General features: G+C 43.1%; 1 protein-coding gene and 2 long non-coding RNA genes across 6 annotated transcripts; 1 reads left to right on the top strand and 2 right to left on the bottom strand.

Annotated features, from left to right (window-relative positions):
• Positions 1-54523: 54523 nt before the first annotated feature.
• Positions 54524-137662, top strand: SNX10 (sorting nexin 10). 4 transcript variants are annotated; one of them, XM_012496974.2, is made up of 7 exons: positions 54524-54637; positions 109491-109537; positions 124337-124423; positions 127818-127918; positions 128329-128427; positions 135164-135376; positions 135834-137662. In XM_012496974.2, the coding sequence occupies exons 2-7, from the start codon at positions 109514-109516 to the stop codon at positions 135913-135915; spliced, it is 606 nt and encodes a 201-aa protein (XP_012352428.1). In that variant the 5' UTR covers positions 54524-54637; positions 109491-109513; the 3' UTR covers positions 135916-137662. The 4 variants fall into 4 exon arrangements, with proteins under 4 accessions (XP_012352428.1, XP_030651726.1, XP_003270490.3 ...); XM_030795866.1 differs by lacking the exon at positions 54524-54637 and adding an exon at positions 94129-94152; XM_003270442.4 differs by lacking the exon at positions 54524-54637 and adding an exon at positions 117110-117237.
• LOC115830860 lies at positions 133376-135273 on the bottom strand. The gene is made up of 2 exons (XR_004026366.1): positions 135074-135273; positions 133376-133586 (listed from the first exon to the last, which is right to left on the bottom strand). It is a non-coding gene; the product is annotated as an uncharacterized LOC115830860 (long non-coding RNA).
• Positions 135362-139409, bottom strand: LOC115830861. Its single transcript, XR_004026367.1, has 2 exons — positions 139316-139409; positions 135362-135911 (listed from the first exon to the last, which is right to left on the bottom strand). It is a non-coding gene; the product is annotated as an uncharacterized LOC115830861 (long non-coding RNA).
• Between the last annotated feature and the right edge of the window lie 4770 nt (positions 139410-144179).

Below are 144179 nucleotides of genomic sequence, written 5' to 3'. Positions count from 1 at the left end.
AAAAAAAAAAAAAGAGCACACACTTGCAAGAAAGTGCAGTAGACACAGAGATACATATATTGGTTTTGTAGAACAAAAATAAAAACATATGTCATTTCATAACTGCTTTTTAATTTTATTATTATTATTTTATTTTATTTTTTGAGACAGAGTCTGGCTTTGTTGCTTAGGCTGGAGTGCAGTGGTGCGATCTGGGCTCACTGCAACCTCCACCTCCCGGGCTCAAGTGAGCCTCCTGAGTAGCTGGGACCACAAGCAGGTGCCACCACATCTAGTTAATTTTTGTATTTTTAGTAGAGACTGGGTTTTGTCATGTTGGCCAGGCTGGTCTCAAATTCCTGGGCTCAGGAGATCCGCCCACCAACGTATTTACCAAAATAGGCACTTTTTGTCTTTTTAATTGTTGCCAAACAGATAGGTCAAACTAACAAAAAAAAAGCCCCAGTTCCTCATTTTATTTTGTTTTTTAATTACTACTTTATTCTATATGCATTTGAGAGAGCCAATAAAACTTTGCTGACCAGCGTGAGGGCTGGAGTTGAGGGAGGAGACTGAGAGACAGAAAGACTAGGAGAGGGAACCTGGCCCTGATGCTCATGAATGAATGAATGATCTGCCCAGTATACCCTGGGATGGAGTGGGATAGTTCATTCACATCTACCATGACCTGGCTTTTTTTTTTTTTTAATTCTGTGGAATAATTCCTTTTCCCCTAAAGAAAATCATGTACATGGTTTTAAAAAAAATCAAACATTACTCATGTTTGTATAGTAAAAATCAAGTGTCCTTGTCTTAAGACTGCCAGGACCAGGGGCAGTGGCTCATGCCTATAATCCCAGCACTTTGGGAGGCCGAGGCAGGCGGATCACCTGAGGTCAGGAGTTTGAGACCAGCCTGGCCAACATGGCGAAACCCTGTCTCTATTAAAATACAAAAATTAGCCAGGCGTGGTGGCACACGCCTGTAATCCCAGCTACTCAGGAGGCTGAGGCAGGAGACTCGCTTGAACCCGGGAGGTGGAGGTTGCAGTGAGCCAAGATCATGCCACTGTACTCTAGCCTGGGTGACAGAGCAAGACCCTGCCTCCAAAAAAAAAAGATTGCCAGACTTAGACCCTGTCTTCCCTCCCTCTCTAGGTCTAATATTACTACTACTAGTAATAGCTCACATTTTTTGAGTTACTATGTGCCAGAAACAAAATTTCCTAGACTTAGTAATTCATTCAAATTCCCTACAACTTTCTGAATATGAATACGTACTGTTTATGATCCTCATCTTTTCAGATAAGAATATTGCATCACAAAGAAGTTAAATAACTTGCCTGAAGTTGCACAACTTATAAGCAATGGAGCTGGAATTCAAACCCAGATGGTCTGGTTCCCCAGCCTGTTTGCTTAATTTAATCCACATTACCCTAAATTATTTTCATTGTAGTGGGGTGGAAATTTCTGGATACGAAGAGACAGGGGTCAAAAGGTTTTGCATGATTCCCTATCATAGGTGATACTAAGTAGATCTTATCTACCTAGTCCCTGAGCTGGTGTGGTTCCCCAGTGGTTTACCCACAGCTGCCCACTATCATCATTTCTCCTATGTCCTTCCTGGGTTGTGTAAGCATACTGATAGTCTCTCTATATAATTATAAACCAAGTAGTTAAAATTCACCTTGAAAGTCATTTCTTTTCAGTTTGTAACTAACTCATTTTTTTATTAGCTAATATTCTATTTATTTATTTAACCAGTCCTCCAGTGATGGACATTTATATTGTTTCCAAACAATGCTATAGTGAATCTCTTTGGATATAAATCTTCTGCATAAAGGATTTATGCATAAGTAAAAGCTACACCATATTCCTAACAGTGAAATTGTTAAATGAAAAGTATATGCATTTTAAAATTTAACAGACTGTACTTTTTTTTTTTTTCTGATACGAGGGTCTCACTCTGTCACCCAGGCTGGAGTGCAGTGGTGTAAGGCTCACCACAGCCTCGACCTCCCCAGGCTCAGGTGATTCTCCCATCTTAGCCCCCTGAGAGCTGGGACTACAGGCATGTGCCACTACACCCAGCTAATTTTTTTGTATTTTAATAGATACGGGGTTTTGCCATGTTGCTCAGGTTGGAACTCCTGGGCTCAAACGATCCGCCTGCCTTAGCCTCCCAAAGTGCTGGGATTATAGGCATGAGCTACTGTGCCTGGCCCATGTTAAGTTTTAAAGTTAACACTGATGCGGGGGTATGTGAGGGTAAAATATGTACAGCCTTGTAGATCACTGAAAAGACTGCATTTTACTCTGTGGTGGGAAACTATTGAAGAATTTCTATTAAAGGAAGATCTTTAAGGGGAAAAAAATGCAGACAAATTATCCTTCTCTCCTTCGTCTCTGCTCCAAAGAGGTTTTGTGAGAATCTGTGGTACAATTTTGGATGTTTAAGATGGGGAGCACTCCTCCAATGATTAGGAGGGACACAAGACAGAAAAATTTTATTACTTTATAGGCCTTGGGGAGCACATGGTGCACTTGGAGACCACACACCTGGAGGTCAGGGAGCACAGGCAGGGAGAGAAAGACAGGAACACATGGGCCAACGCCCTTATTGCATCCAAGGTGTTATCCAAACAGGTTTCCCATTGGGGAGTTTTAATTGGTGGGTTTAAATCAAGCAGGCACGAGTTCCAGGTCATGCAGTGTCATACTTGCGTGGTCAGTGTAGAGTGTGAGGACCATTCAAGTAGGTTGCATGTAGCTGTCCCATAGGGAAGTGGTCACCAGGGAATAACTATAAGGGCAATATCTGGACTGGCCACATTGAGGAATGGAGGTAGGGTGAGGGTGGGGTATAGAACAGGAAACTGCTTCAAGGGTGACTGAGCCCTGTTTCTGGTATTGGAAAGTCAAACATAATCAAAATGGATGCTGAGGCAACACAAAATTATAAGAATTCACTATAACCAGGTTACTCAGTAGAGCATTTAGAAGCCCTCTACTTAGTTGTTCTTTCAAATCGAAAAATGAATCAGCGAGTATTTTCTATCCAGAATCACTTTGTAGGTTTGGTGCTTCTGTGGCATGGGCACTGCTGTGTGTGGCTGGATCTGCTCCACAGAGGAGGTAGGGACAACACATTGCCTTACAGGTCTTCAGAATACCTATTATTATCATTAATAATAATTTCACCACTGTTTTTTTTTCTTTTCTTTTCTTGAGACTGAGTTTCACTGTCGTTGCCCAGACCCTGGGGAGAATCTTACATTGACCTCAAGTGATCCACCCGCCTTGGCCTCCCAAAGTGCTGGGGTTACAGGTGTGCAGTGGGGTTACAAATCGTGCAATGGCGTGATTTTAGCTCACGGCAACCTCCGCCTCCCGGGTTCAAGCGATTCTCCTGCCTCAGCCTCCTGAGTAGCTGGGATTACATGTATGTGCCACCATGCCCGGCTAATTTTTTGTATTTTTAGTAGAGATGGGGTTTCTCCATGTTGGTCAGGCTGGTCTCAAACTCCCGACCTCAGGTGATCTGCCCACCTCAGCATCCCAAAGTGCTGGGATTACAGGCATGAGCCACCGCGCCCGGCCAAACCACTGTTCTTTAGAACAAGTAAGTACCTGCTTTTGAGTTATCAGTTGAACTACTTTGATTTTGGGCTGAATAGTTCTTTTAGGTGGTATTAATCTAGGCTCTGTTCTCCTTGATTTCCTCTCCCTTATACTCCAGGCAGATAGTCTCTTTACATGTCTCTGTCTTCTTATGTCCTTTTTATGGAACTTGAAGAAAGAAATTGCTTGAAAATGGCAATTCCTGCCTTTTGGGAAAGATTATGCCAAGAATTCAGAAGGGGGAAGAAAAGTCAGGTGGATCTGGAATTGATCCTTGGAGAAATGTGGAATAGGCTCCAAATTTGGTGTCTGTGAAGTAGGGAGCAGGCAGGCTGATCCTCAATGCAGGGATCCTAGCCTCTGCAGAGACTTCTGATCCCCCACCCCTGTGTTGCAGGGTGGCCAGACTAGACAGGAACCACGTGGCTTGAAAATGAGGATATGAATGGTAACTGATAGCATGGAGATGTTCTAGAAATTTGAGATCTTCCTTTTTTTTTCAGACACCCCAGAGTCTTTCAGATTTTTGTATGAAAGTAAGTGCCATGGTTTGTGTCCCCTGAAAAACTTATGTTGAAACTTAATCCTTGGCCAGGCTCAATGGCTCACGATTGTATTCCTAGCAGTTTGGGAGGCTGACACAGGAGGATCGCTTGAGCCCAAGAGTTGGAGACCAGCCTGGGCAACATGGTGAAATCCTGTTTCTGCAAAAAAATACAAAAATTAGTCAGGTGTGGTGGTGCATGCCTGTAGTCCCAGCTACAGAGACTGATGTAGGAGGGCTGCTTGAGCCTAGGAGGTCGAGGCCACAGTGAGCCACGATTGCACCACTGCATACTAGCCTGAGCGAGAGTGAGACAGTGAGGAAGGAAGGGAGGAAGGCAAGGAGGGAGGAAGGAAAGGAGGAAGAGAGGAAGGGAGGGAGGAAGGAAGGGAGGAAGGGAGGGAGGGAGGGAGGAAGGAAGGGAGGAAGGGAGGGAGGGAGGGAGGGAGGGAGGGAGGGAGGAAGGACCAGGCAGGCAGACAGGCCAGGCACGGTGGCTTACACCTGTAACCCCAGCGCTTTGGGAGGCCAAGGTGGGTGGATCACTTGAGGTCAGTGTAAGATTCTCCCCGGGGCCTGAAAGCTTAAGGAGATGAATGACTCCTCCCTTCTCAGGCCCAGTCTTAAGGCGCAAGGCTACTTGTGCCAGCAGCATGCACCAGGAAAACAGCAGACGCAGAAAGAGAGCCAGCCGGAAGACACGTACCTCTGAAGATCTGAAGACTGAGAAAGAGATCATCCGGGTACAATGTAGCAGTTATGTCAGACTAGGACACTTCTTGTTTACAGGAGACTATAAAACCTTTGCCCCCTCCTCACTTGGGGCTGACGCCATTTTAGGCCTCAGCCCACCTGCACCCAGGCGCTCATTAAAATGGCATGCTGTTTCACACCGCCTCGTGTTGTCTATTGGCAGGCTTTCAGGGTTCAAACCGATAAAAGAACCTTACATCTGGAGCCAAAACCCGGGAAGAGCTCAGGTCTGCGTCCCCCACGGACCTACCCCTCCACCCCGGAGAGCAGGCCACAGCAGCCGGACAAAGGAAGCTCCTCAGCCTCCAGTCGCCTCTCTGTGCGTGCACATCGGTCACTGGTCTCGACTAATGGTAAGTTTCTCCGGGAGCTCAGTTAACAGGGAAAAATTCGCATGGCCTCTCGGTTTCTTCGGTCCGAAAATCCAACGTTGGTCCAAGAAGGCTCTAGTGTGTGCCAGGCACTCACTGATCGTCTGGTCTTAGGGGGACTACTCTAAGTCATTTGATCCCGTTCCGGGAACGAAAAAGGCAGCGGTCGCTCCTTTTATGGTCTCCCTCCAGCTGTCCAGGACGGTCTCCTTTTTCCCTGTTCTCCCGAGCCTATCCTCTGTTATAGGAAACTCCTGGTCCTCCATTCCAAAAATCAGTACTCTAGGCTGCCTCATAAAAAACCTGCAAACCTTAGGCCTCAGGCAAAATATCCACCCTAAGCGCCTTGTCTTTTTTTTTTTTTTTTTTTTTGCAATACAGCCTGGCAGCAGTACAAATTAAATAACAGGTCCAAATGGCCTATAAATAGAACATTCAACTTTACAATTTTAACTGATTTGAGCAATTATTGCCGACGACTGGAGAAATGGGAAGAAATTCCTTATGTCCAGGTCTTTTTGCACTCAGATCACAACCCGACCTCTGCAGTTCTTGCTCACCTGTTCAAATCCTCCTCCTTCATTCCCACGGCCCAGATCGCCTTTCTCCTCCCAAGCCTCTTTTTCCTCGTTTAATCCAGCTGACTGATGTCCACCCCTCCCAGCCCCTACCTTTTCCTCTCAACTGTCTTCTTTAACCCCCTAAGCCTCCTCATTGTCTTATCAGTTGCCATCTTCCCAGCCGCCATCTTCCCAGTCAGCTGTATCCACTTCTTTTCCTACACCATCCCCCCTCAGGACAATTCTAGTATTGCTTGTACCCATTCTCGTCCACAACTGCCCTCTCCTGAGGCTTGTAAACCTATCCCGCCACCTTACGCCCCTATCTATCCTCCACTGCCTGTTAACGCAACCCCATTTCCCGCTTCAAACCCTCAGAAAGAACCACTATCTTAAACCTTCGGTTCATCTCCCAATCCACCCCTGATATTCGGTGCAAGCTTCAGAAGCTTGATGACGGCCCTCAAACCCCACAAAGAGCCCTTCTTAATTTAGCCATCAAAGTCTTTAACAATCGTGATGAGAAAAGTAAAAGGGAAAAACCGGCAGAGTTTCAAATGCTGGCTTCCGCCATCAGGAGCCCTGCAGGCCCACGGGGCCACAGCTCCACACGGAAGCCTCCTAACACTCTACCTCCACCTGGTGCCTGTTTCAAGTGCGACAATGAAGGCCACTGGTCCAGCCAATGCCCAAACCCAGGTAAGCCCACCAGGCCATGCCCCGTCTGCGGAGGACCCCACTGGAAGTCGGACTGTGAGCAGCCCCTGCGAGGACCGCCCCCATCCCTTCCTGAGCCGGCCTACTCGGATCTCATTGGTCTTGCTGCTGAAGACTGACAACGCCCTGGAACGGATGCCCCAGCAGCTACCATCGCTTCATCCAAGCCAAGGGTAACCCTGATGGTGGCAGGTAGGCCAGTATTTCTTTTTTAATTAATCCTGGGCAACCTACTCTGCTTTACCTAATTTTTCAGGACCCACCCAATCCTCCCACGTCTCTGTTGTGGAAATTGACCGACAAGTCTCCAAACCCCGAGCCACCCCTCCACTTTTCTGCTCCCTGCACACTTTTTCCTTCGCTCACTCTTTCTTAGTCCTGCCCTCATGCCCAACTCCGCTCCTAGGCAGAAATATCCTTTCAAAACTCCACACTACTCTCCACTTCCACATTCCCCATTGTACCCAATGCATCCACCCAGACCCCTCCAGTACTTCCAGCTTTCTTCTACTCTTTCAACCTCCCATCCTAAAACGTGCAGCCTTTCCTTGTCCTCCGTCCATAGTTAACCCTGCTGTTTGGGATACTTCCACACCCGCAGTCGCAGAACACCACACCCCCATTCGCATTACCCTTAAAGAGCCCACCCAGTTCCTATCACAGAAGCAGTATCCCATCCCCCAAGCAGCTCTCATAGGCCTACAGCCTATCATTTCTCACCTCCTCCCCAGTCACCTACTCCGCCCAACGGACTCCCCTTTTAACACACCAATTCTACCTGTTAAAAAACCAAATGGAACTTATCGCTTAGTCCAGGACCTCAGGCTCATTAACCAAGCTGTACTCCCAGTATGTGGAACTGATATACTTTACTTTCCACAATTCCCTCTAATACTACCCATTTTTCTGTTCTAAACCTAAAGGATGCTTTTTTTTCACAATTCCTTTACACCCTAATTCCCAAAACCTCTTTGCCTTTGTGTGGGAAAACCCCAACACCCACCTTTCACAACAGCTCACCTGGTGCATACTACCTCAAGGTTTCAGAGACAGCCCCCACCTTTTTGGACAGGCCCTTGCTCACAACCTCTGTACCTTATTTCTAAAACCGTCCACTCTCCCTCAGTATGTTAATAATCTGCTCCTGTGTAGCCCCTCTCAAAGAGACTGCAACGCCCATACTATCTCTTTTAAACTTATTGCAGAAAGGGGATATCAGGTCTCCCCTTAAAAAGCACAAATATACACCCCCTCAAGTCACCTATCTAGGCCTAGCTCTTACCCCGCGAACCCGAGGGCTCACAACCGACCGCATATCCCTCCTCCAGACCCTCCCACCTCCACAAACTAAGCAAGAAATTCTCTCTTTTCTAGGACTAATGGGATATTTTAGGCTCTAGGTTCCCTCCTTCGCTCTACTTGCCAAACCGTTATACCAAACTGCCAAAGGCCCTCTCCATGAGCCTTTAAAACCTACACAGCCTATTACCCAACCTTTCTGTCTATCCCAAAAAGCTCTCATCTCAGCCATCGTCCTCACTCTCTAGACCTCACCAAAGCTCTCTCCCTCTATACTGACAAACGGCGTAGAGTTGCACTAGGTGTTCCAACCCAGTCTAAGGGACCCACCCTCCAGGTTGTTGCCTACCTCTCTAAACAGCTTGAAGCCACAGTTCTCGGATGGCCTGCCTGCCTCCAAGCATTGGCGGCAGCTGCTGTCCTCACCCTTGAAAGCCTAAAACTACCTCTCCATGCCAACCTAACAGTTTATTCAACCCATAACATCAAAGATATGCTAGCTCACCGCAGTGTACTAAGTCTCATTTCTGCCCCACGGCTCCTCCAACTGTATGCTCTATTCATAGAAACCCCCCAAATCCCATGCGAACCAGCTCCTGTCTAAACCCGGCCACGCTCTTACCTAAAGCTATGACTGCCCAAGACCCTACACATATCTGTGTGAACACTGTTCAAACCTTTCTTATACCTTTTCCAAACCTAACCAACCCCTTCCAGATGCCTCCTTTACTTGGTTTGTAGATGGTAGCTTCTTCCTACGTCAAGGACGCCGGCATGCTGGCTATGCTATAGTGTCACCTCTCTATACTATTGAAGCCAATCTGCTCTCCCTAGGCACCACCTCCCAAAAAGCTGAACTCATCGCCCTCACTCGAGCTCTCACTCTAGCAGCCAGACAACAGATCAACATATATGCAAATCTTGGCCGGGCGCTGTGGCTCACACCTGTAATCCCAGCACTTTGGGAGGCCAAGGCGGGCAGATCACAAGGTCAGGAGATCAAGACCACCCTGGCCAACATGGTGAAACCCCGTCTCCACTAAAAATACAAAAATTAGCTGGGCGTGGTAGCACACACCTGTAGTCCCAGCTACTTGGCATGCTGAGGCAGTAGAATCGCTTGAACCCAGGAGGCGGAGGTTGCAGTGAGCCAAGATCGCACCATTGCACCCCAGCCTGGGTGACAGAGCAAGACTCCATCTCAAAAAAAAAAAAAAAACATATATGCAAATCCTCATTATGCGTTCCACATAGTGCACTCACACTTGTCCATCTGGAAAGAATGGGGTTTCCTAACTGCAAAAAAACACTCCTGTCATAAATGACTCTCTCATCAGCAAGCTCCTTCAAGCTGCCAGGCTCCTGCAGAAAGTTGCCATCATTCATTGCAGAGGCCACCAAACCCCAGACAATCCTATAATAGCTGGAAATGTGCCAGCAGGTCAGGTAGACAAAGAAGTAGCTCTATAACCCGTGCAAGGCCAGTTTCTGTCTCTGTCCCTGTTCTCTCCTCTTTACTCCTCAGAAGAAAAGGAGGACTTCTGAGCCCCAAACCTTCAAAAGCAAGGACCATGGTATATCAAGGAAGGGCGCTTCGTTCTTCCTCACTCTCAAACTATCTCTATCCAAAGCCTCCACAACTCTTTCCATGTTGGTTACAAACCTCTCTTGCAACTTCTCCGTCCTATTCTCACTTTCCTCATCTTTCCAGCTGTGTTCAAGAAATTGCCCAGTCCTGCTCTATCTGCCACTCAACGTCACCTCAGGGCTCCCTCCCGCCACTGCCTTTTCCTACCCACCAAGCCCAGGGCCAGTTACCCAGGCAAGATTGGCAAGTAGACTTCACTCACATGCTGCCTGATAAACGGCTCTGCTATATTCTAGTCTTTGTCTGTACTTTCTCCGGGTGGGTAAAAGTGTACCCAACAACTTCAGAAGGTGCAAATATCCTCACACAAACTCTCATCATGCATAAAATTCCCCGTTTTGGACTCCCAACATCCATCCAGTCCAATAACAGGCCTGCCTTCATCAGCCAAATTACCCAAGGCATCTCTACATCCTTAGGAATAAAGTGGGTTCTCCACACACCCTACAGGCCTCAATCTTCAGGCAAAGTTAAAAAAAATTAACTCTGTCCTTAAAGCCCAACTCATCAAGCTGGCTCTAGAAACCTGCCAGCTGTGGACAAAAAATCTCCCTTTTGCCCTGATAAGAGTCCACACAACACCAAAGTCATCCCCTTTTTATAGCCCCTTTGAAATCATGTATAGCCAAACTTTTGTCTTGGGGCCTCCACCATTCTTACCAGACTCTGAGCCACTCAGGAATTATCTCCCCTCCTTAGTCCAGACACAGTCTTTCATTCGTCAAGCAGCAAATGAGGCCATGCCTCTCGCTGTTGACACCACCTTGTCCTCTCAACATAACTGTCTTGCAGGCACAGATGTGTTTATCTGTCAATCCGACCCTCATCAAAAGCTACAACCGAAGAGGAGAGGCCCCTACACTGTGATACTCAGCACGCCAACTGCAGTGAGAGTCCAAAGACTCCCCGACTGGGTCCATCGCACCAGGGTCAAACTCACCCCCAAGGGTACTCCTTCCTCCAAAACATTAACAGCGGGCAACACCCTCAGAGTCCTTGTATATAATAACCTAAACAAAGAAAAACGATCCTTAAAGGTAGGAGGAAGCCAAAGATGACAAGGGACAAATGGCATCTGCGACAGATCATCGAATATTATGGTCCTGCCACTTGGGCTGAGAAGGGTTCATGGGGTTATCACACTCCTATATATATGCTAAACAGAATAATTAGACTACAAGCTGTTCTAGAAATACCAAACCGCCTCAGCCCTGGAAATGCTTGTGCAACAACAAAACCAAATGCGCACGGCAATTTATCAAAACGGGCTAGCACTAAACTACTTATTAACAGATCACAAGGTCAGGAGATCAAGACCACCCTGGCCAACATGGTGGAACCCCATCTCCACTAAAAATACAAAAACTCCAGAGAGTGGAGTCTGTGGTGAATTTAATATCTCTAATTGCTGTCTTAACATAGATGGTAACAGAAAAGAGGTTCTAGAAATCGCTTCAAACATCAGAAAAGTAGCCCACGTACCAGTCCAAACCTGGAAGGGATGAGACCCAACAAACCTTCTAGGAGGGTGGTTCTCTAATTTAGGAGGATTTAAAGTGCTGGTAGGGACAGTAATCTTCATCATTGGGCTCCTTCTGTTTCTCCCCTGTGTTATCCCACTGATAATAAAAGCTAAAAGCCATTAAAACTCCTGTTGAAAGTACACTTAACCGCCAGACAATCCAGACGATGCTGCTGCTACAATGACACGATGGATACCAACCTGTCTCTCAAGAAAACCCCAAAAATTAAGTTTTTCTTTTTCCAAGGTGCCCACTCCACCCCTATGTCACGCCTGAAGTAGTTATTGAGAAAGTCGTCCCTTTTCCCTTTTCTATAACCAAATAGTCAGGAATGTAAGATTCTCCCCGGGGCCGAAAGCTTAAGGAGATGAATGATTCCTCCCTTCTCAGGCCCAGTCCCAAGCACAAGGCTACTTGTGCCAGCAGTGCGCGCCAGCAAGATAGCAGAAGCAGGAAGAAAGCCAGCGGGAAGACACGTACCCCTGAAGATCGAGAAAGAGGCCATCTGTGTACAACGTAGCAGTTACGTCAGACTAGGACACTTCCTGTTTACAGGAGACTATAAAACCTTTGCCCCATTCTCACCTCGGGATGACGCCATTTTAGGCCTCAGCCCACCTGCACCCAGGCGCTCATTAAAACAGCATGTTGCTCCACACCGCCTCGTGTTGTCTATTGGCATGCTTTTGGGGTTCCAACCGATACGAGAACCTTATGGTCAGGAGTTCGAGACCAGCCTAGCTAATATGGTGAAACCCCATCTCTACCAAAAATATAACAAATTAGCCAGGTGTGGTGGCACGCACCTGTATTCTCAGCTATTGGGGAGGCTGAGGCGGGAGAATCACTTGAACCTGGGAGGCAGAGGTTGCAGTGACCCGAGATCACACCACTGCACTCCAGCCTGGGCAACAGTGAGGCTCTGTTCTAAAAAAAAAAGCAGAAAACAAAAAACAAAAAAGAAACAAAAAAAGAAAAGGAAAGAGAGAGAAAGAAAAGAAAAAAAAGAAAAGTCCTCAATGTGGCAGTATTTAGAGGTGGGGCCTTTAAGAGATGATTGGATCATGAGAGCTCTGCCCTTGTGAATGGATTAGTTCATTCACAGATTAATGGATTATCATGGGAAGGGACCTAGTGGCTTTATAAGAAGAAGAGATCATGGCAATGGTGCACGACTGTTCTCCCAACTACTTGGGAGGCTGAGGTGGGAGCATTGCTTGAGCCCAGAGATTGGAGGCTGTAGTGAGCTATAATCACACCACTGCACTCCAGCCTATGCAAGAGAGTGAGACTCTGTCTCTAAAAAAAGAAAAGAATAGAAAAGAAATCACCAATTGGCAACCACCATAATAATAATAAATGATTCAGACAAGAATCACCAATAAATCACAAATAAATCACCTGAAATTTGTGGATATAAATTGGATGAGGAACAGGACATTTATGTAGTCTAAAGTATCTCATCACAAAAATAATCATTGATTATTAATAGTACAAAATACTGTTTCACTTACAGTGATGAAAAAAGAGAGACATTATCTAAACCAATGGATAAAAGTTAACGTCACAGTTGGACGTGGTGGCTCATGCCTGTAATCCCAGCACTTTGGGAGGCTGAGGTGGGGAGATCACCTGAGGTCAGGAGATCGAGACCAGCCTGGCCAACATGGTGAAACCCTGTTTCTACTAAAAATACAAAAATGAGCCGGGCGTGGTGGCAGGTGCCTGTAATCCCAGCCACTCATGCCGCTGAGGCAGGAGAATCACTTGAACCCTGGAGGCGGAGGTTGCAGTGAGCCAAGATCATGCCATTGCATTCCAGCCTGGGCAACAAGAGCGAGACTCCATCTCAAAAAAAAAAAAAAGTAAACAGTAATAGGACAAAACAGTAAATGGGACAAAACAGTAATGGGACAAAGCACACATGTGCTTTCTGATGTGTGGCAGGAAAACCTATCACTGTGTGTTTTTCACCAAAAATGCATAGATTGAATCTAATCATAAGAAATTATCAGGTAAGCCTAAATTTCAGAACAATCTACAATATAACTAGACTGTTCTTTTTAAAAATGTCAAGGTCATGAAAGACATGAAAGCCTGAGGAACTGTGCCAGATTGGAAAGACTAAAGAGGCAGAATAAGTACGTACAATTCAACCTTGGATTGGACCCCAGACCTATAAATGACATCATTAGGATGACTGGTGAAATTTGAATGAGCTCTGTGGATAAATGAAAATATAATATCTATGTTAGTTTATTTTGTGAGTATTACATGGTTACAAAAGAGAGTGGTTTTCATTTTAGGAAATATGCACTGTAAGTATTACGGGGTAATGGAACTTCCTATCCTCAATTTTTTCTCAAAATGTTCAGAAAAATAGAGTCTGGGCACAGTGGCTCATGCCTATAATCCTAGTACTTTGAGAGGCTAAGGTGGGAGGATAGCTTGAGCCCAGAAGTTCAAGACCATCCTGGGCAACATAGTGAGACCCCATCTCTATTTAAAAAAAGAGAGAGAAAAAAAAAGTGTGTGGCCAGGCGAGGTGGCTCACGCCTGTAATCCAAGCACTTTGGGAGGCCGAGGTGGGCAGATCACCTGAGGTCAGGAGTTCGAGACCAGCCTGACCAACATGGAGAAACCTGGTTTCTACTAAAACAAAATTAGCCGGGCATGGTGGCACATGCCTGTAATCCCAGCTACTCGGGAGGCTGAAGCAAGAGAATCACTTGAACCCGGGAGGCGGAGGTTGTGGTGAGCCAAGAGCACGCCATTGCACTCCAGCCTGAGCAACAAGAGCGAAACTCCGTCTCAAAAAAAAAAAAAAAGCGTGTGTATGTGTCTTGAGAGAGAGAAAGAGAATAATAAGACAAATGTGATAGAATGTCAATAACTGGGTCATCTGAATGAAAGTTTTATGGGAGTTCTTTGTAGTGTACTTGTAAGTTTTCTATAAGCTGAAATTATTTAAAAATAAAAAATTAAGATAGTGTTTAAAAATAAATCACCATGCCTACAAGAAAATTTTTCTAACCTTTCAAGGAACAGATAATTCCAATTTAATACAAGGCTTCCAGAGGATATAAAAAGAAGAAACATTCCTCAATTTAGCCTATGAGGCTAATGTGATCTTGATACCTGAACTAGATATGGATAATATAAAAAATGAAAATTACAGAATAAGCTGGGCGCGGTGGCTCACGCCTGTAATCCCAGCACTTTGGGAGGCTGAGGTGGGTGGATCATGAGGTCAGGAGTTCAAGACCAGCCTGGCCAACATGGTGAAACCCCATCTCTACTAAAAATACAAAAATTAGCTGGGCGTGGTGGCGGGCGCCTGTAATTCTAGCTACTCAGGATCCTGGCTGAGGCAGGAGAATCGTTTGAACCTGGGAGGCGGAGGTTGCAGTGAGCTGAGATCACACCATTGCACTCCAGCCTGGGCGACAGGGTGAGACTCCGCCTCAAAAAAAAAAAAAAAAAAAAAGAAAATTACAGACTAATCCCACTTGTAAACATAGGTGTGAAACTAAACAAAATATTAGTTTTTGTTTAGTTTCAAAACTGAATGCAGCAAAACGTAGAAAAGATACTACAACTTAAGTTGACTTTATCCCTGAAATATATTTCATCTAACACTAAAAATTTTTGTAAATGTAATTTATTACATTAATAGATTAAAGAAAAAAACACATATTCTCAATAGTTGCAGGAAAAGCATTTATGGAAAAACCCTTAGCAAACCAAGACTAGAGAGCAATTCTTGTTAGCCAAATAAAGACTATCTACAAAAACCTATAGTAAACATCATTCTTAGTAAAACATTAGAAACTTTGTCTTTAAAAACCAGGATCAAGAAGAGGATGCTCACTGTTCTCATTTCTAGAGCTTGTAACCAATGCAGTAAGACAAGAAAGGGAGGGAGGAAGGAAAGAAGGGAGGTGAATAGGTATTAGGAGTGAAAAGGAAGAAACAAAACTGGTTTTATTCAGAGATGATATAAATGTTTACATAGAAAACTCAAAATCCATTAGACAAATTATTATAATTAATAAGCTTAGTAAGATAGCTGGATATAAAGTCAATATACAAAATTCAATTACATTTAGATTCATCAGCCTCAAAGAAAATATAATATCCCAAATGATACCAGTAACAATAGCAAAATAGAGAACCTACTAATAAATTTAATAAAAGATGTGCAAGAAATTAAAGGAGACCGAAATAAATGCAGAGTAAGTCATGAGCCAGGTTCCTGGATAGGGACTTATCTGCAAAATCAAGGTAATAATAGCACTTACCTCACAGGGCTGTTATGAGTATTACAAGATAATGCATACAAGAGGGATTAGAACGATGCCTGCCATGTAAGAAGGTTGTCTTGCACCATGCAGTGATCTTGGAATCAGAAGCCACACACAGCAGAGCAAAATAATCAAAGCCTGGTTCCCTGAACGACACTGCAGTGACCACCTCTCAGTTTTCATGTGAGAGTGAAATACACTTTTTTTTTTTAAGACAGGGTCTTTCTCTGTTGCCCAGAGTGCAGTGGTATGATCACTGCAGTCTCAAACTCCTTGGCTCAAGGGATCCTCCCACCTAAGCCTCCCGAGTAGCTGGGACTACACGCATTCACCATGCTGCCTGGCTAAATTTTGCATTTTCTCGTAGCGACGGAGTCTCCTTATGTTGCCTGGTCTTGAGCTCCTGGGCTCCAGTGATCTTCTCGCCTTGGCCTCCCAAAATGCTGGGATTATAGGCATGAGCCACCACACCCAGCCCAGCCCAAATGCCTTTTTTTTTTTCTTTTGAGACGGAGTCTTCCTTTGTTGCCCAGGCTGGAGTGCAGTGGCACAATCTTGGACAGAGATTGCAACCTCCACCCCCCGGGTTCAAGCAATTCTCCCACCTCAGCCTCTCCAGTAGCTGGGATTACAGGCACCCGCCAACATGCCTGGCTAATTTTTGTATTTTTAGTAGAGACAGTGTTTCAACATGTTGGCCAGGCTGGTCTTGAACTCCTGACCTCAAGTGATCCGCCTGCCTCGGCCTGCTAAAGTGCTGGGATTACAGGCGTGAGCCACCACACCTGGCCTCCAAATGCATTCTTTTTGTTTTTGAGACGGACTCACTCTGTCACCAAGGCTGGAGTGCAATGGCATGGTGTCAGCTCACTGCAACCTCCGCCTCCTGGGTTCAAGCTATTCTCCTGCCTCAGCCTCCTGAGTAGCTGGGACCACAGGTGTGTGCCACCACACCCAGCTAATTTTTGTATTTTTAGTAGAGATGGGGTTTCACTATGTTGGCCATGCTGGTCTCAAACTCCTGAGCTTGTGATCCTCACACCTTGGCCTCCCAAAGTGCTGGGATTACAGGCATGAACCACCATGCCTGGCCCCAAATGCATTCTTAAGGGTCATACTTCCTCTTGATGTTTCACACCTAGCTTAATCTCAATGGAGGGTTTTGGAAGCCAAAGCTAGGAGATGCAATATTTCTGATTTTTGCTTGAATGGGAGAAAAAGGAGGGGGAGAAAAAGACAAAGGGGAAGGAAAAAAGAATATGAATTGATCCTTTAAAAAATTCTCCTGTCACAGTGGTTCATTCCGCCTCCAACTTAGAGTGGGGAGGCAAGTTCCTGTCTCTAAATGAATTCACCAGCCCCAGCTCTCACTTTGGTGTGTGGTCCTTCTCGACGAAAAGAGTTAAACTCTGTAAAATATTTTAAGAGATTTATTCTGAGTCAAATATGAATGACATGGCCCGTGACACAGCCCTCAAGAGGTCCTGAGAACATGTTCCCAACGTGGTCGGGCACAGCTTGGTTTTATACATTTCAGGGAGGCATGAGACATCAATCAAATACTCAAGAAATACATTGGTTTCGTTCACAAAGGCGGGACAACTCAAAGCAGGGGGCTTCCAGGCTATAGCTAAATTTAAACATTTTCTTGTTGACAATTGCTTGAGTTTGTCTAAAGACCTGAGATTGATAGAAAGGAATGTTCAGGTTAAGATATTGTGGAGACCAAGTTTTATTGTGCAGAGGAAGCTCTCAGACAGCAGACTTCAGAGAGAGAGAGCAGGTTGTAAAATGTTTCTTTTTTTTTTTCTGAGACGGAGTCTCGCTCTGTCACCCAGGCTGGAGTGCAGTGGTGCCATCTTGGCTCACTGAAACCTCCGCCTCCCAGGTTCAAACGATTCTCCTGTCTCAGCCTCCCGAGTAGCTGGAATTACAGGTGCACACTGCCATGCCCGGCTAATTTTTTGTATTTTAGTAGAGACGGGGTTTCATCATGTTGCCCAGGCTGATCTCAAACTCCTGAGCTCAGGCAATCTGCCCGCCTCAGCCTCCCAAAGTGCTGGGATTACAGGTGGTGCCCAGCCATAAAATGTTTCTTATTGGACCTAAAAGGGACCCTGGCTCTTGGTTGATTATCTCCTGGATCTGGGAAGGAAGAAAGGAAAACAAAGGGGAAAGGGGCTTCTCTATTGAATGTGGATTTTTCCCACAGGAGGCTTTGCAGGGCAATTTCAAGGTATGGCAAGGAAATATATTTTGGGGTTAAGTATTTTGATTTTCTTCCTTGTCTCATAATATTATGCCAGAGTCAGATTGGAAAGTAAGCCATGATATATAGGATTAAATAAAACCCATTTGATGAGAATTTATGGTTTGTAGGACATGACTCCCTAGACCCCTTAGAGAGGAATTTGGGCAAGATTAAAAAATCAGAGCGGCAGGGCACGGTGGCTCACGCCTGTAATCCCAACACTTTGGGAGGCTGAGGCAGGTGGATCACTTGAGGTCAGGAATTCGAGACAAGCCTGACCAACATGGTGAAGCCCCGTCTCTACTAAAAATACAGAAATTAGCCAGGTGTGGTGGTGTGCGCCTATAATTCCCAGCTACTCGGGAGGCTGAGGCAGGAGAATCACTTGAACCCGGGAGGCGGAGGTTGCAGTGAGCCGAGATTACCCCACTGCACTCCAGCCTGGGTGACAAGAGCAAAACTCCGTCTCAAAAAAAAAAAAAAAAGAAAAAAAATCAGAGCTTAGTCCTCATCCTCTTGGCCCTTGCAGTTCTCCCTCTACCTCCCTGGTAGAGAACTGAGAACCCACCAGAACATCAAAACGAGCCTGAAAAAGCCTGAGAACAACTTAAGGATATAATTTTCTTTCCTGAGTACATGTGTTGGGTTTAAACTGCTGTGGAGAAAAACCTGACCAGATGTTGGAATGTGGAAAGAGACACAAAGAGGGACAAAAGCAAAGAGTGACACTGGGGGAAAAGACACAGTTGCCTGCCTTTCCTTTCTTCCCTAACCTGCTGTCACTCCTATGTTTCCACGTCAGGATCAACCCCACGTTTACCCTGACTCGGTGCCTACTGCCCTTCCTCTTTCAACAGCTTCTCCTTCTTGGACTGGTAGAAATGAACCTCAGCCTTGAAAGAGTCTGTCAGCTTGGTTCTTAGGGTTCTGTCTCACAATAAATACCATGTCCATGTGGCCCCTGTGCTGGGCTGAGAACCAGCAACAGCAGAGTTCTGAGGTTGAAAGCGTTGTTACTTCCTTCTGCCCTTCCAAATGCCATCTTCCGGATATGGTTCTATCTTGAACTTTTTTTTCTTTCTGTTTCTGAAGTGTATCACCTTTCCAGGATCTTAAGGGAAGGGGGATGACAATGTATCAGACTTTTAGCTAGATTTATTCATGTTATCGTCCCAAGCATCCTCAAAAGAGGGTGTTGTTCAACCCACTGTGAAATCATTAATAGAAACATTTGAGGTGTCCAGGAAGTAGTGAGTGAACAGGGTGCCTCTGAAAGGTCATGTGATGGAAATGAAAGATTCCCTGTGTCAGAGGCCTGTGAACCAGAGCAACTCCATCTTAACAGGAGCTGGGTAAAATGAGGCTGAAACCTACTGGGCTGCATTCCCAGACTGGTAAGGCATTCTAAGTCACAGGATGAGATAAAAGGTCAGCACAAAATACAGGTCATAAAGACCTTGCTCATAAAACAGTTTGCAGTAAAGGAGCCAGCCAAAACCCACCAAAACCAAAATGGCCATGAGAGTGACCTCTGGTGGTCCTCACTGCTACACTCCCAGCAGCACCATGACAGTTTACAAATGCCATGGCAGTATCAGGAAGTTGTTACCCTATATGGTCTAGAAAGGGGAGGCATAAATAATCCACCCTTTGTTTAGCATATAATCAACAAATAACAAAAAAAATGGGGTTACAGACCAGCAACTTTTGGGGCTGCTCTGTCTATACAGTAGCCATTCTTTTAATATTTCTTTACTTTCTTTTTTTTTTTTTTTTTTGAGATGGAGTCTCGCTCTGTTGCCCAGGGAGTGCAGTGGTGCGATTTTGGCTCACTGCAACCTCCGCCTCCTGGGTTCAAGTGATTCTCCTGCCCCAGCCTCCCAAGTCACTGGGACTACAGGCGACTGCCACCACGCCTGGCTAATTTTTTTGTACTTTTTTAGTAGAGACGGGGTTTCACCATGTTGGCCGGGTTGGTCTCGATCTCTTGACCTCATTATCCACCTGCCTCAGCCTCCCAAGGTGCTGGGATTACAGGCATAAGCAACCTCATCCGGCCTTTTTTTTTTTTTTTTTTGAAATGGAGTCTCACTCTTTTACTGTGTCTATAGAGTAGCCATTCTTTTATTTCTTTACTTTCATTTTTTTTTTTTTTCTTGAAATGGAGTCTCACTCTGTCACCCAGGCTGGAGTGCAGTGGTACGATCTCGGCTCACTGCAACCTCCGCCTCCCGGGTTCAAGCGATTCTCCTGTCTCAGCCCCCTGAGTAGCCAGGACTACAGGCATGCGACACTACACCTGGCTAATTTTTGTATTTTTAGTAGAGATGTAGTTTCACCATGTTGGCCAGGCTGGTCTGGAACTCCTGACCTCAAGTGATCCACCCGCCTCAGCCTCCCAAAGTGCCAGGCTTATAGGTGTGAGCCAACACGCTCAGCTAAAAGCTAGTTTGTTGACTTTTTTTTTTTTTTTTTTGAGACGGAGTCTTGCTCTGTCGCCCAGGCTGGAGTGCAGTGGCGCAATCTCGGCTCACTGCAAGCTCCGCCTCCCGGGTTCATGCCATTCTCCTGCCTCAGCCTCTCCGAGTAGCTGGGACTACAGGCACCCGCCACCACGCCCGGCTAAATTTTTTTGTATTTTTAGTAGAGACGGGGTTTCACTGTGGTCTCGATCTCCTGACCTCGTGATTCGCCCGCCTCGGCCTCCCAAAGTGCTGGGATTACAAGCGTGAGCCACTGCGCCCGGCTGACTTTTGTTAAAGTCAAGATATTTCTTGCACATCTGAGTTTATAGAGTGACATTAACATGGGTTACTTATAAATTAATTAAAGATCAGAGAAGTTAAATAACAAGTCCAAGACTACACAGCTAACAAGGAGCAGAGATGAAAATTGAATATACTTTTGCTTCTACCACCCAGGCTTTTCCCATTGTAACTTGCTACCTCTTATGCATTATGAGAATAATCTCCTTCTTCTCTGAAATTACTGCCAGTTTACTATGAGCACCTGATGGAGGAAATAAATAAATAAATAAATAAAATTACTGCCAAGTAAACCACTTACAGTTAACCACAACCATCAATTTTGCCTTCTAAATACTTCTTAAAACTTTCAGTGTTCTTCATACTCAATGCCAGCACCCTAGGCCAATTATCCTCATCTCTCACTCAAACATTTGTTATCGCTCTCTAGTCTCTTTGTATTCACTCTTCTAAATCTTATTCAAGGCTGAGCTCAGTGGCTCAGTGTAATCCCAGCACTTTGGGAGGTTGAGGCAGGAGGATTGATTGAGCCCAGGAGTCAAGACCAGTCTGGGCAATATAGGGAGACCCTGTAACAACTACTCTTCTGAGTGATCTTCTCAAAATGGAAATCTGATCACATTCTTGTTCTATCTAAAACTACTTACTGGCTTCATGATGTTTTAGGATTTAGTCCAAAATCCCTAACCTGGCTATAAGTCCTTGTGAACATTTTTGCAGCTTCATCTCTTATAACTACCTTTGCAATTTTACCTCCAGTGGTCCTCCCGGGCGCTGTGCTTCAACCACAGGGCCTCTGAACATGTGATTCCAAATGCCAGAAACATCAGATATCATGCCAAATCTCTTTTCTCAGTGAAACCTTTCCTGATTCCTCTAGACGAGGTCAGTTCTGTCAGTTTTTACTTTTATAACACTTAGTACTTTTTCTTCATAGCACTTAAAGCAGATTATACTTCATTATTTTTGTGGTTACATCTTTCCTAATAGATTGTTAGCTTCATGAGGACAGGGATAATGTCTACTGAAAAAGCTGGCTTGTGGGCTGACACAAAATAGATGCTCAGTAAGTACCTGTTGAATGAATGAACAACCTTAAGAAGATAAACATAAATGAAAGCAGGGGCTAAGGAGAGATTATGATGGTCTGTGGTTCCGGATTTACTTTTGTGAACCTCAGAAAATCTGAGATAGGTCTCAGTTAATTTAGAAAGTTTATTTTGCCAAGGTTGAGGATGCGCCTGTGACACAGCCTCAGGAGGTCCTGACGACATGTGCCCAGGGTGGTTGGGGTGCAGCTTGTTTTATACATTTTTGGGAGACATAAGTCATCAATCAAGTACATTTAAGAAATACATTGGTTTGGTCCTGAAAGGCGGGACAACTCAAAGTGGGGTGGGGGGCTTCCAGGCTATAGGTGAATTTCAACATTTTCTGGTTGACAATTAGTTGAGTTTGTCTAAAGACCTGGGATCAATGGACAATAGACCTGGGATCAATAGAAAGAAATGTTTGGGTTACGATAAGAAGTTGTGGAGACCCAAGTTTTATCATGCAGATGAAGCTTTTAGCTAGCAGGCTTCAGAGAGAACAGGCTGTAAAATGCTTCTTATCAGACTGAAAGTCTGTGTTGATGTTAATGGCGGAGAGGTATAATAAGGCGTGTCCAACCCCCACTTCCCTTCATGGCCTGAACCAGTCCTTCATGTTACACTTTAACAGCTCTGGCTGAGGAGCAATTTCATTTAGATGGTTGGAGGGCCTTAGAATTTTATTTTTGGTTTACGTTTTGATGGATTTTCTTACACAGAAATAATTGTGGAGAAAAAATAACAAGCCATTTCAATATTGATTTAAAAACAAGTAGGTATGGATTCTTTAAAAACTAGGTTTTGTTATACGGCTGAAGTACATTAATTTCTGTACAGGAAACATACTTCAGGGCAGCTCATGACTGGCTTCGTTTGGTTCACACTAACTTCCAAGAAAAGTGAATCACAGACAGTGAGACTGTCCAGATGAGCCACGGGAACAGGACAGGCTGTAATTCACTTTGTCTTATTGTTGCCTCACACAATTAAATGCTACTTGGTATTGATTACAAAGGAATGGAATGTTTCCTTTTTGTTGTTATTATTGCTGTTTTTGTTTTTGTTTTTGAGACATGGTCTCCCTTTGTCACCCAGATTGGAATGCAGTGATGTGAACATGGCTCACTGCAGCCTAGAGCCCCTCCTTGGCCTAAGTGATCCTCCCACCCCTCCCACCTCAGTCTCCTGAGTAGCTGGGATTACAAACACATGACACCACACCCAACTAATTTTTGTATTTTTTGTAGAGATGGGGTTTCACTGTGTTGCCCAGTTTGCTGTGTTGCCCAGTTTGCTGTGTTGCCCAGACTGGTCTCTGTAAGGGTTAAAGAAAGAGGAAAGAAACATGAAAAGCAGCTCAACAGTCAAAGACAGGTTTATTTTGGAGGATAAACCTGAGAGGGGTTTCTGGCTGATTTCAGTCTGGAGCACTCTCTCTTACAGACTAAGAGTATTTAAGGGTTTTAGGGCAAGAGAGCTTGTTACAGGCTTGGAATATTTCTGTATGGAGGAGAAGTTTATTGCGGGATTCGAATGTCTCTGGTCGGAGGGGAGGTTGTCTCAGGGCTGGCATGCCTCTGGTTGGGGAGGGGTTTATCTTAGGGTTGGAATGTTTCTGGTCAGAGATGTCATTTGTGGTTTATGCTCATGCTGGCATTAGCGATTAATTAGGCTGATACCCTTTGGATTTAGGCAGTTTTTGATCAAGGGGAACTTTAAAATGGCAGTGCTTGTCCAAAATGACAATGCTCCTGCTCTGTCACTCTCAAACTCCTGGGCTCAAGTGATCCATCTGCCTCAGCCTCCCAAAGTGCTGGGATTGCAGGTGTAAGCCACCACAACTAGCCTAGGAATGGAATGTTTCTATTGTTAATTTCATTGTCAACTGGAAACTGAAACAGTCTCTCTTGATAGTAATATTTAAAAGCATTTCAGAATCAAAGTATAATCTCTTTAGGGCTTCACCAAGGTGTACCTGGGGAAGAAAAGAAGAGATACCTCTATTTGATTGCTTGAAGCAAAGATATGGGCTGTTTTCTTCTCCTAATATTTGTCTTTTTCTTTGCAAGTTTCCTTTTGCTTTATGAAATAGATATTACAGGGGAAATCTACATATCCTCTTTCTCTTCTCCACACAATTTTGTTATTTAGTTGGGGACTTATTTCTATAGAAAAAAAGTTGGAGCCAGGTGCGGTGGCTCACACTTGTAATCCCAGCACTTTGGGAGGCTGAGGCAGGCAGATCACTTGAGCCTAGGAATTCGAGATCAGCCTGGGCAACGTGATGAAACTCTGTCTCTACAAAGAATATGAAAATTAGCTGGATGTGGTGGCATGTACCTATAGTCCCAACTACTAGTGAGGCTGAGTGGGAGAATTGCTTGAGCCCAGGAGGTCAAGGCTTTGGTGAGCTGTGATTGGGCCACTGCACTCCAGCCTGGGCAACAGGGCAAGACCCTGTCTTAAAAAAAAAAGAAAGAACAAGAAAAAAAGTTGCCCTTAGGATTAGCCAATGGGGCATTTTTAGCAAGTTTTTTTTTTCTTTTTTTGAGATGGAGTCTTGCTCTGTTACCCAGGCTGGAGTGCAGTTGGCTCACTGCAAGCTCCGCCTCCCCAGTTCAGGCCATTCTCCTGCCTCAACCTCCCGAGTAGCTGGGACTGCAGGTGCCCGCTACCACGCCTGCTAAGTTTTTGTATTTTCAGTAGAGACGGGGTTTCACTGTGTTAGCCAGGATGGTCTCGATCTCCTGACCTCGTGATCTGCCTGCCTTGGCCTCCCAAAGTGCTGGGATTACAGGCGTGAGCCACCACGCTGGCCCAGTTTTTTTCAAGAATGTTCTTTTCAGTTTGCTTTCTGCTTGCTTTCCTTCCCCTTCCATCCTTATGACTTTATTGAGGACCTAGAACCTGTGTTCAGGTCCATATCTGGAATTTCTAGAGTCTACAGGCAGCACAGTTCCTGCCTTCAGGAAGCCCATAGTCTGATGAGGAAGATGGTTATCAGCTTTGCAGTGGTGTTGGGATTTAGGGGATCTTTTCAGACTTGCTTTTCAAAAAGTTTTTCTCTTTCCTTTCTGATATCATGATGCTTACCCTGAACATTTCTTGTCCCCTTCTGTTTTACGGGCTACCAGAGAGTCCAGAATTGCAGTAAATAAGAGGAAAAGAGGTCTAACTATGAGTTTTAAGGGTCTTCCTACATGTGAAGTGTTGGGTTTTAGTGTTGGGTCTTATAATAATCATGACTATGAACTTTGTTGCAGACAGTCATACTGGCCAGAATCCTCTAGGTGAGCAGCAGTGTAATTCTTTTTTTTTTTTAATCTTATCTAAAAATGTGTAATATTTTATTCTCCAGTGATGTCAAACAAATGGGCTATTGCAGGGGTAAAGTAACATATAACAAGGAATGCCTATATTTTCCCCTATTAAATATTTTGTACTTTGGCCACATGGCAGGGTATTGAAGGATTAGGTAAGATGATAACAAGAATGCCTGGGACATGGGGCACCAATTCATGGCAGCTGTTATCAGAACTGATGCATTTTCTCAGCAACACCTGCTCTCACTGTGGGCCAGACCTGTGGCTACCTGAAGAATCCTCTGAGGCTGGGTGCGGTGGCTCACACCACCTCTGGGAGGTGTGAGGTGGGAGGATTGCTTGAACTCAGCTTCTTGAGGTCAGTTTGGGCAACATAGTGAGAACCTGTCTCCACCAAAAAAAAAAAAAAGACACAAATTTAGTTGGGTGTAGTGGCACACACCTGTGGTCCCAGCTACTTGGGAGGCTGAGGTAGGAGGATTGCTTGAGACCAGGAATTTGAGGCTGCAGTGAGCTATGATTGTGCCACTGCCCTCCAACCTGGGCAAAAAAGCGAGACCCTGCCTCTAAATAATAAATAAATAAATGGAATCCTTTGAGAGGAACTTGTTGCTTCCAGTTTTTATATTTTTATGGTTCCTGCTTTACCAGATTTCTCGGTTTGTTTGTTTGTTTGTTTGTCTGTCTGTTTGTTTGTAGAGACTGGGTCTGGCTCTGTGCCCAGGCTGGAGTGCAGTCGCCATCAGAGCTTACTTCAGCCTCAAACTCCTGGTCTCAAATGATCCTTCTGTCTCAGCCTCCTGAGTAGCTGGGACTACAGGCACACAACACCACACTTGGCTAATTTTTAAAATATTTTGTAGGGACAGAGTCTCACTATGGTGCCCATGCTGGCAGATTTCTGGTTTTTATCCTTTGAATATACATGCTACACAAATTCAACTAACGTCATTGTGAAAAACATGGGAAGAAAAGCTTAGCACCTGATAATATCTCTATGCACTTGCCTTTTCTAGACATTTTATATAGATAGAATCATATAATATGTGGTCTTTGTGACTGGCTTCTTTCATTTAGCATAACGTTTTAAAGGTCTGTTCATGTTTGAACACATTCATTACTTAATTCTCCTGTATTGTTGAATAATATTCCATTGTACAGATATACCACATATTGTTTATTTGTTCATCAGCTGATGGACATTTGGGTTGTTTTTACTTTTTGGCTATTACAAATAATGCTGCTGTGAACAAGTTTTTATGTAGACATATGTTTTTATTTCTCTTTGGTATATATCCAAGGGGTCATATGGTTACTCTAAGTTTACCTTTTTGAGGAACTGCCAGACTACGCCATTTTACATTCCCACCAGCAGTGTAGGAAACTTCCAGTTTCTTCACCTAACCAATACTCGTTATTATGTGTCATTTTAATTTTAGCTACACTGTTGGGTGTGAAGTGGCTCTTTGTGGCTTTTTGCATTTACCTAATAACTACTTCTGCATATCTTTTCATATCTTTATTGGCCATTTGTATACAGGCATACATTGGAGATATTGGAGGTTTGGTTTTATACCACTGCAATAAAGCTAATATCACAATAAAGTGAGTCACACAAATTTTTTGGTTTCCCTGTACATATAAAAGTTATGTTTATATAATACTGCAGTCTATTAAGTGTGCAAATGGCATTATGTCTAAGAAAACAATGTGTATACCTTAATTTTAAAATGCTTTATTGGCTGGGCATGGTGGCTCATGCCTGTAATCTCAGCACTTTGGGAGGCCGAGGCAGGCAGATCTCTTGAGCTCAGGAGTTCGAGACCAGCCTGGCCAACATGGTGAAACCCCGTCTCTACTAAAACTACAAAAAATTAGCCAGGCACAGTGGCACGCGCCTATAGTCCCGGCTACTCGGGAGGCTGAAGCAGGAGAATCGCTTGAACCCAGGAGGTGGAGGTTGCAGTGAGCCACGATCGTGCCACTGTACTCCAGCCTGGGCAACAGAGTGAGACTCCATCTCAAAAATAAGTAAATAAATAAATAAATAAATAAAAATTAGCCAGGTGTGGTGGCGTGCGCCTGTAGTCCTAGCTACTTCGGAGGCTGAGGCAAGAAAATTGCTTGAACCCGGGAGGCAGAGGTTGCAGTGAGCTGAGATCACACCACTGCACTCCAACCTGGGCAACAGAGCAAGACTCTGTCTCAAATAAATAAGTAAATAAATACATAAAATGCTTTATGGCCTAAAATGCTAATGATCACCTGAGACTTCAGTGAGTCTTCATCTTTTTGCTGGTGGAGGGTCTTGCCTTGATGTTGAAGGCTGCTGACTGATCAGGGTGATGGTTGCTAAAGGCTGGGGTGGCTGTGGAAATTTCTTAAAATAAGACAACAATGAAGTTTACCACATTGACTCTTTTATGAAAGATTTATCTGTCGCATGCAATGCTATGTGTTGGCATATTACCACAATAGAATTTTTTCTTTTTTTACTATATTTTAATAACTTTTTGTTCATATTTTTCTTTTAATTTTTTATACCAGTTAGAAATCCTCAAGAAGGAAGATTTTTTTTAAATTGGAGTCAGTTCATTCAAACCTTGCCACTGCTTTATCACGTTGATGGAATATTCTAAATCTTTTATTGTCATTTCAGCAATATTCACAACATCTTCACCAGGAGTCCATTCCTGGTTTCTCAAAACACCACTTTCTTTGCTCATCCATAAGAAGCAACTGCACATCCATTCAAGTTTGATCATGAGATTGCAGCAATTCAATCACATCTCCAGGCTCCATTTCTAATTCTAGTTCTCTTGCTATTTCCACCACATCTGCAGTGACTTCCTCACTGAAGTCTTGAGCCCTTCCAAGTCATCCATGAGGATTGGAATCAACTTATTCCAAACTCCTGTGAATGTTGTCATTTTTACTTCCTCCCACAAATGTTCTTAATGGCATCCAGAATGGTGGATCCTTTCCAGAAGGTTTTCGATGTATTTTGCCCAGATCCATCAGAGGAACCATCTACAGCAGCTACAGCTTTACAAAGTGTATTTCTTTTTCTTTTCTTTTTTTTTTGAGACAGAGTCTTGCTCTGTTGCCCAGGCTGGAGTGCAGTGGCATGATCTAGGCTAACTGCAACCTCCGCCTCCCAGGATCAAGCAATTCTCTTGCCTCAGCCTCCCAAGTAGCTGGGATTACAGGTGCGTACCACCATGCCAGGCTAATTTTTTTTGTATTTTTGGTAGAGACGGTGTTACACCTTGTTGGCCAGGCTGGTTTCAAACTCCTGACCTCAGGTGATCTGCCCACCTTGGCCTCCCAAAGTGCTAGGATTACAGGCGTGAGCCACTGTGCCTGGCCAGTATTTCTTTTTCTTTTTTATTTTTTCTTTTTATTTTTTTTTTGAGACAGAGGTTCACTCTTGTCACCCAGGCTGGGGTGCAATGGCGTGATCTTGGCTCACTGCAACCTCCACCTCCTGGGTTCAAGCGATTCTTCTGCCTCAGCCTCCTGAGTAGCTGGGATTACAAGCGCCCGCCACCATGCCTGGCTAATTTTTGTATTTTTAGTAGAGACGGGGATTCACCATGTTGGCCAGGCTGGTCTCGATCTCCTGACGTCAAGTAATCCACCCTCCTTGGCCTCCCAAAGTGCTGGGATTACAGGCATGAGCCACCACACCCGGCCAGTATTCCTTAAATAATAAGACTTGAAAGTCAAAATGACTCCTTGATCCATGGGCTGCAGAATGGATGTTGGGTTCATAAACATAAGACAATATTAATCTCCTTGTACAGCTCCTGTCAGGCCTCTGAGCCCAAGCTAAGCCATCACATCCCCTGTGACCTGCATGTATACATCCAGATCACCTGAAGCAACTGAAGATCCACAAAAGAAGTGAAAATAGCCTTAACTGATGATATTCCACCATTGTAATTTGTTTCTGCCCCACCCTAACAGATCAATGTACTTTGTAATCTCCCCCACCCTTAAGAAGGTTCTTTGTAATTCTCCCCACCCTTGAGAATGTACTTTGTGAGATCCACCCCCTGCCCGCAAAACATTGCTCCTAACTCCACCACCTATCCCAAAACCTATAAGAACTAATGATAGGCCTGGCATGGTGGCTCATGCCTGTAATCTCAGCACTTTGGGAGGCCGAGGCGGGCGGATCACGAGGTCAGGAGATCGAGACCATCCTGGGTAACTCGGTGAAACCCCGTCTCTACTAAAAATACAAAAAATTAGCCGGGCGTGGTAGTGGTGGTGGGTGCCTGTAGTCCCAGCTACTCGGGAGGCTGAGGCAGGAGAATGGCGTGAACCTGGGAGGCGGAGCTTGCAGTGAGCCGAGATCGCGCCACTGCACTCCAGCCTGGGTGACAGAGCGAGACTCTGTCTCACACACACACAGAAAAGAACTTATGATAATCTGCCACCCTTTGCTGACTCTCTTTTCGGACTCAGCCCACCTGCACCCAGGTGAAATAAGCAGCCTTGTTGCTCACACAAAGCCTGTTTGGTGATCTCTTCACACAGACGCTTGAGACAGCTCCATCAAGCTCTTGAGTGACCAGGTGCATTGTCAATACGCAGTAATATTCTGAAAGGAAACCTTTATTTCTGAGCAGTATCTAGACTCACAATAGTGAGTAAGCCATGTCGTAAACAGATATGCTGTGATTCAGGCTTTGTTGTTTCATTTATAGAGCACAGGCAGAGTAGATTCAGCACAATTTCAGATTTCTGAAATGGCAAATGAGCATTGGCTTCAACTTAAAGTCACCAACTGCAATAGCTCCTAACAAGAGAGCCAGCCTGTCCTTAGAAGCTAGCCATTGACTTCTCTTTACCTATGGAAGTCCTAGATGGCATCTTCTTCCATCTAAATTGTTTTATCTAAATTGAAAATCTGTTGTTCAATGTACCTTCATCAATTACCTTAGCTAGATCTTCTGAATAACTTGCTGGAGCTTCTCCATCAGCACTTGCTCCTTCACCTTGTACTTTTTTTGTTTAATTTTGTTTTGTTTTTTACCAGGAAGAATGAGCTTGAAACCTTGCACTTTTACTTTATGGAGATGGTTTATTTCCTCATGAACCAACCCCCTGCTGGCTTCCAACTTTTCTTCTGCAGCTTCCTCACCTCTCAGCCTTCATAGAATTGAAGAGAGTTAGGGCCTTGATCTGGATTAGGCTTTGGCTTAAGGGAATAGTGGCTGTTTTGATCTTCTATCCAAACCACTCAGTTTCTCCATATCACCGATAAGACTGTTTTGCTTTCTAATCATTTGTGCATTCATTGGAGTCGCATTTTTAATTTCTTTCAAGAACTTGCTTTGCCTCCTTTCTCTGCCATTGTGGTGTGTGATGTTGACTTCACATCTTCTCACAAGACTTTCAAAATCAAGCAATTTCTGGCCAAGAAGGAAAAGCAAGACAGTCCATTCCACAGTGGATTTGGATGAAAATTGGTAATAAAATCAGGTACAACTCCAATATGTTGGGAATAGGCCCCCAAAATCTGGCCATAAACTGGCCCCAAAACTGGCCATAAACAAAATCTCTGCAGCACTGTGACATATTCGTGATGGCCATGACGCCAACACTGGAAGGTTGTGGGTTACCGGAATGAGGGCAAGGAACACCTCATCCACCCAGGGCGGAAAATCGCTTAAAGGCGTTCTTAAACCACAAACAATAGCATGAGTGATCTGTGCCTTAAGGACATGCTCCTGCTGCAGATAACTAGCCAGACCCATCCCTTCACTTTGGCCCATCCCTTTGTTTCCCGTAAGGAATACTTTTAGTTAATCTATAGAAACAATGCTTATCACTGGCTTGCTGTCAATAAATACGTGGGTAAATCTCTGTTCAGGGCTCTCAGCTCTGAAGGCTGTGAGACCCCTGATTTCCCACTCCACACCTCTGTCTTTCTGTGTGTGTGTCTTTAATTCCTCTAGCGCCGCTGGATTAGGGTCTCCCCAACCGAGCTGGTCTTGGCACAAGAGAAGACATTGGAAAAGAACCAAGCTGGGCCTATTAGTAACATCACATTAAGGGAGGAGACCACCCCTCATATTGTCTTATGCCCAATTTCTGCCTCCAAAGAAAGGAGAAGTAAAAACTAAAAGGCAGCAAATGAAATCCACAAGCAGACAGCTCAGCACCGTGCCCTGGGCCTGGTAGTTAAAGATTGACCCCAGACCTAATCAGTTATCTTATCTATAGATTACAGACATTGTATAGAAAAGCACTGTGAAAATCCCTGTCCTGTTCTGTTCCATTCTAATTACCAGTGCATGCAGACCCCAGTTACGTACCCCCTGCTTGCTCAATCGATCACGACCCTCTCACATGGACTGCCTTAGAGTTGTGAGCCCTTAAAAGGGACGGGAATTGCTCACTTGGGGAGCTCAGCTGTTGGCGATGTGAGTCTTGCCAAAGCTCCTGGCCGAATAAAGCCCTTCCTTCTTTAACTCGGTGTCTGAGGGGTTTTGTCTGTAGCTTGTCCTGCTGCAACATGAGATGGCACACATGCCTATGCTGTGTCAAGGTCACTATCATCTTACCATAACAAGCTGAAAATATCAACACTATCTGAACAGTTGGGCATGTTTTATTGGGAAAATGTTTTTTCTTTGTTTATATGCTCTGCACTAGTAGGCTGGTTCAATAATACATATGTGAGACCTTTTATTTGGTTAACAAAAAGCAGTTTTCCTTGCATTCGTAACTTGGCTGTTTGATGCAAGAGGCCTAGCTTTGTCCTATCTTGGTTCTCAACATGCCTTCCTCATTAGGCTTAATTATTTTTTTCTTTTTCTTTCTTTCTTTTTTTTTTTTTTAGACTGAGTTTTGCTCTTGTTGCTCAGGCTGGAGTGCAATTGCACAATTTTGGCTCACTGCAACCTCCGCCTCCCAGGTTCAAGTGATTCTCCTGCTTCAGCCTCCCAAGTAGCTGGGATTATAGGCATGCACCACCACACCCAGCTAATTTTGTATTTTTAGTAGAGATGGGGTTTCTCCATGTTGGTCAGGCTGGTCTCAAACTCCTGACCTCAGGTGATCCACTTGCCTCGGCTTCCCAAAGTGCTGGGATTACAGGCGTGAGCCATTGCACCCAGCCCAGGTTTAATTATTTCTACCTTTTATGTAAAGTAAGAAATGTGTGACTCTTGTTTTCACTTGAACACTTAGAGGCCATTGTAGGGTTATTTCAATATTTTTGTGTCTCAGGGAATAGGAAGGTCCTAGGAGAGGGAGAGCAATAAGGGACCCGTCAGTCAGTGGAGCAGTCATAACACATACCATGTTTATTAAGTTCACTGTCTCATATGAACACAGTTCCTAGTGCCCCAAAGCAATTACAATAGCAACATCAAAGATCATTGATCACAGATCAACATACCATTATCATAATTATGAAAACATTTGAAATATTGTAAGAACTATCAAAATGTTGTGTCCGGAATTGGTGGGTTCTTGGTCTCACTGACTTCAAGAATGAAGCCTCAGACCCTCGCGGTGTTACAACCCTTAAGGTGGCGGGTCCGGAGTTTGTTCCTTCTGATATTCGGATGTGTTTGGAGTTTCTTCCTTCTGGTGGGTTCGTGGTCTCGCTGGCTCAGGAGTGTTACAGCTCATAAAGGCAGTGTGGACCCAAAGAATGAGCAGCAGCAGGATTTATTGCAAAGAGCAAAAGAACAAAGCTTCCACAGTGTGGAAAGGGACCCCAGCGGGTTTCCACTGCTGGCTCGGGCAGCCTGCTTTTATTCTCTTATCTGGCCCCACCCACATCCTGCTGATTGGTAGAGCCCAGTGGTCTGTTTTGACAGGGTGCTGATTGGTGCGTTTACAATCCCTGAGCTAGACACAGAGGATCTCCAGGTCCCCACTAGATTAGCTAGATACAGAGTGTTGACACAAAGGTTCTCCAAGGCCCCACCAGAGTAGCTAGATACAGAGTGTCGATTGGTGCATTCACAAACCCTGAGCTAGACACAGGGTGCTAATTGGTGTATTCACAGTCCCTGAGCTAGACATAAAGGTTATCCACTCCCCACCAGACTCAGGAGCCCAGCTGGCTTCACCCAGTGGATCCCGCACCGGGGCTGCAGGTGGAGCTGCCTGCCAGTCCCGCGCCGTGCACCTGCACTCCTCAGCCCTTGGGTGGTCGATGGGACTGGGCGCCGTGGAGCAGGGGACAGCGCTCATCGGGGAGGCTGGGGCTGCACAGGAGCCCACGGAGGGGGTGGGAGGCTCAGGCATGGCGGGCTGCAGGTCCCGAGCCCTGCCCCGCGGGAAGGCAGCTAAGGCCCAGAGAGAAATCGAGCGCAGCACCGGTGGGCTGGCACTGCTGGGGGACCCAGTATACCCTCCACAGCCGCTGGCCCGGGTGCTAAGCCCCTCATTGCCTGGGGCCAGCAGGGCCGGCCGGCTGCTCTGAGTGCGGGGCCTGCCAAGCCCACGCCCACCCGGAACTCCAGCTGGCCCACAAGTGCTGCACGCAGCCCCGGTTCCTGCTCATGCCTCTCCCTCCACACCTCCCCTGTGAGCTGAGGGAGCCAGCTCCGGCCTTGGCCAGCCCAGAAAGGGGCTCCCACAGTGCAGCGGTGGGCTGAAGGGCTCCTGAAGTGCTGCCAAAGTGGGATCCCAGGCAGAGGAGGCGCCGAGAGTGAGCGAGGGCTGTGAGGACTGCCAGCACGCTGTTATCTCTCAATGTGACCCAGTTATACATCATGAGCTGTTGGAAAAATGGAGCCCATAGACTTGTTTGATGCAGGGTTGCCACAAACCTTCAATATGTAAAAAACATAGTATCTGTAAAGCACAATAAAGCAAAGTGCAATAAAACCAGGTATCCTTGTATCTTCTTTGGCAAAAAGTCTATCTAGTCCTTTGCCCATTAAAAAAACTAGATCATTTATCTTTTTTTGTTGTTGAGTTATGAAATTATTTATGTATCTTGGATTCCAATCCTTTATCAAATATATGGTTTGCAAATGTTTTCTCCCATACTGTGGAATTATCTTTTCCCTTTCTTTTTCTTTTTTTCTTTTTTCTTTCTTTTTTTTTTCATACTGCTCCTTGCAGAGCAGGGATACAAAAAATAGCCCTTTTTTTCCTTTTCTTTAGAGATAGGGTCTCACTCTGTTGCCCTGGCTGGAGTACAGTGGTGCAATCATAGCTCACTGCAGGCTTGAACTCTTGGGCTCAAGTGATTCTCCTATCTCAGCGTCCCAATGTGCTGAGATTAGAGGTATTAGCCACCGTGCCCAGCCTCTTTTCACTTTCTTCATGGTATCCTCCAAAGCACAAAAGTTTAACTTTTGTTACAATTTATTTTATTTTGTTGCTTGAGCTTTTGGGGTCATATCTAAAAAACTATTGCCTAATCCAAGATCATAAAGATTAATTCCTAAGTTTTCTTCTGAGTTTTATAGTTGTTGTTGTTTTTGCACTTAGCTATGATCCATTTTGAATTAATTTTTGCATATGGTGTGAAGCAGGGAACCCAATTTCATTCTTTTGCATATGGATATCCAGTTGTCCCCACACCATTGGTTGAAAAAATTATTCTTTCTTCCATTGAATTATCTTGGCACCCTTGCTAAAAATCCATTGACCATAAATGTAAGAATTCATTTTGTACTCATGTCTAGTCCATTGATCTATATGTCTTTCCTTATGCAGGACTACACTGTCTTGATTGCTGTAGCTTTTTTTAAAATAGATGCAGGGACTCACTATGTTGCCCAACTCCTGGGCTCAATTGATCCTCCTGCTTTGGACTCCCAAAGTGCTGGAATTATAGATGTGGGCCACAGTGCCCATCCTGATTGCTGTGGCTTTGTAGCAAATTTTGAAATTGGGACGTGTGAGTCCTCCAAATTTGTTCTTTTATTCAAGATTGTTTTGGCTATTCTGAGACCTTCACATTCCCATATGAATTTTAAGATCAGCTTATTGATTTATGCAAAAAAATCAGCTGAGATTTTGATAGAGATTGTATTTAATCTGTGATATTGCCTCAACTTTTATTTGACCCTTTAAACTTTTATTACTTATTTTTATTTTTTATTTTTGAGAAACAGGCTCTCACTCTGTCACTCAGGCTGGAGTGCAGTGATACAATCACTGCTCACTGTATCTTTGACCTCCAGGGCTCAAGCAATCATCCCATCTCAGCCTCCCAAGTGGCTGGGACTACAGGCGCCTGCCATCATGCCCAGCTAATTTTTAAATTTTTTGTAGAAACAAGGTCTCACTATATCAACCTAGGCTGGTCTCGAACTCCTGGTCTCAAGCAATCTTCCTACTTTGGCATCCCAAAGTGCTGGAATTACAGATGTGAGCCACTATACCTGGCCTTTATTGTTTTTTATACAAACACACATATATAAAATTGTAAGTAAGAAGAATCATATCATTCTTGCAGTATTTATTTGGAAAACTTCTCCCCAGCTCTATCTGTTACAGATATTTAGATAGGCATGAATGGGGCAGGAGAGGACTCTCCCCCAACCCACTAGAAACATCAAGTAATGGTTCAAAAATTATCACACTGCTTCTCTAAAAACGATAATTTAGCAGCCCACCCAGGGTGTCAGGGAGAGACAATCTCCTGATGATCCACAGCTATTAACATTAAAAGTGTTAAATGGGCTAGGCGTGGTGGCTCACACCTGTAATCCTAGCACTTTGGGAGGCCAAGGCTGGCAGATTACCTGAGGTTGGGAATTCGAGACCAGCCTGATCAATGTGGTGAAACCCTAGATCTACTAAAAGTACAAAAAAATTAGCTGGGCGTGCAGCTAATTTTTGTATTTTTACTAGAGACGGGGTTTCACCATGTTGGCCAGGCTGGTCTTGAATTCCTGACCTCAAGTGATCTGCCTGCCTCAGCCTCCCAAAGTGCTGGGATGACAGGCGTGAGCCACCACGCTAGCCTGCATGTAATTTGCAATTACAAATGTAGTGACCCAGGAATGTTGTACTAACACTCACATTCTAGTAGATGCATGGCCAAAAACAATTTGATTTCCCAAAATGGTCAACAACACTTGGAAGATTCCCAACAAAACAAAGTACATTTTTCCTACATTTACACAGCAGTTTGGTTCCTGGAAAATTCAGTGAATGTTAAAACCATGCAAAAATACTTCTCTTTGTGTGTATGTGGAATGGGGGCGTGTATGTAAAACAGAATCAGCTCAGATCGTTATAAACAGATTTTTATCTTACAGGAATCTCTGGTGATACAGTGGAAAATCCTAAAAGACACAAAGCAATTATTTGCTATGAAGAGAGTGTGGCATCCCTGCCCTCCCCAATTACATGCTTATAGCGTCTCAAAAAAAAAAAAAAATTAGCTGGGCATGGGGGCAGGTGCCTGTAACCCCAGCCACTCAGGAGGGTGAGGCAGGAGAATTGCCTGAACCTGGAGGCGGATGTTGCAGTAAGCCGAGATAGCGCCATTGCACTCCAGCCTGGGCAACAAGAGAGAAACCGTCTAAAAAAAAAAAAAAAAAAAAAAAAAAGTGTTAATTGAATGCAGATGCCAGGGAGAAGAAAGAAACTTCTTGGGCATGTGCACTAAGAGACAAAATGGCAAAATATGACCTTCCGGGTACACTCCACCGGAAAAAGGGAAGAAAGCCTCACATGGTCATACATACAACTTCCTAAACACACCACATGTGCTCACTTCCCAAGGTTGAGAAGAGCTCTGCACATGTGGAAAGCCCACACTAAGGGAAGAATTATGGGAAAGAGGTGAGCCTATAAAGTCCTAGGATCACAGTTAAATGGAGCACTTGGCTCTTTTACCTTCATGTGCCCTCCTGGGGTCTCTTCCAAGCACACCTTCCTTTCTTTCTTGTTCTAAAGCCTTTTTAAATAAACTTCTACTCCTGCTCTGAAACTTGCCTTGTCCCTTCTTCTGTTTTATGTCCCTCAGTCAAATTCTTTCTTCTGGGGAGGCAAGAACTGAAGTTGCTGGGGACCCCTACAGATGGGCTGCCAGTAACTCGGAGTAACTTGGATCTCGTCCACCAGTAACATGTCCACAACACGAATACTTCACACACTCCCATCTTTACTTCCAGATGAGCCATATTAACTACCTAGTTAATATGCCCTTTCATATTCTTCTTTGTATACATATGATCATAAAAATATATATCGTGTATATAGAAATACATAGGTAGAATTATATGTACATATACAAACACATATAAACATATATACATATATATATACACATGCAGTTTTTAAAATGTGTGTGTCTGTGTATGCTATCCAAAATTGGATCATATCATACAGTTTTAGTACCTTACCTTTTTTTTTTTTTTTTTTTGAGATGAAGTCTTGCTCTGTAGCCCAGGCTGGAGTGCAGTGGTGCCATCTAGGCTCACTGCAACCTCAGCCTCCCAGGTTCAAGTGATTCTCCTCCCTCAGCCTCCCGAGTAGCTGGGATTACAGGTGCCCGCCACCATGCCTGGCTAATTTTTTTGTATTTTTAGTAAAGGCAAGGTTTCACCATGTTGGCCAGGCTGGTCTTGAAGTCCCGACCTCAGATGATCCACCCACCTCGGCCTCACAAAGTGCTAGGATTACAGGCGTGAGCCAGCTCACCTGGCTGTACCTTAATTTTCATTTTACAATCATGAAAATCCCTCAAGTCAGCTGATAGAGTGCTAATTAATTAGTCTGAATGGCTGTAAAATATTTCATGGTGTGGATAAAATGCAACCCATGCAGGCATTCTGTATTGTTAGGAGTTCAAATTTTTTTTTTTTTGGTTCTTGGCTCCTATAAACAATCACCATCCTTTAGTAAAATTTCCTTATAAAGTTCTTTTTATATAGATTCTAAGAAGTGGACTTTCGGGCTTGAAGGATGTATTTACTTTTAATTGTAGTAAATATTGGTAAATTGCTTTTTCAAAAGATGCTATAACACTCCACATTTTCAAGAACAATGTGGAAACACCCTTTCCCCTACATCCCTGCCAGCAACAGCTATTACAAATCTTTTATATATGCATGTATATATTACCAGAATATATATGTAGATATATTCTGTCTGATGAACACTAAGTGATTTCTGATTGTTATTGTAATTAAAAAAATACTGCAGATTTTGAAACTTTAATATGCTCTTAGCCATTTAGATGTGTTCTTCTTGATTTACCTATTCATATCTTTTCCCTTTCTCCATTGGACTATCTTTTTTTGTCAGTTTGCAGGAGTTTGTTGTATGTTACAGAAATTAATCTTTTGTCTATCATCTGAATTACATTTTTACAGATCCATTGTTTGTTCACAGATCTGTTGTTTATCAACTTTGTTTATGCTAACTTTTGCCATATGAAACCTTTTAAAAATATGCCAAATATATACATTTTCTTGTATAGCCTATGAATTATAATTTTTAGAGCATAAAATGATGAGTTAAACTTTTTAAAAAGTCAATGGCTGAGTTGCTATTATCACATAATATCAATTTCTGTGCTCACTGCTGCTATTTTGTGTTCTATACTTTCTCAATAGATCTTTTTCTTCTTTCTGCAGCACATCTTTTTATAATTCTTAAAATAAAGATCTGTGTGTAGGAAATTCCCTGTCTTCATGCATCTCAAAATTTTGACCTCACTCTTGAATGACAGCTGGATACAAAGTTCTAGGTTGTGTTATTTTCCCTAAGCACTTCTGGTATCTGTTGCTGTTGCTAAGAAGTGTGTAACCAGTGCACATCATTCCTGTAATCTGCTTTTTCACTCTTCATAGATTTTCTATCCCTGATGTTCTGAAATATCACTTCAATGAGTGCAGGTGTGGGTGTATTTTATTTTTCTTTCTTGGATTTTAGAGTGCACTTTTTATGTGAAAAACCATGCTTTTCAGTAATTATTGGAGTAAGTCACTGCAAGCAGCCTCTTTTGTTTTGTTTTAAGTACTGATAGATCAAGCTCATTTGTGGATCTTCATCTGGCGCTATTTTTTTTTTTTTTTTTTTTTTTTTTTTTGTGATGGAGTCTCACTCTGTCGCCCAGGCTGGAGTGCAGTGGCGCGATCTCGGCTCACTGCAAGCTCCACCTCCCGGGTTCACGCCATTCTCCTGTCTCAGCCTCCCGAGTAGCTGGGACTACAGGGGCTGGCCACCAGGCCCAGCTAATTTTTTGTATTTTTAGTAGAGATGGGGTTTCATCGTGTTAGCCAGGATGGTCTGGACCTCCTGACCTCGTGATCTGCCTGCCTCAGCCTCCCAAAGTACTGGGATTACAGGTGTGAGCCACTGCCCCCGGCCGTGGCTATTTTTAAACCTTGGTGCATCTGTAGTGCATTCGTATAAATTAATTACCTAAGAATTTGAGATAAATGACATTTGCTAAGGGTACAGGTTATGGCCACTGAGAAGAAATAGTATGGGCCCCTACTTAAAATGTGGTTGCAGCTGGGCGAGGTGGCTCACGCCTATAATCCCAGCATGTTAGGAGGCCAAGGTGGGCAGATCACTTGAGGCCAGGGGTTCGAGACCAACCTGGCCAACATGGCGAAACCCTGTCTCTACTAAAGAATACAAAAATTAGCTGGATGTGGTGGCAGGCACCTGTAATCCCAGCTACTTGGGAGGCTGAGGCAGGAGAATTGCTTGAACCCAGGAGGTGGAGGTTGCAGTGAGCTGAGATCCTGCCACTGCACTCCAGCCTGGGCAAGAGAGTGAGATTCTGTTTCCAAAAAAAACAAACAAACAAACAAACAAAAACGCGATTGGGATGTTGAGGCTGAAAATGCCACACACGCCCTATAAGGGCATGAAAAGGTTTATTATTTATATAATGAGACTTTCTGTAGAGAGTAGGGTGGCTCCCAAGCAGGTCCAAAAATAGCTTGAGAGAGGAGCAAAAAGAGACTGGCCTGGGAGTATAAGGATATTTGGAGGTAGGGCCAGGTGAGGGTTCCATGTGTGTTTGGACTTCCTGATGGTGCCAAAGGGTGGAGAACTAGCTTTTATCAGCTTGCCCAGGTGTGAGACAGAGGGGAAGAGGAAGGTGTGAGACTTAAAAGCTATGAGCAGCCAAACATGAAAGACTATACGTGACCTGTTATTATAGTATGTGACCCAAAGATGACAATTTTTTTGATCCCAGCTAGTTGCAGCTGATACTGATGTTTCAACATGACATATTTTTATACAGACAAAATATCAAACTATTACATTCGAATTTCATTTTTTTAAAAAGGACTGAGTCATATACACAAAAGACATTCTCACTATATCCCACCCAATTCCCAAGTCTTGTTCCATCCTACATTATTTTCCTTTTGATCAGTTTCTTTTTTTTTTTTTGAGATGGAGTTTCGCTCTGTTGCCCAGGCTGGAGAGCAGTGGCGCGATCTCGGCTCACTGCAAGCTCTGCCTCCTGGGGTTCACGCCATTCTCCTGCCTCAGCCTCCCGAGTAGCTGGGACTACAGGCACCCGCCACCGCACCCGGCTAATTTTTTGTATTTTTAGTAGAGACGGGGTTTCACCGTGTTAGCCAGGATGGTCTCGATCTCCTGACCTCGTGATCCACCTGCCTCGGCCTCCCAAAGTGCTGGGATTACAGGAGTGACCCATCACGCCCAGCCGGATTTCTTTTTTTTCTTTTTCTTTTCTTTCTTTTTTTTTTTGAGACGAGGTTTTGCTCTTGTAACCCAGGCTGGAGTGCAGTGGTGAGATCCCGGCTCATTGCAACCTCTGCCTCCCAGGTTCAAGGGATTCTCCTGTCTCATCCTCCCGAGTAGCTGGAACTACAGGCGCGTGCCACCAACCCGGCCAATTTTTTTGTATTTTTAGTAGAGATGGGGTTTCATCATGTTGGCCAGGCCAGTCTCAAACTACTGACTTCAGGTGATCCGCCCACCTCGGCCTCCCAAAGTGCTGGGATTATAGGCACAAGCCACCGAGCCCAGCCTAAACATGAAATATCGAAAGTAAATTATTTAGGGCCAGGCACAGTGGCTCACGCCTTTAACTACTCATACACTGTCGAGTGTTCAAATTGTGTTCACATAAGGCAAACGCCAACCTGTAACCAATTCAGCTGTTTCTTTTTCTTTTTCTTTTTTTTGAGGCGGGGTCTCGCTCTGTCGCCCAGGCTGGAGTGCAATGGCGTGATCTCGGCTCATTGCAAGCTCCGCCTCCCAGGTTCACGCCATTCTCCTGCTTCAGCCTCCCGAGCCGCTGGGACTATAGGCGCCCGCCACCACGCCCGGCTAATTTTTTTTGTATGTTTCGTGGAGACGGGGTTTCACCGTGTTAGCCAGGATGGTCTAGATCTCCTGACCTCGTGGTCCACCCGCCTTGGCCTCCCAAAGTGCTGGGATTACAGGCGTGAGCCACCGCGCCCGGCCAATTCAGCTGTTTCTGTGCAATTGCTTGAACCTGGGAGGTGGAGGTTGCAGTGAGCTGAGATTGCACCACTGCACTCCGCCCGGGTGAGAAGAGCAAAACTCTTGAGTCACTGCTCCAGCTACTCCTACCCTGTCTCAAAAAATCTTTTTGTGTCTCAGAAAGAAAAAAAGAAAAAAGAAGTACAGAGTCCTTCTCAGGCCATGTTTAGTTTGCTTTAACAATATAAAAGTCAGTATCACATTTCACTGGTGTTGTGTCTAAACTCACATATATAGAAATTTAATGGTAATTTGAATTGCTTAATATTGCAAAAATACTGTAAACTGCCAGAAGCAATTGCTGCAACTACTTTACGAATTCTTCCTGCCTCCAAAACATGATTTGAAACATGAAGGGAAGAAAATGGACACCTGGTACTGAAAAATACTTTATTATGCAAGAATATCCTCCATTCCTGCTATTCGAAAGGAAAGACCTCAGAGGTAACTTGTCTTGTTTAGTACCCAGTTGCTGCTGCTCAAATCCTCCCTGCACTTGGAAGTAGTGAGTCTCTGATTTTGTCAGTGACATAACCCACAATTTAACCCACGAACCTCACCTCTCCAAAACTTAGGTGCTTTTGTACATAGAAATGTTACAAAATAAATTTTAATACATTGAAAGCTAGTGTTTATCCATGTGGTCAAATTGACTTATTTTGTATAGACCTCAGAATAAAACTTGATCTCAGTCTCAAGGAATGTCCTCTAAGGCCACAGACTACGTGCGAGTTGTGCCACGAGCAACCCTAGGGGTCACTATTCACAGGGTAGTACCTTTGACATTTTTAAATGATAATTTTCCAGCAGATGGCAGTAAATTGTCTGGAAGAAAGGTAACCTTTAAAAAATTCTCACAAAGGTATTATATAGGCTAGCCGCCATGTTGGATCATTCCTCTCCCCAGAGGTAATCTCTTATAAAAGTTTGAATTTGTCCTTCTAGACCGTATGTTCACATACAAAAATATATGTACATAGAAAAATAGAAGTTTTATTATTTTAAAACTTTTTGAGAGGCTTTGGCAGGAAGATCACGAGGCCAGGAGTTCGAGACCAGCCAGGGCAACGTAGTGAGATGCCACTGTCTCTACCAAAAAAAAAGAAAAAAATTAAAAACAAAATAAAATAATAAGTAAATAAATAAATGAAAAAAACTTTTAAAATATAAACAGTGAGGCAGAATAGGGTCTGGAGGCAGGGAACCTAAGGCCGATTCATACTGACTTCCTAGAACTAAATCAAAAGGAAAACCCCAACTTTCAACACCTAAGTATCAAAAGAACCAAACACTACTCCCTTTGCAAACCGCCCCTGCCCCCCACTTTCTGCTTGGCAGATGGAAAATTGAAAGTACCTCTGATTGGTTGCTTTGAGCAACCAATCAGATGTTTGCATAGGAGTGTAACTTTGTAATTTCACTTTAGCCTCTTATTGGTTGCTTTCTGCAACCAATCAGACTGATCGTGGGCCACTACATTATTTGCATGAGGTATCCACCAAATGGCCAATGGAAAACTTCTAGAGGATATTTGGACCCCAGAAGAGCCTGCAATCAGGGCCCTTGAGTCACTGCTCCAGGTACTCCTACCCTGTGGAGTGTACTTTCGTTTCCAATAAATCTCTGCTTTCCTTGCTTAATTCTTTCCTTGCTTTGCTGTGCATTTTATCTAATTCTGTGTTCAAAACGCCAAGAACCTGACAAGTAGCAGTCAAGACCCTGCACCTTTAACAAGTAGCGCACTATATTTTCTATCTTGCCTTTCTCAGTATGCCTTAAAGATCTTTCAATGTAACCATATGTAACCCTGGAACTAGACCAATCTGGTTCAATATTGTCAGCAACAAAATGTAACAAAATGATGAGTTGTTTCTCAGCTTCTAAGGACCCCCAGGTTGCAAGTCACCTAACCTGAGTATAGCCAGAAGAATCAAGCAGGCCCAGGTCCTGACCTCAGAGCCAGCTGGAATGAAAAAGCCAACCACAGGCAGAATCTAAGTGCTTGGACCTTGGACCAAGCAACAAAGACCACATTAAAAAGCAAGGGTTGCCCTGTTTTGTTGGAGTATGGACTTTTCTAAAAGCTGAGGACCCAACATGACCTCATTGCATGATCTCATCAGATCACTGCTTCTTTGCATGAACCTAATCAGGTCACACCTTATCGCATCTTCCTATATACTCCATTGTTCCCCTTTGCCCATAAAACCTGCCCCAGACCCGTGCTTGAGAGACAGATTTGAGAATTGCCTCCTGTCTCCTTGCCAGTCAAGTTGCAATGACACTTTTTCTCTCTCCTTTTTTTTTTTGAGACGGAGTCTCACTCTGTCACCCAGGCTGGAGTGCAGTGACGCGATCTCGCTCACTGCAAGCTCCGCCTCCCGGGTTCACGCCATTCTCTTGCCTCAGCCTCCTGAGTAGCTGGGACTACAGGCACCCGCCACCATGCCTGGCTAATTTTTTTTGTATTTTTTAGTAGAGACGGGGTTTCACCGTGTTAGCCAGGATGGTCTCGATCTCCTGACCTCGTGATCCGCCTGCCTCGGCCTCCCAAAGTGCTGGGATTACAGGCGTGAGCCACTGCGCCCGGCAGCTTTTTCTTTTCTCAAAAGTCAATGCCATATCAGCTTCTATGTGTGTTGAGCAGCTAGCCTTTGCTAATCTTAAAATCTGATGTATAAAATTCCACACTATGAATATACTATGGATTATTTAAACATTTCTGTATTGGTGAACATTTAACTTGCTTCCAGTTTTTTGCTGTTACCAACCATGCTGCAGTGTCCACCCTTGTACATATCTTCTCAGGCACATGCGTGAGGGCTTCTGTAGGAGAGATACTGAGAGGTAGTATTGCAGGGCCATAAGGCACATAAGAGTTTAGTTTTGATAGTGAGGTAGGAGGTGGGACTCATCTCTGGAGGAAGGGCTTGGACACCAGACCAAATTGAGGACTAGCTTAAACAGGGCCAGGGTGGAAGCAGCTTTCCATAAGACACGCCCACCAGTGTGCCCTGTCAGTTTGCCATTGCCATGGCAACACTCAGAAGTTACCATCCCTTTCCATAGCAATGACTCAATGACCTGGAAGTTACCATGCTTTTCCTAGAAATTTCTGCATCAACTCCCCCTTAATTTGCATGTAATTAAAAGTGGGTATAACTATGACTGCTGAACTACCTCTGAGCTGCTATTCTGTGCACACTGCCTATGGGGTAGCCCTGCTCCACAGTTGCTGTTGTACACTGCTGCTTCAATAAAAGTTGCTGTTCAACACTACCAGCTCACCCTTGAATTCTTTCCTGGGTGAAGCCAAGAACCCTCCCAGCCTAAGCCCCAATTTTGGGGCTTGCCTGTCCTTTCAATAGGACATTGCTAAATTGCTCTCTAAAATTGCTTTTCCAGCCTGGGTGCAGTGGCTCACATCTGAAATCCCAGCACTTTGGGAGGCTGAGGCAGGCAGATCACCTGAGGTCAGGTGTTCAAGACCAGCCTGGCCTACATGGCAAATCCCTGTCTTTACTAAAAATACAAAAATTAGCTGGGCATGGTGGCCCATGCCTGTAATCCCAGCTACTTGGGTGGCTGAGGCAGGAGAATCGCTTGAACCTGGAAGGTGGGGGTTGCAGTGAGCCGAGATCGTGCCACTGCACTCCAGCCTGGGTGACAGAGTGAGACTTTGTCTCAAAAATAAAATAATAATAAATAAATTTTTAAAATTGCTTTTCCAATTTATACTCTCCCGAGCAAAGCATGAAACTATCTGTTGTCAATATGTGATATTCTCAATGCAAAACTTTTTTGACTTGGCTGGGTGCGGTGGCTCATGCCTATAATGCCAGTGCTTTGGGAGGCTGGAGTGGGAGGATTGCTTGGAGCCAGGGATTCAAGACCAGCCTGGGCAACATAGTGAGACCCTATCTCTATAAAAAAAATAAAATAAAAGTTAAAAAAATTTTTTGGGCTGGAGTCAGTGGCTCACACTGTAATCTTGGCATTTTGGAAGGCTTAAGTGAGTAGATTGCTTGAACCCAGGAGTTTGAGATCAGCCTATGCAACATGGTAAAACCCTGCCTCTATGAAAAATCCAAAAAATTAGCCAAGTGTAGTGGTGTGCACCTGTAGTTCCAGCTACCCAGGAGACACATGGGAGAGTCACCTGAACCTGCGAGGTTGAGGTTGCAGTGAGCCATCATCACACCATCGCACTACAGCCTGGGCAACAGAGACAGAGTGAGACCCTGTCTCAAATTTTTTTTTTTTTTTTTTTTAACTAAACTGTTGAGAAATTGATTCTCCTTTTACGTTTATTAGTTATTGGTACTTCCTCTTTTGTGAGCTGTCTGTTTATATTGATGGGTTAAGAATATGACGCCCCTGGCTGGGCGTGGTGGCTCATGCAAATCCAGGCACTTTGGGAGGCTGAGGCTGGAGGATCATTTGAACTCAGGAGTTCAAGACCAGCCTGGGCAACATGGCAAGACCCTATCTCTACAAAAAAAAAAAAAAAAAGGCCGGGCGTGGTGACACACACCTTTAATCCCAGCACTTTGGGAGGCCAAGGCGGGATGATCACCTGAGGTCAGGAGTTCAAGACCAGCCTGGCCAACATGGTGAAACCCCATCTCTACTAAAAATACAAAAATTAGCCAGGTGTGGTGGCAGGCGCCTGTAATCCCAGCTACTCAGGAGGCTGAGCCAGGAGAATCGCTTGAACCTGGGAGGAGGAGGTTGCAGTGAACTGAGATTGCCCCATTGCACTCCAGCCTGGGCAACAGATCAAGACTCTGTCTCAAAACAAAACAAACAAACAAAAATTATCCAGGCATGGTGGTTTGTGCCTGTAGTCCCAGCAACTTGGGAGGCTAAGGTGGGAGGATCACTTGAGCCTGGGAGGTCAAGGTTGCAGTGAGCCATAATTGTGCCACTGCACTCTAGTCTGAGTGAAAGAGAAAGACCCTGTCTCAAAGAAAAAAAAAAAAAAAGAATATGACCTTCATTCTGTTCCTTAAAAGCAGGAGATGAAATTCTCATGTGAAAGATGCAGCATCTTTTTGGGAGGCTGAGGTGAGAGGATCGTTTGAGTCCAGCCTGGGGAACATAGCAAGATCTTGTCTCTAAACAAACAAACAAAACCCCCCCCAAAACCCCCACAGCATTCTTTTTTTTTTTTTTTTTGAGACAGAGTCTCCCTCTGTCACCCAGGCTAGAGTGCAGTGGCAAGATCTCAGCTCACCGCAAGCTCCGCCTCCCAGGTTCACGCCATTCTCCTGCCTCAGCCTCCTGAGTAGCTGGGACTACAGGTGTGCGCCACCAAGCCTGGCTAATTTTTCTTTGTATTTTTTAGTAGAGACGAGGTTTCACCACGTTAGCCAGGATGGTCTTGATCTCCTGACCTCATGATCCTCCCGCCTCGGCTGGGACCTCCCAAAGTTCTGGGACCACAGGCATGAGCCACTGCGTCCAGCCACCCCCACAGCATTCTTATCAAGGATGGAAAGTTGAGAATGAGAAACTTCTGTACAGACCTTGTTAAAATAACTGTGACTGCTTCTGGGTCTTCATTTCCTTATGGGGGCTCCCATGCCATGTAAAACTTGTATTAAATAAACTTGCATGCTTTTGTCCTGTTAATCTGTCTTATGTGAATTTAATTCTCCAGCCCAGCCTAAAAGAGGACAGAGGTGGAGTTTTGCTGCCTCTACAATACCTTCAGTGCTTGTCTCTTTGTGTATGTAGATATATATATTTATGTATATAAATAAAATATTTATATTTATTTATGCACTATACTCTATTTTCTGTATAAATATACAGAAAATATATAAATATATCTTATAAATATATACAAAAATCTATTTATATATCTTATAAATATATACAAAAATCTATTTATATATCTTATAAATATATACAAAAATCTATTTATATATCTTATAAATATATACAAAAATCTATTTATATATCTTATAAATATATACAAAAATCTATTTATATATTTATATATAGTGTATATAGAGAAATATATATAGTATATATATAAATATATATATACAGTGTGTGTGTGTGTATATATATATATATATATTTTTTTTTTTTTTTTTTTGACAGGGTCTTACTCTGTCACCCAGGCTGGAGTGCAGTGGCATGATCACAGCTCACTGCAGCCTCCACCTCCTGGGTTCAAGCAATCCTCTCAACTCAGCCTCCTGAGAAGCTAGGACCACAGGTGTGCACCACTGTGCTTGACTATTTTTTTTTTAATTTATTTTTTGCAGAGATAAGGTCTCACTATGTTGCCCAAGCTAGTCTTGAATTCCTGGGTTCAGGCCTCTGGCCTTGGCCTTCCAAAATGCTGGGATTACAGGCATGAGTCACTGCGCCTGGCCTGTTTATACATTGTTGAATGCACTCTACATAACATTTGAATGGTTCAAAAGGATATAGATTAAAAAGCAATCCTCCTCTCATGTTTGCCCCTACCTCCTTTTTTCTCCTCACCAAAGTTTATCCTTTCAGAGGAATTTCATACATATACATAGGTTGGTTGTTAAAAAAAAACTTAGTCCTGTGTATGTCCATTCACAGAAAATTGTATAAATGAGTATCGGCATACTTTCTTCTGCAAAAGTTGTCATAAAGACATTTGGATATTATGCGACCATTTATTTAGGAAAGATGAGATGTGCACTAAAAATAACAACATCAAAATCATGTTTATGAAGCTGTTTCCTACTTCGTTGCAGTCCTGGACTTAGTAATTTATATCTATTATTTCCTAATGACAACCCTGTTGGATAGGTACTATTTCACAGATAAGAAAACTGAGGCCTAGAGACATGAAGTGACTTGCCTAAAGAATTTGGGGATTAGACGGAAGCTTTTCAGCGCTGGAGCCTGAGCCTTAACCACTGTACTCTACTACCTCCACATGGTTATAGACTATAATGCACCCAATATCCAGAACTAGTACCACGTGTACAGGTACTAAAGGCTATATGCAGAGCACTAAAGAAACCCAAACCCACCCAAGACAAAAAAACCCAGCTCCTCCATGCAAGAAGATGGCTTCTCTACTGGTCTCTTGTTCTTTAGTTGAGTGTTGGTGCCAATTATACCATACTGCAATTTATATCAAAGGCTTAGAAATTAGATGATTGGGAATGGGTTTATGTTTGATATGCTCAGTAATGGCTAAGGTTTGTTTTGTTTTTGTCAGTTTTAATCAACCAATTTGTTTTTAGTTTATAATAATAAAATAAAATTCACCATTGAAACCAATGCTTTCAAAGTGCAGCTTTTTTTTTTCTTTTTCTTTTTCTTTTTTTTTTTTTTTGAGACAGAGTCTCACTATGTCATCCAGGCTGGAATGCAGTGGCCGATCTCAGCTCACTGCAACCTCTGCCTCCCAGGTTCAAGTGAGTCTCTTCCCTCAGCTGCCCCAGTAGCTGGGACTACAAGTGTGCGCCACCACGCCTGGCTAATTTTTGTATTTTTTAGTAAAGATGGGGTTTCACCATGTTGGCCAGGCTGGTCTTGAACTGCTGACCTCAAGTGATCTGCCCGCCTCAGCCTCCCAAAGTGCTGGGATTACGGACATGAGCCACCACGTCAGGCCTTAAAATGTAGCTTTTGATAATGCAAGGGCTTTTTTGTTTTTGTTTTCTCTTTCCCAGGAATGAAGTTACTTTGGTAGAGCAGAATGAGCAGGACATCACTGCAGAGCATCCCTTGGTGGTCCTGGGGAATATTGGGCAAGGTGCCTACCTCTGCTTGGGTGTGTGCTCCTGTCAGTCGTGTAAAGCCAAATGAACATGCAGCAAGTCGTGTGGTGATAATTCCCAGTATAGACACTTTAGCATTTACAGTGAGGATTGGTCTTCTTACCTGCAAATTTTGTCAGTGATAAAATGTGAGGATGTGAGATGCCCTTAGTGCTTCAACTTTGAAACAAAAATTTCAGCTACTCCTTTTTCAAATGTCTGAATTGTTACCATTTGCAAATATTTCTCTGAGTAGATTGGAATCTTGTTAATATTGAGCAATCAAATAGAGGGAAAAAATGGGATGTTGACACTGATAGGAGATTCCAACGATCTTTCACAAATCCCTGATTTCAAATCTTGGTGTTCAACAAAACAGTTTCCAATGGTCATTGATTTCTCTATAATTAGCAAATGCTACAAAATTGAATTCATCAAATAAATATATAGTAATGGAATTGTGTTTTTCTTTGTTTTATAAATGGGGTTCATTTGAAGAAAGTGTTCCGATGCTAAAGGAGTTTGAAAAACCAGTAAATTGGATCACTGTAGAGAGGCTACTACAGGATTCTGAGAGTTGAGAGTGTCTGCAGGAGACTAGAACACAGAAGGTGAGTTCCACCATGACCTGGACAAGATGAAATGTATGGATCTTGGACCTGAGTGGATCAAAGGAAGGGATTGGGTCAAAGGAAGTGCCAAAGTTAGCGTGTTTGGGGTGTTAACTGGGAGAACAGTAGTCCACTAACAAGAATAAGGAGGTGGGTGGATGGATGAGAAGTTAAATCTTTTCGTCTTACAAATAGATAAGGTCGCTCAAAACGTTTTTCTAGTCTTTTTTGAAGAGGAGTGCATAGGTTAAATATTTTGAAAAACTATATAAGATTGATATTAAAGAGTGGTTATTTTATTCACCATAAATCTATATTTCATTCTTTTGAAAAAACAGTAATTATAATCACAAGATCAGAAATCAAAATCCAAATTGTCATTTGTTTAAATTTTTTCTTACATCCCATTATTAGTTGTTTGATGAAAGATAAAAACTATCTTCCCTACACTGCAAATATTTCCTGTGACAGGTGTCCCAAGAAGGCAGAACCATTCATGTAAATGTAAAGGTAAAGTGTTTTTGAATACAATGTTATGTATATTGTCAGTTAACTATAATTTCTGAACATCAAGTCCAGGCAACTTCCATTTTTACTCTCTGTGGGTTTTGCAATTTTCCCAAGAGATAGAGGAAGGACAGGGGGTAGAGGTGGCTTTCCTTAATGTATGTAAGTAAGTGCACTTAGCTTCGAGACAGGTGAGATTGGAGAAAAGGATCAAGTTATAATAATAGCTAAAATTTACTGGACACTTACTGTTTACCCAGCACAAGAGCTTTACCTGGGTTATTTCATTTAAACTCCACAACAGCCCTATGAAGCTGGTGTAGTAGTACATCTACCACAAATATAAGAAAGTAAAATGTTTCTCAAATGCTCCCATTACAGCCCTAAATACAAAGAACTGAGAAGATAGTCCATGAGACACAGAATAAAATATCTTTCCCCAGCAGAAGGACATTATACCAAGAGAGGCAGAAATGGTTATAATTTTTTTTTTTTTTTTTTGAGATGGAGTCTCCCTCTGTTGCCCAGGCTGGAGTGCAGTGGTGCAATCTCGGCTCACTGCAACTTCCCCCTCTAGGTTCAAGCAATTCTCCTGCCTCAGCCTCCCGAGTAGCTGGGATTACAGGTATGTGCCACCATGCCTGGCTAATTTTTTGTATTTGTAGTAGAGATGGGTTTTCACCATGTTGGCCATGTTGGTCTCGGGACTCCTGACCTCAGGTGATCTGCCCTCCTTGGCCTCCCAAAGTGCTGGGATTATAGGCGTGAGCCACCATGCCTGGCCTGGTCATAATTGTTTATGTGTTTTTTTGTGTGTGTATGTGCCTCCAAGAGTAGTTCTTGTGCACAGAAAATATTGTTCTGATGCTATTTTTAGAATATTTGATTTGTTAAAGTTACAAGTTTAAGAGTATAATTATTCCTTAGTTTTTAAAGTTTTCCTAACTCTGTGGAAAAAATTTTTCCTCTGCTCTCACTCCACAGTCAACATGGAAGGCTTCTGTGACCAAAGGTGTGGGAGGTTTCTCCCCACATACCAAGCAACCAGTTAATTCTGCAGCCGTCATCAGCTGGGTGTTCTCCACCACAGCTCAATTCCTGGTTTTTTTTTTTTTTTTTTTGAGATGGAGTCTCACTGTCGCCCAGGCTGGAGTGCAGCGGCAGAATCTTGGCTCACTGCCACCTCTGCCTCCCAAGTAGCTGGGATTACAGGCATGGGCCACCATACCCAGCTAATTTTTGTATTTTTAGTAGAGATGGGGTTTCACCATGTTGGCCAGATTGGTCTCAAACTCTTGACCTCAAGTGATCCAACCTCCTTGGCCTCCCAAAGTGCTGGGATCACAGGCACGAGCCACTGCGCCCGGCCCCAGTTCAATTCTGACACCACCTACCTGGAGACAGTGTCAGATCCAACAGGTTGAAGGCTCAATCCCACAAGATTGCCTCCTCCCACTTCTGAGGGCAATTGCAAGCTCCGCCCAGGCTGTTTTACCTGTGTTTCTGACTGATCAGCTATAAATTGGGGATCCCATGACCCCCTCCTTAGGTTCAAATAATTTTGCTAGAGTGGCTCACAGAACTGTGGGAAACACATACATTTATCAGAAAGATGGTACAAAGGATACAGATGAAGTGATGCATAGAGCGAGGCATGGGGGAAGGGGCATGGACTTTCCATGCCCTTCTCAGGTGGACCACCCTCCATACACCTGTACATGTTCAGCTATCCCCAAGCTCTCTGAACCCTGTCCTCTTGTGTGTTTATGGAAGCTTCATTATGTAGGCATGATTGATTAAACCATTGTTCATTGGTGATCAACTCAATCTTCAGCCCTTCCCCACCCCACAGAAATTGGGGAATGCGGCTGGAAGTACTGACCCTCTAATCAGGGTGTGGTCTTTCCAGTGACTAGCCCCTTCCTGAAGCTACCTAGGGGCTGCCAGCGACTAGTCAACTCATTAGCATACAAAAAAACATCACTTTGGAGATTCTAAGGATTTTAAGAGTTTTATACCAGGAAATGGGGATGATGACCAAATATATATTTTACAATATCACACTTGATCTTATTCCATTTATAACTCTAGCAAACTTTATCAACCTAAAAGGCATTTGATTAATGTTTGATCCCATTGACTTAATCACCTCTAAACATTTTAAACTTCATTCGTGAATTTAATATATTTGTTTCCCTTGTAAAGGTCTTTAATTGTCTGATTAACAAGTAACTCAACATCTAATAAATTAAATTTATAAATGTGGTAAATCTTAAATTGTAGTGAGGATTCCAACACTTTATTAAGTTAATAAGACTATCTTCAGCTCATTAGTATCCAGCTATTAAATTACACATTTTAAAACTTAAAGTACAAGGCAAATGGTTACTCCAGTAGGCCAAGTTGTCTTACCCATTAACATGTACATAGAATTCCAAATGTGCCCAGATTCCTTAAAACAAAATATTAATATTTCAGGCTTGAATCTTTTACACATCTCATACTCAATTTTCAGTCTTCCCAGGGTTAAAATGCTCATCTATTAAGAATTTTGATGTTTGTTTTTAAAAGCAATGTTTATGGTGATCTTCTCCAGGCTGGAGTGCAGTAGCGCGATCCTGGCTCACTGCAATCTCCGCCTCCCAGTGCAAGTGATTCTCCTGTCTCAGCCTCCCAAGAAGCTGGGATTACAGGCATGCACCACCATTCCCGGCTAATTTTTGTATTTTAGTAGAGATGGGGGTTTCACCATGTTGGCCAGGCTGGTCTCAAGCTCCTGATGATCCACCTGCCTCGGCCTCCCAAAGTGCTGGGATTACAGGCGTGAGCCATCAGCTCGGCCAGTAGGCAAGGTTTCTTAACCACTGTAGAGTCCCAGTTTTTACCCAGTCCCACTGATGATATAACAAAAATGCCACAACCTAAAAATGGTGACCATCACTTAAGTTTCCTGGATTCAGGTTGCAAGTTACCAGTCTTAATAGGGTCATAATTCTAACAGATATTCAAATGACTTTCAGTAGACTCTCCAAGGGTTTGTTGCTGCTTTGTCTACAGCTGTAAAGTCATGCTCTTGACAATAAGTTCAGAAAGATTTTAATTTTACAGAATCTCTTAGGATCTTAGATACATGCTGCATTTTGTTTTCTACTCAATGTTTTTCTTTGCGGAGCATAGGGACAAGAATATAAAAAATACACTTTAATTTGATTTTCTTTCTTTTTTTTTTGAGACAGAATCTCGCTCTGTCGCCCAGGCTGGAGTACAATGGCATGATCTCAGCTCACTGCAACCTCCGCCTCCCGGGTTCAAGCGATTCTCCTGCCTCAGCCTCCCGAGTAGCTGGGATTACAGGCGCGCGCCACCACGCCCAGATAAGTTTTTGTATTTTTAGTAGAGACGGCGTTTCACCGTGTCAGCCAGGATGGTCTCCATCTCCTCAGCTTGTGATCCACCCGCCTCTGCCTCCCAGAGTGCTGGGATTACAAGCGTGAGCCACCACACCAGCTTAATTTGATTTTCAAAAGTGATCATGGTTGCATTCACTTGTGTGTCATGACTTGGGTGCAATTTTAGGAAATTAAATACCAGTGATTGAGGGTTCAGCAATACAACTTCAAGATCCAAGATGTTAAGACACAACATTGTATCTTTATACGTTTTGTTAGGGAGTTAATGTAGGTGTGGTGAACAGATGCATTTTCAGGTGGGCCTGGAACGGTCCCTGGAGGATGATCAGCGACAAGCTGTGTCTAATGGGAAAATTCATGGTTGAAAAATGAAATATTAGGCTATGTTTATTATTCTGTGTCATTCAGTCACTTATTAGCAGTTTAAGTGATTATTGTGGTTTCCCATGCAAACAGGTGTGGGGACCCAGCCTCAGGTGCCATTTGGGAAATGCTTTCCTCAGTCAGATCCCTTGGCAGATCTCATTAGCTTTCCCCCCAAATATTTTATTAAGAGACATTTCAAACATAGACAAAAATTGAAATAATTTTATATAAACACCCATAAGCCCACCACCTAGATGCTATGAACATTCTGCCATTCTTGTTTATCACGTTATTTATCCGTCCTCCTCCCCATCGGCAATCCTCCCCATAACTGTGGGGTCGGGGTTAGGAAGCTTAAGGTGACTCAGGTGGCGAATTCCGAAGGGTGCTGCTGGATCACCTCCAGCCTCAGCGTCCGGACTAATGGGGTCATTTCCTCCCTAACTCAATTTCAGGAAGCAGGAGGCTAGCTCGGCAGGGTGGGGGCGCACCTGGGCTGGGCTGCGCGGAGGCGGCGGAAGCACTAGGCGCGGCGTCCACAGGCGGACCGCTGGCTCTGAGCGCGGGCGCGGGGCCGCTACGTGCGCGGGGAGCGCGGGGCTGCGCTCGTGTGCGCTCCTGGGCGCTCGCCGCCCCCGCTGCCGCCGCTGCCGCCGCTGCCGCCGCTGCCGCCGCTGCTGCTGCTGCTGCTGCCGCCGCCGCGCGCCTTTGAGTCAGCAAACTCCGCGGCCCGCAAGCCCGGCCCGGCCCGGCCCTGCTCTGCTCTGCCCGGAGGAGCCGCCCGTAAGTGACAAGAGACCCGCTGAGGGGGCCTCCCCTGCACCGCCCAGGTCGGGACGGCGGTCCTTCTTTCCAGAGGCGCGGGCCCTTCCGGCTGTTCCTAGGTGCCCGCACCCTTGCGGGCTGGAAAGAGGTTTGGGTCCCTTGGGCTTGGAGCAGAGGAGCCGCCTCCTTTTCAGCCGAGGTGTGTCGGGCAAGGAGAAATGATCAGCTGGCGCAGTAGAGCGGGGAGATGGAGCGTGTCGATCCAGGGATTCTTGGCTAAAAAGACACCCCGGGGAGAGGGTGGGGCAGAGGTGGATTCTAGATTGCGGAAGAAGTGCTGTGGCACCTTACACTAGGCCAGGTAAAAGGGGGTGGGGAGGTGGGTTTTTTTTTTTATTCATTCATTAACGGGTAGCCTTGAGTTGAGGAATTGGGAGGGGTAGGCAGGTTTATTCGTGGGATTGTGGGATTGAGGGAGAAGGCCCAAGGGAGAATCCATATAATTGACTGATTATCAGATTTGGTGACCAGGAAAGTAACAGCCTGTTTTTCAGTTCCGATGCCTCATACTTTTCTCAAATTACACGGATTATTGAGGGGGATCGTCACGGAATGGGGAGCAACACGTCCTGCTGAAAGTGAGGGCTTCTATCTCTACAAGACACGTTAAAAATGATGGTATCAGAAAAGTAGAACGGGGAGGAGGCTTGCACATGATCTCCATCAGACATTTCATTTTACACACAGGGAGGCTAAGGCCGAGGGAGGCCGAGTGTTGTGACCAGGATCATTCAGCCAGATGGGAGCAGAACCAGGCCTACAACCTGGAGGGCTTCTGACTTCCACCCCGGAGTTACGTCTACCTCTGGGGCCTGGGAACTGGGTTTGGATTGCATAAGCTCCCCCTCCTCTCTCGGGAGGGGGTTGGGCTGGAGGCTGAGGCCTTCACCAGGTAGAAGCAGGGACTGCTTGGATAGTTGACCAGCTTCTGCAGGGGCTCCTCAGTGAGAGAATGAAGGTGAGGTCAGGGACTCCTGCCTTGCCTCTGCCATCACTTCCAGTGATGCCTATTCTAAGGTAGGTACATAGCTGGACCTTCATTATTCTTAATATTATTTACTTTTTTCGTTTTCCTTTGAGACAAGGTCTTATTCTGTCACCCAGGCTGGATTGCAGTGGTGCGATCTTGGCTCACTGCAAACTCCGCCTCCCAGGCTTAAGTGATCCTCCCACCTCAGCCTCCCAAGTAGCTGAGACCACAGGTGCGGGCCACCACACCCCTGGCTAACTTCGGTATTTTTTTTTGTAGAGACAGGGTTTTGCCATGTTGCCCCAGGCAGGTCTGGAACTCCTGAGCTCAAGCAATCCACCTGCCTCGGCCTCCCAAAGTGCTAGGATTACAGGGGTGAGCCACCGTGCTTGGCCTTTTATTACTATTTTTTAAAGGAAGGGTAGACTTGAGATTGACTGATAGGGCAGTTTTTAATAAAAATACAAAAATAAAATACATTTAGAAGAAACTGTGTAAAGATGTGAAATATCAGTGATTAGCATGGACTCAACTGATCGTCCTGTTTCTTCTGCCAGTCCGTTTCATTCTCACTTTTGATTACCATTTAACTGGGGAGGACATCAGTGTTGACAGTGGGACTTGCTCAGGCTGACACTGTGCCCCACCAGGGAGTCTCCCCTCCAGGCTGGTACACACTTCCTCTTATTTTACTAATGGGAAGGACCCCTGAGTTAGGTAACCTAAAGTAATAGAAATAAGCACGTTCATTAAAAAAAATAAAAGTATGTTAATCAAAGAGTAACGTTAGTGTTCTACAGCAATTCTGCTGGGCTTTGGAGCAGTGGATACCTTTTCTCAGCCCTAGGATCACTACTTTCTTTTTAAGGCTCCATTTTGCTCGTTAAGTTACTGGGGAAAATGACTTCTTTTTTCCGTTTTTAGTGACAGGGCTGTGGTTTCACAACCACTTGGTGAAAGGCAGACAACTGGTTGAGAACAGGGGCCAGTCTATGCAGATTTTCATTTCCTAGCATGGCGGAGAAGGGCTTTTGGCCAAGCTCATGGTTGACTCTGTGGGGAATCCCCCAAACTTAGCATTGTTATCTCCAAATATCTTTTTCTTAGTCATCTAGTAGGTATGAATTAGCTCTTCTGTTCTCTAAGCCCTGTTCAAAGAGGAAGGTATATAGTGTAGTGGTTAGAACTTGTGATTCCAGACCCATCTGAGATGAAATCTTGGCATAATAATTTTCTAAGTATAGTTTTGTTGGCAGGGCACTTAACACTCTCTGAGTTTTCTATTATTCAGAAATAAAAAGGGCGATGGTAATCTTTGCCTCCCAGAACTGTTAATACAACAGCTGACATTTATCAAGCACTTATTATATTCCAGGCATCGTGACTTATCAAGCACTTAATTATGGGCCAGGCATTGTGAAAGAGTTTTTATGTGGCAGTCTCATTAAGCATCACAAGCAGATTCTGTTACTGTCTTCAGTTTACCTCTGGAGAAACTAAGGCATCAAAGTATTTATGATTTCTCTAAACTCAGCTTACAGTTTTAACTACCCAACAAATGTGTGTCAGATTTCTATTATAAGCTAATAGTTATCTAGGGCTTACTGTGTGGCAGGCCCTGTTACAAGTGTCCTAAGTACATTAACAACCCTTGAGATAGGTATTGTTTTTCTCCCCTTCTTCTTTCTTTTTACAGATGTGGAAACTGAGGCACAAAGCCCAAGGTCAAACAACTAGTAATGCGAGAGCCAAAATTTGAACTAGGAGCCTGGGTCTGGAATCAGAAGTAACTTTCAGCCACCCACCTGCAAATGTAAAGGGCTTAGCTAGGCTTCAATCAAGGGCAACTCCTATTGATACTTACATTTATTTTTCCCTAAGTAACTACTCCTTGCTCCCAGTTTCTGCAGAAGAGATGCTTTTAGTTCTATAAGTGATTCAACTTTACTCAAGGCTTTGTGATTCTGTATATATTTCTGTTGTAATCTCTGTTATTTTTAAAAGCTTGTGCTAGGCATCAGTGAGCTTGCCTCTGGGGATAGGAAAATAGTCTTTATGAGATCTGTGAACCCCTTTCAAATATATGATTTCATTTTTACTTTTTTTTTTTTGATACTTTTGTAGAGATGGTGTTTTGCCATGTTGCCCAGGCTGGTTTTGAACTCCTGAGCTCAAGTGATCCACCCACCTCAGCCTCCCAAAGTGCTGGGATTACAGGTGTGAGCTACTGTGGCCAGCTTGATTTCATATTCATTTGCAAAAGTGCATTATTCTGGGGGAGAGAATCTGTAGCTTTCTTCGGATTCTTACATGGTCACCCATGGTGGAAAGAAAGTCATTACTCACCATTGTATTCTAATAATCTCATTTTACAAATGAGGCTACCAAGGCCCAATGGAGAGGCAGAATTACTTAATCTGAACTACACAGCTAATTAGAGGTGAAAAGGGGACTCAGACTCAGGTTCCTGAACTTCCAGTCTCATATTCTTTCCATTATAGCCTGATAGTTCCCTGTGGATTAAGTGCTGCCAGATCAATAAATTATGAATTGCCAGAGACCTCCAGCTCTCTCACCAAGCTGTCCAATGCATGAGGCCAGCAAAGCTGCCTGGAAGTGCCTGTCAAAATATGACATCGTTTGGCATGTGATCCTGTTAGCTGAGCCACTTTACTCTGATTTGGTATGGGAATCTACAACTCGGAGAGATGTGAGCCAGGAAAAGAAAAGCTGTTTGGGGAGAAGAAGAGGAATGTTGCAGACATGCATTGGTTGAGGCGCAGGCAGCCATTCAGACCTCTTGGTAGAATTGTCGTATGGGAAAGTTTTTGCTAAGAGATTTAGAAATTCAAAGTTCCCTGGGCCGGGTGTGGTGGCGCATGCCTGTAGTCCCAGCTACTTAAGAGGCTGAGGTGGGAGGATCGCTTGAGCCCAGGAGGTTGAGGTTGCAGTGAGCTGTGATTGCACCATTGTACTGCAGCCTGCGCAACAGAATTAGACTCTGTCTCTTAAATAAATAAATAAATAAATAAATACAAATAACCCCCAAATTCCCTGAAGTCTGAGACTTCTGCATAGTATGTGGCTCACTGGGAAGTAAGCCATCTCCTAGCTGAAGGTTGATGCTCCAATGACAAAAGAAGACTAAGAGAGTTGGGTTGTGGTGGCCCACACCTGTAATCTCAGTGACTGAGGAGGCTGAGGTGGGAGGATTGCTTGAGGTCAGGACTTCGAGACCAGCTTGGGCAAAAGCTGGCTGTGGTGGCACACACCTGTAGACCTAGCTTCTTGGGAGGTCGAGGTACGAGGATTGCGTGAGGTCAGGACTTCGAGACCAGCTTGGGCAAAAGCTGGGTGTGGTGGCACACACCTGTAGACCTAGCTTCTTGGGAGGTCGAGGTAGGAGGATCACTTGGGCCTAGGAGCTGGAGGCTGCAATGAGCCATGATCTCACCACTATACTCCAGCCTGGGTGACAGAGTGAGACCCCAACTCTAAAAAGAAATAATAATAATAAGAAAAATAAGAAAAGCCTAAGAAGTAATGAGACCTTTAATAGTTTAGGCCAGACTTTTAACACGACTTAAATTTTACAAACTGATAATAATAAAGCTTACCTGGAAAATAGATTTGTACTAGTAGGCAATACATTTTTGAAAAAGAATATTGAGGAGAGGTTTGTTCAGCCAGCTATCAAAATATATCACCTGGAGGTAGGACGTGGTGGCTCACGCCTGTAATCTTAGTGCTTTGGGAGGCTGAAGCTGAGGATTGCTTGAGGCCAGGAGTTCAAGACAAGCCTGGGCAACATAGACCCCATGTCTAAAAAAATTTTTAAAAAGTATATATCATCTGGGACTAGGAATAGAAAGTTGAGAAATGGTTTCATTGTAAAGACAGGAATTGAGTGTATGATAAAATGGACTGTTATTAAGTCTGTTGGGAAAATTGCCTCTCAGTTTGGAAAATATTAGATCCCTGACTCATACCATTTACAAAAGTAAATTCCATTTAAAGATTAAATGTCAAAACCAAAATTATAAATATTAAAATATATGTAAATATAGAAGATGGTTTTAAAGAGCTTTTTGTTGTTGTTGTTTTGAGATGGAGTCTTGCTCTGTCGCCCAAGCTGGAGTGCAGTGGCACAATCTCAGCTCACTGCAACCTCTGCCTATTGGGTTCAAGAAGTTCTCTGCATCAGCCTCCCAAGTAGCTGGGGTTATAGGCACCCACCACCACGCCTGGCTAATTTTTTTACTTTTAGTAGAGACAGGGTTTCACCATCTTGGCCAGGCTGGTCTTGAACTCCTGACCTCGTGATCCGCCCGTCTCGGCCTCCCAAAGTGCTGGGATTACAGGAATAAGGCACTGCAGCTGGCCAGAAGATGGTTTTTAGAAATAACTTTGGCGTAGGAAAGACCTCAAGTTTAATAAAATTCAGAAACCATAAAGGAAAATATTGATAGACCTAATTTCATGAAAGATTATACTTCATGTCTAGTATATTTGAACATGACCTTTGGCTACATTTCCCATCTTCACAGCTCAGGCACCCCCCGATCTGTCCTTCCCCACTGCAGACTGGCAGGGGGGATTTCCCCCAGGTCACCCTCCTTCCTTCTTTCCTCACATCTTTCTTCCTCTGCAGGAAACAGATTTTTCAGGGCCTTCCATACCTGTCCCTTTGTTTGTCTCTCCTTAGTTATAAGTAATATTTTTAGAAATACATGTAAAATATCAAGAAATAATGGCTGCACCTCTGCCACCTCTCTCTCACCTCTTATTTCGTAAAGCTGGCTCTATATGTTGCTTTACGTGCCTTAGTATATGTTTATGGATATTATACATATTATAGATATATATGTAACACATTTTTTAAAAAGTAAGGAAGAATATATTAATACCATAAACAAAGTTAAAAGGCAGATGACAGGGCTGGGCGCGGTGGCTCACGCCTGTAATCCCAGCACTTTGGGAGGCCGAAGCAGGTGGACCACTTGAGGTCAGGAGTTCGAGACCAGCCTGGCCAACATGGTGAAAGCCCATCTCTACTGAAAATACAAAAATTAGCTGGGCATGGTGGCAGGTGCCTGTAATCCCAGTTAGTGAGTCAGGAGAATCACTTGAACTCAGGAGGTGGAGGTTGCAGTGAGCCGAGATCGTGCCATTGCACTCCAGCTTGGGCAACAGAGCAAGACTCAGTCTCAAAAAAAAAAAAGGCAGGTGACAAAGGAGTAAAGCAAATAGTTGCAATATCTATAACAGGCATGAACTCTTAGAAATCAATAGGAAAAACAATCCAGTAGGAATATGGGCAAAGGCTATTAATAGGTAATTCACATATATATGTAAAAATGCTTAATCTCATTAATAATCAGATAAGTGTGGATTAAAAACCATGAAACCATTTTTGCTTAGGTTTGTAATATCCAGTGTTGACGAAGGTGTGGAAAAATAGATCGTCACTATATATGGTGGAGAGTGTAAATTGGTACCATCTCTTAGAGAGGCACGTTAGCAGTATTTATAACATTTTAAAGTTTGCATACTTTCTGATCAGTACTTCCACTTCTAGGACCTTATCCCTCTGAAATACTTGCCTACTTGAAAAAAGGAAGTTGCTCCAAATGAGCCAAAATGGAAAATGTTCATTATGCATTGTATTAGTCAGTTTGGGCTGCCATAACAAAATGCCATAGACTGGGTGGCTTAAACAACAGAAGTTTATTTCTTAGGGTTTTGGAGGCTGGGAAATGCAGGCTGATTTGTTTCCTACTGAGAGTTCTCTCCTTGGCTTGCAGACAGCCACCTTCCTACTGCGTCCTCACATGGTAGAAAAGGAGAGAAAGAGAACAAGCTCTTGGTGTCTCTGCTTGGTGTCTCACCAGTCCCATCACAAGGGCCCCACCCTTTTAACCTCATCTAAACCTAATCACCCCTCAGAGGCCCTGTTTCCAAATACCAACACACTGGGGGTTAGGGCTTTACTATATGCATTTTGGCAGGACACAATTCAACCTATACTGTATATTAAGTAATGAAAGCAAAGTGGAAGAACAGTAGGAGAAATACAATCTCATTTTTTGAAAAAATCTGGAAGGATGATATGCCCCTAATTGTAGACAGTCATTACCTATGGAGAGTGAGATTAGAATGGGAAAGGGAATGGCATTATGGAGGATTTCAGCAATTTTTTTTTTTTTTTTGAGATGGAGTCTCGCTGTGTTGCCCAGGCTGGAGTGCGGTGGTGCAATCTCGACTCACTGCAACTTCTGCCTCCCGGGTTCAAGCGATTCTTCTGCCTCAGCCTCCTGAGTAGCTGGGATTACAGGCATGCGCCAACACACTCAGCTAATTTTTGTATTTTTAGTAGAGACGGGGTTTCACCATGTTGGTCAGGCTGGTGGACCTTGTGATCCACCTGCCTCGGCCTCCCAAAGTGCTGGGATTACAGGTGTGAGCCACTGTGCCTGGCCTCCAATTTTTTTTTTCAGCTCACTGCAACTTCTGCCTCCCAAGTTCAAGCAGTTCTTCTGCCTTAGCCTCCCCAGTAGCTGGGATTACAGGTGAGCACCACCATACCCAGATAATTTTTGTATTTTTAGTAGAGACAGTTTGGCTGGTCTCGAACTCCTGACCTTGTGATCTGCCCACCTTGGCCTCCCAAACTGCTGGGATTACAGGTGTGAGCCACCACATCTGGCCTATATTTCTATTTTTTTCCCCAAACTTTGAAATAATTTTAACATATAAAAAGTGCAGGCTGTGTGCAGTGGCTCACACCTGTAATCCCAGCCCTTTGGGAGGCTGAGGTGGGAGGATTGCTTGAGCCCAGGAATTTGAGATCAGCCTGGGCAACATAGTGAGACCCTGTCTCTGTTTTCAAAAATACTTTTAAAAAGAATAGAAAAGCCAGGCATGGTGGCTCACACCTGTAATCCCAGCACTTTGGGAGGCCCAGGCGAGTGGATCTCCTGAGGTCAGGAGTTCAAGACCAGGCTGGCCAACATGGTGAAACCCTATCTCTACTAAAAATACAAAAATTAGCTGGGCATGGTGGTGCATGCCTGTAATCCCAGCCACTTGGGAGGCTGAGGCAGGAGAATTGCTTAAACCTGGGAGGCGGAGGTTGCAGTGAGCAGAGATTATGCCACTGCACTCCAGCCTGGGCAACAGAGTGAGACTCTGTCTCAAAAATAAATAAATAAAAATAAAACAAAGTGCCAAAATAATAATTTTTTTTTTTTTGGCTCAGGGGAGTAGAGACTGTGTCTTGCTGTGTTGCCCAGGCTGGTCTCAAACTCCTGGCCACAAGTGATCCTCCTGCCTTGGCTCCCAAAGGGCTTAGGATTACAGGCATGAGCCACTACATCTAGCCTTAAATCTTTTATTTTTAAAGATAGTAAGTCTGTTATCCTGAAATAAAATAATACTTAAAACCTGTGGAAAAAAATAACAAAATAATTTGAAGTATTAACTGGGCCCTTCTGCCTAAAGCCTCCCAGCTGAACTGCCTGGGGAGGGGGTGGTCTCTGCTAGAGTGGAAGACCTGGTCCTCTGAATTTCCAGGTGAGTGTTCCCAGTTGCCTTTTCTGCTACTTATTTTAAAAGGTTTATCCCAGCCTCCATCTCTGAAGGCAGGAGTTGTATGCAGCAAGAGTATTGCTTAATTCAGAAGGGTGATTAACCCTGGATTTCCTGGTCTTTAAGTGCTTTAAAAGAATTAGGCCGAGCGCCATGTCTCTCACTGTAATCTCAGCACTTTGGGATGCTAAGGTGGGTGAATCACTTGAGCTCAGGAGTTTGAGACCAGCCTGGCCAACATGGCGAAACCCCATCTCTATTAAAAATACGAAAATTAGCCAGGTGTGGTGGCGAGCACCTGTAGTCCCAGCTACTCAGGAGGCTGCGATGGGAGAATCACTTGAGCCTGGGAGGCGGAGGTGGCAGTGAGCCGAGATTGTACCACTGCACTCCAGCCTGGGTGATAGAGTGATACTCTGTCTCAAAAAAAAAAAAAAAAAAAAGTCATCTCTCAGTTTAGTTGTGTTTTCTGAGTATATCTTAAAACTAGTTCTGTTACTTCATCATTGGTATTCATTGGTGTTTTCTCAGCATCACTATCCCTTCCCAAATCCCCCCAAAAACCACACACGGAGTGTATGTCTAACCAGGCTTTCTGGGATTAACAAGCCAGATCTTATGTTACTCATTTGTATAGTTAAATGTGTATATTCTCTTGTGCTCAAGAAAGCTGGCTGGTAAGGCAGAATTTATAATGAACTACAAATGTCATGTCCTTGATTTTTTCTTTTCCCTATGCGGTCTGAATCCCTTAGGAAGATACGAAAGGGAAGTCTTGAGCCCCTTTTTAGATTCAGGCTGGAAATGCCTAATAAATTCCTAATAGCTTCCAAGGTGCTGTGCCTTAAGAAGCCTTGGATTCCTGGGGATGGGAGAACAAAAAGGAGGGTGAAGGGGAACCAAAGGAGGCACCAAAGGCCAAAGACAGGCTTCACCCAGGACAAGTCCTGTGTCTAAGGAGTGTGACAAGGCTTTCTGACATGCTTCCAGGAACATTTTGTGTTTATTTGGCATGGCATGTTTTAGGAAGGAGATGGAAACATCTGTTCAGTACTCACGATGTACCACACACTGTCCTGGGTACTTCAGTTTACATTATCTCATTATTCCTGTGATATAGGAGATGCTACAGCCATTTTTGACAATTCAGAGATACTTCATGACTTGAACAAGTGGAGGAGACAGGATTTGAGCCAACAGCTGTCCCCATACCCATGTTTTTCCAGTACTTTATTTTAAGAGTCCCACCATTGGGTTTGCTTTTAGAGCCAAGATGCACTCTCTCTGATTTAAAAGTTTTTTATCAAGGGAAAAATTTAAAAGTCATACTGGGTACATCATTAGGCATAGGACTCTGAGGTTTCCACTTCTGATCCTCAAACATAATCCATGTAGATTATAAAAGGCTGTAAGTTGGGGACTGGGTCATACATTTTTTCCCTTATACCATAGACAACCAGGGCTTTGTAAAATACCTCAGAGCACTTTAACTTTGACATCAGTGGTGTGAGGTTATTTTCATCTCCTTTTTTTCCAATTTCCTTTCCCATTTTCCATCTCAGGTGTGCATTTTCCTTCTTTGTGCCTTTTTATGCTTCCTTGATTCTGCAAAGGTCCCTTTAGCATGTGGCCAAAGTTCTCTGGGTATCAGAGAAACAGAAAGACCCATCTCAAGCTGTGTGGGCCCAGAATCTTACACAGCTCTCATCAGTGTAGGGCACTTGCCCTGATGTGACCTTGAGAGCCAACTCCTTTGCAGGCAGGAGATGGACCCTACCCAGCCTGGCACCAGCAATGACAGTGGGGGCCACCTTTGCAGCCCCAAGACAACCCAACCTCAGCACTGTGTTTCCATTCACATGGTCTCCTTCTGTGTGCAGCAAGCCTCCTCTTTCACATTTTTGTACAGCTTCTCTCTTAAACACAGTACACCTCAGCCTGGCCTACATATAGCCCAGGACCCTTGGGTAATACCTTACTCCTCTTGTGTGTTGTGCACTCTTTTCCTTTGTTTTCATCAGCGTGGCTGCTTTTTGCAGGGTGCATCCTCGGTTTCTGTTACTCCCTGCTCCCTGGTGACCACTTTTGCTGCATTCCCACAAAGGCTGGGCTTGGAGTTCTGACCCCAGTTTTGCCATCTCTAGGCAAAATCTATTTCTGGCCTGGCAGGGTGGTTCATGCCTGTAATCCCAGCACTTTGGGAGGCCGAGGCGGGTGGATCACCTGAGGCCAGGAGTTTGAGACCAGCATGGCCAACATGGTGGGAGGGCGACGGAGGTTGCAGTGAGCCAAAATCACACTGCACTCCAGCCTGGGCGACAGAGTGAGACTCCGTCTGAAGGGCGACAGGCTAGTCAGAGATGACACCGGTGGCAGCCAAGAGATCTTTATTGGAGGCTCAGCATGCGAGAAGACGAAGAGAAGGGGAGAGAGAGAGAGAGAGAGCTGCTGGGGCTGAGTATTTATGTCCTTTAGGGTGATGTGGTGATTGGTGATTGGTCGGAGGGCAGGACCTCGGGGCTAGCAGGAGGTGTTTCCTTTTGATTGGGTGCTTATTTGGTGGGCTGTGCTTGGCGGGTTTAGGGGGCGCCAAGTGGAGGGGGAAGAACCTGGAACTGATGCCTAAGATGGCGTCTTTGATTTATCCAACACCATCTCAAAAAAAAAAACCTGTTTCTGATAGTCTCAGAAATGAGACAGAGAGAGAGAGAGGGCCCTGAAGGAGGGGAGATCAGAGGTAATACATTGATTAAGAATCCTCCTCAACTAAAATCAGCTGCTAAGAATTAGAATGCATTAGCTTCAACTCTGTTGGTGGCAGATCCCCTACAGTCTTTGAAAGGCTTTGTCATGATTCTTTCAAGATTTACAGTATTCTTGCAAATTCATCCCTTTGTGCTTCAGCTGTTGGCTGGTTTTAAAGAAGAGAAAGTTTCCTAAGTTAGCATTGGAGTTGGGGGCTTAATGTAAGGATACTACAGACAACTCAAAGGCAACTGCTTGGAACTGGAAAGTCAAAAACTGAAGTTGCACTTTCACTCCTCTCCCAAGGCCCAAGGCCTCTAACTCCCCCTGGCTGTTTCTCTGGCTGGGGCTTCTCTACTTGCACATGGTTCAGTGTGGCCTGCCTGGCCCTGCCTGCACATGGCTTCCCATCCAAGGGCTCATTGCCCTCTGATGCAGTCTTTCAGGCTCCCCCGACCCTCTTTGTACATTTTTGTCTTCATCATGCCGAACTCCTCCTCAGCTTTCCTCTACTCATCTGGCCACTCTGCTCCATTCCCTTGCTTGTTCCTCTGGTTTCTCTGATTCCTCCAGTTGACAGCTCCTTGGGGCCTGTTCTGAGCCCTCTTCTTTTCTCTATGTTTTCTCCCTAGATCTGTGGTTTTCCAACATTTTTGTGCGTAGGAATTATCTGGAAAACTTGTTAAGGCAGATTTCTGGGTCTCAGTATTCCAATTCAGTAGTTCTAGGATGAGACCTAGGAACTTGTATCTTATTCCTGGGTGATCCAGAGGCTATGACACACTCAGGACAAGCTGGTTTCATTCTATGACTTTAAGTGTTGTTGATAAACTACTAATTCCCTGGTGTGGACATCTAGTTCTCTTGAGAGCTCCAGGTTTAGATATTTAACATTGAATTTGACTGTGGCTTCTTGGGTTTGTCACACACATCTCATATTAACTTGCCCAATATTTGATCCTCTCCCCAGTTTTGTAAGGGCCTAACACTTACATAGTTTGGGGTCCTCTGTAAGAAAAGAAAGATAGAATTGAGAATACAAAGCGAGATGTGGGAACGTGGTGGTGCACTGTGCAGATTAGGGCTTGGAAACTTGGCTTCTGTAGCCTTGGGTCATTCCTCTTCGGCTTGTCTACTCACCCCAACACCGTCTCCTCCAGCCTTCCCCATCTGAATGAAGGCCTATGCCTTCCATTTGTTTGTTTAGACCAGAAACCTGGGAGCTGTTTCTCATCTTCAGCCCACTTCTGAGCCCTTGAAGGTCTTGCTTGATTCTCCAATTCAGTACCCTCTTGCCCCGAATCTCAGGTTGCCATTGTTACTTTCCTATTAGCTTCTGATCGAGTCTCTCTGGTTCCACTTTGCTCCCCTCCAGTCCAATTTCCAGAGGCAGACAGAGCGATCTTTTAAAGTACATCAGAACGTGTCCTCCAGTCCTGCCGTGTGTCCATAGAAATGGCTGAGCCTGGTGGCAGGGCCAGGGGTGTGGGCAGATGGGAGAGGGTCAGGGTGGGATTACACTGCACAAGCTTGACTGTCCTGGAAACTTGAAAGAAGTGGGGCTGTGTCTGGGGAGGTATACAAGAATTATCAATTGCACTTGTTTAAACGTTTCAGTCCCACTTTACCACATTTCATTGGAAGAACTTGAGCTGTGTAAGGCTTGTGAACACAAATGGGGATGGGTACTCCCTAATTCTTTGCTTTTCAGTGCATTCCTGTGGCATTTGATGCTAAATAGTGCAATCAAACTGTTTAATTACTTTTGGGGAAGAATCACACATTCTCTTTTAACCCCGGTGTCATCTTTTAACGCCGGGTTCCTTAATCTCCTTAGAGAGCTGATTAAGCTTGGTGAGAACCCACAAGTCCATGGCCCAGGGAAATCCAAAGCCCTGCCCAGGTTTTCTGTGAATTCCCTGGAGGAGGGGGTGGATGGGGGAGGCCTCATGTGCTTTCTTTTTTACCTTGGTGTCAGCCCCGACACAAACTCAGCCCCTTCCCTCATGGATGGAGAAATCCACCACCACTACCATGTGTTTTGTTAGTTGAGTGGACTTCACTGGGTTAGTGGAGAAGTCACCCTGTGGGGCTTCTGACCTTGCATAGTCTCCTGGGTCCCTCTTTCCCCCTCTCATCCCTACCCCTGACTCTGTCCCCCTCACTTGTCCATGAGCTCCAGTCTTCTTCCTCTGTAACTATGGATACTCCCCAGTTCCTCTCTTCAACTTACAAACCCAAGTCAAAGTACAGGGCAGAACAAAGGGCTTTATATGTAGGGAACCAACACTCCTTAGAAGTTATAAATACAAACACACACAAAAGAGTTTTCTATCACACTGTAATTATCTTGCCCTTTCTCACTGATGTAGCAGCTCTTACTGTAGAGTGGCATTTGGAAGAGCTGGGGAGAAGATGTGCTCTTCCTGCTGTCCCCGAAGGTCACTGTCTGGGTTAGGGGGCAGGCAATGTTACTGTAGCTCTGGGTTCTGGAATCTCACAGCAAACAACTTGGAGTCTCTTCATCAGCTTCTGTGCAGTTGATCAGACCCTGAGAAACGAGCTCTTTCTGCCTAAACACACAGGAAACTTCCTATGTTGGGAAATCAGCTTAAAGATTTACAACCAGGCACAAACCGGATGCTGCGATTTGCTAGTCACCTTGCTTCGCTAGTGGTTGGGAAACCTTGAAAAACAGTGGCATCTATTTTGAGGACTTTGCCAAACTGAGTCTGTAGACAGACACATGTCAAATGCCCTTGGATTACAGTCATTATTGCCAGCAAGTAAGAGTTTAAGAATAATAACTTTGGCATTTCACCCACTTCTATTATTTTTTAAATTATTTATTTTAGACAGAGTCTCTCTCTGTCGCCCACGCTGGAGTGCAGTGGCACAATCGTGGGTCACCAACCTCTGCCTCCCAGGGTTAAACGATTCTCGTGCCTCAGCCTCCCGAGTAGTTGGGACTACAGGCATGAGCCACCACACCTGGCTAATTTTTTTGTATTTTTTTTTTTTTTGTAGAGACAGGGTTTTGCCAGATTGGCCAGGCTGGTCTCGAACTCCTGAGCTGAAGCAATCTGCCCGCCTTGGCCTCCCAAAGTGCTGGGATTGTAGACGTGACCCACTGCACCCGGCCACATTTCACCCAGTTTTTAAAATGACTTTCTTGTGTTACTTATCTTAGGCTTCTTAGATCAAGGCCAGGCATTGGACATCCGTGAGTAAATGATCCAACTCTTGCAGGGAGTGGCCACAGTGTGGCTGAGTTTCAGACCATTTAGATTTAAAATATTCTGCTCCCTAAATATTATTATCCTATCTGACAAAAAACATGCTTGAAGAGAATTTCTTTTTTTTTTTTTTTGAGACAGAGTCTTGTTCTGTCACTTGGGCCGGAGTGTAGTGATATGATCATGGCTCACTGCTGCTTTCTGAGCTCAGGTGATCTCCTGCTTCAGCCTCCTGAGTGGCTGAGACTACAGGCACGCACCACCACGCCTGGCTAATGTTTTTGTATTTTTATAGAGATGGGTTTCGTCATGTTGCCCAGGTCTCGAACTCCTGGGCTCAAGTGATCCACCCGCCTCAGCCTCCCAAAGCACTGGGATTACAGGCATGAGCCACTGTGCCCAGACAGAAAATTTTTGTAAAGGAACAAATGCTCTGTGATCATGAGGAAGGCACCTCAGCACTGTTTATGCTGGGGGTCCTGGGAAAGTCTGAGAATGAACAGTGACTGCAGCTGGCACAGTGGGAGCCAGGCACAGGCCTCCATGCTTGCTCATTTGATCTTTACAGTAGATCATGAAGCAGGCAGTTATCTCCTCTTACAGATGAGAGCACTGAAGCACAGAGATGAAGTAATTTGGCAAAGGGCAGAATGTGAATTCACAACCAGGTTGTCTGGAGTCAAATGCCTCACACTACTTTTACCACTCACTGTGCTTGTCCTGCTCACTTTAGGGGGGCATTCCCTTCTAAACTGCTCCTCAGCAGTGGATCTTCATGACAGAGGCACTGTGAAGGAAAGAGGGTTATTTCCAGTGAGTTGCAATGCTTTTCCTTTAGAAAAGAGGATTTCTCTCTCTGTTTAAAAGCAGAACATTAAATGTTGAATTTTTTTCTCTCATCTGCATCCCTGTATCCTTTCCTTGTCTCAGCCCCAAGCTGCTCTCCAGATGCCTAAAGACTGTCTCTCCCATCTGGATGTCCCCAACACCCTAACATGTCCCAGTTGAACTCAGTTTCTTTCTTACCTCTCAAAACAGCCCCCCTTTTCCAACTTCCCCATTCTGGGAACACCAGTCTTCTTCCAGTCACCCAGCCTGTGAGTCATCCTTGACTCCCTTTTCTCCATCATGCCCAGTGTCCAAGTTTTTCTTGTTGTTTATTCATTTTTTTTGTATTCTTTGAGACAGGATCTCACTCTGTCACCCAGACTGGAGTGCAGTGGCATGATCTCGGCTCACTGCAACCTCTGCCTCCCAGGCTCAACCCATCCTCCAACCTCAGCCTCCTGAATAGCTGGGACTATGGGTGCGTGCCATGAAACCCAGCTAATTTTTGCATTTTTTTTTTTTTTTTTTGTTCCAGAGATGGGGTTTTGCCATGTTACCCAGGCTAGGATTCTTTTTTTTTTTTTTAGTAGTCTTTATTTTTTAGAGCAGTTTTAGGTTCACAGCAAAAATGAAAGTACAGAGCTTCCCTGCTCCCCATAACCCACCTCTCCCATTATCAACATCAGCACCACGGGGGTACACTGGTAACAGTTGATGAACCTGCACTGATACATTATCATCACCCAAAGTGGACAGTCTGTAGTTTACCTTAGGGTTCATTCTTGGCATTGTACGTTCTATGGGTTTTGACAAATGTGCAATGCCATGTATCCGCCATTATAGTATCACATCGAATTACTTCACTGCCCAGAAAACCTCGGCTCTGCTTCTTGTTGTTTTCCAGTGAGCTTCTCCATTTTTCCTGCCCACCTGAGTCCATGAGCTCTTCCTCCGGCTGGCGCATTCCATCAGTCTTTTGATGAAGCTCATGGCTTATAATTTCTCTCCCTGGCAATCCTTCCAACACCCATCCCAGATGAATCACTGCCATCATGTCAACCTTCTACTTACTCCATCCCTGCCTTCCAACAGGATAGAAGTCCAAATTCCTCCTTTTGTTCTTCAGGGACTTCCCAATCCTAAAATGCTTACCACAGCCTGTGATATTATGATATATATGTTGGTTTTGCTCACAGTTCCTGGCCCATAAATCCTATAGCCCTTGTTACAGTGTTTGGGTGTTTTAGGCCTCAGAAGCAGGCCTCAGAAAACAGTACCTCTTGCTGACTTTCTCCTGTTCTCCCTTCAACCTGCTCCTGTTTCTCCCCAAGGCTAATCTTCCCCTGTGTTTCCATAAAGAAATTCTCAGACTTACCTTGTCTGATTGTAGATCATAAGACCGTCATTTCAGGAGGGGTCCTGCCCTTTACCCCCGGGGAAGCAATGTTGCACCAAGCGGCCCAGAAGAATCTGAACAGACAGGCCTTTCTGGGTTCCCCACTCAGTCTGTTGGTATTGGGCCATGCCCTTTTTGTCCAGTCACATTTCTGCATGGTTGCCCTTGCTTCAGTCATCCCTGTTCAATGAAGTCTGTGTAAAAGGCCCAAGAGGACAGGGTTTGGAGGGCTTCTGGAAGGCTGAACACGTGGAGGTTCCTGGGGGGTGGTGCACCCGAGGAGGTCTGGGAGCTCCATACCCATACCTTGTCCTGTGCGTCTCCATCTGTGTCCTTTGTACTATCCTTTATAATAAACCAGTAATGAGTTTCGTGAGCCGCTCTAGCAAATTAATCAAACCCAAGGAGGAGGTCATGGGATCCCCAGTTTATAGCCAGTGAGTCAGAAGCACAGCAAAACAGCCTAGGGCTTGAGATGGGCACTTTAAGTGGGGGCAGTCATTTGGGTCTGAGCCTCAACCTCTGGGATCTGATAATGTCCCCAGGTAGGTAGGGTCAGAACTGAACTGGGTTGGAGGACACCCAGCTGCTGTCTACCGCAGAATTGATTGCTTGCTTGTTGGTGGGAAGAAGTCCCCACACACTTGGTCACAGCAATCTTCTATGTTGATTGATTGTCTTTGAGTAAGAGAATTAAAAAAAATGCTTTGAGTTTGAGTTTCTCAGACAGCTCTTCAGGCAAACCTGCTTGTGATATTCTGCCAGCACGGCCCTCCATTCATGGGGGACTGGGCCCCTCACTTCTCCCAAACTCATTACTGCCTCTTAATCACCACAGGCTGGTCCTGTTTTCTCTGCCTGTCCTAATGCGAGCATCAAGACCTAGTCAAGCCCTGCCTTCTCCATGAAGCCTCCCCCTCCATTCTTCCTGTTAGCCCTGCTATCAGTGCAGTTCTTCTGGCACATCACAGTGAGCATTGCGTTACAAGTGGCCTGTTTCATATCTGAGTCTTGACATCTTTAGGTATTAGAACTCAAGGAGTGTTACTTAATCATCCAAAAAAAAAAAAAAAAAATCCCTCACCAGGACCACCCAGTGAGAACGCACACCCAGTCAGTTCTCAGTGATTATGTATTGGACTGACTTGCCACTGTCCTCTGCTTAGCCTTAGGTGGCCCTTCATAGCTAGTGACCCTAACTAGGTCTGCCGAGTGAATGCACTGCCCTTTTCTCAGTATTACCTCTTTTCGGAAGGTAAGTATTACGTCTTTCATGTATCTGGCTGTTGGCTTCTCCCAGGTTCATGTATGTGGGAAGAACTCTACCCCCAACCTTCATCCCTAAAGCATTTGAGCCATTAATAACTCACTTTGGGTTGGTATTTTTCACTCATTGCTGTCTTTTAAGCATTTATTTCTAAGGGGGATGCTTGGGTGCCCTGTTGGATGTAGGGGTACCTTGTGGTGAGGGTGAGGGCTCCTCTGAGTCTGGCTGCCTGGGCGACGATCCTGGCTTCTTCACTTGATCAGCTGCACAGTCTTAGGTGCCTTTTCCTTATTTGCAAAATTGAAGTAATAATGATACCTGGCTTCTGGGGCCCTTACCAGGATTAGATGAGATAATTCATGTTGCAAGCTTTGAACGGTGTCTGGGACATAGTAAACAATTTTTTTTGGTCTTATTGCTATTTTGGATTTTTAATGGCATAATTTTAACATTATTCCCCAGTCTCATCCTCCACAGTCCAGTGGAGTTAGTTTAGGAGGAAAGATAGAAAACAGAGGCCACTTCACTCTGCGTTGTTGCTGGCTAAATGCTTTCTTTCCTCACAAGACGAATGATTAACCATGAGTGGGCTCACAGGTGGGCTGGCGGGAGAGGCGGGGGGCGGGGGGTGGGGGCGCTGTCAACCCATCTTCCCTTCCCAGGTGGTTGGGCTGCTTAGAAACTTGATGGAGATGCAGAAATGGAGAAAACCAGCTGGAACTCGTTCAATCAAATTTAATTTACTGCATATTTTCTGGCCACTGACAATATGCCAGGCACTGTGCTAAGTGCTAAAGTTATAAAGCATAAATAATTTGGGCAAGGTCCGTGCCCTCAAGGGACTTTTCAGAGGACATATAATCCTCAAGAAAATAGATTAATAGATAAATAATAAATTAATATGGACTGTGGCAAAGTCCGAGCAGAAAAATGAAAGGATAGAGTTCCTAGGGGAGTCTGCTTTAGTGGGTGGTTAGGGAACCCTCTTTGGGGAGGTGGCCTTTAAACCAAGATCTGAAGCTGGGAAGGAGCCACCTTGGTGAGTTGGGGATGGGGAGGTGGAAAGGGGAGAATGTCGAGAGAACAGCAGCATGAGGGGCCTGAGGAAGGATCTGGCGAGGAACTATTTTTTTTTTTTTTTTTTTTTTTGAGGCCGAGTCTCGCTGTGTCGCCCAGGCTGGAGTGCAGTGGCGCCATCTCGGCCCACTGCAAGCTCCGCCTCCTGGGGTTCACGCCATTCTCCTGTCTCAGCCTCCCAAGTAGCTGGAACTACAGGCGCCCGCCACCATGCCTGGCTAATTTTTTTGTATTTTTAGTAGAGATGGGGTTTCACCGTGTTAGCCAGGATGGTCTCGATCTCCGGACCTCGTGATCCGCCCACCTCAGCCTCCCAAAGTGCTGGGATTACAGGCGTGAGCCACCGCGCCCGGCCAAGCCGAGGAACTATTAATAGTCTGGTCACTGTGAGAAGACACCTGGAGTGTGCAGAAGAGCTTGGCTGAGGGGGTGGCCAGGGAACCGAAGGGGCGAGGCTTATAGGGATTGTGTAGGTGCATACCCCGTTATCTGGAACAGTGGTTTAACATTTTTAAATTAAATTATTTTTCTTTTTATTTTTGAGACAGGGTCTGGCTCTGTCGCCCAGGCTGGAATGCAGTGGCACGATCTCAGCTCAGTACAACCTCCGCCTCTTGGGTTCAAGGATTCTCATGCCTCAGCCTCCCAAGTAGCTGGGACTACAGGCATGCGCCACTAGGCCTGGCTAATTTTTATATTTTTAGTAGAGACGGGGTTTCACTGTATTGCCCAGGCTGGTCTGGAACCCCTGGGCTCAAGCGATTCTCCCGCCTCGGCCTCCAAAAGTGCCACTGCACCTGGCCAGTGGCTTAAAATTTTTTTCTATCATTGACATACTTGAGAAGGCATAAGATACTCTTATAGTGTGGTGCTGTTGCACTGGGGGGAGGGAATTGTCAGGGTGTGTGGGGTTGAAAAGAGCCCCTGGTGATTTGGACATACCTTGCCTTCCATCTCTTCAAATTGAGAAACACAGCTCTTCACAGAATCCTTGGGCATCTGGGAACATTTACATCTCTTACTTTTCAATTAAATTTTGAAGGGTTATAGAGGCACACTATAGGAACATGGAATTCTGTCAATTGATAAGAACATTGGCTCAGACCTCTGAGGCTGAGTCACTGTTTAATTGGATTACTGTGTGGCCCACTTAAATAAATACTGTTTTTGAATGGAAAAGTTATTTTATTTTGAAATTGTATGAATAAGACTTTGGACACTTCCTTTAAGATTGTCACGCACGTGGTTGTTGCCCTTCTGTTGAGAGAGGCAGTGTCGAGGAGATAAGAGAACAGCTGGCATTGCATTTGTGTCTGCACTAGGCTCTGTGGCTTTGGGCAGTGATTTAACTTCTCTGGTAAAATAGGACAAATAAGTCTTGCACTGCCTGCCTCATCAGCTGTCATGGAACAGTGCTTTATAAATTACACAATATCAGAAAACAAAAGTTACTTCAAAAAAATTAAATTTAGTTTCTGTACATTATGGCCCATAGCACATCACAGCCATAAATTACACAATATCAGAAGACAAAAGTTACTTCAAAAAAATTAAATTTAGTTTCTGTACATTATGGCCCATAGCACATTACGGCGAGGATGTAATTCATGACCATGGAACAGAACTTTTCACTGTTCACAGATGACTGGTCTCTAGAAAAATCTAAAGGAGAATATTTTTATAACTTTGGAGTAGGAGTGGTCTTTGTAAGGATGGTGCAAAGCCTGGAAGCCATAAGGAAAACCTTCATAAAATTCATTATCTAATAAAAAGTATTGGCATAGCAACCACCATAAGCAAAACAAACAGATTACAAACCAGAAAAATATACTTGAACTTTATGTTATGTATTAAGGATTAACTTCCCTAATACAAAAAGAACTCCTATGAACCCATAAGGAAAAGAACAGGAACTCTGTAAGAAAATGATTGAAAGACATAAACAGTTTGTATAAAAGAAAATAGTGGGCCCGGGCGCGGTGGCTCAAGCCTGTAATCCCAGCACTTTGGGAGGCCGAGGTTGGCGGATCACAAGGTCAGGCATTCGAGACCAGCCTGGCCAACATGGTGAAACCCCGTCTCTACTAAAAATACAAAAATTAGCCGGGTGTGGTGGCGCTTGCCTGTAATCCCAGCTACTCAAGAGGCTGAGGCAAGAGAATCGCTTGAACCTGGGAGGCGGAGGTTGCAGTGAGCCGAGATCATGCCACTGCACTCCAGCCTGGGCAACAGAGTGAGACTCCATCTCAAAAAAAAGAAAATAGTGGCACCTAAACACAAGAAAAATGCTTGCTCTTATGCATAATTGAAAAAAATACTAATTAAATCACATTGAAATAAGCCATTTTTTGCCTATCTAGGATTGACAAAGATAAAACATTTTGCAAACAGATCATGTTAGGGAAGATACAGGAAAACAACCCACTCACTTGTAAATACATTGCTTTGCCAGTGTCTTAATGATTCAGATGATCTGGCTTGATCCAGCAGTTCCACTTACAGAAATTTGTCCTTAGCTGCACTCATGCAGGTATTCACTGCGTACTGTTCATAGTAGCATGAGAATGTCTTATCAGTGGGTGCTGGTGAAATGAAGTGTGTTGCATTCACATCATGGAATAGTGCACAGCCACAAAAAGAGAACGAGGCTAACTAAAAACCATTTAGCAGATACCTGCTCCCGCTTTTTAAAAAAAGAACATTTTATTGTGATTAGAATACTCACCAAACTTAACAAACTTTCCAGTATATAATACAGTATTGTTAGCCATAGGTGCAATGTTGTACAGCAGATCTTTAGAGCTGCTTAATTAATCTAGTGGACTCCTGATCTTTTTAGAACCTGTAAACTGAAGTCTTTCTTCCCAATGCTATTGCTTCACTACCTGATGCACCTTTTTTGGCTAAGTTTGCTTAACTGAGCTTTTTGTGATTGTTTTGCCAGCATGGGAGGACCTGCTATATCTGGGACTCTATGCAAAGAATATTCAGAGGAATTACATGCCTTTAAAGTCTGCCTGTTAACAAAGGGTTAAATAATTTAGGCATTAGATGAATTGGGGGCCCTGCCAAACGAGTGTGGCTAAAGTCTGTCCTTTTCCTGAACATTCATGTAAGAAAACTCCACCCCCTGTTTGTCCCCACATTCTCTCTCCTAAGGATCATTGTTCCCTTGTGGCATAATAATTAAAAAAAAAATGTGAAATTGAGCCGTCATCAGACTGGTAATGAAATCCTGATTGCTGAAGAACCTGAATTTCTTTTTTCTTTTTCTTTTTCTTTTTTTTTTTTTTATTTCTGAGACAGAGCCTCATTCTATCACCAGGCTGGAGTGCAGTGGAGGCGCGATCTCGGCTCACTGCAACCTCCGCCTCCTGGGTTCAAGTGATTCTCCTGTCTCAGCCTCCTGAGTAGCTGGGGAGGCTACAGGCACATGCCACCACCCCACCTAATTTTTGTATTTTTAGTAGAGATGGGGTTTCCCTGTGTTAGCCAGGCTGATCTCGAACTCCTGACCTTAGGTGATCCTCCCACCTCGGTCTCCTTTCAAAGTGATGGGATTACACGTGTGAGCCGCCATGCCTGGCCCAAGAACCTGAATTTCTGACAGGTAACAAATACCATTTTCTTTTTTAAAAAGTTATTCCTTTTTAATTTTGTTAGACTGAAATGGCTTGTCTGTCAATATATTTTCAAAGGTAGTCCATTCTTGTAAAGGACATAACGTGTCTACTGTTCAGTTTTTTTTTTTTGAGATGGAGTCCCACTTTGTTGCCCAGGCTGGAGTGCAGTGGTGGTAGCTCACTGCAACCTCCGCCTCCGTTCAAACGATTCTCCTGCTTCAGCCTCCCGAGTAGCTGGGATTACAGGCGTGTGTCACCATGCCTGGCTAATTTTTTGTATTTTTAGTAGATGGAGTTTTACCATGTTAGCCAGGCTGGCAATATTTTTATATTATGACTAAGTATAATATGGGTCCTGTGTGGCTTGTTTAAAATACATTGCTCTGAAACCCTTGGGCTTTTAGTTGTTATATTGACTCGTGAATTTGCCGAGATTTAGCAACTATTTCCGTAGTATATGCAGTTCCCTTTTTTTCTAGTGGCTTTCAGTTTCATAGTTGAGTATCAAGAACATAGCCTGTGAACTGCATGGGATTCTGCATAAAGTATTTTAAGAAAAAAGAACAGGCCGAGTGTGGTGGCTCATGCCTGTAATCCCAGCACTTTGGGAGGCTGAGGCAGGCAGATCACTTGAGGTCAGAGCCTGAGACCAGCCTGGCCAACAGGTGAAACCCTGTCTTTACTGAAAATACAAAGATTAGCTGTGTGTAGTGGCACACGCCTGTAGTCCCAGCTACTCGGGAGGCTGAGGCATGAGAATCACTTGAACCCGAAAGGCGGAGGTTGCAGTGAACTGAGATTGCGCCACTGTACTCCAGCCTGGGTGACCAAGTGAGACTCTGTCTCAAACAAAAAAAAAAAAAAAAAAAAAAAAGCAGATTAAAATAGCAGGAAAAAGAATCAAAATAGAAGCCATATGTAGTGAAAAGAGTCCACCAAAATGAATCAGAAAAGCAGTTTAAACAAAATGTATTAATTGGATTGGTCAGGAGTAAATAATGAATTTGTATGTTTGGGTGCACAGAAAACCCTATAGATGTGATATAGGAATATTTGTTTGCAAGAGTTGAACCTAGGAACAAAGGCATTTTTCTAGATAACTATAATGCCATTATCATACCCTGGAAATTTAACTTTATACAGTACATTATCTAATAAACAGGGTCACATTAATCTATCCCCATTTGTCCCAAAAGTGTCATAGCTTTTTAAAAATCACAAAATATGGCTGGGTGCGGTGGCTCATGCCTGTAATCCCAGCACTTTGGAAGGCCTTGGTGGGCGGGCGGATCACGAGGTCAGGAGATAGAGACCATCCCGGCTAACATGGTGAAACCCTGTCTCTACTAAAAATACAAAAAATTAGCTGGGCGTGGTGGCAGACGCCTGTAATCCCAGCTACTCGGGAGTCTGAGGCAGGAGAATGGCATGAACCCGGAGGCGGAGGTTGCAGTGAGCTGAGGTTGCGCCACTGCACTCCAGCCTGGGCGACAGAGTGAGACTCCGTCTCAAAAAAAAAAAAAAAAAAATTATAAAATACTTGATAGTGTTTTAAAACTGCAAGATAGCTAATATAATACAAAATCAAGTGAATTTATGTTTTCTATTAGAAAAGCAATTTTAAAGGGGGTGCTTTCTTTTATGTAAATAAAATTGAAGCTGACAAATTTGAGATTTTATATTTTTATCAAATTTATATTTAGAAGGTATCTTTTGCAACTTATTTGCTTAAAATTATACCTAGAGTTGGCTGGGTGCGATGGCTCACTCCTGTAATCCCAGCACTTTGGGAGGCTGAGGCAGGTGGATCACGAGGTCAGGAGATCGAGACCATCCTGGCTAACATGGTGAAACCCCGTCTTTACTAAACAAAATATAAAAACTAGCCAGGCGTGGTGGCAGGCACCTGTAGTCCCAGCTACTTGAGAGGCCGAGGCAGGAGAATGGCGTGAACCCCGGAGGCAGAGCTTGCAGTGAGCCAAGATTGTGCCACTGCAGTCCAGCCTGGGAGACAGAGCGAGACTCTGTCTCAAAAAAAAAAAAAAAAAACCTAGAGTAAAAAAAATGGGATCTCATTTCATTGCAGCAGATGACAACTTTGGATTCTTGGTCTAGCTTAATTAGTAAATTGGCTTAGAATCACATGATTTCAGACCTGACAGCAACCCAGGATTTTCCAGAAACCCAAGGTTATGGATGGGAACAATGAATCATTGGTGTGATTACATTATCCTTTAACCGTAATGGGTTTGCCTTGCATTAAGTGACCAGAGGGAAAGAAAGCACCTGTTCCTTAACTCTTGTGGCATTTCCACACTCATCTTTACTGGGCTTGTGCTAGTGGGGAAAACAAATGACAAACTGTAGTTCTGTTTTTTGGTTTTAAGCCTAATAATAATAATTAATGGCAGCAATTACTATGTGCTTGTTATGAGCCAGGCTTTAGGTCAGGTGTTTTATACATATTAACTTCTTTGTACCTTGTAATAATTATATAGAATTAGGTTCTGTTGTTGATCACTGTTTTATAGATGAGGATACCGAGGCGCACAGAGGGTAAGCAGGTGGACCAGGGTCACTTAGCAGGATTTGAGCCCAGGGTGGATGAACACTGGGCAGCCCATGCTTCATCAGTGCAGTGCCCTAAGCTGCTGAGTATTTCTGGGCGCTTTTTTTCTCCATTTATTCATGCTGTCTGTGCGAATGTGTATGGAAAACCCATTACATACCTGGTACTACTAATATCGAGGCTGGAGATGCTAAATAAACAAGAATAGTGAGGAGCCATGCCATTTGTAATTTACGGTTTGGTGGGGCACAGACATTAATTCAGCATTTACCTGAATAAGGGTAATGAGAATAATAAAGAATAATTTTTATTCTCAGAATAATCTTTTATTCTTACAATAAGAGTTACAGAGGAAGATGATGGTACAAGGGAAGCTACCTAGGGAGAGCTGACCTTGTCGGAGGGAGTGAGAGCAAGCACCCTGGGTAGTGAGATTGTAACCAAGATTTGAAAAGTGAGTAGTGTTAACTAGTGTCAGATGGATTTGAACTCCAGCATTGCCCTTGAGCACGTTGGTCACTTTGTGGTGATGACCTTGAACAAGTTACTTTGCCTCTCTAAGCCTTAGTATCTTCATCTGTAAAATGGGTGATTGTGAGAATTAACAACATACAACATACTCAGCACAAGGCCGACACGTAGTCATCAGTAGTGGCAGTTTTTATTACTGTTGGCGTTTTCTGTTCATTTTACTGGGAACTTAGAAGAGACAGTTATTTAAGTCTCTTACTCTGTAGCAAGGGCCACTAAATACCTGGGAATAATTAACTTGGAAAAATGGAAGCCTGAATGAATATTTAATGGTGATCGTCTTCTTTTTTTTTTTTTTTTCTGAGACAGAGTCTCACTCTGTTGCCCAGGCTGGAGTGCAGTGGCACGATCTTGGCTCACTGGAACCTCTGCCTCTCGGGTTCAAGCGATTCTCCTGCCTCAGCCTCCTGCATAGCTGAGATTAAAGGCGCACACTACCACGCCCAGCTAATTTTTGTATTTTTAGCAGAGACAGGGTTTCACCATATTGGCCAGGCTGTTCTTGAACTCCTGACTCCATAATCTGCCTGCCTCGGCCTCTCAAAGTGCTGGGAGTACAGGCGTGAGCCACCACGCCCGGCTTTCATGGTGATCTTCTAATAGGCCAAATGTCCTCCACGTCTAGGATATGGGAAGGACCTTTAGGGGACTGTTGGTTTGAAGACACATTCAGAGAGGAGCTTACTTGAAAGCAATTGGAGTGTGCCCAGAACATACGAAAATTTTAAGATGCAAATGTTAGATCACATCACCTACATTTCTGATGGTAGTCAATCTTGAATAACCAGGCTAACGCATATTTCCTGTACCAATAGCCATACACTATTTGTCCAGTGATTTTTTTTCCCAGTGTTTGCAGGTATATGTGGTTATTTGTTATAGCTAAGTGTGCAGGCATCCTTGTGCATCCTTTGAGAAAGGCGAGTCTTGCTTTTATCTCTCTGATCTGTGAAGATGTACATGTATATGCAGATATCCAATCCAGCTTTTTTATTGGAATAATACCGTTTTTTACACCTTCCGTTATTCTTATATTTTGAAGAAAAAAGTACCAATAATTCAGCCAGTGGTCATACTTATTTTTATTATTGTTATTATTGTTATTTGAGACAGGGTTTCACTCTGTTGCCCAGGTTGGAGTGCAATGGCGAGATCATGGCTCACTGCAATCTCTGCCTCCTGGGCTCAAGCAGTCTTCCCATCTTAGCCTACCGGGTAGCTGGGACTACAGGTGCCTGCCAAAAAAATGCTTGGCTAATTTTTGTGTTTTTTTGTAGACATGGGGTTTTGCCATGTTGCCCAGGCTGGTTTTGAACTTCAGACTCAAGTGATCTGTTCGCCTTGGCCTGCCAAAGTACTGGGATTACAGGCATGAGCCACTACACCCAGCCCATACTTAATTTTTCTTGTACACTTGCTAAGTGCTTTAAGTACATTATCTGATTTAATCCTTCTAGTAGCCGTATGAAAGAGGCACTTTTTCTCCACGTGAGATCCCTTTTTCTCCAAGAGAAAATTGAGGCTTTCTCAGAGAGGTTAAGTAACTTGTTCAAGGTCACACAGCCATGAGTGGCATAGTTGAGGATTTGAACCCAGATATGAATGACTCCAAACCTGAACTCTAAACTTTGATGCTGCCTTTCAAGCTAGTTGTTGAAGATGATCAAACCCCTGTGTCAGTGGAGGAAGGGAGGTCTGTGTCAAGAGATTTATTATACTTCTATGGTCATAAGAGTGGCTTATGAACAATGTCATGTCTGAAAAGCATTGGGAAGCTTGTTGAATTTAGATTTATTCACTGAATCAGTATACATAGATATTGTAGCAGTATCTTTCTAGGCTATTATCTCCTCCTTGAGGAACTCTGGTATATAACAACTGAAAATTAAATATACTTATGAAATGTTAGGAGTTTATGTTTAAAATAGCATTTTTACTTCTTCCTCATTCTTGCCATTTCTGTTCTTCTGTTTCTATGTTAACTGCTTTGCCATTTTCAGGTCAACTACTGTTTGTTGCCTTAAATCTATCTGGGAGCTGCTTCAAATCCATTTGGAAGCAAGGGGATATGTCTTTCCAACTCCACCCATCTCTGAACATATCATTTATTTATAATGTTAATAAATAACATTTCCAACTCCACCCATCTCTGAACATATCATTTATTTATAATGTTAATAAATAACATTATATATAATGTTATTTATTTATGTAATTTATTAATTAATATATAATGTTATTTATTTATTAACATTATAAATAAATGATACGTTCAGAGATGGGTGGAGTTGGAAAGACATATCAGTGAGACCGAAGGCCAGTAAAGCTTTTGTCTGTCAGCATCTGATATCACCACAAACATACTGGTCTGGGCTTAGCTTGCTTCTAGACCATCTGGATTTATCTTCAGCTGAGCTAAACCTAGGAAAAAAGAAAAAAAAACCCATTTGGATTTGCTCTGCAGTTCTTATTTTGTTTTTCTTCTAATGCAAACCCTGCTTCAAAAATTAAGTGTTGATTTTGACTGATGATAACAAAACAAAAATACAGCCTGATGTGCTAGCTAAGGTGGGGGGAAATGACAAAAGCCTCAGAGAGAAGGAGCCAAGTGTTCACTTCTCCAGGACGTTTCCTTCCCTAGTACTGGTTTTTCCTAATTCAGCGAAAGAGGAAGAAAGGATTGTGGGGCTCTTCTTTATTTTATATGTCTATATGTATATATATGTTACTTGTATTTATATATTTGTTTATATTTTTAATTAATTAATTTATTTATTTTGAGACAGAGTCTCACTCTGTTGCCCAGGCTGGAGTGCAGTGGCGCAATCTCAGCTCACTGCAACCTCCACCTCCCGGGTTCAAGCGATTCTTCTGCCTCAGCCTCTTGAGTAGCTGGGATTACAGGTGCCCACCAGCACAACCGGCTAGTTTTCATATTTTTAGTAGAGACAGGGTTTCACCTTGTTGGCCAGGCTGGTCCCCAACTCTTGACCTCAAGTGATCCACCTGCCTCGCCCTCCCAAAGTGTTGAGATTACAGGTGTGAGCCCCTGCTCCTGGCCTATATTTTTAAATCACAAAAATAATATATACAAAAAAGTTGTTAATCCTGGAATGTACAAAGTAAAAAAATGAAAGCCCCCTCCCCCATCCCACTTCTGTTTACCTTGGCATATATTTTCTGGAATCTTCTTCTTTTTTAAATTTATTTTATTTTATTTTTATTTTTCGAGATGGAGTCTCACTCTGTTGCCTAGACTGGAGTGCAGTGGTGCGATCTTGACTCACTGCAATCTCTGCTTCCCGGGTCCAAGTGATTTCTCCTGCCTCAGCCTCCCGAGTAGCTGGGACTACAGGCGCCCGCCACCACGCCCAGCTAATTTTTGTATTTTTACTAGAGACGGGGGTTTCACCATATTGACCAGGCTGGTCTTGAACTCCTGACCTTTTGATCCGCCTGCCTCGGCCTCCCAAAGTGCTGGGATTACAGGCGTGAGCCACCGTGCCCAGCCTGGAATCATCTTCTATTCATACAAGCATGTATACACATATGTACACACTTAATGGAATCATGCTGCATATTGTTCAGCCATTTGCTGTTTCCTGTTTGTGCAGCATGGACATCTCTCTATCCCAGGATTTACAGATTCACCTCTTTCCTTTGAATTACAAGGTATTCCATGACTACATCCTGCTTTATTTAATCGTTTCCTTACTAAGGGACATTTGGGTTATCTTAACTCTTCCAGTTATAAGCATGGCTCAGTGAGCAGCGGACACATGTGGCTTTGCCTCTGGGTGCTGATCTTTCTGAAGGATACCTGCCTAGAGGTAGGGATGATGAGCCAAAGGTTATGTGAGCTCTGGACTTGTCAGTAGCCCTGCGTTCGGATCAGGGTGAAAGTGTGAACATTGGCCTATTTCAGATGGAGCCATTTCTTCTTGTGGCCATTTTCTGCTTCCACAAGGCAGGCAGAGTAGCATGGAGCTCACAGCCCCGTGTGTAGGCAGAGTTATTTGATGGGGATGACAATTTCTGCCTGTTTCATCCTTTTGAAATTTATGAAGGTAAAAGCTTTTTCCTCTTGAATCTTGCTTCATTCCAGATGTACTCACAGAGAACTCTTAATATGTTAAGTCTGCTCTTGGAATAAAGCCAGTCTTGGTTTTCTTTCCCACTCCCCAAGTGCATTCGTTTTCCTTCTGGATATTTTGTTCATCTTTGGACTTTGATTTACTGACAGGATCACAAGATTAGCTTTCTTTGAAGAAGACTCCTGCTGGCTTTGTTTAATTTGGTCAGTGTTGAGCCCTTCCCACTGAGCTCTTTCCTGGCCTGCCTGCCTTGGCCACGTGTTCCTTTCCGGGTCAGGTGCACTTCAGACTCTGGATGTGATGGCTTGAGCACTGACAGCTTCCCAAGGTTTTGTTCAGGCAGGAAATGAATCACATACCAGGAGGGAGTGAGTGAACCCTGCTGACTGCTGGACACCCTCCTTACTTCATTGTCTTCTCCATCAGGGGCTGAGCAAATCATTAAATTTTTTCACTTTACCAGTTTTCTTTTTTTTTCCTTAAGAGATGGGGTCTTGCCGTGCTGCCCAGGCTGGCCTTGAACTCCTGGCCTCAAGATATCCTCTTGAGTCTCAGCATCCTGAGTAGCTGGAACTACAGGCACATGCCACTGTGCCTGGCTCCCAGATGGTTTTAATATTGGGCTATGATACGTATTAGGCCACAGCTTACCTTTGTCAGCTGCATTGCTCATGCCACTCTCCCATGCCTTTATTCCCCAAGTCCTTACTACCCTCCTTCCCATGATGGCAGACATCACTAATTGATCTTGTTCTTTTGAACACGATCCAGTGAGCCAGACAAGCCCTTGGGATCTTTCTTGATACCCCAGGCAGCCCGTCCTACCAGATTGGAGTTGGTACAACTAAGGGCCTGGGAAAACCCTTCCAGGATTCATACTTGAGAGGAGTTTTGGGGAATGCTGAGTGGTACCCAGATTTGTGGAATTCTTGGATTACTAAAATATAAAAAAGAACATTGGGAGTCTTGCACAGGATTGCTAACTTTTTGCTCTTTATATGGAAGGCATTAACACCTCCCCAAACCTATCAGATCTACTCTCTGCCATTTTATAAAAGAAAGAATATTTTGTCACCCTCCCAAAATAAGAAAGACATAATCTCATAATAAAGGGGAGTCCTTTAAATTGAGATATTCTAGCTACATAACAAGTCCAGTGCATTGTCCTTCTTTTTCCCAATTTGTTATTAAAAACTTGGTCATAGACCTAAGTACTGTTTAGGAACCATGTTGTAAGTTTCAGACTGCCAGAGATTTTTTTCTTTATATTTTTACAAAGCCAAAATTTAATTCCTTGAATCCAGGTGATACTGCTTATTGGTGTTGATGTTGTGTACTCAGATGAACATTTTATTTTATTATTTCCACATAATAGTACAAAATGGTCATTTTGCAGAATAAACAAAAAAGGTTTTGTATTCTTGGAGGTTGGAATAAAGATCTGTTCTGTTAGTGGCTCTCTTGTCCAGTGTTGGCTCATTCATTCTGCAGTTATTTATTGCCCACCTGCGATTATATGGGGCACTGCAGTGAAAAGCAAATGTCTCTACCCTCTTGGAGCTCACAATACAGGAAAAATAATTAAAAACAAATAAGTAGTATAGATTCAGGTTGTGTTAAGTGCTGTTAAGAAGATAAAATAGTGGACTGGGTACGGTGGCTCATGACTGTAATCTCAGCACTTTGGGAGTTCGAGGCAAAAGGATCACTTGGGCCCAGGAGTTCAAGACTAGCCTGGGCAACATAGTGAGATATCGTCTCTACAAAAAAATAACAAAAATTAGCCAAGTGTGGTGGTGTGAGCCTGTAGTCCCAGCTACTTGGGAGGCTGAGGTGGGAGGATCACTTGAGCCTGGGAGGTGGAGGTTGCGGTGAGCCAGGATCACACCACTGCACTCCAGCCTGGGTGACAGAGTGAGATCCTGTCTCAAAACCAAACCAAACAAAACAAAAATAAATAAAATAGTGTAATTGGAAAGAGAGTGACTTAGGGGAAAAACGAGTTATGGTATTGCAGCAAAGATGACTTTGGAAACATGAGCTGAGGACACAGCCAAAAACAGTCTAGGGAAAAAGCATTCCAAGAAGAGCGCATAGTAGATGCAAAGGCCCTGGGATGAGATGCGCTTGGCGTGTGGGACAGAGCTTTTTGCTCTTCATATAAAAAGGGACAGAGAGAAGACGAGGCAGCAGAACATAGAGGAGAGGAAGAGAGTGAAAGGAGGCGCCCAGGAGGCGGCAGGGGTGGTTGGGGAAGCAGGGCCTTGTTAGTCATGGCAAGGGATTTACCGTTTATTTCTTTTGCAGTGGGAAGCCATTGGAGGGCTTTATGTAGAAAAGGGGTTTGATCTGAATTTTACCTTGAGAAGATCACTCTGAGTGCATGGAGAATGGATTGTGTGGGGCAAGACTGCAGAGTCGTTAGGAGACTGTCTTAGCAGTCTGGCTGATGAATGGTGGTAACCAGGAGTAGGGTTTCAGCAATAAAGTTGGCGATGAGATTTAGGATACATTTGGAAGTAGTGCCAACAGGACATGTATCTCCAGATAGCACCTACCATGGTGCCTGAAGCAAATGAGTGCTCCATAAATGAGGGCTGAATGAGGGAATCCAGTTGGTTTAGAATGCAACAGAGGACTGCCATGTTTATGAAAGGAATTTGTAAAATTTCCTCCTAATAGTAATTATATTTTTGTCACACCCTCACTTCAGTTGAAATTTCTCTTGAAGTTTATATACTGGTCTTGTAGGTACCTCACAAATACACTTTATTTAAAATGATCCTGAAGCAACCTGAATGCTCAACAATACAGGTAACATCCACTCAGGTGAATAAGATAACCCCTTATCCAGAAACATGGATATTTTTGTTGTAATGAGATTGAAGAAGAGAAAACATAGGCTTGTGAAAACACTTATGATTATATCAATAAAAAAATATGTGTGTGAGAAAAAAACTGTAAGGAAGTAAAATTGTGATAATGATTGTTTATTGGGGTGATTTATGGTTAAGGTGACCAGGAATAATTTATTATGGAAATAATGACACTTTGTTTGTTTCTGAGGCAGGGTCTTGCACTGTCACCCAGGCTGGAATGCAGTGGTATGATCATGGCTCACTGTGGCCTCAATCGTTCTGTCTCACGTGATCTTCCCACCTCAGCCTCCCAAGTAAGTGGGACTACAGGTGCACATACCACACCTGGATAATTTTTAAATTGTTTTTGTAGAGATGAGGCCTCACTATGTTGCCCAGGCTGGTCTTGAACTCCTGGCCTCAAGTGATCCTCCTGTCTTGGTCTCCCAACATCCTGGGATTACAGGTGTGAGCCACCGTGCCTGACCTCAATCATAGCACTTCCGAGCACAGTTCAAATGACTGAGTGGGGAATGAAGGTGCTATGAGTAATTATACATACTGTGATGACAAGAGAAAACCAAGACTGTCCTGAGCAACCCGGGCCATATGGTCACCCTAGTTATGGGCAATATTTTACTTCTCTGTTTTTCAAACTTCCTGAATTATATTATTTAAACATTAATTTAAATTTAAAAATACGTAAAAAGAATGATCTTGCTTTAGAATTATTTGCTTTCAGAGGTCACAGAACATTTCTTTTGCTCTTTCACCAAGCACTTAAATGTCTCCTGCCTTTTAAAGTGGTAGGGATACCATGGAGACACTGGTCTCAGAGGGTGGGTGGTCTCAGAGGATGGGAATAATCCAGCTGGGAGGCTTTGAAGCTGTGATCATCGCCCTTTTCCCTCCACCATTCTCATGAAAGAAGGGACTAGCATAGCACTTAACAGACTCCAAGATGACCTTTTTCTGTGACTAATAAGATTAGGATCGCAGTAGGTTCAAAATGACCTAAGGATTTGCTTAGATCACTTGACAGGCCTGTTCTCCTTTGCCTTTCCCAAAGCAATGTTACAGTTAAAGTTTAGTTTGTGGGATCTGGCTTTGAATTTTTTTCTACTGAAGTTTGCCAAATATAATTTTTTTTTTGACATGGAGTCTTGCTCTGTCGCCCAGGCCAGAAGTGCAGTGTGTAATTTTCTATATTTTTGGTAGAGACGGGGTTTCACCATGTTGGCCAGACTGGTCTCGAACTCCTGACTTCAAGTGATCCACCCGCCTCGGCCTCCCAAAGTGCTGGGATTATAGGCATGAGCCACTGCGCCCAGCCATCAAATATAAATTTATATTTGACGGATTTGTGTGTAGCTTCATGGTAATGGGGCATACAAGTAACAGTTTTATTGGCTCACATTTGAAGTATACAAAACAAAATTAGAGGGTTTTTTTTTTTAATTTTTTTTGAGATGGAGTCTCACTCTGTTGCCCAGGCTGGAGTGCAGTGGTGCGATCTCAGCTCACTGCAACCTCTCGCCTCTGCCTCCCAAGTAGCTGGCACTATAGGTGTGCACCACCACACCTGGCTAATTTTTAGTAGAGACAGGGTTTTGCCATGTTGGCCAGGCTGGTCTCGAACTCCTGACCTCAGGTAATCCACCAGCCCTGGCGCCCCAAAGTGTTGGGATTGCAGGCATGAGCCACCGTGCCTGGCCAAAATTAGAGATTTAAAAAATATGTTATGAATAGTCTTTTACAACTAAAACTGTATTAAAAGTAAATACCAAGGGGTCAGGGTGCCTATATTTATCTCCATGGACTGTGGGGGAGGTTATGCCATTTTGTTAACGGTAAGACATTGAACAAATTAGTTCTTCCCTTGCTTTTTTTAGTTTTTCTACCTTCAAAAAGGAGAGAACTGAATAAATACCTTGGCTAAGAAAACAGTGAACACTTCCTTGTAACTGTTCACTACCTTGTGAAAGATAGAGGCACTTTAAATCTCAAGTAAGACAATCATGGTCCTGGACTAGGTGCAGGAAGCCTCATGTCTGAGTCTGTCATTTCTCTGGAGCCTCATTTTCCTCTACCCTCCCCGATCCCACACATGGCTTGTACCATCTTGCCTCCCTACATGGATCATATTGTACTCTGCACCTGGAACCCATGCCTCCCATATTACCTCCTTCATTAATGCAATGAAAGGTTTTAGTGATGGCCAACTGGGACACCAGAGCAAGGCTGCCTGGGTTCAAGTCCCAGTTCTGTCGCTTAATGTGACCTTTGACACATTACCTGTTAACTTTTCCATTTCTCTGTTTGCTTCACTGTGAAGTGGGGATAATATTAGTACCTATCTTTTTTTTTGTTTTTTAAATTTAATTTTATTTTTGCATATTTTTTGAAAGAGATGGGGTCTCGTTATGTTACCCAGGCTGGCCTTGAACTCTGTGGTTTACGTGATCCTCCTGCCTCAGCCTCCCAAAGTTCTGAGATTACAGGCGTGAGCCACTGCGCCCAGATGAACTGACCATTTCTATGAGGATATATGTAAAGTGTTTAGAACAGCGATTATCCTTTAGAAGCACTGTCTGTGTGTTATCTTTTTTTTTTTTTTTTGAGACGGAGTCTTGCTCTGTCACCTAGGCTGGAGTGCAAAGGTGTGATCTCAGCTTACTGCAACCTCTGCCTCCTGGGTTCAAGCGGTTCTTGTGCCTCAGCCTCCAGAGTAGCTGGGATTACAGGTATGTGCCACCATCCCTGGCTAATTTTTGTATTTTTAGTAGAGATGGGGTTTTGCCATGTTGGCTAGGCTTGTCTGGAACTCCTTACCTCAGATGATCCACCTGCCTTAGCTTCCCAAAGTGCTGGGATTATGGGCGTGAACCACTGCGCCCAGCTCCTGTTAATTATCTTTTGAAGTGCAGCCCTTCCAGTAAGCATATGTCCACTAGCCAACACAGGATTTGCGGCCTACTGACCTAGGTTTGAGTCTGAACCCTGCTACTTTGTGTTGGATGACGTGGGACAGTTATTCAACTTCTTTGAATGTTAGTGTCTTCATCTGGAGTGCAATATATCACCTGGTTGCTGGGCGCGTCATTTGTGATACTGTGTGAAGTGCACTGTTTATGAAGTGCCTGGTTTAGCACTTGACAACTGGTAGATGCTCAGCAAATGTTAGTTTCTTTGGTTTGCATTTGCCTCCCTTTGTAACACCGTGTTTGTTGCCTGATGCTTGTACCTGCTTGATTGCATCTCCTCCATTAGGCTGAATATGTTTTAATTTTCTTTGTCTCTGCACATAAAAATTTTTTTGGTTTATTCATTGATTTCATCACTCATTTATTCATTGTATTCATTCATGCATTCTTTTTTTTTTTTTTTTTTTTTTGAGACGGAGTCTCACTCTATCCCCCAGGCTGGAGTACAGTGGTGCGATCTCGGCTCACTGCAAGCTCCGCCTCCTGGGTTCATGCCATTCTCCTGCCTCAGCCTCCTGAGTTGCTGGGACTACAGGCACCTGCTGCCACCACACCCAGCTAATTTTTTGTATTTTTGGTAGAGACAGGGTTTCACCGTGTTAGCCAGGTTGGTTTAGATCTCCTGACTTCATGATCCACCCACCTTGGCCTCCCAAAGTGCCGGGATTACAGGCGTGAGGTGCCCGGCCACATTCTTTTCCTTGTTTATTCAAAAATCATTTACTGAGCCACTTGCTAAGTATGTTGGGCCCTACCAATGGAATGTACCCTTCTTCCAGCTACAGTCAAGAGTAGAACTGATGAGAGCTTGAACTAGGCCAGTGACACTGGAGGCTGAGACAGGAATGGACTTAGGAGGTGTTTAGAGAGAGGACTGTAAGGGCTGGCTGACCAGTTGGGTTTGGAAAGGAATCAATGACAGTTTCCAGGATTCTCGCTTGAGCCACCGTGTGGATGCTGACATCATTAATTAAAATGGGCAACGTAGAAGATAGTAGAATTGTCTAGGGTGTGGAAGGGCAGGGAGAAGGTATCATGTGTCCACCAGCCTGGTTTGGACACAGTAAGTTTGAGGTGTGTGCAGAATGTCCACATGAAGACACCACTAGGAGGTGGCCAGTTCACCCTCAAAGGCAGTTCTGATTCTGGACACCTTTGCACATGATATGGGAGTGGAAGTAGCCAAACCAGAGAATGAGTGTAGAGTGGAAGGGAAGAGGGCTGCCAGTGGCCCATTGGGGAAGTGCCCTGATTAAAGTGGAAGGTGACAGGGAGTCTGTGGCTTCTGCTAGGAAGCCACATGTGATGCCTCATCACTGAAACTGCCCGTGTGCCCCACCAAGAATATGCCACTGTCTGTGCACTTCAAGGCCAGCCCTTGGGTAGGCAGTACAGAAGTGAAGAGAATGCCTTCTTTCCCATCATGGGCCTCGCTGCGGGCCCCAGGCTGCATGGAATGTCTGTCTCCTTCTCCTGCAACATGTCTCACAAAGAATTCTTCTTGAATGCATGCTGTGGTTCCTCTCTCCTTGTAGCTGCCCATCCTCATTTTTCTTCCCTCCACTGGATAAGCATAAGTGAGGAAACACGCCAATACCTCCTTCCCCTTGTACACACCTCCACTGCTGCTTCTCTGTCTGGACTACCATCACGTCTGGCCTGCACCATTAGTCATCTCCAAACAGGTCTCCCTGCTTCTGCTTTGGCCCCCTACAGTCTGTTCCACACCCAGCAGCCAGAGGGATCTTGTTAAAACATAAGTCAGGTTAGGTCATGCACCTGCTGAAAGTGACCCAGTGGCTTCCAGATTCCTCACTGTGGTCCACAGGCCCGGCGTGACCAGGCCCACGTCTGTTTCTGAGATCCTCTCCCTCATCCTCCACACTCCAGCACACTGGCTTCCTTCTGTTCTCCAGATATGCCAGGCTCTTTTGGCCTTGGCTTTGGCACACGCTGCCCACTCTTCCTGCAGTGTTCCTTCCCCAGACTGTTTTGTCCCTGGTTTCCTTTCTTCTGTCAGGTTTCAGCTCAAATGTCACCTCCTCTGAGAAGCCTTCCCTGACCACCCACATATGAAGTAGTCCTCACCAAGTCCTGGTAATCACTCTCAAAAACATCACCCAGTTTTGTTTTTCTCATTAAGCTTGTTCATTATCTTGTTCATTTATTTGCTGATATGTTTACTTTGTGTTCTCTCACTATTATGTAAGTGATGAGTCTGCTGGGATCTTATCTCCTGAACCCTGGAGTCCCACTCAACAAGTGTTAGTTTGCTTAGTTTGCATCCTCCTCCCTTTGTAACGTGGTGTTTGTTGCCAATACCTTGTACCTGCTTGAGGAACCTGCTTGAGGAACAAGGCATCAGGCAATAAACACAGCATTACAAAGGGAGGAGGATGCAAACTAGTAACCTGGTCATGGAGCTGGTCACAGATGTGGCGGGATTTTTCTTCAGTGGTGGGCGGCACAGGAGAGAAAATAGGGGAGACAAATGTGAGGTTGATACAGGTTCAGGGCCCTGAGATACAAGTGGCCGGTGTGGCAGTGGGACAGGGAGCTGAGGGTGCAGAGGGAGGGCATGTGACACAGTGGAAGGATGGGAGGTCCACGGGGAGATGGGAAGGGTGGGTCAGGGCTCTAGTGGTTTCATTCAAGTGGAACAGCAGATTGGGTGAGAATGAGGAAGTGCGATCAGGAAGTGCGGGCCCTGGTGGTCAGAGGGAACTTCTAGCCTTACATTTCATGGCCAGGGCTGTGGCCACATGGGGGTTGGTAAGCAGAGGGTTAGGTAACAGGAATGAAGGAGGTAGGCTAAGGCAAGAGCCCGGAATGTTAGGGCTTTACTCATGATCAAGGCCCTCCTTGTAGGAGGTCAGGAAAAAGTGGGGAAGTCAGTGTGGAGGGATTGGCAAAGCCACAGGCATGAGGAGCAGGAAGCTGGAGAGAAGCAGGTCTTGCTAGGAAATGAGGAGGAGGAGGTTGGTCACATTCCTAGGTTCTAAGTACTTCTTGGTAGGTTATTGTCTGGAGATAACAGTGACCAGGACAATTTGAGTTCTCCTGGTCCTGGGATAGAGGGGAGCACATGAGGATTGAGCAGCCAGTACTTGGGAGAGTTACCAGGGAGGGGCGGGTGGAGAAGCCGGGGTGCAGCTAAGATGAAGCTGCTGAGATGGGTGTGAATTAGGGCATTTGCAGCCCTGGCATGAGTTCCCGAGGCATAGTGTAAGGAAGGGTTAGAAGAGGAGAGGGCGGAGGAAGGACGGAGTCAGATCCAGGTAGAGATGAGAGAACCCCAGAGGATGGATGTTTCTTGGAGGCCCTTCAGCTTGGGCAGACATTGTGGCTCATAGGAGGAGGGTGTTTTGGACATGAGGGTTGTGAATGAAATGGGTTAGGCCAGACATAGTGGCATGCACCTGTAGTCGCAGCTACTCGGGAGGCTGAGGCAGGAGAATTGCTTGAACCCTGGAATTCGAGACCAGGCTGAGCAACATAGCAAGACCTTTCTCTAAAAAACAGAACTAAGCTGAGCGTGGTGGCTCACGCCTATAATCCCAATACGTTGGTAGGTCAAGGCAGGAGGATCACTTGAGCCCTGGAATTCAAGACCAGCCTGGACAACATGGCAAAACCTCATCTCTACAAAAAAGAATTATCTGGTCATGGTGGCATGCACTTGTAGTCCCAGCTACTTGGAAGGCTGAGGTGAGAGGATTGCTTGAGCCTGGGAGGTTGAGGCTGCAGTGAGCTGTGATCACACCACTGCACTCCAGTCTGGGTGACAGAGTGAGACCTGTCTCTAATAAAAAAAGAGAACTAAAAAAAAAAAAAAAAAGTAGATGTATTAACATAAAGAAATGGGTTAGGCTTCAGGTTTCAGGTAGCATGTTTTAAAAACAGCTTTATTGATATATGATCCACATATAGTACATTCACCCATTTAAAATGTGCATACAGGCCGGGCGCAGTGGCTCACTCCTGTAATCCCAGCTCTTCGCGAGGCCAAGGCAGATGCATCACTTAAGCCCAGGAGTTCCAGACCAGTGTGGGCAACATGGTGAAACCCTGTCTCTACAAAAAATATAAAAATTAGCTGGGCATGGTGGCCCATGCCTGTAGTCCCTGCAACTTGAGGGGCTGTGGTAGGTGGATCACTTGGGCCTGGAAGGTCGAGGCTGCTGTGAGCTGTGTTTGTGTCACTGCACTCCAGCCTAGGTGACAAAGCTAGACCCTGTCTCAAAAAATAAATAAATAAAATAAAATATAAATAAAATGCATACAACTCACTGTTTTTTGGTATATTCACAGATACATGCACTTATCACCACAGTCACTTTTAGAGTATTTTCATGACCTCAAAAAGCAACAACTCTGTACCTTTTAGCTGTCCCTCCCCTACCCATTAAGTTCTTCTCCCAGTCCCAGTCCCAGTCCCAGCTGCAAGCAACCAGTAGTCTATGTTCCATCTCTGTAGAAGTTTCTGTTCTGGACTTTCATGTGAATGGAGTCATATGATATGTGGACTGTTGTGACCAGTTTCTTTCACTTATTGTAATGTTTTCAGGGTTTGTCCAAGTTGTAACATGTATCAGAACTTCATTCCTTTATATTGTTGAATAATACTCCATTGAGTAGATATACCACATTTTGTTTGCCCGTTGATAGGCATTTGGATTGTTTCTACTTTTCACTGTTACTAATTATGCTGCTGTGAATAGTCATGTACAAGTTTTTATTTCTCTTGGATATATATACCTCGGAGTAGAATTGCCAAGTCAAATGGTGACTGTATATTTGTTTGAGAAACTGCCAGACTTTTCCCAAGGGGCTGCACAATTTTTTATTTCCACCAGTAGTGTATGAAGGTTCTGATTTCTTTACCTCCTTGCCAGCATTTGTTATTATTTGACTTTTTAATTCTAACCAGACTAGTAGGAGTAGAGTGGTATCTTACCATGGTTTAGATTTGCATTTCTCTGGTAACTAATGATATCAAGCATCTTTTCATTTGCTTATTCACCATTTGTATATCTTCCTTGGAGAAATTGTTCAGGATCCTTTGCTTGTTATTGAGTGGGGTAATTTGTGTTTTTCTTATTAAGTTGTAAGAGTTCTTGATATAGTTTAGACACAGTCCCTTAGATATATGATATGCAAATATTTTCTCATTCTGTGGGTTGTCTCTGATGGTGGCATTTGAAGCACAAAAGTTTTACATTTTTATGAAGTCTAATTTACCTATTTTTTTTTTGTTGTTGCTCATGCTTTTGGTGCCATATCAAAGAATCCTTTGCCAAATCCAAGGCCATGGAGACTAACTGCTCTGTTTTCTTCTATGAGTTTTACAGTTTTCTGCTCTTACAAAATGGTATTAGATCCATTTTCAGTTAATTTTTGTATGTGGTATAAGGTAGGAGCTCAACTTCATTCTTTTGCCTGTGGCTATCTACTTGTCCCAGCACCATTTGTTGAAAGGATAATTCTTTCCCCATTGAGTAGTTTCGGTGCCCTTGTTGGGGAAATCAATTGACTAGACAGAAATAAACCTATGGGGTTTATTTCTGGACTCTCAATTCTGTTCCTTTGATCTATTTGTTTGTACTTGTGCCAATACCACAATGCCTTGAGTGCTGTTGCTTTGTAGTAAGTTGAAATTGGGAAGTGGGAATCCTCCTACTTTATTCTTCTTTTTCAGGATTGTTTTGGCTATTTGGAGTCTCTTGCAATTCCTGTGAATTTTAAAATCAGCTTGTCAGTTTGTACAAAGAAGACATCTGGGATTCTGATAGTGATCGTGCTTGAATTCATAGATCACTTTGGGCAGTATTGTCATTTTAAGATGTTAAATTGTCTTCCAGTTCATGAACATGGTATGCTTTTCTGTTTATTTTGATCTGTTAATTTTTTCCAACAATGTTTTGTGGTTTTCAGAGTATACATTTTGTACTTCTTTTGTTAAATGTAATCCTAGGTATTGTATTCTTTTGATGCTATATTTAGGTAGTACTTTGATGGGAAGTTGTGATAGTACTTCTTACTCTTACCAGGTGAAGGGGTAGAATGAGTAGAATTGAAAAAAATGTTTTGTTGGCAGGAGAGAGGGCAGGGCATTTTTTGCTGTTCTTCAGGAGGTTGTGTTCTCAGGTTTTTCACAATCCTGGGGCAAGGCATCGAGGAATACATCAGCCTTCAAAGAATTTCATGCACCCAGCTACCAATGATTTCCCCCTTTTCCCATCCTAATCAAAACCCTGTGTGGTGGTAAGGGATGACTGATGCGTGAGTAGCTGAAGATAGCTCTTGGTTAATACAAAGGCAATCTGAGTGGACTAATTAACACTAATATTTAAATCACTAATACCACTCCCCCAGCTTCTGAGATTTATCTGCTGTTCCAAAAGATGAAAATTATTAGCACAAACAAATCACTAATTAAAAGAACCTTGGTAGCATAAGCAAAGTGGGAGGCGGGAAAAATGCTTTTGGATTTGGCCTGGGAGGTCAAGGTAGTTTTTTGTTTTTTGTCTTTTTAAACTTACTATATCATAGTTATATGTATTTTTGAGAGGTACATGTGACATTTTGATACATATGTACAATGTGTAATGATCAGATCAGGGTAACTGGGATATCCATCACCTCAAACATTTAAGGACAGTTTTTGAAGGGAGAGAATGTCACAGTACGAGTTAGGAAGCACCTGTGCCAGTGGTCATTTCCCCTCTCTCATATGTAATTTTTCACAGCTTCTTTCCTTTTATTCTGTGTAGTAACTGGGTTGCTTCTTTTTTTTTTTTTGAGACGGAGTCTTGCTCTGTCACCCAGGCTGGACTGCAGTGGCACGATCTCGGCTCACTGCAAGCTCCGCCTCCCGGGTTCACGCCATTCTCCTGCCTCAGCCTCTCCGAGTAGCTGGGACTACAGGCGCCCGCCAACACGCCCGGCTAATTTTTTTTTTTTTATTTATTTTTATTTTTTTATTATACTTTAGGTTTTAGGGTACATGTGCACAATGTGCAGGTTTGTCACATATGTATCCATGTGCCATGTTGATTTCCTGCACCCATTAACTCGTCATTTAGCATTAGGTATATCTCCTAATGCTGTCCCTCCCCCCTCCCCCCACCCCACAACAGTCCCTGGAATGTGATGTTCCCCTTCCTATGTCCATGAGTTCTCATTGTTCAATTCCCACCTATGAGTGAGAACATGCGGTGTTTGGTTTTTTGTCCTTGCGATAGTTTACTGAGAATTTTTTGTATTTTTAGTAGAGACGGGGTTTCACCATGGTCTCGATCTCCTGACCTCGTGATCCGCCCGCCTCGGCCTCCCAAAGTGCTGGGATTACAAGCGTGAGCCACCGCGCCCGGCCTGGGTTGCTTCTTAGTATGAGTACAAAGGGAGGTGGAGGTCAGGGCCAACATGCTCATGCAGGTATGTTCTCAGTGTCTGCATCTCAGGTAGCACTTTTTCAAAATGACATTCAAATAATTGTGAGGTTAAAATTCTATAATTTTTTTTTGTTTCTTGGATTTTAAACCCTAAATTTGGCCTACTATAAAGTTCATGACCATAAATGGAACTTGTATGTCGTAGAGATTAGCAGGTTAGTGGTTTCTTTATGTCCTATGAACCAGTATTTTTTTAGATTGCTAATAAACTTTAAAAAAAGATGTGGCTGTCATATCCTCTTTTTTTCTTTTGTGATGAATGGTGGAAAAACTGAAATGCAATTTTATTTGTGTTTCTAACTTTAACTGAATATCAGAGTTCTGCTGTTTTTCCATCTTGGTTTGCCTTTTCTAGTTCTAATCTGGGACTGAGGGAGACAATTTGGGCCTGGTTTGCAGATGGTTCTGCTTGCTCTGCGGGCCCTCCCCAAAAGTGTATGGCTGCGTGCCTTCAGCCCAGCTTTCATGTTTTGGTGCAGCTCTAATTTCTTTTTCTTTTTGTTTGAGTTCCTTTGATTGCCCAAACTGGGGTCACCTTCAAGCCACCTTGAGTAAAGGGGTGCTTATGCTAAGGACACTGTACACAGGGAACCTCAGAAATGCTGGACACTGAAGCCACTGGGAAAGTGGCCCCAGGCAGGCCTGCACACTTTAGCAGCCGAAGCTGGCTCCTGTGATTCAGCTTGTCTGGTGGCCAATTTCTGTGGCCTTTAGTATCTTTTATCTACATCATGGCTCATATATACTTGTGTTACACGAGTACAACATAAGAACCTGGTCCCTCAGAACCCCAGCTGTGATGTCATTATCTCTCCAGTTTCTCTTTCATCACTTTCCAGCCTCCATTCTTAAAGAACCACCAAATGTAGTAATATTTCCTAGGTTCAAGTACCAGGAGGGAGCCATCGCCCAGCCCTTTCTTCTTTTTGTGCCAGGCTGTGCCCTAGGTACCCTCTAGCCTGTGGACTGGCTTCTTTCGAGTCAGACATCCATCCCTGATCCTCCCTCCTGTGTCTGGGGAGGGTCATGAGAGCCAGTTGCCTGTAGATCTGCCCTAGGAGCAGGACCTTGGTAGGCTCTTCCCCAGCAAATCTGGGAGGGCCCTGGCACCACCACAGATGTGTCCAGTGCGGAGCCAAGGGCATAGGTAGTATTGAGAGCAGATACGGGAAAACTTGGCACAGAACTAAACTCTGAATTTAAAATAACCTTGCAGATGGAATATTCTTAAGAGATGAAAGTAAGGAGTCCGTGATTTTTTTATTTAAATAGAAAAATAGCTGCACATTGTGGGAGAAAATGAAACAGTGAAATTAACTTGATTGCTGTTTGTTTTTTGTGGGGAGGGAATAATAAAAGTAACTGAGCACATTAGGTTTTACTTTCTTTTAAAAAACATGTTTTGTTCTTAAACTTTAAAAGTAACAAATGCACTGTAATCTTTTGGGGAAATACAGAAAAAAAGGAAGTAAAAATCAGTCATAATCCTACCACTCAGAAATGACTACTGTTAATTTTTAACTTTGTTGTGCATAAGCTCCAGTTCTTAAATAAATAAGTAAAAAAAAAAATGTGCTTTTAAAAAATCACTTAATAATACTGTTTGAGGCCGGGCATAGTGGCTCACGCCTGTAATCCCAATACTTTGAGAGGCTGAAGTGGGTGGATGACTTGAGGTCAGGAGTTCAAGACCAGCCTGGCCAACATGGTGAAACCCCGTCTCTACTAAAAATACAAAAAAATTAGCCGGGCTTGGTATGCACGCCTGTAGTCTCACCTACCGGGGAGGCTGAGGCACGAAAATCCCTTGAACCCAGCAGGCGGAGGTTGCAGTGAGCTGAGATTGTGCCACTGCACTCCAGCCTGGGCGACAGAGCGAGACTGTCTCAAAAAATAACAACAAACAAAAAATCAACAATACTGTTTGAACAGCCCCGATCATTTAATATTCTTTTATAAAAATTTATAATGGCTATGAGGTAGTCTGTTATGCAGATGGAACATAATTCATTTTTTTCTGCTCTGCTTATGGACATTTAGGTTTCCATTTTCTTTGATTGTTTCTTAAAAAAACTGCATTTTGAACTTCTTTCCTGTACAAATATTTTGCACATGTAGCACTGATATTTTTTTAGGTTGAGTTCCCAGAGGTCAAATTATTGAGTTAAAGAATATAAACAATTTATATTGTTGCTTTTGAAATATATGGCCAAATTATCTTTCAGAAATATTGAAATAGCTCACATTCCTACCAACAGTATTTAGTTCCCATTTCTCATGATGCTTGCCAGCAGTGGATATTATTACAGAAATTTCTAATTTTAAAGAAAAAAATATAGTACTTGTTTTTATTTGCACTTCTGTTAATAGCAAGATTAAACATTTAAGTAGATTATTGACCTTCTTTCAAAAACTTTATTTTTAATTGTGGTAAGAAACACATGAAATTTGCAATCTTACCCATTTTTATAATTTTTTCACATGGTACTAGTGTATAGATCTTACCACTTTTTAAATGTACACTCCAGTAGCATTAAGTGTATTCACATTGTTGTACAATAAATCTCTAGATCTTTTTCATTCACAAAACTGAAACTCTGTATCAGTAAACAAGAATGTTCCATTTCCCCCTTAAATGCTCCATTTACCCTTTCCTCTAGCCCTTGGCAACCACCATTCTACCCTGTCTCTATGAATTTAATTTCCTTGAAAACCTCATGTAAGTGGAATAATAAAGGATTTGTCTTTTTATGATTGGATTATTTCATTTAGCATAATGTCCTTAAGGTTCATCCTCCTTTGTAGCATGTGGCAGAATTTCCTTCCTTTTTAAGGTTGAATGGTACCCATTGTATGGAGAGACCACATTTTGCTCATCCATTACATTTCATTGATGGACACTTAGGTTACTTCCACCTCTTGGCTATTGTGAATAATACTGCTGTGGATGTGGATCCACAAATAGCTCTTTGAGAGCCTGCTTTCAGCTCTTTTGGATGGATATCTGGAAGTGGGATTCCTGGATCATGTGATAGTTTTCTGTAATTTTTTGAGGAACTGCTATACTGTTTTCTATAGCAGCTGCACCATTTTACATTGCTGCCAACAGAAGGGTTCCGATTTTTCCATATCCTCATCAATGCTTTTTTGTTTTTTTGTTTCTTGGATCTATCCTAATGTAGCTATCCTAATGGGTGTGAGTTGATTTCGCATTGTGGATTAGTGATGTTGAGCATGCTTTCATATGTTTATTGGCCATTTGCACGTCATCTGTGGAGAAATGTCTATCAATCCCGTTGTCCTTTTTTTTTTTTTTTTTTTTTTGTGAGACAGAGTCTCACTCTGTCACCCAGGCTGGAGTGCGGTGGCATGATCTTGGCTTGCTGCAACCTCTGCCTCCCTGGCTCAAGCAGCCCTACCACACCAGCCTCTCAAGTGGCCGGGACTTCAGGCATGTGCCACCATGTCTGGCTAATTTTTGTGTACTTTGTAGAGGTGGGATAGTAACTTCCCAATGAGTTCACCTTGCCCGCTGCCTAGACAGAGCCAAGTTATAAAGATGGGAATTGCAATGGCGAAAGAGTAATTTATGCAGACCCCACTGTGTGGGAGACCAGAGTTGTTGTTGTTGTGGGTTTTTTTTTTTTTTTTTTTTGAGACTGCATCTCGCTCTGTTGCCCAGGCCTGGAGTGCAGTGGCGTGATCTTGGTTCACGCCATTCTCCTGCCTCAGCCTCCCGAGTAGCTGGGACTACAGGCATCCGCCACCACACCTGGCTAATTTTTTGTATTTTTAGTAGAGATGGGGTTTCACCGTGTTAGCCAGGATGGTCTCGATCTCCTGACTTCGTGAACCGCTCGCCTCAGCCTCCCAAAGTGCTGGGATTACAGGTGTGAGCCACTGGGCCCGGCCGGATCAGAGTTTTTAAAGACAATTTTGTGGGTAGAAGCTTAGGAAGTAGGGAGTGCTGATTGGTCAGGTTGGAGATGGAATCATAGCAGGGTCAAAATGAGGTTTTCTTGCTGTCTTCTATGCCTGGGTGGGATGGCAGAACTGGTTGAGCCAGACTACCACTCTGGGTCATACCAGCTGATCCTTCCAGTGCAGTTGCAGGGTCTGCAAAATATCTAAAGCATGGATCTTAGGTTTTACAATAACAATGTTATCCCCAGGAGCAATTTAGGAAGGTTCAGACCCTTGGAGCCAGAGACTACATGGCCCCTAAATTGTAATTTCTAATCTTGTAGCTAATTTGTTAGTCCTGTAAAGGCAGACTGGACCCCAGGCAAGAAAGGGGTCTTTTCGGGAAGGGGCTGTTATCAGTTTTGTTTCAGAGTCAAACCATGAATTGAATTCCTTCCCAAAGTTAGTTCAGCTTATGCCCAGGAATGAATAATGACATCTTAAGGGTTAGAAGCAAGATGGAGTCTGTTAGGTCTGATTTCTTTCCTCAGTTATAATTTTGCAAAGGTGGTTTCAGGATTTCGCCATGCTGCCCAGACGGGTCTCAAACTTTGAGCTCGAGTGATCCTCCCATCTCAGCATCCCAAAGTGCTGGGATTACAGGCATGTGCCTGGTCTTGCATATTTTTTAAATCGGATTTTTTATTTGTATAAATTTATGGGGTTCAAGTGCAATTTTCTTACATGCCAGGTTGCACAGTGGTGAAGTCAGGCATTTAGGGTAAAGGTAGTTTTCTTTGTTGTCGTTGAGCTTGATCTTTTTTTTTTTTTTTTGACAGAGTCTCACTCTGTCACCCAGGTTGGAGTGCAGTGGCATGATCTCAGCTCACTGTAACCTCTGCCTCCCAGGTTTAAGCGATTCTCCTGCCTCAGCCTCCCGAGTAGCTGGGATTACAGGGTAGCTGGGATTACAGGTGCCTGCCACCATGCCTGGCTAATTTTTCTATTTTTATTAGAGATGGGGTTTCACCATATTGGCCAGGCTGGGGTTTCAAACTCCTGACCTTGTGATCCACCTGCCTTGGCCTCCCAAAGTGCTGGGATTACAGGCGTGAGCCACCCCACCTGGCCGATCTTTTTTTTTTTTTTAAATAAACAGTTGGTTCTGAGACTTTGATCTTGTCAAAAGAAAAAGTTACAAAAAATTTTGCTTAAAAATTAAATTGGCTTTTATTAGTGATTCATGAATCAGGGAGCACCTGATCTAAAGATTTAGAAAAAGTCTGCCATTTTAAATAATGGTATTAACTGTACTTGTTATTCTTTACTTCATCATTTGAAAAAATATGTGATCCTTTCTCACTCCTCACATATATAGTACACAAACTTTTGGTCAGTAGTTTACTTGTCAGTGAGATCTCCCATAGGCATATACACCAAGCCTAGCATTGCAAATGTTTTGGCCTGTTGACCTCAGAAAGGTATTAAGGTATAGTGTATAAGTATTGAAGGCACAGTAATGGCTTGCTCTGTAGTAGGGGTCTGCAAACTACTGCCACCAGTTTTTGTAGATAAAGTTTAACTGGAACCCAACCATGTTCATTCAGTTAGACATCTGTGAGTGCCTTTTCACTATGCACTGCAGACTTGAGTAGGAGGTGCAGAGACCCTGTGGCCTACAAAACCTCAAATGTTTACTATCTGACCCTCTACAGAAAAAGATTGTCGAGTGGTGCTTTATAGAATTTTATCTTTGCTTCATAGATATTTTGCATTTTATAGAAAAAGTATTCAAGGTAGAAAATAGAGGAAACTTTCTCCTTGAGTTTTCAGTTTGGGCAGATCTGTGTACCATGCTCTCAGGGCAGTGGGGTTGTGAAGAGATACATGAGTCTCTCAGATGAGTCTTCAGGACTGCCATGTTTCCCAGGAAGGGGATAACCCATGTGTCTGCTGCCTGTGTATATCCAGCTGTAATGTCACCAGCAGGTTTGAGAAATCATTCCTGTTGTTTGATATGGTTGTGAGATTTTATCTTTTTTCATTTGTTTATTTTAGAGACAGAGTCTCGCTCGGCTGGAGTGTAGTGGTGCAAATAGCTCACTGCAGCCTAACCTCCTGGGCCGAAGGGATCCTCCCACCTCAGCCTCCTGAGTAGTTAGGACTAGAGGTATGCACCACCATCCCTGGCTGATTTTTTGTTTTAAAACGAAAAATTCAAACAATGTGGAAACCAAGCCACGCCCAGCTTGATTGTGAGATTTAATAATTCTTGGAATGGGCTGGGTGCGATGACTCAACACCTGTTATCGAGCACTTTGGGAGGCTGAGGCAGGAGGTTGGCTTGAGGCCAGGAGTTTGAGACCAGCCTGGGCAACATAGGGATATCCCATCTCTACAAAAATTTAAGAAATTAGTCAGGCTTGGTGGCTTGTTCCTATAGTCTCGGCTGCTAGGGAGGCTGAAGTGGGAGGATCACTTGAGCCTAGGAATCTGAGGCAACAGTGAGCTATAATTGTGCCACTGCATTCTAGCCTGGGTGACAATGAGACCCTGTCTCTAAAAAAATGAAATAAAATAAAAATAATAATTCTTACAATGAAGGTAAGAGAGAAGGAGAATGGGTGGCCATCCAGGTGTGTGATGAGGGTTCTTCATTGGTGGAAGAGAGAGAGAATACTCTAGAGACAGCCTCGCAGAGGTCACTGGGAGGCAGATATCCATACTTGGCATAACAATCTTTCAGTGAGACAAGAATTCTCTATGTGCATTTTTTTTTTTTTTTGAGATGGAGTTTCGCTCTGTTGTCCAGGCTGGAGTGCAGTGGTGTGATCTTGGCTCACTGCAACCTTGGCTTCAACCTTGGCTTCAAGCTTGGCTTCCCGGGTTCAAGCAGTTCTCCTGTCTCAGCCTCCCAAGTAGCTGTGTATACCACCATGCCCGGCTAATTTTTGTATTTTCAGTAGACACAGGGTTTCACCATATTGGTCAGGCTGGTCTTGAACTCCTGACCTCAAATGATCTACCAGCTTCAGCCTCCCAAAGTGCTGGGATTACAGGCGTGAGCTACCACACCCAGCCTTCTGTGTGCATTATTATGACAGACACATAAGGTAGCCTGGGGAGTTTGGAAATCTATAATCTAAAATTTTCCAGCTCACCTAAAGGGCATAGTTCTGTCAGGGAGCAATTTCTTTTTCTTTCCTTTTCTCTCTTTTTCCTTCCTTTTTTTCCTCCCTTTCTCTGTTTCTCTTCTTTCTCTCTCTCTTTCTTTCCTTCTTTCCTTTCTTCTTCTTCCTTTTTTTTTTTTTTTTTTTTTTTAGATGCAGTCTTGCTCTTGTTGCCCAGGCTGGAGTGCAGTGGCACGATCTTGGCTCACTGCAACCTGCACCTCCCAAGTTCAAGTGATTCTCCTACCTCAGCCTCCCAAGTAGCTGGGATTACAGGCATGTGCCACCACACCTGGCTGATTTTTGTATTTTTAGTAGAGACGGGGTTTCACCATGTTTGCCAGGCTGGTCTCAAACTCCTGACCTCAGGTGATCTGGCTGCTTAGGCCTCCCAAAGTGTTGGGATTACAGGCATGAGCCACTGCGCCTGGCCTCAGGGAGCAATTTCTGATTGGCAACTTTGGTTTACTAAATTATAGACAGTTGACCTTTTATCTCAAACCATATAATTGTGCTGTCATTGAATTTCCTTCTCCCTACCCGTAAATGCCATGGCAAGGTCTAGTACCAAATGATACTTTCTCTTGTGTTATAAAGGTAGCATCTCTTAATACATTTGATTTTGCTATTTATTTTACATGAAATAAAAATAATTTATGTTAAAATTACTATTTATTCCGAGAGCATTATGCTATTTACTGTATTTAAAATAATTATTACTTTAAAACGTTTAAAATTAATGTGTTACTAGAAAAGTTCAGACAATATGGAAGTGTATAGAGCTTAGAAAATGAAATGATCTCCCCCTGCCTGCCACCATTTTCACTGTACAGATTTACAGTATTAGAGATTGACCATGATAGTTCACTGTGATGTTTTGGAACAACTGGTTGAAACTGGTTGAAACTGCTTTCAACTTTCCCAAGTTTCCTATTTTACTTTTTTATTTTGAGACAGGGTCTCACTGTAACCCAGGCTGGAGTGCAGTGGCATGATCATGGGTCACCACAGCCTTGACCTCCCGGGCTCAAGCAGTCCTCCCACCTCAGCCTCCCAAGTAGTTGGGACCACAGGCGCATGCTACCATGCCCAGCTAATTTTTGTATTTTTTGTAGAGACAGGGTTTCGCCATGTTATCCAGGCTGGTCTTGAACTCCTAAGCAATCTGCCCGCCTCAGCTTCCCAAAGTGCTGAGATTACAGGTGTGAGCCCCCGGGGCCAGTTTCCTACTTCATAGTTGGACTTGGTCTGTAGCATCTTAAGGTGGCCAGTTATCAGACTCCTATTAGATAGAACTGCAGAGTTCTGCCTGGCTGGGAAAAGCTCAAGCCCTTTGGGGAAAATTAAGACCCCAACTTTGAACCATTTGTTCACATTACAGAGTCATGGAGGCAGCCTGTGGCATTGGAAGGCCACCCTAGGGAAGCAGACTGGCTTTGGCTGCAATGGAACTTGAGCTCTTGCACTCTTTCATAGTGTGACCTTGGGCAGCTTGACCCCTCTGACCTTCCACTTTCTTACTTGTGAAGTGGGGATATTCAAATCCTCACAGGACAGTTGTGAAGTTTAATTACACAAGGAAACACAGCTATGCCCTGTTGGAGAAATTCAGTCAAATGGGAGAGACAGAGGGTATCTAAATATCATGATGCAAGCGAGGTTAATGGCACCAGGGGACTGCATAGCACGCGGTTGTGTAATGGGGCAGAGAGCCTGGGAAGTGATTTCTGTGCAGAATCCTGGCAGAGGAGTGGGAGTTTGCTGGTGCCTGGAAAGGGTGAAAGCATGAGGGCAGAGGTTCAGCCATGTGGACCACGTGATGTGTGCGGGGAGCATGGCCAGATCCTGAGATGGTGGAACCCACCGGCTAACTTGGCTCTGGTGCAGGAATCCCATGATAACCGGACTTGAGCCGCTCCTTCTCCTGGCCTCCTCCCCTTGGCACGACCCAGGCCTTCTGTGTAGAAGGCCTTTTTCCTTTTGCTTTCCTGGCTATCTCACACCATCCTTTAGGCCTTATCGGAAGTGCCATTTTCTCAGTAAACCCTCTCCACCCCCACTTAGTCCCTCGATTCTTTAAAATTTTGTTTTAAATTGTAAAAAAACCCACAACTTAAAATGTACCATCTGATCCATTTCTAGGTATACAGTTCAGTGGTGTGAAGGATGTTCACCTTGTTGTGCCGTTGATCTCCTGAACTCGTTTCATCTTGCACAACTGAAACTCTGTACCCACTCAGCTGCCCCACCCCCTCTCCCTCCCATACTTGGCAGCCACCATTCTACTTTCTGTCTCTGAATTTTTTTTTTTTTTGAGATGGGGTCTCTAACTCAAGCTGGAGTGCAGTAGCGCAATCTCAGCTCACTGCAACTTCTGCTTCCCAGGCTCAAGTGATCCTCCTACTTCAGCCTCCTGAGTAGCTGGGACCACGGGCGTGCCACCACACCCGGATAAGTTTTTGTTTTTGGTAGAGATGGGGTTTTGCCCTGTTGGCCAGGCTGGTCTCAAACTCCTGACCTCAGGTGATCTGCTTGCCTTGGCCTCCCAAAGTGCTGGGATTAGAGGCGTGAGCCACCGCACCCAGCCTCTTCCTCTGAATGTGACTATTCTTGGTACTTCATACAAGTGGAATCATACAGTGTCTGTCTTTTTGTGACTGGCTTATTTCATTTGGCCTATGTCCTCCAGGTTTATCCCTGTTGTGTGTTTTTCCATTCCTATCATTTCCACGTTATAATTAGGAAGTCGCCTCCAAAGCTCTGAGCCTGCTGTGTACTCCACCATGTGTCCTGTTTCCACCTCAGCTCACGGCACATAGCAGGAGCTCCACAAAGAGTGACTGAACAGAATCTCCAGTTCCAAGCCCAGTCTGTCTTTCCAACCTAATCTCGACTGGTCCCCTCTTGACTAGCTTCTTATAGCTGCAGCAATAAATTACCACAAACTTGATATTTAGAACAGCAGAAATTTATTCTCTTACAATTTGGGATGCTGGAAGTCCAAAATCCAGGGGGCAGCAGAGCCGTGCTCCCCTGCAGAGGCCCTAGGGGAGAATCCCGCCTTGCTACTTCCAGCCCCAGGGGCTCCGTGGCTGGGGGCTGCATCCCTCCCCCTCCTCCGTCTTTGTCTTCACATGTTCTTCTCTGTGTTCTCCTCTCTTTCTCTTATATGGGCACTTGCCATCAGATTTAGGGTTCACTCCAGTCATCCAGGATGATCTTATCTTGAGATTCTTAATTATATCTCCAAAGACCCTTTTTTCAGATAAAGTCACATTCACAGGTTCCGTGGATCGGGACATGGACATATCTTTATGGCAGCCACAATTCCACCCCACTACACCCTCTGAGAACCCTGTCCCCCAGCTGATCTGGCCTGGTCACGATCTCTGGACCATAGGGCACGCTTTTCACCAGGCTCTGTGGGTGTTGTTGTTGCTCCTCCGCTCCCCTGGAGGTCCTGCTTTTTTTCCTTGAACACTGAGATCCCCTGCTCTCCCCTTCCCTCTCCATGGGTCCTCTGACTGCTCCAGGGGAGAGGGACGCCCTTCCTCTTGGAAAGCTTCCTGCTGCTGCCTGGATGTGGCTCGCTCGCCGCTTCCAGAGGCCCTGTGGGGTCTCTCGTCTGTACCTCCACACAGCCCTGGAGGCGGAGCTTCTGTTCCTGCTTCCCTGTGTTCCCTATGGTGCCAGTGACATGAGTATAGAGACTCTGGGAATACGTGTGGGGGATAATACGGACCCGGAAAGTGGGCTCAGACACATACCGATACTACCAAAGTGAAGGCAAATAGTAGACCTGCAGTCATAGTCACCCTCAGTTGTAAGAATACATATGTGTGGATATAGGCAGGGAATTTAAATTTGCTTTTTGTTTTTGGCAGGGAGCAGGTGTTAAATCTAATGAACTTACATACCAAGTGGGTTTAAAGAACAATTGACAACCCCAGAGACATGCAGGGCCTGGAATCAGACAACAGGCTGGCTGCACTGCTCAGAAGGTCAGAGTCAAGGTCCTGACTTTCCCCTGCTGAGGGCCACACCATCTCTTATGTGACCTCTGGAGTAATTTAAATGTCACAGGAAGGGCCTGATCCCAGAAGGTTTGAGTTTCCGGTAAAAGCCTCAGGGCTGCCTCTGGTGGTGGATCTCTCTGCGCGTCTTTTCCAGCCAGCATCCCCCCCGCACATGGCTTCTGCTCCCCGGCATCTCCAGCTTCCTCCCCAGTTCACTAAGGCTCCAACCCCAGCCTGACTGGCTGGCCTTGCAGTTTGAAGGTCTGTCATCGTCCAGCTGCCTTGGACTTGTTGGGGTCCAGAGTCCTCACCCCTGGTGTGGACTGATGTTCACCTTGGTCCTGCCAGCAGGAGAGGGCAGCATGGGAGGAGCCGAGGCTCACATGTCAGGGACTGTGGGGCGGGGGGGCTCTGTCAGGGGATTTGGGTTGGAGGCCATGAGTGGTATATCCACTCCAGTTTGGAGGTTCCAAATCACCCAGTGTGGATATCTTATTTTTCAGATTGATCGTGTCCTGTGCTGAAGATGTTTCCGGAACAACAGAAAGAGGTATGTCATCACAAATCCAAAAATAAATAACTCACATATTTTGGTTCACACGGGTTAGTTCTTCATTCACGAACCATAAACCCATGGGTTGCTAGAGGAGGTTTCATGAAAGACCAAAGGCCCACCCTCCTGTACCTGCTCCTCCACTCCCACCATTGGTACCTGCATGGCCTTCATTTTGGGTTCCAGTGACTCAGCTGTGGAGCACATTCCCACCCACAGCTTGTGACTCAGAATTCTCCCAGGCTCTGCCTCCCATCCCTTGGCTTGGAGCAGTATCCATCCAGTCTGCCTTCCTGCTTTTCTACTCCATTGACTCATCCCTGAATTCTCCTTCCTTCAGGTAGCAGCCCAGGGGAATTTCTGCCATTAGTTTCAGGTTTGCCACACTTCTTGCCTGGGCTCGGTTTCATACAACACAGGCAAAACTGGCCCTTCTATCTGCAGCCTGGCTTCCTAGACCTCCATGCCCACCCCCTGAGCCTCTCCCTGACTGGGAGGAGCATAGGACAGCCCTCATGCGAGCCCCAGCTGAGTGTCCCTCTTTTGGCAGTACCCATTGCCCTGCCTGCTGTGGTGCAGTGCACATCATCACTTGGTGAGGCTGATGAAGTGGAGAAGCAGCACAGGGGCCTGTCTAGGGAGTGCGCACACACACACACACGTGCACACACATACGCACGAGTCACACATTCACACAGTCACATGGTCCCAGCTCACCCTGCCCAAGTTGAAAGCACCAAACAATTTATTTCAGAGAATCTTTGCAGAAAGTCCTTTGCTAGCTCTCACATCTTTAATTTCAGCCCTATCTTTGGCTTCAGGTTCTTCTCAGCAGTCCAGCCTTACTTGCATCCCTTAACTCTAGGCTGGGCTTCCCCATTTTCAAAGGCAGTGTTTTGGTTTGTTTTTTAACTTTTAAAAATTGGGCTAGACGGGCATGGTGGCCTGTGCCTGTGGTCCTACGTACTCGGGAGGCTGAGGTGGGAGGATCGCTTGAGCCTGGGAGCCAGAGGTTGCAGTGAGCCAAGAGTGTGCCACCACACTTCAGCCCTGGCAACAGAGCAAGACCCTCTCTGAAACCAAAAACCAAAATAATTGGCCGGGCACCATGACTCACGCCTGTAATCCCAGCACTTTGGGAGACCGAGGTGGTTGGATTACTTGAGGTCAGGAGTTCGAGACCAGCCTGTCCAACATGGGGAAACCCCATCTCTACTAAAAATACCAAAATTAGCTGGGCATAGTGGCACGCGTCTGTAGTTCCAGCTACTTGGGAGGCTGAGGCAGAAGAATCTCTTGAACCTGGGAGGTGGAGGTTGCAGTGGGCTGAGATCATGCCACTGCACTCCAGCCTGGGTGACAAAGCGAGACTATGTCTCAGAAAAAACCCACAAAAAACACAAAAAAATCGGGCTATAATATGTATAGTAAAATGCATAAAGTGTTCCAATCTTACGTATGTAGCTCAATGGATTTTTGTCTTTTTGTTTTAATAGAGACAGGGTCTCTCTTTGTTGCCTAGATTGGTCTCAAACTTCTGGCTTCAAGCAATCCTCCTGCCTCAGCCTCCCAAAGAGCTGGGATTGCAGACATGAGCCACTGAGCATGGCCTAAATGGATTTTTATATACCTGTGTAACTACCACTCAGATCAAAGTATAGATGTTTCTGGCTCCCCAGAAGGTACCGTGTGCCCCTTTCCAGTCAGTCCCCCTCACTTCCACCCCTAGAGGTGACCTTACACAATTCCTATACCAGGCTTGCTTTTTTCCATCTCGTTTTAAGTAATACTGAGACCAAGCTGCTTGTTCCGGGAAATACCCGCCCATGAAGTTAATGAAACTGCAAGGTTAAGGGCATAGTTCCCACAGGACTGCCCTCGTTTCCAACACCAATTGCAAGTTTGGGGTTTTCCTGAACCACCTTCAAGTTTAATAATTCACAAGAAAAACTCACAGAACTCAGAGCGGTTATCCTCACAGATGCTGCTTGTTATAGAGAAAGAACACAAACGAGAACCAGCCAAAGCAAGAGCTGGACGCATGGGCAGTCAGGTGGGGTCCAAGGGCAGAGCTTCTGGTCATCCTCCCAAAGGAGCCGTGGGCAGAGTTATCCTCCCAGCACCCATGTGTGACAGTGTGCAGAGTCACTTGATGTAGCTAGAATGATCGCCTGGCTTCAAATCCATTGCTCTTAGAACAAAGTCAAAACACCTGCACGTGGTCTCTAGCACTCTGCGGGATCCAAACCTCCTTCTTTCTCCAGACTTCTTTCCTGTGCCCCACCTACCACTCCAGTGCACTTCTTGTTCCTTATTTCAGAGCTTATTTTAGAGCCTTGAATGCTGCATGCACTCTGACCCCCATGGACTTTTACAGATGTTTTTTTCCACTGCCTGGAATAATCTCTTTCCCTAGCCTTCGTACTGTGTTGACTGGCTAACTTCTACTTATCCTTCAGGCATCAGCTTAGAAGTCAAGAAGAAACTTTCTAAACCTTTAACTATAAAAGATATTTTTATCTAATCAGCTCCTCAGCAGCACCCTGTAGTCAATGCCAGTTAGAAATAGAGAAGGTTTAGGTCAAGCCTTTCAGTATCCTAGTGTCTGGTTGTTTAGTGGAAAGTAATTCAGGTTCCACCTAATTGAATATGTAAGGACCAAATGCAGTATGACTGATTGTTTTGGAATCTAGACCAAGGGTACACTGAGTATGGAAGCACTTTTCTCTCAGTACCCACAGCAAACATTACTAATTAATCATGAGGTTGGCACGTGAATTGAGATTTATTTACCATCCTTGTAACAAGATTCATACAGCCTGGGAGTGACATCTTGGTTCTATCTAAATGGTAGTACTGACCTTAAAATTCAGTAATTTTTTTTTTTTTTTTTACATTTTGGGGGTGAGGAATCAAATGTAGTCTCTCTTGTTAAAACAGCTTTATGACTGTAATAAATCTAGGAAGAGGAGAAAAGGGAGTGAGAATCTCCCTTGTTAGTTAAACATGTTCCATTTGCACATTGGTTTGAATTCCCAGGAGAGCAGTATCTGAGCTGATGGATCTTCTCCATAAAAAGGCCTTGGCATTGGGCCATTGTGAAATTAAAATGAATTCAGATTCATTCATGCATGCAACTTTAATTTACAATTAAAATATTATGGTTATTTTAATAAGAATAATTAGATGGACCCAACTGAATCAACTCTTCTGTTTAATGAGACAGAACCCAGACTCCAAATGGAAAGGCAGGTGGCTGTGACAGGAAGCGCATTTCAGACAGTGTCTTTCGTGGAGCTAGGCATTTTTATTCTTTTTATATTCGAATGTCCAGAGTGAGCTGTTTGATTTTTCTGCACTACTCAGGACGCTTGCCTCAGCCTTGCTGAACTCATCTTGTGGGGTGTATGAGTGAGCATTTGCTTCAGCTGCACACAGTCCCTTTCATGGAGTCGGACATTCTTGCCCAAGCGCCTGCTCCCTCCTCCGTAAGGGCACTGGGCTCTTTCCTTGGCACAGGGCTCACTTGATGTAACTAGACTGTTCCTCCCTGTGTGATGTGACCTGAAGTGTGGGCTGAAACCCCTTTTGAATGTATGTGTGCATGTGTGCATATCTCCCCTGCTCTCCTGGATCATGATGGCTGCATTCTACTTTTAGAGATTTATCCCTTTAGGATAAGTGCTTTTCTCCTTCCCAATGCACATACTTCATACTAGGTATAACAGCAGCTTCTAGGCAACTACCAGTTATTGACACCTTAGCGATGATACATCCATCACTTCCTTGGCAGGGAATATCCTGAGTAGGGCAGGCCGAAGTGGGCCCCAGAGAGTTGCACAAACCATGAAGACCCCACCACTGAGGGAGGATATGGGGCACTATGGGGATAGCCGGCAGGGAGGGATGTGTTGCCATTTTGGATGAGCAGCCCCTAAGGTTAATATTAATATGTCCAAGATATGCTTATGCTGACCCATGGTAATATTTTGGACTTGCTCTAGGAAAGCATGCTTTTGCTATTGGGAAACTGACTGGAAACTGACTGGGCTGGAACTGATGAATATCATTAACAAATAAATAATATTTTCTAGGATCCTGTGATGCTGGTACTTTGATGGGAAGCAACAAGACAAAACATTTTCTCACTCCCCAAAACCTAAATTTGTTGTTCCTCTCTCCCTCCTTTCTTCTTCCTCCGTTTTTCCCCTCCCACCCTCCCTCCCTCCATTTTTCTCAGTCTCTGTTATACTCATTATTAAGAGTTCCTGTTTGAAAAAATAGTTAAGTTTCTATAAGAGGCATTTTACAGTCTTCTGTAAGCAAAGAAAAGCAGCTGGGAATATTGTCTTCACACATACACACCAGGTTTCAGAGAAGGCTGCTATCATTCTGAGCACTACATTTGTGTTACAGTTACTGTGAGGACTGATATTTTTTTCTGAGCCTGTCCCAGAGAAAGATCTTCCTTCCTTTTTTTTTTTTCTTAACCCTTCTTCCAGATTTTAAAATAATTGTTCACTGCAGAACATTTTTGGAAAAGTATACAGGAAAAAATAAAACTTTGAGCTATTTCTTTCTAGTCTTTTTCTATACATATATATGTCATTTTTAGAAAATTGAGATCATACAGAATTTATAGTTTAATATCTCACTCTTCCAGCTTAGTGTTCTAACACATTTCAAGAAATACTTCACCAGCTCTGATTAAATTAGAAGTGGCTTAGAAAAAGAATTAGTAAACATAAATTCGAATCTTCACATTGTTAAGAAACGAAAAAAGAATAACTTTACAGTGGAGAAATCTGACAAACACTTCCTCAGCCAGGTGATCACTGTTAACACCCACAGTGATGTTACGTTACTAGCATGTGGAAGTGATATCACCTGGAAGTGATAAAAATGGCACTTTACCCTCTGAAATAGATAGCCTTCCTTCCAAAAACCTGTAACACCAATCATGAGGCAAACATCAGACAAATCTGCAAAATACCTACCAGGGCTCCTCAAAGTGTCAACGTCATGAAAAACAAGGAACGCCTGAGAAGCTGTCACAGCCAAGAGGAGCCCAAGGAAACACAATGACTAAATATAATGTATCTCGGGTGGGATCCTGGAACAACAGATGAATGACATTAGGTGAAAACTAAAGCAATCTTTTTTTTTTTTTTTTTTTTTTTTTGGAGACCGAGGACTCGCTCTGTTGCCCAGGCTGGAGTGCAGTGGCGTGATCTTGACTCACTGCAAGCTCCACCTCCCGGGTTCACACCATTCTCCTGCCTCAGCCTCCCGAGTAGCTGGGACTACAGGTGCCTGCCACCACGCCTGGCTAATTTTTTGTATTTTTAGTAGAGGCGGGGTTTCACTGTGTTAGCTAGGATGGTCTAGATCTCCTGACCTCATGATCTGCCCGCCTCGGCCTCCCAAAGGGCTGGGATTACAGGTGTCAGCCACCAGGCCCGACCAGCAGTCTTAATAAAGTATGGACTTCAGTTAATAATAACATGTCAATATTGGTTAATGAATTGTTACAAATGCAGCATGCTAATATAAAATGTTAATAATAGAGGAAGCTGGGTGTGGGATATGTAGGACCACTCTGTACTATCTTAGTAATTTCTCTATATCTAAAACTGTTTAAAATAAAAGGTTTATTTTAAAACAAATAGCATTGACATATATATGCTCACATAAAAAGATCCTGAAAGGTTGTACAGTGAATAAACCAATAAACAAAATAGTATTTATAAATGTAGGTTATGCTCCTGTTCGTGTTAAAAAATTGCATAAAGCTGGGTGTGTTGGTGCATGCATGTAATTCCAGCTACTTGGCCAAGGCAAGATCACTTGAGCCCAGGAGTTCGAGGCTGCAGTGAGCGATCATCAATAGCCACTGCATTCCACCCTATGCAATGGAATGAGACCTTGCCTCTTCAACCCCCAAAACAAAAAAATACACAAGGTAGAGATGATAATATAATGAACCCCCATATATGTACCTACCAACCAGCTTTAGCAATTTACTAAACTCATTATTAACTCATAGCCGAGCTATATCCCCACCCCAGCTATTTCCTCCTGCTACCACAGTCAATTATTTGGAAACAAATTCTAGACATTATATAATTTCATCTGTAAATATTTCAGTATGCATTTCTAACAAATGACCTTTTTTAAAAATGAACCACATTATCACATGTTAAATAATTAAACAATTCCTTCATATCATCAAATATTCAATGTGCAAATTACCTTGATTATTTTGAAAAAAATTATATACTTGGTTGTTCTAATTCTCTATTTAATTAGGATTCAGATAAGGACCACACATTGCATTTGGTTGATACATTGTTTAAAGTCTTTAATTCTCTCTTTTCCCCCTTTTGCAATTTATTTGTGGAAGAAATTGCATCTTTTGCCTTATGGAGGTTTTCACATTCTAGATTTTGCTGATTGCATCCTTGTGGATGCCAATTATTTCTTATTGCAGAAGAGGAGGTTTTTTTTTTCTGCACTTTTTCTAATGTGTTACAAGATACGAAAAGGTAACTCGCTGATTTGGGATACTACTTGTGTAAGGAAACTTGCAACATTGTGAACTATTGTAAGTCATATAAAAGGCAGGTCTAGCTAAATCTCATCCACAGTTGTTTATCCTGAAGTAATAAAAGCTTTTCAAAAAATCATCATTCAGTACCACCAGAGGATGGTATTTAAACATACTCTATGCTGTAGAGTAGCAAGTAATATCCCTAGTCATACGTCTCTTATTTGTTACAGCTGTTAATTAGGAAATAAAGGAAGGTTGCTTGATATATTCCTTTTGCCCTTCTATTTTGTTATTTGTAAAGAACATAGTATATGAAATGTACTAGATTTTAGTTGTGAGATTGTTATATGGGGGTCCTGAATAGCACTCTGGTGATTAACACACTGGCAAATGCTTTTTTTTTTTTTTTTTTTTTTTTTTTTTTTTTTTTTTGAGACGGAGTCTTGGTCTGTCAGCCAGGCTGGAGTGCAGTGGCATGATCTCGGCTCACTGCAGCCTCTGCCTCCCAGACTCAAGCAATTCTCCTGCCTCAGCCTCCCGAGTAGCTGGGATTACAAGTGTGTGCCACTACACCTGGCTAATTTTTGTGTTTTTAGCAGAGACGGGGTTTCACCATGTTGGCTAGGCTGGTCTCAAACTCCTGACCTCAGGTAATCCGCCTGCCTTGGCCTCCCAAAGTGCTGGGATTACAGGTGTAAGCCACCACGCCCAGCCCACACTGGTAAATTCTATAATCATTAGTTGTATGGAAAAGTACCTAGCGCACTGTTGTTGCACAATATATTTTAAGTGAATGAATGAGTCCCCAGTGTAAATACATGAACATGTAAAACACTACTTTGAAATACGAAAGAAAATGTCCCAAGAAAGAAGAACAAACTGAGACAAGTTTACATTTTTATGATAGAGAATTCTCATCAAAGCTATGAAAATTAGTATTCACTTAACACCCAGACATTCTGCTTTATTAGCTTTCGTCTTTTGTGATCTTTCTGTAATCTAAGTAAATATTTTTACAGTTAACACCTACTCATCTTTACTGTGCTACAAAGATTCAAACTAAGCTATGATGGAAAATTTTAAAAAACACACCTATCACAACGGCTAAAATAAAAAATAGTGGTAATCCCCCTGGAAACTGTAATAGGTATGTATGATATATCATTGTGGGGTTAATTGTATTTCACTAGTGGTTAATGATGTCGAACATCTTTCTACGTGCTTGTTTGCCATCTGTATGCCCTATTTGGGTGAAATGTCTCTTCATGTCTTTTGCCTGTTTTCTAATTGAATTCTATTTTTTAAATATTGAGTTTTTAGAGTGAGTGAATGAGTGTTTTGAGACGGGGTCTCTCGTTGATGCTGGAGTGCAGTGGTGTGATCTCAGCTCACTGCAACCTCCCACCCACCCGCCAGGCTCAAGCAATCCTCCCACCTCAGCTTCTTGAGTAGCTGGGACTACAAGTGTGAGCCAGTACACTCAGCTAATTTTTAATTAGTTTTTAAATGTTTTGTAGAGACGGGGTTTCACCATGTTGCCCAGGCTGGTCTTGAACTCCTGAGCTCAAGTGATCCTCCCACCTTGGCCTCCCAAAGTGCTGGGATTACAGGAGAGAGCCACCTCACCCATCTGATAGTTGTTTTTTTTTTTTTTTTTTTTTAATCTAGATTCAAGTCCTTTATGGGATGTGTAATTTGCAAATATTTCTTCAATCTTTAATTTGCCCTTTTAACCTTATTCACGGAATCTTTTGCAGAGCAAAGATTTTTAGTTTGGTGAAGCCTGATTGATCACTTTTTCCTTACGTGGATTGCCCTTTCGAGATAAGTTTAAGAACTCTTCTCCTAGTCCTAGGCCGAAAGATTTTCTTTGATTTTTTTTTTTTCTAAAAGTTTTTCTAAAAGTTTTCTCTGATATTTTGTGTTTGACATTTACATCTGTGGTTTGGTTAGTGTTGATTTTTGTATAAGGTGCCCGCTTTAGGTTGAGGTTCATCTCTTGGCCTGTGGATGTCCAGTTGTTCCATAACAATTTGTTGAGAGGCTTTTCCTTCTCCTTTGAATTGTTTTTGCACCTTTGTCAAAAATCAGGCGGGCATATTTGTGTAGGTCTCTCTCTGGGCTTTCTGTTCTCTTTCATTGATCTACTGTGTCTATCCCTCTCTAGGACTCCATTGTCTTGCTACTGTAGCCTTAACATTGGGAAGAAGGCTTCCTCCCACTTTATTCTTTTTCAAAAATTTTTTGGCTATTCTAAGACATTTCCCTTTCCGTATAAATTTTAGAATAAGCCCATCTATGTCTTCAAAAAAATCTTGCTGAGATTTTTTATAGGAATTGTGTTAAACCTACAGATCAATTTGGGAAGAATTTCTCTCTTTACTATGTGGGGTCTTCCAATTTATGAACACAGTGTGTCTCTGCTTTGATTCCTTTTGATAGCATCTTAGATTTTCAGCATAGAAGACCTCTGCCTTTTAAAAAATCTTACTTGTCAATCAGTTGGTTAATTCTGAAACATTTAATATGCACTTACTATGTGCTAGTACCATGCTTGGTGCTAGAAATACAAAAATGAAATACAAAGCTTTAAGAAGCCAGAAGGACAGAGTTTGAGACTAGCATGTTGTCTGAACTGGCATTTTAGCTAATAAAAGCAGAAAAAACTTCCCCCTCCAAAACAATACAATTACAATGAAATTAGAAATTGCCTAATATTTATTATTAGTAAAAGAATCACTAGATAGAACATGTTTGAGAGTACAGTCTTTGGAACAAGGCAGATCTGAGTTTGAAACTTAGCTCAGACTGGTCATTTGACTTTGGGCCAGTTGCTTAAGCTTTAGAAGCCTCATTTAAAAAATCTGTAAAGTAGGATGAGAATATACTGAGCTCTGAGGTTGTTGTAAAGATTGAAGAAAACATTTGTGAAACGGTACAATGCCTGCCACGTGTCCAGTGCCCTGGTATAATACAATACAGTTATTTTTATTATTAGTTTCATCTCACTTAAGGGCTAAGGAGAAAAAAAGGGTAGAAGTGGATAATGGTCAAACCTGGGGTGTGGGGATGGGGGAAAAACAGGGAACAATGAAATCAAAGGCTGATTATTATAGGATAACACAGGAATTAGATCTTCAAAGAGTCTAGGAGTCTTTCTTTAGAAGTCTGTTTTCACATGGAGAACAGCAGGGACAGTTAGTCCCTAACAGTTAGACAGTTAGTTAGGGAATTAAAATTTTAATTCCACTCTGCCTGGCTTTTTCATACTACATATAGTCATTAGGCCCAAGAAGTCATTAAAGTGTTTAATAAGGTTATTAAATTGACTAACTGCAGCTGCTGAAGCAATTTTCCTAGGAAATCCATATGATTCTAGGTAAGGGGCTGTGGAACCGTCCTCTGTGGCTGACAGCCTGTCAACATTCCTTTGAAGGATGGCGGGCAGTGTCGTGACGGATGCGTCTAATTAAGAGATTAGAGGTGAACCTTGGCTTCCTGGGTGTGCTATTTGTAGCTGAGAGTATGGGGAAACTTCACTAATTCCTACTAATTGCAGAGTGGGGGAGGAAGAGACCCATGTGAATTATAGAATATTTTAAAATAAATGTACTTTTATTACTTTCAAGTACATATTTTAACTCCAACTAGGCTAACAAATTGTTGCCTGGTACAAGTCTTAGGGGACTAAGTTATTGAAGCTATCAGAAGGATTTTCAATTATTTCTATGTAAATAGGTGCTTCTGGAGTTCTTTAGGGTGCTAGAAAACAGTTTGTTCTCCCAGATCTTAAACATTGCTCTTGTATCCTTATGCTGTTAATTGGCACATCCTTAGAGGAAGGGGTTTGTTAAATTAAGATAAACTTTAGACCAGCTGCTAAATAACTTATCATTAATTCATGGAGCCCAAGAACCCAAGTAGATGAGGTTTTAATTTCAAATGAAGTTTGATTTTCCTTTCTTGAAGGCAGTTTGTTTATTCCTGCAGGCATTTATTTATTCATTAAATGATACTAATGGAAGGCATTGGATGTAGGAGGCATTCAAGTCTTACAAGACAGCCTAAGCTCCCCTACAGGAGTTTAGCGTCTGCTAGAGGAGGCCTACAGGTAATTACAATACAGCACAGTAGGATGTGGTGAGTAGGGACTATGCCCAAGGCAATCCCAGAGACGTTAGGGGCTCAGAGGAGGGTCAAATAAGTCATACTGGGTGAATCTGAGAAGGGTTCCCAGAAAAAGTGATGACCGAGTTGCATTTGAAAAATGAATTGGAGTTGGCAAAAAATAGTAGAAGAAAAGAGAAGATAAAAAAAAAAAAGGCAGTAGGGTGGCCTAGCAATCCAGGCAGAGAGAACAGCTTAGTTAAAGGCATGGAAGTGTGAAATGGCATGTTGCTTATGGGGACCTACGCTTAGCCTTTGAAGATAAGCAGAGTGAAAATCATGAAAGGCTGTATTGTGCTAGCTGAGGAGTCTGAACTTGAAGGTTATGGGGCAGCCTTTGAAGGATTTTCAGCAGCAAAGCAACATCATCAGATACGTGTTTTGGAGCCATTCTTGTCTTCATGTGGGGAATGCACTGGATATGGGCCCAGAGATAAATTAGCAGTTCTTGAATTAATGTTGGGCAAGAGGTCCTTGAACCAAGGCAATAGCAGAGGGAATAGTTGTCAGTGGTTCCAAGAAGAATGACTATGAAGGACTTGGTCTGTGTGGATTTGGGGAATGAGTCAAACAGAGGGGTCTGGGAGAACTGGGTTTCTAGCTGGGGTTGGTGGGAGATGCTCTTCACTGAGAAGGGGAGCAGGATGCTGTGGGAAGGGTATGGACACGACGTGCTCAAGGGACTTCTAGGTGGATCAGGCTAGAGGCTGGATCCATGGGAGAGGTGCCTGCACTGGGATGGAGCTTTGGGTGGGGACCATCAGCTCATGCGAGGGGGTTGAATGTGTTTGGATGAGGTCACTCTAGAATTGCAATAGTGTGCAAAGAACAGCAGCCTGGGATGGCTCTCAGGCACAGAAATGTTTCAGGATGCAGAGAGGGAAGAAGTTTGCCATCCACAAGAGAATAGTGATATTTAGCACTCCAAATTAAAGATTTTCAGGATTGAAACAATATGTGGAGTCTTAGTGCTGCAATTAATTTTGAGTGTGCATTTAAAAGTTTAAGAGACACACACACATACACAGTGACAAGAGTTGGAAGTGAAAAGCATAGATGAAGAGCAGAGTACCTGGATTTTTGCATGTTTCCATCCCTGGGCAGAATCTGCTTTATCACACTGTGATTAGGGGATATTATGGATATTTGGTTTAAAAATGGTTTTTTAATCCCTCTTATAATTTAGAATATGCTTTTAAGAAATGACGGTTGTCTCTTAATGCGCATGAAAAAATAAAGAAATAGAGAAGAAGAAATAATGGCCAGGGCACAGTGGCTCATGCCTATAATCCCAGCACTTTGGGAGGCTGAGGCAGGAGTGTTGCTTGAGCCTAGGAGTTCAGAATCAGCCTGGGCAACATAGCAAGACCCCGTCTCTACAAAAAATTAAAAAATTAGCTGGGCATGGTGGCACCCGCCTGTAGTCCAGCTACTGGGGTCAGGGTCGGCTAAGGTAGGAGGATCATCTTAGCCCTGGAGTTTGAGGCTGCAGTGAGCTGAGATCGTACCACTGCACTCCAGTCTGGATGACAGAGTGAGACCCTATCTCAAAAAACAGAAAAAAGAAAAGAAATAATGGCCAAAGAGCATCACTATAGTGTTATCTTGTGTTTTTTTTTTTTTTACCAAGTCTTGCTGTTGTTGGCCCGGGCTGGAGTGCGATGGTATGATCTTGCTGCAACCTCTGCCTCCTGGGTTCCAGCAATTCTCCTGCCTCAGCCTCCTGAGTAGCTGAGATTACAGGCGCCCACCACCATGCCCAGCTAATTTTTGTATTTTTAGTAGAGACAGGGTTTCACTATGTTGGCCAGGCTGGTCTCGAACACCTGACCTCAGGTGATCCACCCGCCTCAGCCTCCCAAAGTGCTGGGATTACAGGTGTGAGCCTCGCCTATCTTGTTCTTATTCTGTCCCCTAAATGATTTTAAAAATACACAATGAAAATATTTTAAAATAAGACTTTTTGGAACAGTAATTCATAACCTCTGTCTACTGAAGACAAGCAGTGGGACAGAAGTCTCCAGTGCAAGGACAACGTGTTGCCCTAGAAGGTGAAACTTGATAGGGGCAAAAGTTATTTTCAGAGTGTGGTGTATTTTTTTGATTAAAAAAAAATCCTCTGTGATGAAGAGTCTCATTTAATTATCTGCGTGACTCAATGGAGGTGCTTTGTCCAGAAAGCCCCCGATCTCTCTTTTTCTTCTGCTCTGAAGTGTTCATAGCCTGCCTCTCAGATGTGCCCCAACAAGCAATAAGAAATGCCTGAATTCCAGCCTTGGACTCCCAGTCTTATCAAAAAGCTATAATATTTAAAATCAAACTCAGCAAGTTTATGATCACTGAGTAAATAAGTTATACTTAAAAACTTCTGTGAAACATGATACTTTTTTGCTGTACATTTTCAAATTTTTAAACTAAACCTATTTAGTAAAGAGCACCTGTTAAAAAGTATTGTTTTAATTTTTTTTTTTTTTTTTTTGAGATGGAGACTTGCTCTGTCGCCCAGGCTGGAGTGCAGTGATGCGATCTCGGCTCACTGCAACCACCACTTCCTGAGTTCAAGCAATTCTGCCTCAGCCTCACAAGTAGCTGGGACTACAGGCACACGCTACCACGCCCAGCTAATTTTTGTAGTTTTAGTAGAGACGGTGTTTCACCATGTTGGCCAGGATGGGCTCAATCTCTTGACCTTGTGATCTGCCTGCCTCAGCCTCCCAAAGTGCTGGGATTACAGGCGTAAGCCACTGCGCCCAGCCTATTGTTTTAAATTTTACCCCAGGTTTTCTATTCTTATTATCTTTATAAAAGAACAAAATTATCTACTGTATATGATTTTTAATATCCCTAACTTCTATGTATAACACAAAGATATTATGAAGATGAAATGATTTAACGTAGGGGAAATGTATTTTAAAAATAGAAAAGTATTGGCTGGGCACGATGGCTCACGCTTGTAATCCCAGCACTTTGGGAGGCCGAGGCGGGCGGATCACAAGGTCAGGAGATCGAGACAGCGGTGAAACCTCGTCTCTACTAAAAAATACAAAAAATTAGCCGGGCGTGGTGGCGGGCGCCTGTAGTCCCAGCTACTCGGAGAGGCTGAGGCAGGAGAATGGCGTGAACCCGGGAGGCGGAGCTTGCAGTGAGCCGAGATTGCGCCACTGCACTCCAGCCTGGGCGAAAGAGCAAGACTCCGTCTCAAAAAAAAAAAAAAAAAAAAAAAAAAAGAAAAGTATTATGTGAAAGAAGGTGTTCCTCTTTCTATTAATAAGTTATTATTGCTTATTCTCATGTGGCTGGGATACATGCACAAAGTCAACTTCAACCCTCTTTGCTTACTTTTCCCATGAGCTTTGGTATCTTTTCTTTTTCTTCTTTTGAGACAGGGTCTCGCTCTTTTGCCCACGCTGGAGTGCAGTGGCACACTCAAGGCTCACTGTAGCCTCCACCTCCTGGGCTCAAGTGATCCACCCTCCTCAGCCTCCTGAGTAGCTGAGACTACAGGCATGCACCACCGCGCCTGGCTAATTTTGTATTTTTGTAGAGATGGGGTTTCGCCATGTTGCCTAGGCTGGTCTCAAACTCCTGGGCTCAAGAGATCCTCCCAAAGTGCTGGGATTACAGGTGTGAGCCGCCATGCTTGGCCTGGTGCCTTTCTTATTTGTGTCCTAGGAAGCAACTTACCCAGAAGGACCCATTGTTTCAGTTTAGAGAGATGAAGAAAGCAAGAAATGATCACTTTTTAAATTTGAAAAAAACCTGAACCAATTATTTAAGATTAAAAATTAAAAATCAGTTTTACAGTATACTTTGTCTGCAGATAACCAGTAAAACTACCCAGAAGTGCTCCCACCTCAGTTTTGCATTATCTGAAAAGTTCCATTATGTGGCAAAAGTGTTTTCTAGATTTGCTCGTGGTGCCTGATTCATTAACTTTACTTCTTGTTTTTTAAAGGATTACAAGTACCACATTGGTTAAAGCTCATTTCAGTTTTGTTTTAGTGCAGTCGTTTGCTCAGTTCTTTCCAGTCCTACTTGCAGTTCTGAAGAATATTTCTTTGTTTATGATGCCATTACAGGAATTTGTAAGTGTCTGGGTTCGAGATCCTAGGATTCAGAAGGAGGACTTCTGGCATTCTTACATTGACTATGAGATATGTATTCATGTAAGTATGTAGTCAGTAGAAATAGTAATTTTGAGGGACTTTTATGGGATACATTTTATGGGATAAAGTTGACACTTGTAAAAGTTTTTCTCATTCAAAGAACTGAATTTGAATGATTACAACTAATGCTTTTATCTTACATGAACTAGTAAGATGGTTCCTAAAGCTGAAAAATTACTTATTTGAATCCCTTGTTGTTCCTTTGTTAATATTAATATTTTAATGTTTATTGCCTTCACATTTGAAGATGTGCATGCATCTAAAATGCATGGGTAAAGAGTACTTATAGCTCATTAATGGCATTTCTCATGATCTGCTGTAGCATATTTCTGGATAATATAATGCCTGATAACCTTCAAGTTTGAGAGGATATAGAGTTCTTTGGAAAAGAGATGTGTGGTGTTTTATATATAGAGTCAGAAGGTGGGAAATGGATATGTGCAATTATTGTGATTAATTTGTCTAGAATCTGAGTAATTAATGTAATGAGTAAGCAACTAGAAATGATGTGCCTTGCGTGGATCCTACTGTATCACAATCTCTTGAACAGTTTTGTGTGGTGTGTGGCCTTCTGTGACCATCTTAAACAAGGGTAAGCAAACTTCTCTGTAAAGGTAGTAAATATCTTCAGTTTGTGGGCCATACAGTTTCTGTCGAGACTACTCATTTCTGCTGTTGCAGGTGAAAAGCAGCCACAGACAGTGCATAAATGAATGAGCATAATTGTATTCCAATAAAACTTTATGTGCAAAGACAGGTGTCAGACCAGATTTGGCCCTCAGGCTATAGTTTATTGGCCCCGATTTTGAGGATAATACTTTTTGCATCTAAATCAGATGCATATCAGATGCAAACTAAATTAGTTCAATTGGGGAGCACAGAAATTGACCCAGATTGTATCCGTGACTTCATAGCACAAGTGGAGTAAAATTTAGCCGTTATTTAATCTTCCCATTGTAAATAGCTAACTTGGTGTATTGGACACCCAAACACCAGCCGTAGAACTTTTCTTTTTTTAAATTCTCCTTTCTTCTCTTTTTTCTTTGAAGTTTCCCCAACTTCGAAAATAAAAACTCAGAACTGCTTTTTTGATTGTGTTGTAAAGCCATTCCAGGATATGCCATGTATTTTGATTCTGTTTTGGTTTTACTTGTAATCTCACACTAGACTTGCATTCTGTGTGGAAACTTATGACTGTATAAGAATAAGCATTTGAAGTAAAATGAAATGTTTTTAGTTGCCTTCTAACTTTCTCTAAAAAAAATGTGTGTCCTTATCACGCACTTCATGATAGGCATGAAATTTAATTATTCCCAGGAGTTAATGAAAGTATAGATTCTGCTCTGCTCTATAAATAGCCTGATGTAAATTCAGAAATCTCCATCTGGAGCCAGAAATGATGGGTTCCACAAATACTATTTGATGGTGTCCTGGCACTTTTCTGAAATGCCAATAAATTGACAATGGATAAGCCTTGGCTTGGTGGACAGCAAAAACAAGCAAATAGATTTAGAGGAACTTAATCAGTTAGTGACCTCAGTATCCTCTAATCTTGAAGAGACTTCCACCTGTCATACAATTAAAAGTGAATGGCAGAGCTAGGGAGTTCTGGTTGGCTTCTCTTAGTTGTTAACCCATAGAGCTTTGGAGGTAGAGAAGCTGGTCTTTAACTTGTTTAAATTAACCTCACGGGAGATGATGTCACACAACTCTGGGATCTTAACGTTTACTTGGAATTTTAAACTAGTAGACCCTAGAGCTGGGTAGCCATCATAAATACTCCCCTGAACCTGCCCTGCAAATGAAGGACTTAGGGATGGACCTTAGTCTGGTGTAGATACCAGGTGGATTTTTAGTTATTGACAACCACGGTGGTTGTGAGCAGAGAAATTAAAGGGAATTTAAATGGACCCAGCCTGTGTCTGAGATGTCAGGAATCCCTGTAGTGGTCTGGCATTCTTTAGGGAGAGGGTACTGGGAAGATACCTGCTCAAGCCTTGTTAGGGGACTAGTTCTGGTATAATATGGTCTGCAAACCTAGTCCCCAAGGAGCACATTAGAGTGAGGCCCTGGTGTGTTATAAGTCCACCCACAGGATGTTATTTGCCACAAACTCCTTCCAGTGGGTTTTGCTGCCATATTGTTAAAGATAATGGGATTTAGACCAGTGGCTACCTTGGGGATGAGCCTTTTAACCTGTCTACATTCTGAAGTTTTCTGAACTTTACAAAGCATAAACATACCAGGAACCATGTCATATATTTCATGACAACAGTTTGAGAGCTAATGCACATAATTACTTAGATTTCCCAAGGAAAACAATCACTGGGCATATTAAGTGGTAGAATAATAATTTTGAAATAGTACTGATCTTGGGGGTAAAAAATTGTTTCTCATTTAGATTAGAAAATCGGATTTTGAAATACAGAGAATAGAGATACTCATATTTTCAAAAATCAGGAGAAACAAATATTTTGCTAGTCGCTTGTTTTACTCAAAGGAGAATATTTACTCTTGTCTTATGTTTACCCAAAGGAGAGGCATTGCGGCTGAGCTTAGCATGGGGACACCATCGGTGGCTTTTTCCAAGTCTGCCGTAGGGTAGCTGGAAGGAAACCAACACTTAGTAACTAACAGTATTATTAATAGATAACATTGGCCAAGTGCTTATTATCAATCCTCACAACCACCCTGTGAATTAGATGTATACTAGTTCATCCCATTTTAGCACTGAGGAAACTGAAGTTTGAGTGACTTGCCCTGTAGCAGAAGCAGGACTGGAATTCCGGTCGGCCTGTCCTCTATGCCAGATGCTTATCCCCACGTACCATGGTCATTCTCTGGCTCGGACGGACATGCTCCCTCTCACATACAGTAGAGAAGGGAATGCTGTTCTCTAGGATTTCTGGTGATTTGTATGATCTGCAGGGTGGCCATGTCAAGGAGATGAAGATTTCTGCAATGTCTCATAAAGGGTCGTGAGGAGGTGCCTCTAAGCCCCAAAGGCTCCTCCAGCTTACGTGGATGGTGGTAAAATGCAACGGATGAACCTGAGCTCCTACCTGTCATTTATATGTTAGGATTTATTTTTTATGATTTATTCTTGAAAGCAGTGCTCATAGGTGAGTAGGAGGCTCCTTCAGGATGCAGGGAGTGGCCAGGTCATACCTCACCGTGGGGCAACACTGCTTATTTCCATCATCCTGGCTGTCTTCAGGGCGGTTATGTTCCTGGGTTATGTGCAAGATTTCAGAGTACTGGCATAAATATAAATATATGTTTGGTGGTTTAAATCCTATTTAGAATGAATATTGAGATCATATTGTGAATTATAGATACAAGAAATGCATTTTTTTCCTCAGGTAAGACTCATTTTTCTACTTTTTCTGTACAGACTAATAGCATGTGTTTTACAATGAAAACATCCTGTGTACGAAGAAGATACAGAGAATTCGTGTGGCTGAGGCAGAGACTCCAAAGCAATGCGTTGCTGGTGTAAGTGATTTAGAGTATACTGAGGAGACTTTGTCATGATACTCAATATTTAAAATTGATGTTCATTAAGATATATAAGATATGAAGGATTTTTATAGGCTTTTGCCTTGATTACAATATGTAGCTTTAGTTTTTTAGCTACTGCATCTGAATTTAAAATTTATCACTTAAATTTCACCAACTTTGATGGGTATAGGCCATGAAAGGCCTCAGAAATGTTTACAGATGGGTTTTTCTTTAAGCTGACTTCCTCATACCCTTATTATATAACTATATAATGTACAATCATAATTATAGAATAACTGTGTGATAATAATCATCATACATAATTTGCCTTCACTTTGAGGGATTTCTGTAACAGAAGCACCTTGAATTAATCATTTAAAAACATTTTTTTTCTTTCTCCTAAGACAACTGCCAGAACTTCCATCTAAAAACCTATTTTTCAACATGAACAATCGCCAGCATGTGGATCAGCGTCGCCAGGGTCTGGAAGATTTCCTCAGAAAGTGAGTGTCCAGAAACTTCTGTGGCCAGACAAGGGGTGTGAGCAAGTGCTTTGCAAGAGCTGCATGGTGGTGTGGGGAAGAATGTTTCTGTTTCTGAAATGCAAATAATCTGCACTAGAGCAAAACCCAGTGGTCCGTTTCCTGTATTAGAGCACCATCTTGTGGCTCACATCATCTCGTACATATTTGGGACCAAGTCTTCTAGAAAGAAAACAATGAACAAATTGAATTAAATAACAAATATATGGTCCTTTAAGCTGTCAAGCAGATCCAAATGACATGGGCGTTTAGCTGACAAAATTAAAAATTTGCCAGGAAACAAATATGCCTAATTATCAAAAGGCGCTTCTTAAAAACTGTCTTTGTTTACAATGCTTAGAATTAACAGACCAAAATCAGCTCAATAACAGGCTGCTAATATCCTTCTGGGTTCCTGTAATGGTTTAACGCTGATCTTTGAAGGGAGTGTTTATAAAGGAATATTTGGTGGCATGTGAACAGTCTCAGTGAGTTATTAACTCTGGATTACTCTGTGATGGTGGGTATTGCAGTTAAAGCTGCCTGAGTTCACACTACCAGTGATTTCCCTCCCCCGCTCCACTTTTTGGAATGCTGGAATACCCAGAATGCTAGAGGCCATATAGCACGCTGATTTACACCTAGACTCCGCGGCCAGGCTACCTGGGTTCAGATCCTCACTCTGCCACTTACTAGCTGGGGGCTTGGGCAGATCATTTACCTCCTCTGCCTGTGTCTTCCCATCTATAAAATGGGGTAATCATAGTACCTACCTCATAGGGTTATTGAGAAGATTAGACGAGTTAGTGACTGTAAAGCACTCATGACCGTGTCTGGCATGCAATGTGTGCTATCTTCGTGTTATTTCTTAATGCACTAGGCATGCACTTAGACAATTAAGATAATGCTGTTATTATCTTAATGCACTTAGACATGAGACAGCTTTTGCTTTTCTAATTTCCAATTTTGTAGATAAGGAAATAGGCTGAGTCATGTGACTATTAGTTACTGACAGGACCCAATCTCCCGAACTGTTTCTTTTTCTAGTAGTTTCAGGATCTGAAGTCATCTCCTTTGGGGTTCACTAAATAGGACCTTAGATCTAGCCTGAAATAATATACTGCCTCCTCCCCATTTGGCTCTCTCATAAAGGGTTTGGATATTAAGTATGCACATTAATATTAATATTTATTTCTATTAGATTGACTTAGTGCCTTTCCTTTGAAGGTGTCCTAGAGGCATACAGAAAGATCCAAGATTATAAATTGAGGGAGAGTGGGCCAATGAAGAGAAGCCAGAGGAATAAACATGGCAAGAGACCAGAAGAACTGATTAGCAGAGCCAAGTCCTCCAAAAACATTTCATTGTATTTTTGGGGGGTATCACAGGCATGGCAGGACAGAGACCTGGCCAAGTTTTTCCTGCCCTTTCCCCTAGAGGAGGCCTCTGATTTTAATTGTTGTCTCTATGAGGCCCAGGTGGCTGATGGCCTCTCCCTTGAGATGTGGTCCCTGCCACACAATTCTACAGAATTGCCTGTCACTCTAGTGTAGAACATGTTGTCCTCGGGGAGCTGTGGCAGCTTGTCTTCTGTAGGAAAGTCTTATTTCAGGTCAGAAGACTGCACGTGCCTCTGAATTACATTGCTAGTTAAGTGCAGGATATGTGTTTTTGACCAGGAATTACTTCGTTGTTTTGAACACAACCTTTCTATCCACAGTTGATCTACCCAGATTAATGACCCCGTGAGTGTCATTCAGCCATAGTGGGGTTATGCTTGTGCCAGGTTATTTTTGCATAGTGCATGGTTTGACTGTTTGCTGGTTGTATTTGATGCAGATGTCATAGTAGAAAGTGTCCTGGTTCAGGAACTCAAGAAGCCAGGTTCTAGGTCTCCCATAATCATGGTTCCTGGTTTTTTTTCTAGCTGCATGTGAGCCTTGGAACAGTCACTTCATTCCTTTTAAGCCTTTGTTTGCTATAGAGTGGGATCATGTTACCCACACAGAGCCAACCTCACTGGGTGGTTGTGTCCTACAGATGAAAAGGACTTGAAAAAAACACCAAAAACCATGCAGCGATCCTTCATTCAACAGATGTTGATTAAGCGAATGCTTTGGGCCAGGCTGCGTGCCACGGACATAGGACTGCACAGAGTGAACAAGTCCTTGTCCTCCTGACACTTCCATTCTAGTGGGGAGCACTGTGTACATATCCAGGGCTATGGCTAGATTCATTAACACTGAATCTGGATTGTCATCCAACTGGATTGTCAAATCATGGAATTGGCAGGGGGTTCTCTTTTGATATCATTTGTTCCACTGTGGTATGTGAACATTTGTCTACAAGTTAGTATTTCACTTTAAAAATGAAAGCTGATGCTTCTACACAGCCTAAACCTGAAGGAAGTGAGGAGTCAAATACCACAGGGCTGGCTTCAGGCCTGACCTGAGCTCTGCAGCCCCTGCTGACCCTCCCCAGCCTCCCTTCTGTGTCCTTCAGATCTGTGCTTGCCCGGGTTGTGTAAGGTAGCACCCTCCATGTCTTTGCCCCTGGTGCCCCCTCCCCTCACCCAACCTGGGTCCACTTTAGGAAACTGGATGTGATGTGTACCTTGGCACTGTGTCTTGGCCCCAGTTTGACATCCTCTGAGCCCCCATTGGTTACCTGTTAAGTAGGGCCAGCCATCAACAGCCCGTACCTTGTTTGTAGAGGAATTTTAGGAACCACAGCATTAAAACACGGAAACATGCTTGTATTGTAGGTTTTTACCATGTATTTTTAAAGCCTGGTTTTCATGTGAGTTTTGAAGTTATGAACCAGAAGCACTAAATATGTTCAAACCTTTTGGAACCACAATGTCTTTGTATATGTGTATATATACCTATTTTTCTTTAGGGTCATTTGTGAAATGATACATATGTAGTAAGAAAGTACTGATCTTTGTAGAGGAATTAGAAAATTGTTTCTTTGACTAGGTGCCAAATAAGAATAATTTCTACCATTTATTGAACACTTTCTACGTGTTTGGCATTTTACATGTTTTAGTCTCAGTACTAAAAATCTTAGGAGTTGGGTATTATCTCAGTTTTATAGATAAAGAAATTATAGGAAAGGTGGACGTACTATATGAATCCCAGGACCTGGCAAATTTAAAATTAGCAGTACTCTTAAATGCTGGCTAAATTTGGTATGATTGTGAGATTTTTCAAATATATTCATTTTTCTTCAGTCTTAATTATAATCTCCCTTTTGTATTCTTGCCCCTGAGTAATTATAAACTTAAAGTCCCTTCTAATAGTTATGAAAAGAAAGTTACTGGCTAAAAAATACAAACTCAGTAAGTCTCTAACTATGAAAAATGGAATTCCTACTGATTTTTAGGTTTGAATGGGTTTCCAATTTAGGTTTGAACAGATATGTTCATGACTGGGAGCCGCTTCCCTTCTTTACGGAATTCATCCCATTAATACAACTACATTTACCCTACAGTTTAGACTTTAGTATCATGGTTTTGTATTTCTTCAAATATTAAGGAATATTAAAGTTTTTTTACAAAAGGCTAGTGTTGAACCATGACAGCTAGTTTTACACACACACGATTTTTATGTCTTTGTGTTCAATAGAGGGCACCACAGCATAGATCATGAATGTCTTCAATGAACATTTGTAGGTTTTATTTTTTCTTATAGTAAGAGCTAAACAGGCTGAGTTAATTTTTTTTTCTACATCAAACTGCTAACCTTCCATGTACTATGCAGATGTGTATATATATCATTGTATTGGGTTCAGCAGACCCAGGACATCCTTAGTTAGGATGAAATGATTTTGCATAGCTATATATTGTTCTCAGCTAAACCAGCATGTAATACATCTAATAAAATCATGTTGAGGAAAACTGTGCTTTTCAACTGTGTCCAGTTTAGGGAAAAAAAACAGATTTTGCTTTGTTTAGTCTAAAATTGTTATGGGGAAAGGAATAACTTCCGATTTGCACTGTAAATATCTTTTTAGAAATTCTATAAAAATCCTAGAGGCTATTTTTTATTCCTTTTATAAAGGTTTGAAAGTCATATACTTTTTAAATGGAGGTTTCTACAAATGACATTTTATTGACTGTTTTACAAAGTACTCTTTATATTAGGTTTGAAATTGATTTTGGGCCATTAGATTTGTTTGTGGAAAATATGGCACAAACATGACTAAGGAAAAAATAGGATTTAATATTATGATGGTGGCAGTCACAGCCCTCTCTGATAGTAAGCCAAATAGTACTCAAAATAAATTAATTATGCTCACCTAACCAGAAGGGAAAACACTCTCAAAAAATTTCATTTTAAATTTCAGAATGAACTATCTGACTAAAATAAGAAGCATATAAATACATTTAAAAATATTTTTGCTTATTTAAAACTCATGGAGTATGGTGGCATGAATTTAGCCAGAGAAACAGAGGAGATTCCAAAAACCAAAACTGTGCCTAGCCGACTCACTGGTTTGAACTCTAGGCCTGGGGGAGTGTTGAGATGTCCCCTCCCCAGCCACATCTTTCTCCCTCTTTAGAATTGTGAGCTAGGTGAGCCTGGCTCCTTCTCTTTTCATCTGTGTGTCCTCCAGATGGCAGTATTGAGCAGAAAAAGAAAACGCTGGGAAATAATGAGTCTAATGTACAATAAAATTGGAAATTGAATTATAGCTCAAGAAAAAGGACAGTAGCCTTGAGGTCCCGATCAACCTGGACTCTGATCACTTTTGTTTGCTGTACCCATGTGTTAAGTTACTAGCAAGTTAATAACAACACGTGAGCGGTTCAAGGCTCAGTAGAATTGCTTCAGACATGAAATAAAGCTAAAATGAATTTGTGTCCAATATCATTGGCATTAGTGCTCATTACTTTTGTGGTGTAATGCCTCAAACCATCTAAAATCAATTTTAAAGATTACCCATTATTTTATAAAGAAAATAAAACACATTTCCAACAGAAACAAAGCCACGAGTACAATCCCATGAACAGTTCCTTGTACTTATGGCAGGCAGGAAACCGCTGACAGAGGCCACAGGAAACACTCTGCTCGGACTTCACAGACTTCACGATCCAAGTTCATATTAATGGATTGTTGCTCCATAACTCTTCTCTTAATCTGAAGTATTTAAAACAAGAATGGTAAATATTTGTAAGTGTAGAAAATAAATCTCAAAGAGTAGTAAGAGAGATTTACTACTTAGCTACTTGTACTTGGTAAATTAATCATTAACATGTGACATGGTCATCTTTTGGGAGGACCCAGGGCCGAGGACACAGAGGGAAAAAGAAGGATTTAGCTGCTTTGCTTGAGGTTTTGTCTTTTAAAAAGCACAAAGGTTTTACTTTTCCTTCTAATAGACCAGTAAAGAATATTTTCTCAAACTGTAAACCTGCTGAAGCAAAGGCGACAGCTAGATTTTGGTTTTAATACTGTGCATTTTTAGGCATTTTTGCCTTTGTTAAGAATAATTGTTTTATTTTGTAGAAAAGGACTTGGTATTATAATGACCTTGGATTTTCACTAAATTGATATTAATGGCCAAAAGAGATTTACTTTCCTTATTACTTGTTTAAACAAGCAGAATATAAGGTAAGGTTCATTTGGTCTGAAATACATGATCTATTTTTCACAGATCGTTATATCGGAAAAATCTTATGTTGGACAAAATTCTACTTGGGTTTTAGTGTGTTAGTTTTGTCCCCTGTATCTAGTCTTAGTGTCTCCTCCTACATAATTATTGAACTATTAGTAGAGACTAAATTATCATATGTCAACATCTTTGCTAAAAGATAAACCAGTTTTTATTTAAATATAAAGGTATACTTTGATTTGATTTCATATTCTAAGATGTGCATTTCAGAGAAAACACATTCACTAATATGAATTTGAGCATCTATAGATTTTGCTACAGGATAGTTTTTAATCTTCCATGTAGTTCTGATGCCCTGGTTGAAATCTGTTCTGTCTTTGTAAACTTTGATCTTAAATGTGGGAAGAGCAATACGTACTCATCACAAAATTATCATATTTTAATGATATATATGGTAAAGTTGGCTGGGATCAATTTTATTTGGTTGCTCATTTTGACAACACAGAGATTCAGTGTTCCTAAAGATTTTGGAGAAATTTACAGTTAACCTTAAGTATTAAAAAAAGCCATCTCTCTCATGAGCTGTCGTAAACATGCCCTTAAGTTTATAACTAAACTTGTAAAGTTTTAAAATGTAAAATATGCTGAGAATTGTATTGACTTCTTCATATAATTTTTAATAGTAGTTGAAAGTTTTGATGTTTCATGATAGCCTATCCCATAAAGATCACTGAATTGACATGCTGTTGGCAGTAAATTTTTTAAAGTAGAATAACTTTTTATGACTATATAAGCAAAATATTTCCATAATTAATCCACATGGTAATAACAGATGGGTAAATTGAAGAAATGTCCTTGAAGTTATTCTTTTAACAGATGTTCTTAACTATTAGCTTCATGTTTTTACCCACCTAAATTTCCAAATAATTGAATAAAAGTTAACATATGCTTTCCTCCCCTTAATGGGCAGAGCCCATAATTGATAAAAAGTTTACCACAGTAGAGAAATTACCTTCAGTGGTACATTTCTAATGTTTTTCTTTCTTCTACCCTATCACTGACCATCCTGTTCAATTATTTTTCCTTTTTTTTTTTAATATAGAGTCCTACAGAATGCACTTTTGCTTTCAGATAGCAGCCTTCACCTCTTCTTACAGAGCCATCTGAATTCAGAAGACATTGAGGCGTGTGTTTCTGGGCAGACTAAGTACTCTGTGGAAGAAGCAATTCACAAGTTTGCCTTAATGAACAGACGTTTCCCTGAAGAAGATGAAGAAGGAAAAAAAGAAAATGATATAGATTATGATTCAGAAAGGTATTTCCTTGCATTTTGATTTAATGTATATGTATTTATATAACACATAGTATGCACATATGCACGTGTATAGATATATATACACACTTCACTTTTTTGTTGATGTAATACTAAGATAATGAAAAAATTAATTGACTGAGATTTTATTGAGCTGTGACAGCTCGTCATAGTAGTCTTCACACACACCTCCACACTGAATTAATGAATGCAGTAGAAATTCAATTATTTGCATTCTGATTATGTGACTTTCATTTAGTCAGACTTGAATTATTCGCGTTTAAATTATCTAGCTAAAAAAATATCCAACTGCACTCCAAATGGCTAATTAAAAGTCCAAATTTCCTGTCTCTCTTTGTGACTGGAGATAATTAAAGTTCTCCTCTGTTACTCAGGCTTTGAGTGTGTTGTGAAAACCAATTTCCTCTTTTTATTATTTTCCCCCTCTCTTCTTTTCCAGTTCATCCTCTGGGCTTGGACACAGTAGTGATGACAGCAGTTCACATGGATGTAAAGTAAATACAGCTCCGCAGGAATCCTGAAAAATAATTCTAATGTTACTATCTTAGGAATAGCAAATTATGTCCAGTCATAGAGAAGAAAGCTTTATAATAATACATTCTTACTTAAAGCTCACTGTCATGATGTTAGGTATTTAAATTCTTAAAGATGTTGGGTTGTTTATTAGTGGTATTTTTATGTTGTCTTATTTTAGGTAAGCTTCTGTGTAAAGCTAAAAATCCTGTGAATGCAATACTATCCTTTACAGGCAGACATTATTGGTAAACAAGATCTTGCCCTCCAATGAAATGACTTACATGTTTTAAAAAACCTAGTTGGTTTTATTGAATTTAAAAAGATAGGTAACTAAGTAGCATTTAAAATCAAGATAGAGCATTCCTTCTTGTATCAGTGGGGCAGTGTTACCGTAAACACGGTGTATATGTTGTTAAACCCTGTGAAGAGTGACAGTGTAGACTAGACTGCCTCTCTCAGACGTGTGGCTGATATTTTGTGGATACCTCCCGTGCACTGGCAAAACACCATGCTTTTGGGTGTTCGACTGAAATATTTTAAGAGTATTTAACCTTTCCAGTATTCTGTTTCACGCTTAGATGGAAATGTATCTTATGAATAGAGACATATTAAAATAATGTTTACATCTTAGAAAACACATAGATAGTGCTAGTAATATTACTTATAATTACAATATATAGATTCAGAAATACATTTTCATTGTCCAAAATCAGCTTCAACAAATGGTTTCTGGAGACAAATAATTTGTTTTCATTATCATTGTATAATCAGGTTAATGATTTATTTTTTGACTAAATGTGCAATTTCTTATCACTAGATAACTGTCAGTATCAGTAGTGGTTACTTATTACTTAGAGGAAGGATTTTATAAAGATTAATAAATTTAATTTTACCAATAAATATTCCCATAATTTAGAAAAGGTTGTCGACTTGCTAATTTCAGAAATAATTATTCATGTTTAAAAAGCCCCTTCTTTTAAAGCATCTACTTGAAGATTGGTATAATTTTCATAAAATGTCTTTTTTTTTAGTGTCCCAAAGATATCTTAGATAAACTATTTTGAAGTTCAGATTTCAGAAGAGGCAACATTTTCTTGAGATAATTACCCAAGTTTCATCCATGTTGAATGGTACAAAATATTTCTGTGAAACTAACAGGAAGATATTTTCAGATAACTAGGATAACTTGTTGCTTTGTTACCCAGCCTAATTGAAGAGTGGCAAAGGCTACTACAAAAAGCAACCTTTTCATTTTCACTAGGAGTTTAAAAGCTATTGTATTATTAAAAAGTCTTTACAATGCTTGTTTCAAAGAACCAACAGAAAAAAAAGCTAAGAAAACTAAGAACTAACATTTAAAAAATTAAATTTAGAATAAGAATGATTTCTTTAATTTGTCCTTTTTTTCTTTGGTCTAAAACATTATTAAATTTTTGTAAATATTTTGATTTAGTGTGTCTTAGATGCTCATTATTTTAATACAGGAAAAGAAAAGATTTAGTAATTTCTTACCATGCTAATAAGTAAAGTTTATGCCATCCAGACATTTAAGAGCGATCCTCATCCCTTCAGCAATATGTATTTGCTATTTCTGTTTTACAGCAGTTTTGAAAAACACATACTGTGCTACCAATTGTCATATTATTTTTAGATGATGTAACATAGCCATCAAAATTAATATTAAGTAATGCCTAATACTTAGTATGTAAATGTCATGAGATCATTTTTACATTAAACGTGAAAAAAAATCAACTTTGCCGGATCACTTATTTTATACAAGAGAATATATTCTGCCTTAGACCCAAACTCAGTGTTTTTTATTTTTTATGAGGAAATTTGGTAAAACATGGTTTAATATTAGCTATAGTCGTACATATTTGAGGCTTTTAGTCTTGGTTTAGTTGTTTCAGTGTCCACACACTGGCTTCTTAAAACTGATTTCTTGCAGCTGAGATATTTAGATGAACTTCAGTTCCCAGTGGTTTTCTTGCTTTGTCTCTTATTTTTCTCTGGCATATTTTTTATAAAGCTTTCTTTAGGAAAAAGAAAATAATTACTGATGTAACTAACTTGAACAGATGTTTATTTAACACTATTTTTAAAGTGACTTAAGTGTAAAGAATTCTAATCCTGGATTCTTTATGATTACAATACAGCAAAACTGCATTTTCCCTGGCGAATTCTGAAAGGGTAAACTATTCACCTATAAAGCCAACTTACGTGTTTTGTCGTAGAACTAGATTTATATATAACCCAAAGGTTTCAACAGCACTGAATGTCAACAACCTGTTACTTCGGCTTCTTATAAAGTCTCACTTAGAAGAAAGTTACTTAATTCTAGTTAAAATTTCAAGTCTTAAAAATTACTAGGGACAAACAAGTATTTATTTTTAAGCAGATACTATTCCTTAAGATATTAAGTATCTTGCCAGTTTTTCAAACCTAGTCCACATTTTATTGAATAATTAAATACAAACAAGTGATATGCAGTATAAAGTAAAAGAACAAAATTTCTTTTATGACAATTAAGAAGTTAAACAAATTCATTTAGCCTGGCCACAATCACCGTTATATCCAACAGTAAACTGGACGTTGTTTTGAATTTGGTTTGTATTTTTTGGATGCCTTAAGGATTCATTATTATTGAGCTACTGTGGTACAAATAAGGTTTTCAGTATTTGAGGTATAAAAGATGACCCCTTTTCATTAGAGGCCTCTTAACATTTTAAAACAAAAATAACAAAGCTTATTCTGTTTCTAAATAGTTTTCCTCTTAATATTTAAATTACTTAGCTGGTAGCCTATGAATACAAGGCAACATCTTTTCAATGAAGGGAACAATTTATTTCAATACAATTTTGTGTTTTTGTTTGGAATATAGACCTTTTCGTAGTTTATTATATATAAACACATTTTCAAATACAAAATACTGTCTGAAATTAGTTACTGCAATTTGACATTCAAAGCATAGAATTTTCTTTGCAAATAAAGGTCATAAGAAAATAATTTTAATAGAGTGGAGTTCAAAAATTTCAGAAGGATGTAAATAAGCAACAATTTCTTTAACATTTGCTATATATACAAAGGACTTTGGTTCTATTCTTTGCCATATGCATCTTACAAACGAGTCACCATTGTCCTTTTTTAGCAGACACAATTGCGCTTCACTCCTACTGGAAACTTTTCTAGATCATGAGCAGTGCATTGGACACTAATTTATTTTAGCTGCGCAAACTCTGGTAGTTAATGACCCTTTCACTTTCTCCAAAATTCCAAAGACTTCTTTTTAAAAGATATAGAGGAAAAGAGAAAAAAAAAAAAAACCATTAAGCTACAATTTCCTGCTGAATTTAAACTCTGGTCTAAAGACACTATGTAAATGGCTTATGCTAAAAAGGAAAATACCCTTTCTCCCCCGACGAGAAGTGTAGATTCATCCAACCCCATACCGCTTGTCTTTGCTGCTAGAGGTACAGCACGGGCATAACTTGTGGTTGTGTTTTTGCTAGTTTCTTACCTCTGGGCCTTCTTTATAGCTTTGCCCCCCACCCCACTGGCGGTGGCGCTCCCGCGGCTGCACCCTCGGCCGCCTGTTGGCTGCGGCGCCTCCGTGGCCCGCGCGCATCCCCTGCGCCGCGTCCCGCACACGCGCGCTCCCGCCGCCTCCCGCCCAGGCCGCTCCGCCGGCGGCGGCGACTGGGCGGCAGGTAGCTAGCCAGCCGGCCTCGGTCCGGTAACCCATGGCAACCGCCCTGGTAACCCATGGCAACTGCGCGGCGGAAAGGAAAAAAAAAGCCGGGGGGGCGGGGTGCGGGGGGCGGCGGGCGGTGAATGGGAACAACGACCGCAAAGAGACAGCGATTTACCGCGCGGGCCTGCGGCTCCCGGCCGCACCTGCTGCAGACTGGCCCGCGAGGCCCCTTCCCGCGCTACCATGACGACTTTGGCTGCTGGGGAAAAGAGCAATAAGCAGAAGGCGCTCGTGCGGAGGGGCTCCGGGCGGTGCGCTTGGGGTGGGAGGCTGCCTTAAACGCCGATGACCCTCCGGGCCTCCGGGTGCCCCGGCTTCCAGGGCCCCGCCAGGCTGGAGAGCGCGCGTGGAGCGGGCCCTGCCGCCTGGGGGTTGGTTGAGGGGCGGCCGCGCCACGGCCGGGGCTGGACTCCAGGCTTTGTTCTGCAGACGCTCGCGCCCGGCCGGAGGAGGGGCTACACCGTGCTGCCCCGGCCCAGTGGGGCCCGGCCCCCGACGGTCCCCGCGAGCGGACGCGGTGGGGCCGGGCAAACTCTACGTGCCCTAAATTTTGTCATCTGCACACGCATCGCACACGTTAGTTAACCCCTTTCCCTTCTAGGCCCCCGAGAACCTAACCTGCCTGGCGGGCGCGCGGCTGCGTTAACCTGCCCCCTCCCGTCTGGAGAGGGAGGGGACGGTCGGGCCTGGTGGTAGGACTGGGCCACTGGGGAAGAAGTGCGTGTCTCCAGCTCCAGAAACGGGCCTGGATCAGGGTGCTCTGTGTGTGTGTGTGTGTGGTGGGGGGGGTCAGGGTGCTGTGTGTGTGAGTGTGTGAGAGTGTGTGTGTGTGTGTGTAGGGGGGTGATACATGTTTTCCACTCGCTTTAGGCTGAGGCCCCATAAGCTGGACTGTGTTCTAGTCCCCGGAAAAAGCGCGCGGCCTCTGACACACCAGGTGCCAGGCCGCCGAAGGACAAAAGGGGGCGCTGCCGGGCCAGTGCGGATGCTGCAGCCGCCCTCTGCAGAACGCGCCCTTGGTTGGGTCTGGCGAGCTGCCCGCGTATTGGAGTGGTGTTAGGGCTCCCAAGTAGAAAGAACCTGTTCCCTACGTAGGTGTCGGTTGTACTTAAGAGCATCATTTGGTCGCTCGTATATTCGCAGAACCCCTAGCCTGCAATAAGATGGTTCAGGAAACACAACCAGAACCGGTCCCATTCGGTACCCAGCAGCTACGTGCATCCAAGTCCACAGAGGCATGTAGTGGGGTGGAGGGACCACGCTAGGAATCTGGAGGTCACACATCCAGGTCGAGTTTTAACTAGCTGTGCTTCCAGGCACATTGTGATGTTATAAAAAGGAAAAGATTTGGCCTGGATGATTATGAGGTCCTCAGACCACTCTCTGTAGGTGTGTTACAGTGACAAACCCAAATAGCAAAGCCATCTGGAATATCTTTTTTTTTAAGGCAAAGGCCTATGCAAATATAATATGCACACGCTTCTGAAAGGTGATTAGATCAACAGTGTTTAAGATATCCCATATTTTTACTGGTAGACAAGGGAAGCCGGCTATGTAGAGAATCCTATTTTAATCCTTTCATAAAGACAAGAATCTTAGATCTTAGGGAAACTTGGCTTATTTTCACAAATATGCACGTTCTGGGTTCCACTGCTTATAGAGGACCCGGTACTGGGGAGCATGTGCTGTTAGAGGTAAAACACAGGTGCTGACCTGCCCTGGGATCCGTGCAGTACAATCCCAGCTCTCTGCATAGCGGTGTACTGGGAGCCCTGTGCTTTCGTTTAATTTTTTTTTTAAACAAAAGCAATTACAGAAAAGTGCAAATTTAACGTGTGACATTTAACATTTTGCCATGGCAGGCAGCCTCCACTTAAATGGGGCCTTTCTGCGGAACAACAGGAGCCAAAAGGCCTTGTGTCATGGAGTAATGTAAGACACAATCTGAGCTGCAAACGCACAATGAATCGGGAAGGATTTATGTAATTAATTGACCAGTCTTAACCTGTTATCGTGATGTAAGGAATTTGGAACTCATTAATTTGGGCTCTGACAGATTTCATATTAGAGCTGGCAAATATGGATTGAGCCTCTTATTCTTGTAGCAGCTGGAATTTCCGTGACAGTGAGGCTTAGTGAAGAAGACCTATTGCTGGAGTCAAACTGCCTCTTGCTAATCAGTAGCCCTGCTCTGTATTAAAGGGATAATGAAAGAAAAAAAAAAAGGAAAAAGCATATTACCTAGTTGGGGGAGTGGAAGGGGCTTGTGTTCATTCTGCTAGTACGTGGGTTGAGCTCAAGCATTTGTAGCTGAACCAAACATTAATTGCAATCATAGTTAGGTGATTTCTCAACACCTTGAGAGAAGAGAAGGTAGAATGGTGTCAGGGTCAGGTTTGATACGATCCAAGTTAAAGAGGGATTAAAAGACAGAGCCTCTGAATTTCATCTGTGTGCACATAGAGACTGTATGAAGAAAGAGATAGAAGTCTTACGAGGGGCAAATGGGAGTTTTTTTGGTAACGTCATATTCATAAATGAGCAGTTCAGAGCCCTGAAGGAGAGACTGCCTTTCTCAGGAGCCACTTCCTCACTCCTGGTGGGAGCTCCCTAGTGGACCCCATGAAACCCAGAACTCACATAATGAGCGTTTAGTTGATAATTTAATCTGTGTCCTCTCCAAATTTTATGATGTTTACCGAATCACCCATTTGGAAATGTCCAGTTTCTTCTTTGAGATTGTAAATAAACTCAGTAAAAGTCTAACTTTCATTTTTTTTCCACCCTTGACAATCAGAAAATTGCTAGGTTCAAAAAAGGTCCAAGAGATTAAACAAAATGGTTTTTTTTCTTCCTTCACAATAGTTTTCCCTTATTGCTGTACTATGTGATAAGGTTAATATAACAGCTGCCATAAGGATCATTAATATAGGGAGATAAGCAAAGTTGCATGCTGGAAACATTTGCAGGGTATCATTTGCCTTCTTCTGCTGATAAAGAAGCCTTAGGTAACAAATACAGATCACAGGCACTGAATATTTAACTTTTTAGACAGAAATTCCAATCGATCTTTCCTAATATGTTATTATTCATAAATACTCTTTAAAGTTGGGTACTGACTGCTCTCAAAATATGATTTTTAAAAAACATTTGTATGTTACCTACCTTTTAAAGTTTACAGTCAAACATAATTTACTTTTTAATATGACAAATATGCAAAAACAAAGATTTCCATGCCCCTCTCTTCATTCTTATTTTTCTTTTTTGAAAATTGTCTTAAATTCAACCAAATTCCAAAGTAAAGAATTTTCCTTTTAGTTAGTGATAATGGGATTTGATCTATCAGTGAAGTGCTCAGTATAAGGATTTGTTTTTGATTATCTTGTTAACAAGTGATTTCTTTAGTTTTGGCTCCATTTAAATGAATGCATAAAGATAAATGCTAGAAATTTGCATCAATATATTAATGTTATCCTTCATATTGAGAGCAAAAAGGGAGCTAGTATTTGTTATTGGTAGTATTATTTCAGTGAGAAGGCAATGAGGATAAACAATTGATACCAGCAAGTCTTGGATAACTAGTATAAACCATGACAAGGGCGATTAATAGTGTATATAAACACACTTCAAGTTTGTATACATGATCTCAGCTCTCACCTAGTGATTTCTTTGTATTTTTTTAAAGGGTGATTTGTAAGTTGGCAGTTACAAGGCTGTCAACTCATGTGCTGTGTGTACTGTTTATATATTAGAGGTATGGAATAGACATACTGAAGTGTGATTTACCGGAGAGAGTGTTGATTTGGAAGGATGTCTGGTGAATCAGGTTCTGGCTCTGTGGCTGGCACGTACCCAAAGGCAGTTCCCAACCTCTCTGGACCTCAATTTCCTCATCAGTACAATAAAAAGACTGGATACAGAACGTCCTAAAGGTGTTCCCTACAGCGCTAGTTCTGAGGAATGCTAATAAGTTTACTAAATGCTAATAAGTTAAAAAAAAAACAGGATGGAGGTTTCCATGGCCAGTTACATTTTTGGACACGTTGGACTAAATAAAGTTTAATATTAATTTTTCTGCAGGACTTCTCAGTGACTTTCATATGGTAATATTCACTGTGAGGCCAGCATGGTGGTTCACACCTGTAATCCTAGCACTCTGGGAGGCCGAGGCAGGTGGATTGCTGGAGGCTAGGAGTTTGAGACCAGCCTGGGCAAGGTGGCAAAAACCCATCTCTACAAAAAAAAAAAAAAAATACAAAAATTATCCGGGTGTGGTGGCACATGCCTAAGGTCACAGCTACTTGGAGGGCTGAGGTGGGAGGATCGCCCGAGCCTGGGAGGTAGAGGCTGCAGTGAGTCGTGATCATGGCACTGCACTCCAGTCTGGGCAACAGAGCGAGACCCTCAAGAAAAAAAAATTCACTGTGAATCTCTAAGTGTGTGTGTGTGTCTATGTGTATGCGTCTGTGTGTAGGGGTACTGTGCACAGTTTTCCTAAACTGATTCGAAAAAGAAAGG

This window comes from Nomascus leucogenys, chromosome 17, assembly GCF_006542625.1.
Source record: "Nomascus leucogenys isolate Asia chromosome 17, Asia_NLE_v1, whole genome shotgun sequence".
NCBI lineage: Eukaryota > Metazoa > Chordata > Mammalia > Primates > Hylobatidae > Nomascus > Nomascus leucogenys.
The sequence above is the reverse complement of the archived record's forward strand: the minus strand, read 5'-3'. Positions and strand labels throughout refer to the sequence as shown.

Coding starts and splice junctions, on each gene's coding strand:
- SNX10 (XM_030795868.1), top strand. CDS start 120,100: ATGATACTAATGGAAGGCATTGGATGTAGGAGGCATTCAAGTCTTACA. Junction 120,202..124,336: donor CTGCTAGAGGAGGCCTACAG/GTAATTACAATA, acceptor ATGCCATTACAG/GAATTTGTAAGTGTCTGGGT. Junction 124,424..127,817: donor ACTATGAGATATGTATTCAT/GTAAGTATGTAG, acceptor TTTTCTGTACAG/ACTAATAGCATGTGTTTTAC.